The sequence below is a fragment of the Fringilla coelebs genome, assembly GCF_963513975.1.
Source record: "Fringilla coelebs genome assembly, chromosome: 5".
Lineage (NCBI taxonomy): Eukaryota > Metazoa > Chordata > Aves > Passeriformes > Fringillidae > Fringilla > Fringilla coelebs.
The window spans coordinates 47,014,993-47,151,033 of NC_140033.1; the positions used below are offsets into that span (position 1 = coordinate 47,014,993).

Sequence of the window (136,041 nt, forward strand, 5' to 3'; positions counted from 1 at the left end):
GCCTCTCCAGCGCGGGCCTGGCCTCGTCCCGCGCTTCCAGCGGCCGTGGGATCGCGGAATATTCTGAGAAGGGAAGGGACCCATAAGCATCATCCAGCCCGACTCTTGAGTGGTTGGCTCATACAGAGATTGAACGTACACTACTGCCCTTTTTATCACGGGGTTATAACCAGCCGAGTCAATGTCGGGCCGCGCTTCTTTGTCTCTGCCCGTCCCTCGGCTGCTCTCGGGTCCCGCCCCGCTGCCCCCTGCCCTGCCGGCAGTTCCACGGCACCTCTGGGTCTCCGTCAGCAGCAGGAGCGGGGCCTGCCACCCCCGGCCCGCCTTTCGGGCTGCGGCGCCCCTTCCTCCTCCCTCCCCGCGGGTCTGCGGCAAAATCCGACCAATGCGGGGCCTCGCCCGGCGCTCCCGCCTCCCCGCGCCCCGTCCGCCTCCCGCTCGCGGGGAGCCCCACGCAGCCGTCTCTCCCGGGCCGCGCTGCCTTTGTTTGCCTCGGCCATGGCGGCCTCACGGTTGTTTTTGTCTCCCCGGACATTCCCACGGAGTGAGCTGCTCCTTGCGGAGCTGCGGCTGGGCACGCAGCCACTGCCGGTCGGTGCGAGGGGAGCCGGGGCCGAGCCCCTGACCGGCTCGAGGGGCTGCAGAGGGAGCGTCTAGGGCAGAGACCCCCTGGAGGCAGCTCGGAGGGGCTGTTTGGGAGCGGGACCGGCCTTCCAGGGCGGCCCAGCCCCCGCAGCGCTGGCCGCAGGGCTCCGCGCTCGCTCCCGGCAGCCGCCGGCCTCGGGAAGAAGCATCCGCCGCCGTACACCGAGGTCCCGCAAGCGAAAGAAAGCATTGCGGATATCACAAACAACTGTCTGTATGACATCTGGAGGGTGAACACCAGCGAAACAATCTTTATTCCTATGAGGAATCCAGAATTTTTTCCCGTGTGGTTCACGCTTTTGCAGAAAACATGTCATGCATGCTGCTTGCAGTATGTTGGACTGTATTTGTGAAGTGAATGAATAAATATTGAGAGAGTTATGAGACTATATTTCTAAATGAAATCTGTTAAGATTTTAAATATTACTTGCACAGAAAATAGCTGATATGTCTTAGGTGCTTGCCAATTCTTATTATTATGTCTGTTAAACATGACTACTGCTATAAAATCTTTCATATCCTATAAAAATTGTGCAGTTATTTATTTAAGTTTATTCCTTAATATAATGTAGAGAACCTCAGCAACATCTCCAAAATATTTCTGGGAATAAAATAATCCCTGAATTCAGGAGGAAATGTAATTGAGATAGTCATGCTTTCAGTTACAGGTGACAAAAAGCTACAAATCTTTTTATTTATAAGTATCACTGTGAAGTCCTTTTTCTTTCAAATTTAAAGTACTGCCACTCATAAATACAGTATAAGGAGGAAAAGATATTTTTAATTTAGGTTAGGTTTGCTTTTTTGACTGAAGTCAGACCGTTTATAGACTAACTGGAAGATTTGTCAGTAGTGAACCTGCCAGGCTGGTGCCCAACATTCCTGTTTGGCTCCACAGAGTCCTGCTTTGTTCTTCATATCTGAAAATCTGTGTCTAGCTATGTTTCCTGAGGCAGTTAGAAACAGCATTCAGATTACTTAAGAAACCTGAAAGAAATTGCACAAAATATTTTGCTACGTCAAAGGACTAATTTATTCCTAAGGCTTCCTAAATGCAGCACGAGGATCCTGGTCTAACTTTTCCTTCCAGCAGTATAACCACTGCAAGACTTGGAATGTTCCCTTCCATTTCTGCCAAAGATGGGTGATGGGAGAGGCTGAGACCAGTAGCCTAAAGTAAAGAAAACACATTAGATACAACTTAACATCGTGCCTTCTAGAAGGCTGCCTTGCCTAGGTGTTGCTGCAAGTGTGCACGGACACATTTCAGACACGTTTTCCTTCTGTTGGGGATATATTCAGTTCTTTTATGGATCAGAGCATTTTCTTAGGCAAAAATTTTAAAAGAGACAAAAGAAAATTTTACTGCTCAATAAAATCTCTAATAAAGTGATTTCTACTGTTGATTGGAGATAATTTTTTTTTTTAGATCAAAGTTTAGTGTCCAATCTGCATGTTATAGAAACTATATTTTTCTCATGAATTTGGGCACACAGCACTAGGGGTTAAATGAGAAAGGAAACCTTTGTAAAACTCAGGTTAGTTAAGAAAATTAAAAATGTGTAGCTTTTCAAGTGTGCATTAATTAGGACAGTTGCCCTAGTTCCTCATTAAACTATAATGAGGAAATTGCATTTGTTTATTACAATAAGGCAACATCTCACTATGACTGCACAAGAGGGCATGTAATTAGTAAAAAAAGTCATTGCATCAGTGGATTATGGCCAACTTCAAAGCTGCTTGTAATTTTCTTGAGAGCTTAAGTGGCAATTTAAATCCGTATCTGTATCTGCTGCAACTGTCATCATAGGTGTAATAATATGCACACTAAAGTAATGTAAGAGCTGTTCAATAGGTACATTTTTCCTAGCATTGTAAGAAATATAGATGAAAGGAGCTAGAAAAGCTCTTTGAATATTTCACCATGCAGTTTTAAGTCCTTTAAAATATAGACTGACATCACTGAGTTATCCCCAAGCATAACTGTCATCTATAGCATTTCAGGGACCTTGGCTGGAGATTCAATTTTTATTTTTGTCATAAATTCTTTAGAATGTGAAGGTGCATTGCAACCCAGTGACACAGCTAAGGTACCATGTGATATGGATTTCCTCTTTCCTACTGCTTATTGCATATGCAAATGAGATAAATTCATTTATTTAAACTTGCCTAGCTGCATTCCTTCATCCACTGGAATTTGCCTGAAAGCTGTCTTTAACACCAGGAGATTTTCCAGCTCTCCTACCACTTAATCCATCTGATTTACTGGATTTTTAAATTTTGGACCGCATGACTTGATGGCAGCAGCTGATGAAACCACTGCTGGCCAAGACAAATCCGGGGAGTGTTCAGGGGTGGATGTGAGTGTCACAGAGGATGAAACTCCAGGTACTGAGGTGAGAAGACAAACGAGTGTAGTAAGTGCTTGGAATGAAATTCTGAAAAAAATAATGAATTCCAGGAAGGATTTGGAGGGATACACTGGGCTTAGCTCCACACTCAGAGGATGAGGCCCTCTCTTGTTCTGCCAGCTCTGACCTCCACATACTGGAGTCTGTCCACAGAGGAAGCCAACTCCTGCTAAGATACCTCTACCCCACAGCCTTTTTTCTGGAATTCTAGTGCTTTGACCTAGAGATACACACCTGTGGCCCTGAAAGCCCATCCTACAGAGAGCTGCAACAAAAGCAGCCTGGACTGAAGGCCTGGGTAGGTGATTCTCCTGTTCTACTCAGCAGTCCTGAGACCCAGCCTTGAGCGCTGCACACAGCTCTGTGATCCTCTGGCATAAAAATGACGGGAATCTGTCAGAGCAGGTCCAGAGAGGGCCACAGAAATTATCAGAGGCTGGGTCATCTCTCCCATGAAGAAAGGCAGAGAGAGCTGTGGTTGTCTGGCCAGGGGAAAAGCTGAGAAAACCTTACAGCAGCCTTCCAATACAGAAAGGCTTCTTTTCAGCCCTCTAGGGACAGGAGGAAGGACAATGATTTCAAACTGAAAAAGGCCACTTTTAGATTGCACACAAGTAAGGAATTTTTTTTGCAAGGAGGCTTGTGGGACACCAAACAAGGCTGTCCAGAGAAAATGTGGATGCCCCATCCCTAGAGGATGCCATCCCCAGCCAGGCAGGATGGAGCTTTGAATAGCCTGGGCTGGTGAAAGTGACCCTGCCCACAAGCAGGGTTTTTTTTGGATGAGATAATCTTTAATGGTCCCTTCCAACCCAAAGCATTCTGAGACTGAAATTTTGTGACAAACATGTATGCAGAGATCTCTCCTGGAAACTAAGCATAGGAAGCTCATGTGTGTTAAAATGAAAATTTAATTACCATCGCAGTTTTTAAAGAAGATAAATGTAAGGGTCAGGAGATATTTAACTGTAGCAAATGATCAATAAAACAGCATAATAAAACCACTTAAACCCTAAAAGTGTCCACTTAAAAACAAAACCTTTAGACACAGATACCATCTGTAGATACCAGATTAGTCTGGTGCTCCAGCAGCTCTCTTCTTTATGTTTCTCCCCACAAAAGATCCCTGATGCCCTGCTTTGGCCATGGCACAATGCTGCCTAAAAAACCTCTCAGCTGCAGATTGGGGACAGCGAGGAGGCACAGTGGGGAATTGCCTTCCCCCAAGCCCAGAGCACTCCTCCTCCTCTCCAGGGGATGGAAAGGGCAGAGGTGCAGCAAGGATGAGACCAATTACCTCAGTGCAGTGTGCCACAGACCATCAGGTGAGGCTCCTGGGAATGCCCTAGCAAGAGGGATCAGGCACACAGTTCTCCTCATAATTCATAATAACGAATATGAAGAGATTTATGGTTGTGCTCTGGGGTGATATTTGTGCCAACCATGTAGAAAACTTAATATTGCCCACTGTTAATTGATGCAACAAGAGGATTAGCAATGAACAGTGAGAGAATTTATGAGTAGAAAGTTGGGAAATGCCTCTTAAAACAGGACAAAACTATTATTACAAGGTGCTCCTGAATGGAAATGTTACACTGTTACTCTAGAGTGCAGGTCTGATTAAGCAGAGATGTAGATCAAGTGCCATTATTGCTAAGGCATTTCTCATTTTATATTACATATATTTACCATATAGGGAACAACACATATTGCCATATAGGAATTACATATATTTAACATATATGTAATATATTTATATATAGGAACTGCATATATTAAACACATAGGGAGCTAAGCATTTTCAAAGAATAAAGGCCTTTAAAGGAAGTGAAGAAATCCTTTTTTAAATTGTTTTATGTAGCTACATCTGGGGTTTAGGATGGTCTATTTATCTTCACGCTGCACAGCTTTTGCCACTCCCACCCGTGCTTTAGCCACCGTCCTGTATTCTATACCCCAAGTAGGCTGAGGAACCACGAAAGGTAAACCGAATCCCGGAGTACCAGCTCTTTACTGAGTGTTACAATGAACAAATGAAACAATTACAAAAATATTAACATTCATTTAGAAACATGGGTTAGAAAGCAAATGTATCACCCCTCTTCAGTAGAAACAAAGTTTAAAAGACCGAAGCACAAGTTCGTGTCGGAGTTAATTTAGAACTGTTGAAAGAGTCAACACCAGAGCACCTTTGTAAAGAAAGCAACACAACTCTTTTCTGACTACGTGGGTGGCTCTGAAAAGAGCCTTTTGTTTAAAATGTTATGTCGTGCAAAGTCTGAGCGGCTTTGCTCGCCAAAATTTACTTGCTCTTGGCTTTATGGCTCTCCGTCTTCTTGGGCAGCAGCACGGCCTGGATGTTGGGCAGCACGCCGCCCTGCGCGATCGTCACCTTGCCCAGCAGCTTGTTGAGCTCCTCGTCGTTGCGGATGGCGAGCTGCAGGTGGCGGGGGATGATGCGCGTCTTCTTGTTGTCGCGGGCCGCGTTGCCCGCCAGCTCCAGGATCTCGGCCGTCAGGTACTCCAGCACGGCCGCCATGTAGACGGGAGCTCCGGCGCCCACCCGCTCCGCGTAGTTACCTTTTCGGAGAAGCCGATGCACACGGCCGACGGGGAACTGCAGCCCAGCCCTGGAGGAGCGCGACTTGGCCTTAGCTCGGACCTTGCCGCCCTGTTTGCCGCGGCCGGACATGCTGGAAGCGCTGGCGGAGAAAGGCGGGCACGGAGCAGACCGAGACAATCGTCCTGACGCAACCGCCGCTGCCCTTTTATCCCCTCCCTGGGCGGGACGCGCCCGCGGCCATTGGCTGGAACCGGGCTCGGCCGAAAGAACCAATGAGAGGCCGGATCGTGTTGGGACCAATCGGCGGCAGAGGCTCGCCAGGCACGGGAAGGGCCAATCGCATTGCGCGGAGCTGATACCGGAAATTTGCATACGCGTCTGTATAAACAGCGGGCGCTGCGGCCATTTTGTGTGCTGAGCTTCCTCCGGGTGGAACAGCGCTGCCAAAATGCCCGAGCCGGCCAAGTCCGCCCCCGCGCCCAAGAAGGGCTCCAAGAAGGCGGTGACCAAGACGCAGAAGAAGGGCGACAAGAAGCGCAAGAAGAGCCGCAAGGAGAGCTACTCCATCTACGTGTACAAGGTGCTGAAGCAGGTGCACCCCGACACGGGCATCTCGTCCAAGGCCATGGGCATCATGAACTCCTTCGTCAACGACATCTTCGAGCGCATCGCGGGCGAGGCGTCGCGCCTGGCGCACTACAACAAGCGCTCCACCATCACGTCGCGGGAGATCCAGACGGCCGTGCGCCTGCTGCTGCCCGGCGAGCTGGCCAAGCACGCCGTGTCCGAGGGCACCAAGGCTGTCACCAAGTACACCAGCTCCAAGTAGGGCGCCTCGGACCGTCGCTTTTAACCCAAAGGCTCTTTTAAGAGCCACCCATATATTCAGTAAAAGAGCTTTAACACAATAGTGCCTCGGTTTGCTTGGGTATGGACATCTAGCTTAGAAAAGGTAGATAAAATTTTAAGTTTAGTCACCTACATAATCTTTCATGGCAATTGCAAATTTATTTATTTTTTTTTTAAGTTAGAGGTAGTTCGAATATACTCACTCTTCTTAAATGTAAACATCTAAATATTTTTTCAATAAATGAAAACAGTGGGGGTTTTGAGGTATTTGGGTTTTTTTTTTAATATGAGACTATACTTTATAATTTGTTCTATCCAAATTAAAGTTTCACAGTTAAAATAGGAAGCATGCTTCACATAGATAACAACAATTTTTAATAAGTTTCATAAAAAGGACGGAGAATGACTCGATCCTCTTTACATTTTGTATTGATGTTCATTGTCTTAAGCTGAAACATTTTTCCGAGAGTATGGGACGACAAGGACTGCACGATTGGGGGAAGGGACAACGCCCCTGAAATGGGGTGGACGCTTTAGGGGAATGACATCTCCCGGAACGCGGGGCCCGGGAGCGCGGGTGGGCTCGTAGATGGGGCGGGGGGCACGGAGCGCTACCCGCGCTTTCTCCCCTTTACCGCCCCCCCCACCCCTCCCCCTTCCCCTGCAGCGCGGGCTTTTCCAAATTTCCCCGCGGCCCAATCAGCGGCTGCGGCTCCTCCCAGCAGCCAATCGCAGGAGGCCCCGGGGTTGCGCAGAGCCGCGCGCAGCCGCTCCGCTCTGCCTCCGCCTCCCGCCCGCGGCGCTCGGCGCTGCTGCCCGGCCGAGCCGAGCCGAGCCGAGCCGTGCTGCCCCGCAGGGAGCGGGACGGGAACGCTGCTGGCTCCAACCCACCTCCCGCCCCGGCAGCCGCCTCCTCGGAAAAGTAGGTCGGTGAAATCACGCAGAAATTAAGACCTGCCCCACGCCGGCGCTGGCAAGCGGAAAGGTCACTGCCGAGGAAGCGGAGGAGCCGTGCTGACAGTTCCCTGCTACGGTCACTAAGAGGTGTGGCGGTCGCATCCGTGCTGTTAGGAATCGCGCTGATTTAGAGCAACGAAAGGAACCTCCACGCCCCTGAAAGGTACCCGCCCTTAAGCAGTCCCTTTAACACAAACACCTACTTGCGGTGCTCCGAAAAAAAAAAAAAAAAAAAAGCAGCCTTTAGAAAGCGTTTTCGCCGGGAATGTAAACTTTTATTTTTCCAAGTCTTAGTGTAAAACCAGGGCCGGAAGTTTAGCGTCCCACCACTCCACAGACGAACGTCCCACACGGATAGTGGCGAATAGTTGGCTCTGCTGCAGGCACGGAGCTCAGTGACGGAGTGTATCAGCCCTTTTGGGGACAATAGTGGGTGGCTCTTAAAAGAGCCGTTGGGTTTAAAAGTATTTCCACTTCAACACTTCATTTCTTCGGCGCCGCCTTCTTCGCCTTAGCTGCTTTCGGCTTGGCCGCCTTGGGCTTGGCCGCTTTGGGCTTCACAGCTTTTGCCTTAGCCGGGCTCTTGGCTGCTGCCGCCGCTTTTTTGGGCTTGGCAGCCTTTGTCGCCTTCTTGGGGCTCTTCGCTGCCTTCTTGGCTGCGGCGGCCGCCGGCTTCTTGGCTTTTTTGGGGCTCTTCTTCACCGCCGCCGCCTTCTTGGGCTTCTTGGCGGCGCTGGCGGGCTTCTTCGCCGCCGGCTTCTTGGGCTTGGCTGCAGCTGCTCTCTTCTTGGGGGCCTTTTCCTTCACTTCTCCGGGTTTCTTGCTGAGGCGGAAGGAGCCGGAGGCGCCGGTGCCCTTGGTCTGCACCAGGGTGCCCTTGCTGACGAGGCTCTTGAGCCCCAGCTTGATACGGCTGTTGTTCTTCTCCACATCGTAGCCGCCGGCGGCCAGCGCCTTCTTGAGCGCGGCGAGCGAGAGCCCCTTGCGCTCCTTGGAGGCGGACACGGCCTTGGTGATCAGCTCGGTGACGCTGGGCCCCGCGGGCTTGCGGGCTTTGGAGCCGCTCGCCGCCTTCTTCGGCTTCTTGGCGGCGGCCTTGGCAGCGGGGGCCGCGACGGCGGGAGCGGCGGCGGGAGCGGTCTCCGACATCGCTGCAGAGACTTCTTCCTAATCAAAAGAAAGTAATTGGGCTACAGTAACCCCGATGCCTGAATTTATAGCGAAGCGGTGATCTGTGATTGGTGCTTTGCAGAGCCCGCCTAACTGTTAGCCAGGAAGAGCTTTTCCTCCTCCGAGTCTGTGTTTCTTCGGAGTTATAAATTCATATTTTTCGTAAAAGGAGTGCCGCAAAATCACCCCAGTTTCTTCGGGGAGTGAAGAGAAGACGGTGGACTTTCATTCGGGCAAGTTTCTTGCTGTTTGGACGGCAGATGGGAGAGAAAAGCTGTTTTAAACCCCGCGTTGTGAAGCCAGAAAGACCCCGGGAACGGCAAACTTTTGTTTTTCCTTCTAAATTAAAATAAAACACGTAGATAAAAAGTCTCCCCCGTAATACAGGCTTACTCTTTGGGGGGTTTTCTTCAGATTAGGACAGAAACCGAGTGAGCAGCTTGAGTATTTTTGTTGTAAATTGGTTTCAAAGACAAGGAAGTAACACAATTTCATGGCTAAGCTTTGAATATGGATAAAGATTCGGCTCTCTTAACCATATCTTTAACTATTAAGGATACGGTATTTCAACATATTTTCTTGTTTGGGGAAAGGAAGAGACCTTCAGAGGAATATATTTACTGTTGAAAAGTGTTTGGAACTTGCCAGGGCTATGCTTTTTGTTGTTGGGGATTTTTTTGTGTTGTTTTGTTTTGTTTTTTGTGCGGTGCTTTATAAGTGGATAGAAAGATTTTGATATTTTTACAAATAGTCTGTCTGTAAAAGGAAGCTGTTAATGCCTAGAAATCCCAGGAAAACGGCTAGTTTAACACTTTCTCTGTTACAATAGTGGATGCTATTCTTTATGATTTACAAACATCAGAGGCAGACTTGGAGAGGAAAAATGTCTAACAGGTATAGATGCACTAATATGTATTATATGCTACTTAAACAATTATGGAGCCAGCTGAAGCATCAGTTATCACCCAATAAATTAAATACTGTGGAAATCTGGCCCTCATGAACAGAATGCTTCAGTTTCAATATAACTTACAAATATTTGGACACTGACTGTTGTGGTTTTGTGAAGGTTTTTTTGTTTTGTTGGGTTTTTTCCCCCCATAGGTTTCATATTCCTCCAATTCTTTTCTTTAAAGGAAAAGGAAAAATTCACTATTGAGGTTTCCATCCCAAGCCTAAGAATACTGAAATAATTTTCAGACAATCCTCATAAATCAGAATCAGTTTTAATTATCATAATCCTTCTTAATTATCGAGTTTCATAAAGTGACCATAGAAATTAATTAAAACTTTTAAGGAGAGCAATGAATTTTTTGGGCTAATTTTTTATTAAGTAAGAAGACAAAATCCTCGATTGGTTTCTAATTAAAAAGCAGCCAGAATTTTTTCCCCTTGGTTTAAATGAACAAGTTAAGATCAAACTTAATATTTTACCACATTCTACTTTGTAAGAAATTGTCATGCAAAATGTCAGTGGGCTATTTCAATAAAAGAACATCTTTTCTAGCCCGAATAAAATGAGATTTAAGATGACATGAGGTATCTTTCAAAGGGCCCTGACATGCATTTTGATACATTGAATGCTGAAGACACAAAGTTATGCTTGATAGCAAGAAGTTTTAATTTAAGTGAGACAGATTAAAAGGATAATGATACAGGAGTTACATTAAAATTACAAGTCAAAACAATAAACTGTGGCACTTCCATATTCTCTTCTATTTCTATTTTTATTTTGTTGTGCTTGCATGCAGGTGAGATAATAAATACTCTGAAGGAGAGGAACGGTAAGTGGAGATTGGAAAAAATTCGGTTTGTCAGTACTCCAGAGTAAAAACCAGACTGCAGGGGACATTGAAGTGGGCTCTGAGATCTGCCATGCCTCTCCTGAACACGACATTGGTCCCACATCAACAGCTAGACCAAGGCCACAGGAGCCATAGATTTTGAAGGTTCACTGTGGCAAGTCATGTGAACAGTATGAACAGGTTTGAGAGGTGAAGAAGGGTTTGGTTTGGTGGGATGAGGGCATTGTGCATATTTTCCAGTCTAAATGAACACAGGTAAAGCAGAATCTGGCTGTAGGTGATACAAAGGGAGCCGGGAAGTGTTGCCATCTATCCGGGTCTGTTTAATGTGATGTACATTCTTCAGAGAATAAAGGCTGCGCGGCGATTAATGTGCTTTAATCCCTGCAGCTTTGACAGTTTGGTGTTAGAGCTCCCTGACTGCTTTATTACACTTGAAACTGGTCAAGAACCTGGGAGAGACGGGGGGTGGACAATAGCCGCCCCTACAGGAATGCAGCTGTAGCCCCAGGGGTGCATCCTCCCTCACATTCACACCTTTGAGCTTCAGGCTTGCTGTTAGCAAACCTGTTCTCAGCCCACCGGGAGAGGGGAGTTTCCTTCCCTTCCCCCACGAACAGACCGGACGTTGGAGATAAAGACGAGATAAAAAGTCTTGGGAGATCTTAGATCCTCCTGGCTGAGTCGCGCAGGCATTAGCACTTTACCTGCAGCAGGTAAGATTGCTGTCCCTGCTCGGTGATAAATTTTAAAGGCACAGGAACACTTCTGGGTGGTTTGGAGGGCTCTTTGTTTGGTTCCTTCTGTTTTGTTTTTGTAAGGAAAGCATATGAAGAGGATTGTGAAGGTCGTCAGTAAAGTATTTCAAGGATAGAATGTAGGACTTCTCTCACTTTTGGTTCTGGGTGCATCCCTGTAAATCCCTCGTGTTCCCTGCTCCCTGTTTAGAGTTGCACTCCTGAAGTCCTTTGCTTTTTCCTAGTAGCCTGAGACACTGGAAGTCTTGGCAGCTGGCCTCCGGCATTGTGTGTCAGCATCCTTTATTGTATCTTCTCCTTAACCATCACCCTGGCTCTTATCTGCAGGGAATTATCCCTGGCCTACTTCTGAGAAGACAAAATGTTCCTGGTCTCACCATCCATTTCTGGGGAAGGCGATTTTTTTTCTTTCTTTTTTCTTTTTTTCTTCTTTTTTTTTTTTTTTTTTTTTTTTTTTTGTGTGTGTGTGTGCGTGTGTTAATAAAGAGAGGGGATTTAGAAATAAGAGGTGTGAGAAGGGGAAGCTTTTTAGGGGTTATTCCTGGACTCTGGGCCAAGCAACGACATTTTCTACTTAATTGGGTAAAACAAACTTGTCAATTGCTTTCAGCAATTTTCAAGTTTGCACTGCTGGAAATAGTTGTTAAATGCAACGCTGAACCACAATGCAAATTCTTGTATTTTAGAGACTGATCATTACAAATAGCATTGACATTGCCTTGGGTGTTTTACTGATGAGAGGAAAAAAACACAAAGCAAAGCAATCATCTGAGCACATAATTTATCAAATCAGTGGTCGATTAGGGAACAGGTTTTTTTAACCAGACAGAGAATTTTCTTTGTATCAAACAAAATTACTTGAAAATAAAAAGAGTTTTGAGAGTGAGCTGGTAATAAAAGCTGTTTGCATCTTCGATGTGAAGAGATGATATTTAAATGTGACTCATTTAACAATAAGTCACAGCAAACATTTTAACTAATTAAACAGCAAACATATTTTGCTATTCTCCCTGGTTTCCTTTCCAAGCACCCTGTACAATTCTTGTCTGTTTATCTCTTACCGAGGAAATCAAACACATTTTTTTCCCTCCTTAAATGTGCACCCCAAATGCAGCCTCATTCCCTTGCACCATCACAGTCATGCCCAGATTTTCGTGCTCAGCTGTGTAGGTGCCAGTGCAGGTCACAGAGGAACCTACCAAATGACAAAGTATTTTCTAATGCGGGGATCCTCAAAACAAAAATAATTCATATATGATGTAAGAATTCCTAAGACTGTATAGTAGAGAAAATACTTAACTTTTCTTCTTGTCAAGAGAGGAGCTTCTCAAGGAAAAAAAACATTAGACAAATAAAGGCAAATAAGACATTCAGACTGCAGGAGGAGAGCAATCCAGATAAGCTGATTAGACAAATTTAGCTGAAAGCCTACACTCACTTAATTACAATTACTATAGTTAGGACAGTGAAGATACAGAGAAATTGACAACTTTTTACTGAAGCATAGTGTCTTCTTTATAAAAAGTAATTTTGCTGTTGCCCAAGTAATCACTCTCAATATTAGTGATAAAAACACCACAACAAGATCAAAAGACACTTGTCAGGTTTCTGCCGTGCTGAAAATATATTGACAGTACTGATTCAGCAACTGCAAAGTTTATGTGTAGGGAAGATTAAGACTCAAGGTGTCAAAGAGTTTCAGTAGTGAAGAAGCCTACATCCTTTTAGTTATACTTCACCCAAGCTAACTAAAATATATGGATAGTTATTTCAGTGGTAGGACAGTCACATCTCCTAAAAAAAGGAACTCATCTCTTAATCTAACACCTAATTCAGTGGGTCATGGCCATGCTCAAAGAAGGATCAGCTAGACCAGGAGGACACTAAATCCTCTATGGGGAGCATGCTCCAAAAAATTATTGCTTACATTTAAATAGAGTTTCCTGTGTTTCAGTTTGTACCCATTGCCTCTTTTCCTGGGCAGCACTAAGAAGACTGGATCTTTGTCCTCTGTTCCCCCCACGGGCTGTCTGAACACATTGGTGAGACCCTCACATCCTCACATGAGAGATGCTCCAGTCCTTGATCACCTTTGTGGCCCTGCACTGGTCCCACTCCAGTTCTGTTCTTCTTTCTGGTGCACTGGGGAGGCCAGAACTGGTCACAGCACCCTGGTTGCTCTCACCTGTGCTCTCTGGAGGGGAACAATTATTTCCCTCGGTAGCATTTTGCACATTGTCCTCCTCCAGGTTAATTTGTGAGGCCCATGTACAGATTGACCCTGAATGACACTCCCATGACATTTTAAGTTTTGGTAGGTCAATGGAGACAGCTTCAAAAACCACTTCAATCTCTCACACAGTCCTCAGTTTCAAGGCTTGTCAAGATGAGTTTGAGCAGCTCTGATTTGGCTCGGTGCTCATGCTGTATGTGACTGAAGGATTTGTTAAGGCCAGTTAGAGTCTCAGCAAAACTTAAATTCCTTCAGTCTGGAGTGATCAAAATGTGACTGACTGATCAAAGAAGTGACTCTTCTGCCATAACTGCTAAATGTTTGCCAGCCAGCAGAAAAGGGCTGTGCATTTTAATGGATGACCTCCCAAATCTTCTCTTTTTCCCCATATAATGAGAGCATAAAGCATCAAAACATTCCTCCTGAAAGCTTCTGAAAGCCTTTGGGTCAGAAATCTTCTTCTAACCAGATTTTACTTTTCTCCAGCCATCCATGGGACTGAGAATTGTTGCTAGCAGTAGTAGTAGTGTGGGTAAGCTTAGGTTCCTCAGTAATGAGCAGGATTCTGTTACCCTGTTCCACAGACCAACTAACTTTGTTTGGATTTCAGCTGAAGAAAAAGAGGAAGAAAGTAAGTGCAGAAAGATGAAGGAACATAGGGATATGGATCTACGTGCAAAAATATGGGAATGTAACCCGGGTGCCTGGAAAGAACTGGGATGTGGTCTTTGAAACTGTGTGTGACATGCAGTCTATCCTCCCAGGGGTGCACCAGAGGAGATTTTAATTTTTTTTTTTTTTTTTTGTGATGGATATTGTGAATACTGATTCAGTCAGAATTGCAAATTGAAACTACACCATCCATAAAGAATAACTCTCTGTCCTACCCCTGCAGTGAGACCCAGGATGTACACGTGGTCAGATGCCATCTCCTAAGATAGCAAAGGTAATTCCAGCCCTTCGTTCTGAGTGCAGGGAAATAGGATGCTGAAAGTTTTCCAGGGACAATATGCTGCAGGCCCAGCTATGCAGCCTCTCTTAGTCTTTAGGTATTTGAAGAGTATGGCCAAAACCTAAGTACAAAATCAGTAATTTTGGGTTATAGATTAATGCATTTCTCAGGTTCCAGACTCAGCGCACACTGAGGAAGGGATAACTTGTTGATGTTGAGTTGTGGTAATTACAAGGTCAAACAGTTTCTAAATTTTATTCATTTTATATGAATAAAAATTAGAATTTACAGTACTCAAAACAGACAAAAAGAAAGAAATGAAAACCATATTTAATAGGCTTTTCCCAAAATTTACTTTAGGAATAGTCTCAGTACAGGGTGCAATGTTTCTCTAGAACTTGCTGATACACTACAGATTTTCTCTCAGTTTCAATTTGTTTCATGTAAGAAAAGTGTTAGAAATGACAGTAATAATCAGTAAACACCAACACTTCTAGGGCAGAAATTTATATTTAAATGTTTATGTTTGCCAACTGTGAAATTAAACTGCAGTCTCAAACAGCCTAGGACTGCAGGGATCAGTCCTAGGCCTGATATAATTTTATTGATGATTTGAATTAAAGTCTACAGAGCTTGTATAAAAATACCGTGAGTGTTACTAGGAAAAATAATTTAAATGCTTGAGGACATTTTATGTATTGGAAAATTCTGGGTAAGAGACATTGCCTTCAAAGATATGTTAGATTCTTCATCTGGAATAAACTGTATCAGCTTTACAAATACTAGGAAATATTGCAAAACTGCTTCTGTCAGCAGGGGCCGACAAGCACCTCAGCAGATGTGGATCTTCAGACTACAGTTCTGTGTTGATAATGAACCAAGACCAGCATGTTAGCAGGAAAGGATCACAGTGACTGCTTCCCTGAGACAGGTGAAGAAGGTCTTTGTAGTCAAGAATGTTGTACTCCTATTTGGGGTTTTAGGCCTAGTTTTTAGTTCCAAATTTCAGGTAATGAGAAGTGAACAATAAGTCAATACACAAAAGGGAGAAATAGCAAATGTCAGATGTCTAAAAATTCTTCCCTGATGAAAAGGCAAATGCTATTGAAGTAGCCTGACTGAAAAGCTTGAAAAACTAAAGTTTCTTCTTAAACACTTAAAACATGATGAGAAAGGAAGGGATTTTTCCTTAATATACATTGTTGAAAGTAGAGGGACTGATGTTCTTTGCAGCAAGTTAGCAGTAAGGAAATAACTTCTAATATGGAGTAGAAAATGTTCCAGGGAATGACAGCAGTCTCCAAGAAGCAGAGTGACAAAGACTCAGAAACAAAATGGGTTCTGTTGACTTGACAGTGGATGGGGTGCAACAAAAGTTGCTCATGTCTAGGTATGGGTAATTATCACAAAACTGTTGATTAAAGAGCATCTGTGTGGACAGAGGAGGAATGTTGTATGCAATATACTTCACATTTCATGACATTTTTGGAACCATCTCCCAGGTGTTCTTGTTTGGGATCAGAGGGACCACAGGCAGGATCAGCAGGCTCTTGGATATTTGAAAATTGTCTGTAGCACAGAGCCAAAGGGCCATAGTCAACAACTTAGTGTCATTATCAATGCAATGCTCCAGGGCTGGTATTATTTAGTGGATGTGCACTGAGCTAGTGTGGATAGCACCAAGTGAAGAAGGCCAAAAGTAATACTTGCAGACAAAAGAGATGTTAATAAACCTGAGGTATGGGCCGACAGAAATCTTGTGCAGTTTGTTGAAGAGAAGTGCCAAGGTGTGCACAGGAAGGCACTTGGATGCCATTGCCTCAGCATATCCAGGTGTGGTGAAGGAATTGTGGTGAATTCCTTAACTGCTGTATCCTTAAGGACAAGCTGCTTTGTCCAGTGTGGAAACCCAGGGCACTGGGAATATTTCTCTGTCTGCTCTGGGGTGCCCTGACCCCCAGGGGAGCACTGACTTTGACCCTCATTCATGGAGAAAGTTTCCTAGACTTCAAGATGGACTAGAATCCACAAAAGTGGGAAATAGATTACAGAGAGCAGTGTAGGTGTGTCACTTGGTGAGAAATTTAGGTTTTGGGATTTTTAGTATGTTTTGGGTGGAAGCAGATGGAGGGCACAGGGTGTCATCCTGGGTTTCTCCTTCATGCCTCTTCTTCCTTCTTCTCCCTGGGTTTGGGTGGCATTGTGTAATTGGGCAGCAAAGTCCCCATTGTGGCTCTGTGGGATCAGTTATTGGGTTAAAAGGGAAAATAATCCAGGTGTCAGCTCTTAATTGGATAATTTAGTCTTAAAAGGCCTTGTGACAAGAGATTGTTGGCCATTTTGTGCCTCCTAGTGAAAAGCTGCCAAACTCACAGTAGTGAGACAGTTTTTACTGATAAGAAATAATAAAGACTTGAGTCCAAACATGAACTACTGTCTCAAGTGCCTTCAATCCAGACCCAGAGAAACCTACAACTGGTACTGCCACAGTCCAGAGCATGACCATGAATAAATCCCTGTAAGTGCCTGGGGTTTCCAACTGGAATTTTTCTGTTTTCCAAGCAAGAATTGCTGTAACAAGAGCAGAGCACAGCAGCAGCAGCATCTGGAGTCCCTAACAAAAGGCAGATAGCCATTTTTCAGAGCTGGCTTCCTCCAGAAACGCATAGCCCAAGACAATATTCAATAAATTCCTACAAGGATGCTCACATTAGGTTTGCACTTGGAAAACTATGCCCCAGAGAGACCACTTGGACAAGGCAGTACTTCAGCTGATTTTTAAGTACTTACAGCCCTGTAAGAGTTGGCAGAGGTCAGCTGAAACACGTAGTGCCCAGCCCGGCTCTGCATGAGCCCAGGCAACCAGAGGAGCTACTCAGTCTCAGCTGCGCAAAAAATGTGGGGCTTACAATTCTTCCTGCACTCATCTTTCTGGCTTGATCAAGGGACAGTGCATCCTGAGACCTGTCCTGCTTCAATTAAGTGCCAGTTTAGAAAGAAGGGGAAGGATTTGAGAGAAGCAAAGCTCCTGAGCATCCTTGCAGGCTGGGGTTGCTGTTTACTGTGTCTCTACCAGAATGCAGGAGCAGATTTGCACGGAGTGCTGCTGAGCTCAGAGCTCCACAGGCCACCCTGGAGCACTTGTTTGCTAGAGCACTCTTTGGTGTTTTCCTCAGAGAAGCCCAGGAATGCTACCGCCATGGCCAGAATTTGCTCAGCATTGTTGCCCTTGCCCCCCCCTTACAGGTTATTGACCCTGTCCCTTCTCTCCCACATCCTACAAAAACTTCATGTGAAGAACTGGGTATTTCTTTAACTTCCCAACACCCCAAACCTGATCTAGGAGTTCCTCCAGCCTTTTTTTCCCGGACCTATTCAGCTATCCCAGCTGTCCCAGCTGTGCAGTGAGCGTGCAGGTGTTCAGCTCGTGCAGGGAGTGATGGGGATGAGGCCCATGCAAGCCTTCCTCCCAGCAGGGACTCAGACAACAAGACGATTTTGGGAAGATTTTTGACTCTCTGTGGATCACCTGATCTGTAAGCCACTCTGTGTGCATCCTCAAAGGTCAGCCTAAGACACCGGACCACGACAGAGGTCTTTTCTTGATTTATCAGTCTCTGCGTATTTTCTGAATTTGGCAGCAAGAAGGAAGCTGGAAACAGCCCAAGCCAGGGCTGCAGCCCAAGCTCTTATCTCTGAGCAGCTGCAGTGGTTAAATGAAAAGATGAGAATGGGTCTCTCCACGTCTGACTCTCTGATTTAGCAGGGAAAGGCAGGGAAAACACTGAATTAGTTATCAGTGCACCAGTCGTTAAACAAAATTTTTGGTATTTTCTAGTTTAGCTTGGACAGCATAAAGGATTTCTGCACTTAGGCTACTGCCAGAAGATTCCATCCAAATGGTAAATCCACACATGCAAATATTGACTTTTGTGCCTCGGTCTCAAGATCAGAGCTTTCTGTGCTTAAAAGAGTTCTTACCAAAATGATGGGTGCTGGTCTCTTTCAGTAAGCACAGCTTCCTAGCGTGGTTTGGGTGCTGAACTGAAGGTGTGGTGTGTGGGCACGGGGTGCAGAGGACAAAAAGACCACTGGGGTAGGTTTAGTAGCTTAAGGGCTGCCAAAGAAGTCAGATCCTGTGCAGTTTATGGCCCTACCTGCAAGCAGGTCCCAGCTGACCCCATCTCCATGCTGCAGGAGTTGAGTACTCTCCATCCAGGTTCTTTCAGATGTTACATGAGGAGGGTTTAATGTTCCATTTTAATTTTTCCTAATGAGCATATTTGATGTTAGGTTGCATTTTTAATTAGCAGGTGGATACTGTACTGAAATCGCAGCCAGGCATAAAAAAGCATTTGCAGCAGACAGTTGAATCACTGTAGAAACAAAATTCTCACCACTGGTCTCTGTATGCTCAATATCAATGTGCCCCCCTGCCCAGTCCCTGGGAGGGAAAAGGTTGGTTGAAAGCATCTCAAGCCTGTTGCTATCTCCAAACTTTTCTGTTTGTTCTCCAGTTCTCACAAGTTGTATTGGGCTGATTCACATGTACACGGTCCATCCTCCCCACCCCTCATTTTCATCTGCCTTGCTCGGGATGAAGTTAGATTTTGCCGATCATCTGAGGAAATCGGATGATTCACTGGTGCAGCTCTCTTGTCTAAAGCCACGGTGACGCCTCCATCCCCCTGATGTTGAAATGAGCACAGTTTTCTTTTTAGTGCCTTATTCCTCCAGCTCCTGGAGGTTCTGCCCTTCTCCTCTGAGCTCTCCTCTCCTGTGGGAATATGCTGCTCCATCCAAAGTACTCAGGTTTTCAGTGCAAGGGAAGAATTCATTGCTTTCCTCCAGAGGAGGTCTGTGTTTTCAGCGTGGCAGATGACCAGGGCATGAATGCAGAGCAAAGCAGGGATCTGTACAGCTGCCTCATCACAGAGGGCTTGGGGCATTTCCATTCTGCCCTGGAGAGTGACAGAATATTTTGAAGGAGGAAGGAAGAACCAGCTGCCAGTGGGTGGAAAACAAGGAATATGAAAACCTATACAATGCTTACCATAAATTCAAAACTATTAGTTTGAAAGTGAAAACATATTTCCAGAATTTTAATCATATATATTCTTAAAATATAATGTCTGGCAATATTTTTTTAAATAATGTTGACCTCAATTCAAAATAGTATATAATGAATGATTTTTTTAAACTTTAACACTTTAAAAGAGTACATAAAAATTATGTTTGCCTTTCATACATAAAAGAACAAGACAAAACCAATATTATTTAGATATCAATTTTCCAGCTGTACCAGCTCAGGACGTTTTTACATGATGACATTCAGAATGTCCTAAGACCACTCCTGACTTTCACAAAAGGTAATTCAGGATGTCTTTTGCTTCCAGTATTGATGTAGATACACATACACTCACACACAGACACACACACATAAAAAAGAAGGATTGAAAAGCCTCATCTATAGTAAGAAGCAGAGTGATTTTTTTTACTAATCAAGGAGCAGAAATTTCAGTCTATAGTTATAGTAAAGGTCACTTTCCAAAAAATTAAAACCCAAAAAATTACCCTACTGCAGTAACTCAAAGTGAGCAAAATTACCAGAAGTCACAAACTAATATAACTTTATTTATATTAAAAAAATTCTATTTCACCTTCCAGTTAATATGTGATTACAGACAAAAAGTTGTTGATATACAATTGGAATATTTAAGAAATGGGAGGTGAAGATCAAAATAAAGAAACCAATATAATAAAAAATTATGATGAAAATTATTTAAAGCTGTTATCTCAAATCATTACAAAGCGTGAAACAACGTTTATAGCACTTTAAATACTGATTAACCAAAAGTACTTATAAATGACCTAATGAAAATAACGAGAATTTGAAGTAATTCACACCAGGTTTGCCAGTGCTACAAAATATAATACGCGCACACATACAAATGATTTATACAGATCTGGGGGAGAAGCTTTCCAGATGTATGAACACGCACATCGCAGTGCGTTTGTTTCCTAGAGGAGGTTTATTCTTTGCTTCACTCGCCAGACTTCCCAGCGCCCTAAATGAGGAACAGCGAGCGATGCTCCGGCATTAGTGACGCAGCAGAGAAAATGGCGGGAACCCCGCCCCCTCCGCTTTGCAGTCCTCAACCAGGTCGGACCAAACACTATATAAGCCGCGGCGCGGGCGGCGCTGCCCCAGACCGGTGGTGTCGGTAAGCACAGCAGGGGAGCTCTCATCATGTCTGGCCGGGGCAAGGGCGGTAAGGGGCTCGGCAAGGGCGGCGCCAAGCGCCACCGCAAGGTGCTGCGCGACAACATCCAGGGCATCACCAAGCCGGCCATCCGCCGCCTGGCTCGGCGCGGCGGCGTCAAGCGCATCTCGGGGCTCATCTACGAGGAGACGCGCGGCGTGCTCAAGGTTTTCCTGGAGAACGTGATCCGCGACGCCGTCACCTACACGGAACACGCCAAGAGGAAGACGGTCACGGCCATGGACGTGGTCTATGCCCTCAAGCGCCAGGGTCGTACTCTCTACGGCTTCGGCGGCTAAAGCTTCTCTTTCCTGCCGGACCACTACTACAAAATTACAAAGGCTCTTTTAAGAGCCGCACACTTAAACTGAAAAAGAGCTGTGTTGCTTTAAAATTTGTGTGTTAACTCCTTGGAAACTTAAACTTTCTATATTAAATCATTGCTGTACGTTAAGATAGTATTTATTTCAACTGTTCAGTTCAGTGGCAAATTTTACTGCTCGTACACTAAGAAGGCTGTCTTAGGTACTTAAATGGCCTGTATTTCGGATAATGTACTTGGCTATCTAAGAAAGCTTGAAAAAAAAGAGAAAGCAATCTAAACGTAGCCTCCTGTTCCGTGCTGAAGGCTGAAAGGTACCTCAGTACCTCCCTGCAGGCACCTCCTCTGATTTTCCCCCTCAATGCGTAAACAGTAGAAGCGGATACCTGTTTACATTTAAATGAGTAATGCCGGTTGTAATGCAACATAAGAGGTATCAGCTCCTTAAGTCCCTTCTCAATGTTAAAAAAAAGGTCCCCTTTGTTCTCTGAATGTGATGTGCAGGAATTTTACCATTATTTGTGCTTTCGCTGTGTTTAAGGTTAGGAATACACTTCCTTTTAATTCGGGCTGCCAGAGGTGTTCTCCGTGCCTGGTGTTAGTACCTGCCTTTCACCTGAGAGCCCTTCTGCGATCGGGCTCCCACGACAGCGCCCCCGAGTAGGGAAATATTGCCTGTATGTACAGGGAGGAAAAGGGAAAATTCACAATATGCCTTGCTGTGATTCAGCAGCAACCTAAGGATACTTTGCATGCTGAAAGATCCCAATCATTTGAAAGCACTCTCCCTTGAATTAGAAAACTTAGATTTGCAATTTATTTCGATCAAAAACATTTACCATGCCAGGTGAAAGTGACACAAAGTGGAACCCAACCTCTCCCACCAAAACTCCCTCACAATACACAACCCCACGCACCCCATAGTAACGAAAATCCAAACCCCCAAAATACTGTTAGGATTCCTATTTAGGGGAACAAAAAACCAAAAGGTCAGAGAAAAAACACGCATGAATTTTCTATGCATTCAGCTCGGCATAATTTGCGATTTCTCCTTTCCCGTTTGAACATTTCTCGGTACAGGGCTCATTTTTGAGGGGGCTGTAAAAGCTGTGGTAGCAAACAGACCGCCCTCGAGACAGAAGCGGCGGGGGCGAGGCCGGGGTGGGGGTGGGGCTGAGCGCGGGCAGCCGTTGGTGAAGGCGCGCGCGCTGCCGGCGGGCTTTTCGGAATTGGAAGCGCCCAATAGGAGCGGCTCATTTCTATCAGCCAATCAGGGAGCGGTGCTGTCCATAAAAGCGGTCGCGGCAGCGCGGGGTGATCATTTCCATTCCCGGCCCCGGTCCCTGCGGCTCGCCGACTGTCCTGCAGCGATGGCGCGCACGAAGCAGACGGCGCGGAAGTCGACGGGCGGCAAGGCGCCCCGCAAGCAGCTGGCCACCAAGGCTGCCCGCAAGAGCGCGCCGGCCACGGGCGGCGTCAAGAAGCCGCACCGCTACCGGCCCGGCACGGTGGCGCTGCGCGAGATCCGGCGCTACCAGAAGTCCACGGAGCTGCTGATCCGCAAGCTGCCCTTCCAGCGCCTGGTGCGCGAGATCGCGCAGGACTTCAAGACCGACCTGCGCTTCCAGAGCTCGGCCGTCATGGCGCTGCAGGAGGCCAGCGAGGCCTACCTGGTGGGGCTCTTCGAGGACACCAACCTGTGCGCCATCCACGCCAAGCGCGTCACCATCATGCCCAAGGACATCCAGCTGGCCCGCCGCATCCGCGGAGAGCGCGCCTGAGCTCCCTGCCGCAGCCCTTGCCGGCCGGGCAGTGAGGCAACCCACGCAGACCCAAAGGCTCTTTTAAGAGCCACTACATGCGCAATTAGAAGAGCTGTATCGCTACTTAAAATTTCCCTTGAATTTCACGCGGGATTTTTTGCAAAATAGTGAAGTAACAAGTACTTTAGAACATTAGAAAAGAGGAAGTATGAGGAATACTCGTTAAACGAGGATGATTAGAGAGAGCCTGAGGTAGGATGGAGGGGCTTACATTGCTACGAGTGATGTGAGGATATGACGGATTTGAGGAGAAAAGAGGGGGGTGGAGGGGCCTGACAGGGACACTCTTCTTAAGTCGACCCGTGGTCAGGAAATCTGCACCTTAAACCCTGCCTGGGTGGTTCAAGGCAAGGGCAGAAACTTCCTGTCTTAACTGTCCTGTGTTGCTGTCAAACTTAACAGATTGCCTTAAGGCAGATCCCGCCTTGCTCCGGCAATTCTTAACACAGGGAACAAGAATATCCATCACAATAAATCAGTTTTGATTATCTCAGATTTGATATATATTGTTTTACCTGGTGTTAAAACAATGGACCACCATGCTGATGGCACAGGGTGCATGAGGCTTTTTGCGGCACAGAAAAGTAACTGAAAAGGCCAAGAAAGTGATTGAAAAGTACTGTAGACAGGAATAACTTACCAAACTTTTCCAAATGTCAAACATTTCCAGGTTTGTTACCATAATAAAACAAAACGGGGGGGGGGGGGGGGGGAGGGGGAAGGTTGTGGTGTTTTGTTTGTTTTGGTTTTGTTTGTTTATTTTAATGTGGAAGGGGTATTTTCAATAAGTTTTATAAAAATCATGGAGTGAAAATTTATATAGTCTTGCCCTAATGAGATGTATTTTGTCTTTAAACTTGCATTTCTCCAGTAGTGATCACCATATATGATGTATGCTGAGTTGTCATTTCTGCAGCCAGTTCTTCAGCATTCTTCATGAGATTCTGGAAGGACAGATATATCCACCTGCAGTTTTCAGCCTTCTAAGGACCTACCTTTGTTCAAATTCTTACTATAAGGCAAAGTCAGTCTAACAAGAGTCTGAGAATTAAAAGAAAGAGTTTAAAATGAAACCTCAGATTCATAAGTAGCTGATCTTTCTCCAGGTTTTTTTTTAATCATCTCCCTTTCTTCTTTCCATCTGCAAAATATTCACATCTGGCACTTGGGATGCCACAGTCAGTCCTGAGGGCTGGGGAGCGCTTGAAGGCTGCTGTTAGAAGCCAGGGTGGCACCTGCTGTCTTCAGAGTCTTCTGGGCACTGTTTGCCTGCTCAGAGATGCTGAGCTACAGACCCCGTCTGCCAGAGACAGCAGTGGGTGGCTGGGAACAGAAAGCAGAAAGACTTGCTGAGTTTGCCGATTTGATGGGATAAAGATTTATGGGTTCTGCCTTTTATCCCTATTTTAATCTTCCTTCTTTTTTCTTCCTCCCACATCAAGCCCCCTGAAGGAATGTATTGATCGTCATGGCCTGGTTTTGGAACAAGGCTGTAATGGAAGGAGAGTTGTATTGTGAAGTATGATGAAGGTTTCTCTATATCTTGATTAAGCAGCATGATAAGAAAATTTTAGCTAACGACCTGGAGAGAGAAGGAAATGTTTCAGTAGGCTATAAAACTTCCATGTTCTTTTAAAAGTCAGAGAAAAGAATATATGAAAGGAAAAATAACCTCAGTCTTTCTTCCTTCTGCTTCAGTTGTAATAGAGCATGTCAACACAGACTAGGAAACATAAATAAATAAAGAAACTCTGTATTATTTCCAACAAGCAGCACCATGTCAATGCTGCAAGATCCTACCCAGTCCCTTTTAGCAATTTTACTGGAGATCACTGAGAAGAAATTAATAACTTCCCATATATAATGAATAATTTCCCTATCCACTTCTGGGAGCAGTTTCTGTAGGCTGGAATCAGGGAAGGCTTTTTATAGAGCCTGGGTGTGCACTATAGGCAGGCACCAGTGACCCCTGCCTCTTTATTTCCAACTGTAACACTGCTAAGGCTTTAGCCATTCTAACCTCTCCTAACCTGGAATCTGGGCCTAGTCACCAAGTTTGAGTCAGCTATAAATTGCAAGTGTGTAGCAACAAGCAGTATCAGCATGGAGGCTACTGAAGTCTTAGAGAGTAGGCAGATAAATGGTTAATTTTAATATTATAATAATAGAGCTCCTTCTAAATTAAACTTAGGCACAGTCTCTGTACTTTTCCAGCAGGAGCATTGCCATGTGTAAATTCTCACCCCACTCAGTGATGATGCACAAACAAAAGAATAAAAGCTAATAGAACCATTTCAACTAAAGGAGACAGAGTGATCATCTAGTACCAGCTGTGAAACAGTTTCGATTATTTAATACACCATATAATATTGGAACTGCAGGAAAACATTCCAGATGGTGCTGAGGCAGAGGGGAGTGACAAAGAGATGGATGGATCTGAAATTTATGAATGGAAAAAGAGAGCATGAAGGTGTGTATTCAGGTATATAACACTTACATAGATGCGTTTATATTTACTTTCCTACCTACACCACTATGCTCAGATTATTTCTTGTATATTCCGTGGTTACCTCGTGGGTATTGTTTCAGAAAAATACCTTATGAATCCTCTTACAGGGTTCTCCATGTGCCATGCTCAAATGCTTGAATTTTCATTTCAGAACAATTTTGCTGGTAACATTTACAGAAGGGTTTTTGGACAGGATGTAGTCAATTGTCAAGGACAGAGGACAAGATGTGACAGCAAAGAAGCAAAATCAATAGAAATCTCAGTGCTTTATTTGCGAGAATTTGTAGAAAATTTGACTTCTCTAAAATACTAAAACAGTGACAGTCTGTGAGATTTGGCACAACCAGAAATTGGACTAAAGGACGACTGTAATTTCCTGACTACAAAGTTTTATTGAATCAACTGAATTCTGCCAAAGTGTTGGTCTTTGATCTCCCTGTGCATGTTCTTCTACTGACTCAGGTTTCTTGTCATCAAATACCAAACCCTTGTCTTTAACTCTCAGAACTGCATAAGCCCATTTCCTACGTTGCCTGAATCTGCCAAGCCCTGACAGCTGCTTTCTTTTCCTCAGCTGATGTGGTCCCAAACAGAAGCCACAAAACTTCCTCTGCGCCATTGGTCTCCAAGCACTGGGGAAATAGGAGAGGAGGCTTGTCAGAAACAACCAACCCCCAGATTCTCTTTGCCTTTCCAGGTACTCCTTGGCCACCTTCTCCAGCCTGTCCTCTGTTTTAACATACATAAACCAACCCACCCATCCTCCCCCATCCCCCCAAAAAAGCAATTAGACTAAATTATGGAATTTCTCAATTTCTAATCCTATCGAGTTTATAATCATAGCACTCTTGTTTCAGTCGCATGACAGAGGGAGAGATGAGATATCCATTTAAAATTTCAAGAGTACATCACAGTAAAAGTCATGATAGAGTATAATACTTAATAAAAAGCTGTTTAAAACTTGATGTCTTTCTTCCAATGCTAACTCAGATGATACCTTCCCCTAAGCTTTAAAGTAAACCTGGACTATTCCAAATAGACTGTTTTACAGAAATTATCAAGTTGGGGGTAGGGGGAAGGAAAAGGGGCAGGGAAAAATAAGTGCCAGCTGTCTGACCTACTGTATTTTTCATTTGCTGTATCTGTACACTCATATGCTTTGTGCAATTTACTTACTCTGTGCAGTTGAATAGGCATTAGGATGTACCTCACTAAACCAGCATGCAATGCCACCTGAAACAGGAAAGCAGTTTAAGTACTTTAAATTACTAGAATACCTACATTCGAATAACCTTTAAAATCACTGTCTTTTAAGAAAGTATAAAGGAAACTGTGTTCCAACTCTCTTGTGTAATGTAGTGGCTCTTAAAAGAGCCTTTAGGGTGTGGGAGAGATAACTCAGGACCACATCGAGTGCACCCGGGGCAGGGAACTCAGGCGCGCTCTCCGCGGATGCGGCGGGCCAGCTGGATATCCTTGGGCATGATGGTGACGCGCTTGGCGTGGATGGCGCACAGGTTGGTGTCCTCGAAGAGCCCCACCAGGTAGGCCTCGCTGGCCTCCTGCAGCGCCATGACGGCCGAGCTCTGGAAGCGCAGGTCGGTCTTGAAGTCCTGCGCGATCTCGCGCACCAGGCGCTGGAAGGGCAGCTTGCGGATCAGCAGCTCCGTGGACTTCTGGTAGCGCCGGATCTCGCGCAGCGCCACCGTGCCGGGCCGGTAGCGGTGCGGCTTCTTGACGCCGCCCGTGGCCGGCGCGCTCTTGCGGGCAGCCTTGGTGGCCAGCTGCTTGCGGGGCGCCTTGCCGCCCGTCGACTTCCGCGCCGTCTGCTTCGTACGCGCCATGACCACGGATGCACAACCGCTGAGGAGCACAGGCAGAAATGAATGCAGCCGCGCTCTCAACACCGGTTTTATAGAGCAGCCCCGTTTGTGATTGGCCGCAAGCGGCGCGCTCCTATTGGCTGCCGTGCGATCCCAGGGCAGGGGCTGAAGCTCGGCCGGAGCCTCCCTGCCCCGCTCCCTCCGCATCGCGCTCGGTGCGGGCCCGGGGCCCGGCCGGGATTATCAGACACAGGGCTCGTATCCCTGCTGCTTCCCCGGCTCTGCATCTCTGCCAATCCTCCTGGCAGATGGGAAACAGCGGAGAGGCTAAAATTCTGAAGTCACTTGCACTTTATCATGTCTTTCTTTGTGTCTAGGTTTTGGTTTGCTATTTTTAATGATGGGCTTGTTACAAAAAAGGAAAAGGCTCTTTCAGTGCGGCACAGAGCTCCTTACGTGAATAGGCATATTATTCCCAAAGACGCAAAGCACAGGTGGACTCGTACCTTGAAACAGAGGCACTCAAAAAAATCCAGTAGCATAAGTTAGTACCTATGTACCTATATGTAACAAGCTGTAGTGATTAAGATCATTCTTAAGCTACTATCTTCACGTTTTTCATGTTTTAATTGTACTAGGAAATTCTGAAGGAGAAGCTTCACCTATCATAACCAATGTTGCCTGATGATGATAATACCTGGGCCCCTGACTTTATTTTGTGTGAAATTAATTGAAAAGGAATATGGTATTGGTCTCCTATTTAATTTTTCCCTACCTATGAAGATGTCAGAAAACCAGATGAGACCACAAATATATATTGATGTCACTTTTTGCAGGTTCCAAATAAATTTCAAAGCGTTCATAAAGTTTTTTTTTTTTTTCCTATCGGTTGTGAAGTACAACGAAAATATTTACTGGGATTCTTCTTTGTTTTTAAAATTGTGTTGACAAAAGTATAAACACACACAAGGCTTCTTTTGATATATTAAAAAGAAAATATTTCTAGGTTCATAATTTGCTTCTATTGTCCAGTCCCCTCCCATTCCTTCCCTCCCCCCAGTCATGCCCCAAATAACCACTAGAAAGCAATATTAGATTTACTCTTTTATTTTAAAAGTAAATATATCATAGGGAAAGAAATAAGGCGGGGGGGGGGGGGGAGGGGGTGGAGAATAGAAATAGCAGAAAGCAAACATTCACCTCAGGGCAACTTTTTCGATTTTTCCAGACTCAAAATACGCAATTTTTTTAATACCTAAGTTCAACATAAAATTTTAAAAATCAAGACATGGAATAACACTTTACGTAATTGTTTATATCAGTGGACATCGAGAAAACCCAGCTTGAATTTGGAGCATTTGAAGCAAGTTCTATAAGAGAATTTAGAGCACAAAAGAACCACCCCATACAGCCAAGACAGATTCCTTGTTAACATCAAACCGACACATTTGAGAGGCCTCATTAACAATAGTAGCCATATCGTTAACAGTTTCGGAAAGGATTGAAAATAGTATCGTTTTCTTCAGGTTTCTGTAACGTTGTAATTCAGCTCTTTTTAAGGAATAGGTGGGTGGCTCTTAGAAGAGCCTTTGGGGGGTTTCGTGAGGGCGGTCCGGCAGGAAGGAGACGCTTTAGCCGCCGAAGCCGTAGAGGGTGCGACCCTGGCGCTTGAGGGCGTAGACCACGTCCATGGCTGTGACCGTCTTCCTCTTGGCGTGCTCCGTGTAGGTGACGGCGTCGCGGATCACGTTCTCCAGGAAAACCTTGAGGACGCCGCGCGTCTCCTCGTAGATGAGCCCCGAGATGCGCTTGACGCCGCCGCGCCGAGCCAGGCGGCGGATGGCCGGCTTGGTGATGCCCTGGATGTTGTCGCGCAGCACCTTGCGGTGGCGCTTGGCGCCGCCCTTGCCGAGCCCCTTGCCGCCCTTGCCACGGCCAGACATGCTGAGAGCTCCGCCGCTACTACTGCTACCGTCGGACTGGGGCAGCGCCGCCCGCGCCGCGGCTTATATAGGGTTTGTTCCGACCTGGTTGAGAACAGCAGAAAAGGGGGCGGGGCTTGAGTCTGGCTCCCGCCACCTCCCCCCTTTCTCTGCGGCGCGGCGAGCGAGCAGCAAATTTCGGGATTTGTGTCAGTTTCCCTTCCCCGAGACCCAATGGGTTCGGTGTTTCTGTGGCTTTTCGTTGCTTTTCTTGTGTTTTTGATAGCAAAGAGAGCGTGTCTGGTTTTTTATAATGATTCAAGTATTTTTAAAACCTTTGATATGTCGTGATAGCTTAGAAGAGAATTCTCATTCAAAGAAAGTTGCTCGACTTATTGATTCACTTTAATTATGTTCCGATTTGTTATTTTCAAAGATTCATATCTTATGTATTTCGGTTTCACCTGCTTGTATGGATTCTCCTGAGCGGTTTCTCTGTTTATACAGTTTCTTTGCTTTTTTAGAAATGGATAATCTTGCAGCAAATTCTGTCCAATCGCGTTTCTGAGAAATTCTACCCGCCCTCGTTTTTTTCTCAAATTTTCATTTCCCACCATCTCTGAATGTTATCTCAAGGTGAATTTACCAGTATAGGCAAACTAACCAAGATTTTACATGTTTCACTTTAATTTTTTAAGGTAAAAGTATTCTTTTGGACGAATATTTTTACAGTATTTTTCCAGAGCAGTGGTGCTATAAACAGGAGCATGTCTATTTTTAGAACAGTTGAAAAATCAAATACTCAAAAGAAGGGTGGTTTTGCATTTCTCGGATATTTGTTAATTCTGGGTTTGGTCTCTTTAGTGCAGGAAAATGTTCTGAGATTTTGCTAAAGAACTCAAGCTGTATTTAGCAAAAATTATTCAGTAGAGCGTTTTCGACCTGAAAATTATCTGGAAAGAGAAAAGAAGTTTTCTGTATTGAGTGTTGCTGCCCTCTCATGGACGATTTTTGTTTGCTTGATAGTCGGTTTCTTTTCTCGCTGGCTGGGCAGCTTTGTGTAATGTGTGCTTTCATGAGGACACAACATAAGATTGAACAACAATCAATCAATATCTTCCCCCAGACCACAGACAGAGATGTTGCACCTGTTAGCAGAGAAATCACTGTTCAGTGGCCCCTCCTGCACTGAGAAATTAAAATAATGGGATCTGTCGCATGTTCATGCACCGTCTTTGCAGCGCGGAACAAAAGGAAACCCAAATGGGGTAAGGCAAACACCAAAACTCTGAAAGAGACATCCTGAAATTTCAAACCTCTGACAAAGGCTCTGTTCCTCAAGGAGCTTGACAGTATTCTCACCTGGGCTATGCAGATACTTGTGGAATGCAGTGGGGATGCCAGGGCTCAGGGCATGCTGGTGTCTTTCCTGACGCCAGTCTGCTGCTTTCAGGGAGGAAATTTCAGGGGCCATGCCTGGACTGCTGAGGGAGACCAGGCCATCAGGAGAAACTGGGCACTCTGCAGTCAGCTCTTCTGTCACTTCCAGGAGGTTTTGGGAGTAAGGTAGATGTGTCCTGCACTGGTGAGGGTACACTTGGTGTCGTGCTTGCAGCAGGTTTTTCACTCTCTGAGTCCCCAGGCTGCTACCAACAGTGCAGTTTAGCAGTACCTGCTGCAGAATTCCCTGAACTACTCTGCTATGAAAATCCAGACCTTCAGTCTCTTCAAGCTGACTTCAGGGACTCTGACTGCACCACACACAGGCCCTCCCTAGGAACTGTGTCCACTTGCAGATGCCTGCCATGAGGCTGTCATAAAATCCTGGGCAAATCACATACCTAAGCAGCTTGTGATAAGTTGTCCAGTTCTGTAAAGCTGAGCTTTTCTTTCTTCTTCTTTCTCTCTTTTATTTTTTTCCCCAATGGAATAAAATGAAGGTACAGCCTCACAACATAAATCCTGCTCCATAATGAGCTGCTTCTGCCCAAGGATTTGTGACTACCTATAACATTTTCCTCTGTCTCTTGCTGTCTGTTTTCTTTGCAAAAGGTCAGAAACCATTTGGAAAAGGACTTTTTAAAATAAATAATAGATACATGCTTGTTCATAGCATTAGTCAGTAAACTCATGACAGAAATACACAACTAATAGAAGGGAGCAAGTTTTGAGTTGAGTTCCTGCGCTTCTTAACTCACAGCTGATTCTAAATTTTACATCAAATATCATCTGTTCTGTGAGGTATCTTTGATAAAATTAAACAGTAACTTAGGATCCATTGAATCATTCCCTATGGAAGAGAAATTCAAAGATCATACAGACTGTCCTCTGTGTGGCATTAAGGCTACAGAAACTTGGCAGAAAATGAACACCCTTGCATTCCAGCTGGTCCTCGCACATCAGAGGGCCTGGGTGCAGCTGGCCTTAATTTCTGATTCCTGAAAATTCTGCCCTGTAAGCCCAGTAGTGTAAAATAAGAAGCACAAGCACTGATTCACAAATTCACAGTTTCACAATTCAGCTCTATAGACCTGGTTGCATTCAATAAGAACTGCTGTAATCACAGACTGGAGAACAAAGTAGTTTCTTGAAGAAACAGAACTACAAATTTGGAATTGCTAGTGCTAAATGCACTATGACAGAGCTTCAACAAGAACAATAATGTTGTGTTAACCCAGAGGATATTATTAATATTATTATTTAGTAGTAGTAGTAGTAGTAGTAGTAGTATTACTGCTATTTTTATGTGATGAAGCTTACCAAGAAGGCCTGCCCAGCTGGGAGGAGAGAGAGGAGAGTAGCCTCTTGACTGTCTCCAAGGTCTTTTTGTCTTCCCCCCAAACAGGTTAAATTTCTAACCCCTTATAGAAAACATGATCTTATCCCACTCTCCCTCTTATGTGTGGCATGATCAAGGTGGAAAACTGAGTAATGCAGTCACATATGTGGTAGCACATACTTTGAACACTACGTGCAAAATGAAAGTGAGAATGCAACACAACTCCAACTCTAGAAATAATTGTCCAAAATTGAGTGTGGAGAGTTAATGGGGATCCCAGGAGGAGTCACACTGATGCCTTCATTATGCTTTGACAACATGTCATGTAGAGGAGAGATCTCAAATTCCCACAGAAAAAAGGATTTGATAACCCTGTGTCCAGCAGAACACTGTGTGCGTTGTGATCTAGATAGTAAAAAGTAAACTTGTGGAAGGAAAACTCTGTTGTGTAATCTTACTGTGTCAAATGTGTCTGGTGTAAAAACGGTTCTGTATCCAAATTCAAGCTGGTTCCAATCTGTACTGACATGCAAGCAGCAGAGAACAGGTCTGGTATTAATGCTATTCATGTCGCCCTCTTCCAGACCCCACATCTGGCTGTCCCCAGCTTCCTGCCCATACATTGTAGGTGTTTCACAACTGGAAACAGCTCCTTCCTTTTGAGAACCTGCAAACTTAGTCTTGAAATGTACACAACTTACATTTTACAATTTATTTAGACCAGGAAAATGGGAAGGACTTTTCCCTGCTTTATTCAGCTGTCATGGTTAAACCTCAGCCAGACACTCAGCACCGGGCAGCTGCTCCCTCACTCATTCCCAGAGATGGTGGAGAAAATCAGAAAAGTGAAAAAACTTTGTGGCTTACGATAAAGACAGCTTAATTGGCAAAGCAAAAGCCATGCAAACAAAGGAAAACAAGGAATTAATTCATCACTTCCCATGGGCAGGCAAGTGTTCAGCCACCTCCAGGGGAGCAGGGCTCAGCCATGCCTGATGGTCACCTGGGAAGATGAAAGCCATCACTGGAATACTGCCCTCCCTTCTTCTTCCCACAACTTTGTCTGCTGTGCATGAAGCTGCAGGATTTGGAATATCCCTTTAGTCAGTTGGGATCAGCTGTCCTGCCCTCCCACCTCCTTGTGCACTCCTGGACTCCTCCTGGGTGAGGTGAGAAGCAGAAAAGGCCTTGGATCTGTGTAAGCACTGCTCAGCAACAACTAAAACATCCCTGCCTTATCAACACTGTTCCCAGCACAAACTTTAAACAACTTTGTGCCTGAACTAACACAGTTTGCTTTTTATGGAAGTCTAGCTTCTAATTTCCTCTACCAAACAGAGAAGATCTCCTAATAAATTAGTGGAATAATTTCACTAGCAATAAAACTCCACCTTTGATGTTTTAAGAATTGAGCCATTAAGGCAGAATTTTTTATTGTTTATCAAAGACACGATGAGGCCAGGCAGAATAAACTCTTTCACCCGACAACAGCTGCCATAAAACATGTAGACATACACAAGAAGTAGAGGAATAACATAAACCACTAAGAGAGAATGAGCACATGAATAAATATATGCTTGAAAATTACCTGGTTTTGTGGTAATCTGACAGGCTATTGGGCTCTGTGGTGGCTAATGCTGATGAAAAATTCTGTAACCCCATGATAAAAAAGTGTTCTTCAGTAGAAAATGATTTGTTATTCTTGGGGGGGGGGGGGGGGGGGGAACTTAATGAGAATTCTTGATAGGTTTCTATGTCTGTTCTGCTATATGTAGGCCTTTATCTAACTTGGTGGTTCATTTGGCATTATTGGAACATCACAGACTTTAGATACTGAAAATTACTAAGTACATCTGTGAAATAAACAGCTGACCCTATGGAAGAGAAAATGTGGAAACCCAGGGCACTGGGAATATTTCTCTGTCTGCTCTGGGGTGCCCTGACCCCTGGGGGAGCACTGACTTTGACCCTCATTCATGGAGAAAGTTTCCTAGACTTCAAGATGGACTGGAATCAACAAAGGTGGGAAATAGATTACAGAGAGCAGTGTAAGTGTGTCACTTGGTGAGAAATTTAGGGTTTGGGATTTTTAGTATGTTTTTGGTGGAAGCAGATGGAGGGCACAGGGTGTCATCCTGGGTTTCTTCTTCATGCCTCTTCTTCCTTCTTCTCCCTGGGTTTGGGTGGTATTGTGTAATTGGGCAGCAAAGTCCCCATTGTGGCTCTGTGGGATCAGTTATTGGGTTAAAAGGGAAAATAATCCAGGTGTCAGCTCTTAATTGGATAGTTTAGTCTTAAAAGGCCTTGTGACAAGAGATTGTTGACCATTTTGTGCCTCCTGGTGAAAAGCTGCCAAACTCACAGTAGTGAGACAGTTTTACTGATAAGAAATAATAAAGACTTGAGTCCAAACATGAACTACTGTCTCAAGTCCCTTCAATCCAGACCCAGAGAAACCTACAACTGGTACTGCCACAAGAAAAAAAAATGAAACCAGATTTTGCTTGTAATAAATTGCAATACAGAATCCTTGGTTTTGACTTTTTTTTTTTTTTTTTTTTTACCTTAATTCTAATTTTGGGGCAGCTTAATATTTAATCATAAAGTATATCCTTTTGTTTTTGGTGGAAGTTATGACCAGACACTACACACCAGCATGTAGCATACCTTAGAAAATACTGAGCAGAGCTCATATATTTTCTTTCTTTTGCCAGTATCATGAGGCATCTTAACATGTTTAGTGAAAAAAATTAATGACCATATGTTCAAATAATATGTCAGAAAAGTGAGATGCCTTCCCTCTTCACTGCAATCATAAATCAAACAACTGAACCTCAGTCCAGTAGGTTAGCAAGGCATTTGAGCCATGATAGAAAAACAGGAACCTCTGAGTTTTTCTTAGGATATCAGCTTTTCTTATGTCCAGAACAGGAATCTGCTTATTAGCTAGAGAAACCTGCTGAAGGTGGTGTGAGGGCCTGCAGGACAGACAGAGATCAGACACCATGTCAGTGACTTGGTAATTTAAAAGTAGCTGTTTCTGAGGAAGAATCAGTCTGGAGCTGTGCACAGCTCTCCCACAGCTGAACTCAGATGGCACCTGCAGGGCCTGCAGGGCCCAAGCTGAGGGGAAAGGTGGATGAGAAACGATGAATTTGGGTTACTGACTGATATGCCAGTGGTGCAATTGGCAAAAACGTGACATTACACTTATACCTGCAGGATTAGTTTTCCCAGGCCAGTCCTGCTCTTTGCCACTGCACTCCCTTTTCCCAGTAGGTATCTATGCTATGCTGCCCACTTCAGCTTCACAAGTTTAACAGGAATTTTTGGTTTGATGGTAATTTTGCTCCTGTAATGGTCAGTATAACCACTGGAGCTCATATAGACAGTGCATTCAGCGTTCCTGCACACGTACACCCTTTCTTGTTGTGTGGAACAATTTCTCACAATATTTGAGTCATCTCCTCAGTGAAAGACCAGCTTTGCTCGGGCTTTGTGCTTGTTCACAAAGTAAATCCCTGCCCACAGGCCATGATCACCTCATACTCCCTGTAAGCCACTTCCTCACAGAGCAATCGGCGAAAGGAGCGTGCGCTGCACCCTTTAAACAGAGACAGGAGAATTGCCAGTGACCAGAGCTGCTATGTGTGTAGAGAATACCAAGTTTTTATGGTTTCACGTGTGCAGAAATGAACACCCAGAAACGAACTGAGCGCGGCAGCTCCAATGAGCGGATTTTGAGCTCCGAAGCGGAGGTCTGCACCGAGGCAGCTCGAAACCTCGAACTCCTCGGACCGCGGGGGCCCTACGGCTTTCCAAAGCGGGCACGAAACTGGACGGGAAATTAAAAAGGCCGAGGGCATGAGGGAGATGGGAGAGGCGGTACAAACCTACCGGGGAATTCGAAAGCTTCTTCCGCCAAGGGAATGTAAAGAGAAAGGTGGAGCGCCTTTTTAACCCGAAAACTGCTGGGCACTAGAAAACCCCAGAGCGACGGCCAATGTTTGCGGAGCGCGGGCTTTTCGAAAAGCGCCGGGCTCTGGGGGCGGTGCGAGGCGCTTCCCTGCGCGGCTCTCCGCCTCCCGGCTGACGGGAGATCAACCCGGGAGCCGCAGCATCCCCATCCCCACTCCCCCTCCCAGGAGCCGAGGGGCCCTGAGCGCTGCCTGTCGCTATCCCGAGGAGCCTCGGTTATCGCGCATTTCCTGCACCGAGCGGGGAGGCGTTTTCTCGGGGATTATTTATTTAAATGAGATGTACAGCGGTGAGCTCCGCTGCTGTGCCGCTCTGCACCGGCGAAAAGCAAGAGCAAGGAAGTTACCGGGTCCACTTAAAAGCGACAGCAACGGAATAAAAAAAAAAAAAAAAAAAAAAAAAGGCCTTTAATTGCGCACAGTTAACACGAAAAGAAACTTTAAAAGTAATTAAGAGTTCCAGCTCTTTTTGTGAAAATTTGGGTGGCTCTTAAAAGAGCCGTTGGGTTTATCTGCAAGGCAGATAGGGTTTTTTCGCAGCACTTATTTTTTCTTGGGTGCCGCCTTCTTCGCCTTGGCTGCTTTGGGCTTAGCTGCCTTGGGCTTGGCTGCCTTGGGCTTCACCGCTTTTGCCTTAGCCGGGCTCTTGGCTGCTGCCGCCGCTTTTTTGGGCTTGGCAGCCTTTGTCACTTTCTTGGGGCTCTTCGCTGCCTTCTTGGCCGCGGCGGCCGCCGGCTTCTTGGCTTTTTTGGGGCTCTTTTTCGCTGTCACCGGCTTCTTGGGCTTCTTGGCAGCGCTGGCGGGCTTCTTCGCCGCCGGCTTCTTGGGCTTGGCTGCAGCGGTTTTTTTCTTCGGGGCTTTTTCCTTTCCTTCTCCGGGCTTCTTGCTCAGACGGAAAGAGCCGGAGGCACCGGTGCCTTTGGTCTGCACCAGGACGCCCTTGCTGACGAGGCTCTTGATGCCCAGTTTAATGCGGCTATTACTTTTCTCCACATCGTAGCCGCCGGCGGCCAGCGCCTTCTTGAGCGCTGCGAGCGAGAGCCCCTTGCGCTCCTTGGAGGCGGACACGGCCTTGGTGATCAGCTCGGTGACGCTGGGCCCCGCGGGCTTGCGGGCTTTGGCGCCGCTCGCCGCCTTCTTCGGCTTCTTGGCGGCGGGAGCTTTGGCCGGGGCCGGGGCGGCGGCGGCGACATCGGGCGCGGCGACGGGAGCGGTCTCGGCCATGTCGGCTCGGAGCGGTCCGGGCGAACAATGGAGGCGCCGCCGCCGCCGCCCCTTTTATAGCGGCGCCGCGCGCGCTGATTGGTGCGCCGCGCTGAGCCCCGCCGGCCGCCGCCGCGCCCGCTGTGTTTCTTCAAGGTCCAAAAAGCACTTTTTCCACACGAAATTTGCCGCCTGTGCACCCCGTTTCTCGCCGGGAGGGAAGGGGGGAGTCTGTCCTACAGGCTAGTGGAGTTTCTCCCTAGAAGGAGCGGAAATGAGGGATACACGACCGCTGAAACTCAGCGGCGGGCAGCTACAGAGACCTCGGCAGAGAGAAACCTTGGGTTTATATTTTAAATTAAAATTTTACCGTGATCTTAATGGGCACAACCGGCACAAAATCTTGTTCTTGAGAAGGTTCTCTACAGAGCGGGAAAAAAACGGAGTGGTTTGAACGGTTGGTGTCAGAGTAAATGGATATTTAATCCGAGGAAGTAACACAGTTTTGCCTCATGGTCCCAGACGCTGATGCAGAGCTGGCTCCCTCGGCTGCGCCGCTTCCCTCCGAAATCACCGCGCTCTGTCTCTTCAGAGATCACGGTGTCTCAGCTAGGGCCTTTTGGGGACATGTTTGTCCTTTAGCAGCGTGTGTGAAAGTCCATGTTCCTCTCCTTATGCTTCGATGTTTCAGTGGAACAAAGCACCGACGTGCCCCCTTTGTACACAGATGCTCCTGTCACTGCATTTTCCACATAACCTTAACAAAGCAGCTTTCGTTTGTTAAATTCAGAAATCAGGATAGCTGCAATTACAGTTTATCTCATTTTAATCAGTAATTATTCTCCTTTGCCCTTGTAATTAAAATTGATTGAGAAGCAGAATCTGGAGTGTACAGAATTTTGAATTGTACAGGGAGTTAAACCTGAAAATGCATCTTCTGATGGTCTGCTGAGAAGCCAGGAGACTTAAAGCAACAGTGGTTTCTGGGTTTTAATGGAAGAATGTTGATTGTGTAAGTTTGTTTATTTGATAACACCATCTCGTGATTCACCACTTCTGTACTTTCAGAAGAACCTACACCTTAGCAGGAGGATTCCTGCCCTGGGAAGTGGCAGCTCCATATTACAAACAATATATGGATTCCCCTTTTTTTTTTTTTCCCCTTCGTTTTTAATGCAATGTTTCTTTCTTTCACACACCAAGCAGTTAACAGGCTGCCGGCAGCAGTATTGTGTTCTGTACCCTCCATATCCGGGGCTATCATCAGCTCCTAAAACCACGCCAGCAGCTAAATTCAGAGCTGAAAGGAGGTGAGAAAGGATGAATGAAACGTGGGTAAAACCTGGAGTCCCCGCTGTTTGAGAGTGTGAAAATAAAGAAAGACAGTGACTTCAGTAATTTGAGAAACGTCATGTTCTTTTCTTATTATCCATGTTTAATTGAAAAAATCTATACTGCTACAGTCAGAGGAAACACTGGATTTATTCCAGTAATTTGAACACCTTTTTTTCCCTTCTTGAAGGTAAATGTTGAAAAAATACAGTTTAGTGAGGCTTCCCTTAGTAAACCTCTAAAACAAAGGTAAATGCACCTTTTGCATGACAATAACAAGCATAACAAAACTGCGGTGTGAGCCTGCAGAATGTTGCATTGTTTCTTGATTAATCACAGAAATGGGAAAATAAATTTAATGCCCACTTAATCTGGTACTTATTTCCTAGAGTGGGGGAGGATTAAGGCCTTCTGTGACGCTACTGAACACTACCAGAATGCTGAAAATACTTTTTTCTAAATTAGTAATAGTAACCCCATAGCCAAGAACAGTTCAAAACCTCCCAGAGGCACCAGTGCTAACAAGATCTGGAGTTCTCTAGTCCCTTGATATTTGTATAGAAGTGGTTAAGTCGTGTCAAGATATTCACATTTATTGGCAGCTTTCTGTCCACTTTCTGGGTTTGTACAGGAACTGTTGTAATCTTGATCAACCCCTGAAAGACTCGGTAATCCTTTTATTTCTTCATACTTCTTTATGGCAGAAAGGAATTCTGGAAGTCCTGGAAATATAAACAGAACAATTAGTATTTTTCCTTATTTTCATTGTCATGAGTGTATATTGATTTACTTAGAAACTGTAAAGTGTTTAGAGTTGTGATTCTACTGTCTCAAGAACTCATCTTCCCTTCATGTAAGATATCATCACTGAGCCTTGGAGATAATCTCTGCCCACTGTGAGAGACAAAGAAATGTCAGATTGGTCATGTGGGGCAGTGGATGCTCCTGAGAAATGAACCATTATGAACTCCCATTCAGTGGAGACCAAAGCAAAGGTGAGCATAAGAGGAGGGGCAGAGCTGAGTGTTGATGCAAGTCAGACTCACTTGCCTGACTTCTTTCTTCAGCTGTGTTTTGCTTTGGATATTCAAACATAATACCTTAGAATCATCCAAGTATTTACCTTGCAATCCAGTAAGTGGGCTTTTAATTTCTCAGCCACTGTAGACTAAAATTTATTTTTTCAGCCACTATGGAAAACCCCCCAAACAGGGAACATGTGCTCACCTCAGCAAGTTGGTGCATTTGCATGTGTATACCAGGGAGGCTTCCCAAGGCTTTGATGCTCCATCTTTTCTTCACACAGAAGTTGTGTTTGGGTATCATCATTCACCTCCCCCATAATTTTAAAATCAGCAAATGTCAGAAGAAAGACCAAAATATTTTAGTAAAATATTGTTGCTTTTCTTCCAGGAAATAAACATGTTTATGAAGTAGCACAGGCCTGTACAGAGATTCTACCCAGAATTTTTTTAGAAGGTTAATAGAGGGGGAAAAGAAAAAAAGAACCATAGTCAAGTGGGTTCATGTTCTGCATCAAAATCCCACAGATGTTGCAAATTAATTACACTTTATGCAGATTTCTTCCAGGAATTGGGCATCTACCCTTGCTCCTGTTCCAAAGATGAATAGGGTATGTAGAAAGAAATTACTGATTTTCTGTGCTTTAATGCCAAAATTCAAAGCTGATGCATAGCACAAGTGTTCTAATGTAAAATAAACAACGAATCTGCGCTATTTCTGCTTTAATAAGTGAAAGGCTGCCACTATTTTCCTCTGTGCCCACTGACATTTATTTTCCTGAGTGACTAGTAAAGTGAAAAAGTCCTATACAAACGTAGCTTTAGTATTTTCATTACCCCATGTCTAAATGAAGAGCACCCAAATTCTTCACCAAGTGTTGTGGCTTCCACAGTGGTGAGGCTTCTGGCTCGGTTTCACAGTAATCTTACTTTATATATCTGAAAATTTCTGGGTATAGGCCAAGGCCTAAGGTGAGATATGCACTCCAGAATGTTAAAAAACGTCTGTATTCCACATTTGAAAGACATATAATTTTTTTTTTCTCATGTAATAGAACATGCCTCATTTTCAGGAAATGAAACAATTTTTAAATCACAGGAATTAAAATTCACACTATTCAAACACAGATGGAAACTGTATCACTGTCTTTCAATCTTTGGCCACGACTACCATTGAGAGGACAGAAATCCTCTTGCTCCACATGCAGAAACACAAACGAGCTGCAATTCTTTTTCCTTCTTAAGTGGAACACAAGGAGTTTCTGACACAGCCTAAGACCTAAATCTGCTGCTGGAGCTGGCAAAAAGCTGTGAATTATGAGAAGGGTGATTTTATGCTTAGTCTGCAGTAACAGATCTGGCAATAAGCATGGAATACAAAGAGCCACTTTCAAGTCAGATTCCCAAAGCTGAGTGAAGAATGCTGTGACCTACAGTGGTTTTTTAGAGTTCTTCCCAGAATTGTAGTGCAGGAGGTGAGCGAGGCCTTCTTGTCTACAACCAATGAACAGGAATTGCCCTTTCAAAACTCCAGATATGGCACAAGGAGATAAAGGTTTTATACAGTGTAGTGAGGGAAGTCAAAGATGTTTGCAAAATTTCTCACCTATGTGGATTTTTTTTCTCTTTTTGTTTGTATGGCAAAATCAGTTCATGAAGTTCCCCAACTGCATTGATACCAGGTAACTGAATTCCTATTACTGTGTAACAGACCAGACTCCGGGGGTTACTTTAGATCACACTCCAGGGTTTTTTGCATTGAATGGAAACTCTGCCTGCCTGCTTCAAACTTACTAAATCCACATGTAGTTTTAACAAAATACATCTTACATTGTAACATTGAAACATGGGGGGTTTTCCCTTTAGTAGTTTCTCTTAAACTAACTCAAAATATAAAATGTTTCTTCTTAAAAAAAGAGGCAGTCCTCCTTCTTTTTTGATGTTTCTCTTGCCTTAACACATCTGCATTAAAATCTCTTTACTGAGCATTTACAAAAGAGGAAGATTTATTTTTAACCCAATTATGTAAATTGCAGATGAATGAAGCAAAGCTTCCAAGAGAACTTTCATCTAGTCTTTAGCCCTTAGAATTTTGAGTAAACAACCAAAATTCGAGGAAAAGTGTGTCCCTGCTGTTTGCAGGTTTGTGAATATTTTAACTCTTGCATATAAAAGAAGATTATCAGGTGGATTCTTCAGCATGCACTGTAGTAGATAACTACAGCAGAGGGAAAGATAACCAGATGGCTCATAAGTGAGTGAAAATATTACTCCAAAAAGTGCTAAATAAAAATAATGCTCGAGAAACCTTGCTTTCAAGGCTCTGCATATATCTAAACATCTGGGGGCATATAAGGCCCAAGGCAGCCATTTCACAGCGATTTCTGCTGTTTCCTGTGGCTGGAAGTCATTTTGAGATTCAGTTCACAGCTGACACGCTCACATTTCACATATTATGTGCTGGTCCTCCCTGGTGAAATATAGAGGAGGCAACTTAGTGTTTGTGACATACAAATCAAAATATCTTCCACATAATATAATAGTACTGTGCTGATTTTCTAAAAAATAAACAAAAAACCAAACCAACCAAACAAAAAACAAACAAACAAACCAAAAAAACCCCATAACAACAAACCAAGCAGAAAACCAAGCGTCACCAAATCCCTCAGAAAAACATACCAAGCCCCCCAAACCAATCCCATCAAGGAAAACTTTACAGGGAGAAAAAATGAAGAAAAACTATTGGATGTTTTTTCAGAATTTTTGCAATTAATGAACACAATACTTGCCATGGTTAGCCAGTGGCTTCATGCATTATTAAGCTAATCATTATTTTGTAGTACATATATATATGTATATATATATATTCATGTGAAATGGTGTGAAACAGAGTTCCAGAGTACATCTAGGCCCAAAACACATATCTAAAAAAGGAGAAAGACTGATAAAGTGGACATACACTTTTCTGGCAATTATTTTCAGAGTAAGCTGTACTTGGTTGAGTTTCTTTATAAAGTACTGTCAATATAAATTCCTGGTACACAGCAAAGATATTTATAGGATTTAGTGCTACGGACTAAAGGAAATGAAACAAAATCACGTTCTAATACCTGCACCCGTGCATGAAAAAAAAGTAGTACTCCCAAAAGGCAGGTTATTTATACCCAAATTTGATAAGTAAAAAAAATATATATTTGTTGTGCTGTAGGTAAAACAACACAGTAAGGTAGAAATTATGCATCGTAAATCTGAAAGAGATGCAAAAATAGGAAGACAAAGATAGGTTTCTGTTATGTCATCGGGTAGAAAAAGCGATGTGGCAGAGTTCGAAATTGCATGCTGCGTGACAGGTGACAGGAGAGAAGAGGGCGAAGTTTTAGGTAAGTGGCTCCGAACGCTTTTCGCGAACCCGACACCGGGAGAGCGCAGCGGCAGAACACTCGAAAGGTTCGCGGAGGCGGCAGGGCCGGCAAGCCCCGGCCAAGGGCGCAGCGGGCTGGAGCCATCCCGGGAACCTGAGCCGGGACACAGCGAGCCCGGACCGACAGCACCTCGGGGACCTGCCAGAACCTCATGGACAGCTCCGGGGCCGTCACCGCCCGGAGGGGACGAAGCAGGGAAGAGCGGCTCGGAGGTGCCGAGGGGATGGAGGACTGGGGGAGAGGCGGGGGAGGGGGCAGAGCCGGGGGCGGGCACAGGCGCGGGGAGAGCAGCCGGCCCCGGGGCGGAGCCCGCGGGCGGCCCAAGGGGCGGAGGCGCAGCCCGGCCCCGCCCGCCGGACCCGCCCCTGCTCCCAACCAGGTCGGACCAAACCCCATAAAGCCGCGGCGCGGGCGGCGCTGCCCCAGTCCGACGGTGTCGGTAAGCTCAGCAGCGGAGCTTTCAGCATGTCTGGCCGAGGCAAGGGCGGCAAGGGGCTCGGCAAGGGCGGCGCCAAGCGCCACCGCAAGGTGCTGCGCGACAACATCCAGGGCATCACCAAGCCGGCCATCCGCCGCCTGGCTCGGCGCGGCGGCGTCAAGCGCATCTCGGGGCTCATCTACGAGGAGACGCGCGGCGTGCTCAAGGTTTTCCTGGAGAACGTGATCCGCGACGCTGTCACCTACACGGAGCACGCCAAGAGGAAGACGGTCACGGCCATGGACGTGGTCTACGCTCTCAAGCGCCAGGGTCGCACCCTCTACGGCTTCGGCGGCTAAAGCGTCTTCTTCCTGCCGGACCGCCCTCACGAAACCCCCCAAAGGCTCTTTTAAGAGCCACCCACTTACTCCTTAAAAAGAGCTGTGTTGCTGTACCTTGATAATTGTTTATTGTTGTATTTTCCTCTGACACTCTACCTTTAAAGCAATACCTGTCTATCTCTCACTCCCACATCGGATAGATCGGCCTGCAGTTCCTGAGTGGCCTTTTAGAGGAAAAAAAACCCCACAAAATCCACCCAGGGCCAGTGTGTCAAGTGCCCTTCACTAGGTAAATGGGAGCAAACTGCGAGCTGCCTAAGATCATCACGACAAGGCTCCGCAGCATTCTTTGCCTTATTCCCCCGCCCGTCACTCCAAGGCACCTGCAGAACCAGCTCCAGCGCCCGTACGAGGAGCGCTCCGGAGCAGCCTCTTCGCTCTTGCGGACGCCGCTGCCGCCCACGGGAGCGCGGGCCCGCGGCCAGGGACGGTTCGGCGCCTGCGCCATTTCCAAAAGCCCGCGCAGGCCACCATTGGCCCCGGGACATCCGTGCTCCCTCGCCCGTCCCGGCACAGCGGCTCCCTGCGCGGCGGGAACAGAGCGATCCCACCCATCACGAACCAACTCTCAACACACACAGCCCGCCAAAACTAAACACACACAGCCCCGGGCTAAATACAGCCAACACACGCCAAACCACACACACACAGCCTGAGACGAACACAGCAGCCCTTGCCCTCCCCCTTCCCGTCCCCCGGCCGTAGCATTTCAAGCTCCTTCTAGAGACTGTGGGTGGCTCTGAAAAGAGCCTTTGGGGTTCGCTTCTGGGCTCCGGACGCTTCCGCCGCCCACTCTACTTGCTCTTGGCTTTGTGACTCTCAGTCTTCTTGGGCAGCAGCACGGCCTGGATGTTGGGCAGCACGCCGCCCTGCGCGATCGTCACCTTGCCCAGCAGCTTGTTGAGCTCCTCGTCGTTGCGGATGGCGAGCTGCAGGTGGCGGGGGATGATGCGCGTCTTCTTGTTGTCGCGGGCCGCGTTGCCCGCCAGCTCCAGGATCTCGGCCGTCAGGTACTCCAGCACGGCCGCCAGGTACACCGGCGCGCCGGCGCCCACGCGCTCCGCGTAGTTGCCCTTGCGCAGCAGCCGGTGCACGCGGCCCACGGGGAACTGCAGCCCGGCCCGCGACGAGCGCGACTTGGCCTTGGCGCGCGCCTTGCCGCCCTGCTTCCCGCGCCCGGACATCTTCCCTCGCTCCTCGCTCGCTCGGCCCACAAAGCCCCGCCGACACCGACAAGCAGCGCCGCCGACACGGCCGCCCTCAGCCCTCCGCCTTTATATCTCCTCCCTGCGCGCCACCGCCGCCTCCTCATAGGCCGAGGCTCTTTCTCGGGACACGCGCTGCCCAATGGCGCAGCGAATCTCACGCTGACCAATCGCGACGGGCGCAGCTCCCAAAGGCTCCGCCCGCGGCCTCCGTCCGGCCAATGACAACCCGCCCAGGGCGGGCCTCGGCTCGCGGCCCCTCCCACGGGAACCGCCCCTCCCGCCCGGACCGGCGGCGCCGCGCTGCCCCGTCCCGCTCCCCGTGCGCTCGCTGCCCGGGGCTGGAATTCCCCTAAAGCCGCCGGCCTGCACAATACGGACTGGGGGAGCCGAGTCTAGGACGTAAAGAGCAAAAGAGAGACAATGCGGCGGTGTGCGCGGGGTGGAAAAAGGGGGACGCTGGGAACACCCACGGTCTGAGAGGGTAGTGAATTTCCCTTTGTTCCACAATAGTTTTTTTCCCCGCGGTTTTACATGTTTGTAACAGTTTTGATCCTTCTTTCGGGCTTATAAACCGTCATAACTTCCCCGCAGCGGAAAATCATAACCCTCTTCTTTGTATCCCAGAACCTAAATACATAAATTTTAACACTACCTTCGATTGATGCATTAATTGTATGAGTGGGTGTTCTTTCTTTTTAGCGTCCCTAAAAATATAATGAAAAGCCTCACAGTGCAACAGCTCCTTTTATTGTGTTTGTGGTGGCTCTTAAAAGAGCCTTTGTGTTGGTTTATCTACTTTTAAAAACACAGGTGGTTAAGTCCTGGCAAGGCTTATGCGCGCTCTCCGCGGATGCGGCGGGCCAGCTGGATATCCTTGGGCATGATGGTGACGCGCTTGGCGTGGATGGCGCACAGGTTGGTGTCCTCGAAGAGCCCCACCAGGTAGGCCTCGCTGGCCTCCTGCAGCGCCATGACGGCCGAGCTCTGGAAGCGCAGGTCGGTCTTGAAGTCCTGCGCGATCTCGCGCACCAGGCGCTGGAAGGGCAGCTTGCGGATCAGCAGCTCCGTGGACTTCTGGTAGCGCCGGATCTCGCGCAGCGCCACCGTGCCGGGCCGGTAGCGGTGCGGCTTCTTGACGCCGCCCGTGGCCGGCGCGCTCTTGCGGGCAGCCTTGGTGGCCAGCTGCTTGCGGGGCGCCTTGCCGCCCGTCGACTTCCGCGCCGTCTGCTTCGTACGCGCCATCGCTACTGATACGAGCTACCGAGAGCGGACCAAGAGCAGCAATAACCGCCTGCGCGTATTCGGGGAGTATTTATAGCACTGGTCATTCACTGATAGGCAGTCGGGTTCAGGCTGAATTTCATTGGTTGATTCAAATTTTAAAACTCCCGCCCTTAAGCAAACGCCGCTTTCCCGCTTCAGGCTTTATCCTTATTGAGTGCTTTCTGTTCTTATGGAAAGCTCTAATGTATGCTATTTTCATTTGCGAAATTTATAAGACTCAGTGTTGTTAAACCATGCAAGCCTTAGAATTTTTTCTACTTTATACAAGTTTATAATTGCATCTTGCTTATAAATTCAGTTTATCATCCTCCAAGTCTGAAAGTTTCCCTTTTACTTTCATGGGTATATTGGTGCAGTATTAACAAGGACAAAAAAATCATTTAAAACGCTTTGCATTATTATTTAGATACATTAAACTGTCACCGAATTCTTCAAATTAATCTGAGGAAAAAATAGTGGTTGAAAATATCTACTCGAAAGGAGCAAATTAAAGGATATTAAACAAGGTCATTTCAGCCCAAGAATGAAAAACATTTAGAGCTTTCAGTTCCTACTGGTAACACACTGATATGTAAACTTTATTAAGCAGCTACGAGACAAGGAGATAGGGCTAGGAATCAAAGCTTGTAACCAAGTGATTACACTTATAATAAGTTTTAAGTTCAGAGTTCCTGTTTAAGTGAGTTCCCGCTAAAAATGCGGGAGTGCAGCGCTCCCTTATCCGACCGTGGGTGTCCCCTGCGTCCCCCTTTTTCCCCCTCACGGACACTGCCGCATTGTCTCTCTTTTGCTCTTTACGTCCTTGACTCGCCCCCCCCCCCCCAATCCGTATTGTGCAGGCCGGCGGCTTTAGAGGAATTCCAGCCCCGGGCAGCGAGCGCACGGGGAGCGGGACGGGGCAGCGCGGCGCCGCCGGTCCGGGCGGGAGCGGCGGTTCCCGTGGGAGGGGCCGCGAGCCGAGGCTCGCCCTGGGCGGGTTGTCATTGGCCGGACGGAGGCCGCGGGCGGAGCCTCTGGGAGCTGCGCCCGTCGCGATTGGTCAGCGTGAGATTCGCTGCGCCATTGGGCAGCGCGTGTCCCGAGAAAGGGCCTCGGCCTATGAGGAGGCGGCGGTGGCGCGCAGGGAGGAGATATAAAGGCGGAGGGCTGAGGGCGGCCGTGTCGGCGGCGCTGCTTGTCGGTGTCGGCGGGGCTTTGTGGGTCGAGCGAGCGAGGAGCGAGGGAAGATGTCCGGGCGCGGGAAGCAGGGCGGCAAGGCGCGCGCCAAGGCCAAGTCGCGCTCGTCGCGGGCCGGGCTGCAGTTCCCCGTGGGCCGCGTGCACCGGCTGCTGCGCAAGGGCAACTACGCGGAGCGCGTGGGCGCCGGCGCGCCGGTGTACCTGGCGGCCGTGCTGGAGTACCTGACGGCCGAGATCCTGGAGCTGGCGGGCAACGCGGCCCGCGACAACAAGAAGACGCGCATCATCCCCCGCCACCTGCAGCTCGCCATCCGCAACGACGAGGAGCTCAACAAGCTGCTGGGCAAGGTGACGATCGCGCAGGGCGGCGTACTGCCCAACATCCAGGCCGTGCTGCTGCCCAAGAAGACTGAGAGTCACAAAGCCAAGAGCAAGTAGAGCGGGCGGCGGAAGCGTCCGGAGCCCAGAAGCGAACCCAAAGGCTCTTTTCAGAGCCACCCACAGTCTCAAGAAGGAGCTTGAAATGCTGTGGCCGGGGGGACGGAAAGGGCGGAGGGCAAGGGCTGCTGTGTTCGTCTCAGGCTGTGTGTGTGTGGTTTGGCGTGTGTTGGCTGTATTTATCCCTGGGCGGTTCTGGCGGGCTGTCTGTGTTCTGAGTTGGTTCGTTATGGGTGGGATCGCTCTGTTCTCGGCGCGCAGGGAGCCGGTGTGCCGGGACGGGCGCGGGCCGAGGGAGCGCGGAATGTCCCGGGGCCAATGGTGGCCTGCGCGGGCTTTTGGAAATGGCGCGGGCGCCCAACCGTCCCTGGCCGCGGGCCCGCGCTCCCGTGGGCGGCAGCGGCGTCCGTAAGAGCGAAGAGGCTGCTCCGGAGCGCTCCTCGTACGGGCGCTGGAGCTGGTTCTGCAGGTGCCTTGGAGTGACGGGCGGGCAAAGAATGCTGCGGAGCCTTGTCGTGGTGATCTTTGGCAGCTCGCAGTTTGCTCCCATTTTCCTAGGGAGGGGCAAATGACCTTATTGCCCTGTGTGGATTTTGGTTTTTACCTCTAAAAGGCGGCTGAGGAACAGCAGGCCGACCTACCCGATGTGGGAGTGAAAGAGAGAGATAGACGAGCGTTGCGTTAAGGGGAGAGTATCAAGGGGCAAATACAACAATAAACAAATGTCAAAGTACAGCGACACAGCTCTTTTAAGGGAAAAGGTGGGTGGCTCTTAAAAGAGCCTTTGGTGGTTTCGTGAGGGCGGTCCGGCAGGAAAGAGGCTTTAGCCGCCGAAGCCGTAGAGGGTGCGACCCTGGCGCTTGAGGGCGTAGACCACGTCCATGGCCGTGACCGTCTTCCTCTTGGCGTGCTCCGTGTAGGTGACGGCGTCGCGGATCACGTTCTCCAGGAAAACCTTGAGCACGCCGCGCGTCTCCTCGTAGATGAGCCCCGAGATGCGCTTGACGCCGCCGCGCCGAGCCAGGCGGCGGATGGCCGGCTTGGTGATGCCCTGGATGTTGTCGCGCAGCACCTTACGATGGCGCTTGGCGCCGCCCTTGCCGAGCCCCTTGCCGCCCTTGCCCCGGCCAGACATGCTGAGAGCTCCGCTGCTGTGCTTACCGACACCGCCGGTCTGGGGCAGCGCCGCCCGCGCCGCGGCTTTATGGTGTTCGGTCCGACCTGGTTGGGAGCAGGGGCGGGCCCGGCGGGCGGGGCCGGGCTGCGCCTCCGCCCCTTGGGCCGCCCGCGGGCCCCGCCCCGGAGCCGGCTGCTCTCCCCGCGCCTGTGCCCGCCCCCGGCTCTGCCCCCTCCTCCGCCTCTCTCCCAGTGCTCCAGCCCCTCGGCACCCCCGAGCCGCTCTTCCCTGCTTTCCCCCCTGCAGTCGTGGCGAGAACGCAGAAACCTTTTTTTTTTTTTTTTTTTTCTTGCGCAGGGACGTGGCGGTCTTTCGGCCGCCGCGCACGATTTTTATGGCCATGCTGTGACCCTATGTTTTCACTCCTGGGTTCCATTCAGGCTTTAGAAATACTGAGAACCACCTGATAAACGTAAGAACTCTTTGGTCAGTGTCAGGAGCTTAGCTCAGTGTCTGTCTTGTATACCACGAGGCATGAGGTAAATCATGCCTACGTTTTTATCTTAGACCAGAAGTAAACGTTTGATTTTCTCAAAGCTGTCTATGTCTGACTCTCAGAGTATTGTATCAGTGGCAAATCTGCACAGCACTTTTTCAGCACTGAACTGAACACCCTTTATTTTCTATTCTAGTGTCTCCAGTGTTTGCTTCCCATTCACCCTTTATTTTCTCTCTTTATTGTTTTCTTTATATTAAATTGCAGACATCTTGGTGATTTACAAAAAGCATTATATTTCCATTGGCTAATGAGTTTAACTGTATTCACATTATAAACAAATGTCAAATGTACAACAAAAATGGCTGCGCCAGCCATGTTCCTGTGTACCCCCATGTTTTCAAAGGCTTGGCACAATTCTGAGTGGATACTCTTTCCTTCATGTAATATGTTTTCCTTTCACAAGGGAATGTTGCAAATGGTGACATTTCTCTTTGTTATTTTGGAATAACTGCAAGACTGAAATTAAGTCATTATTACTTTTCAATCCATGCCTCATATCTGTTGGCTATGCCTGCAGTCCTCCATTTGCAGTTCAGGACCCACTGGCTCTATGGAATTAACATAATTCCAATATGGAGAATTTGCCTGAGCTCATCATGGCCAAATACACACATTATTACTCACACAGAGACAGAGGAAAGTCCTTGAAAGTGAAGGGCTCAGAAAGATCTCTGTGAACTCTGGCAACCCTTTTTCTCATTGACTCTGGCTTCTTTTTCTGCCTTAGTCACAGTGACTCCAGCAGGGTAAGTCTGAAAAAATGATGGGGTCTAAAAATATAATGGTGAAGTAATTGCTTCACAGCATCTTTCAGCTCAGATATTTTATAAAAGAATGTCTCAGCCTGGCCCTGAAGACCTGTGATTCCTTTTAATCTCCTTTTCAATATTACTTGCCATTCCCTCTGTTTCTGCAGCTACTTGGAAGAGTATTCAGTTCACTCTCTTTGCTAGTGGGCATTTTTTTCCATTTCATGCATGTTTTCCAGCAGCATTTTATAACCCAGGCAGATAGTGAGGGCAGCTAACCATGTGTTAATGGAATTCTCCACAAGGACAGGGATACAGTCCATACAGTATACATGCCTATCACTCATCTGTCCATCCAGCACTCCCACTCACCTGCTCCTCAACCTTTTGATTTGTAATGCTAAAGCAATTCCCAAAACATGAAAAATGTTTTGTCTGGAGAAAGCAACTGCTTTACACAAAGAAGAAAACTCCATTTGCAGCTCCCTAATTCATCCCTGTCCTAAGACATCCCCTCTGACTCAATGAGTCTCCAGCCTACAAAGCACTAAAACCTAAAGGACCACTTCTATGAGATTATCAGCTATTGCTCTTACCCTCTTTATTTACTAGCCTCTGTCACAGTTGGGATATTGGTCCACAAGGAAGTTTCCTGTTAGTCACTCATTTCTTCAAGCATTATAATTATGTCTCCAGCATGCAATTCAAAGAGGGCAGAATCTCAAGGCTGTCGTGCTCACAGCACCCATTAATTTCTCCCCACTCTTGGATCCCTGCTGATATAACTAACTTAAGAAACAAGTTCTACTACTGCACTGTGTATTCTTCTGAGCTCTCCCAGACTTAGAGCTTTTGTGCTCCCAATACTAGCCTAACAGAGCTTGTGTGTCCCTCAAGTTTGAAGGGACCATAACCAGATGATCCTGCTACCCAAGGGGAAGGTAGAAAAAAAAAACCAAACAAAGCCAAAAGACCTAAACAAAACCACAAACTAAAGCTAAGACCATTCTCCATGTAGGGGCAATAAGCACGTGGTAAAATGAAAATAATAAAAGTCTAAACTGAAACATACTTGAAGATTAGGAACCCATCTTTACTTTCATTACTGTCAAATGCAAACAAAAATTCCTGTCTTCCTCCACTGGTGTGGCTGACAGTGATAACCCTTGAAAACTTTTCTATGCAGTCAAGCACACCAAGGCCTAAAGAATTGATAAAACAAGAACAGATTGCAATTTTTCCTCCATTTGCGTTTTGGTTCTATTTATTTTCTTTCTTCCTTTTCTTTTTTATCCTAACAATTTTTTTAATAACAAGACCATGCCTTAGATTTGGCAATTAACATTAGAATTACTCAAAAGTTCACCTGACTGATCACCAGCCCCTTCCTCAATAGCTTTGTGTAATTTCAGCTATTAAGTTTCCTGGCACATGTCTCATTGCAGGCTGAGCAAACCCAAACCCCAGCAGGTTTCTCTTTACTCAGCACCTCCATACATCTGGATGTCTGCTGCTCCCTGCTCCTGCCTGCTCAGCCCTGGCCTTCTCTGCCAGTCTTGCTAACCACACAATTAAATGACAGATGTTACAAACTACTAACCTCAAACAGCATACAAAACTTAAAGTTATTACTCCATTCCCTATTTCAAAACCAAATTGACAAAATCTTGATGGCATCTTCAGGTCCAAAGCAAAAAATAACCTGTACCAGAAAGAACAAGATTTTGTTTTAATACAGTCATTATGGAAGTCAATCTTTTCTGGGACCAAGGCAATTTGCAGGCAAAACAGATGGAATACATTCTTCCTAAATGTGCCCAAACCATACATACATAGTCTCAGGGGCCTCTGAAGCCAGATTCCTGACTTCGTAACTGTATGACAGCAGAGGTGACAGTTGCTGACCTCATTAATAAATCAAGGGGAAATTCAGGCCCCAGCCAGCCCTTCCAGTGCCCGTGGCAATCTGGACAACATACTGACCTGGGATAGTGCTACTCTGGCACCAGCCCATGGGCTGCACAGCTGCAAAGCATGTACAGTGAAAATGTGAACTACAGCACAACACTTGCCCAGTGAACAACTCTGCAAAACCTTTTTGTTCCCTTCTCTGGGAAAACAGCCTGCACAGCGAGCTCCCAAATGCTAACTTGCAGTACTCCTGCTCTAGAGAGATGGCACAAACAGCCTTGTCTGCAGCCAGTACCTGCTTCACCTTCACACCTCTGGTGAGTAACAGGAAGGCAGCACCACTTAAGGGGAGCACCTTTCCATGGTGTGTCACACGGAGCTCTGGCTCTTAGCCTGCATTGTGCCTGGGTGCCACTGTCAGTGCCTGCGAGGCAGAAAATGAGTTGCCTGCCAACCCAAATTTACCTGGAAGCGTGTCACATCAGTGTCTGGGGTGTCAGCAGCCAGGAAGATGGCAGATTGCAGAGCAGCTGTGCATGCACGATGCGTCCAAGGACACTTTGTCCCTCCATAGGTTCCAAACACGTTTCTGGCTGGAGTGGGAAGTGACATTTAGATTCATTGCTCCCTCCAAGAAGTCACAGACAGCATTGTCACACAAGCACGAGAGTGTGGAGGGCAGAAAATCCACAGAAGTGCTGCAGTGTTGCAGGGAGGAAGAGTGTGCTGCTCAGCATCCCTCTGTGTGAGCTGCTGACTAGTCTGAGCAGGCAGGATTCTGAGCTGATGGAGAGGCTGCTGTGGAAGGACAGCGTGGTGTCACCCTTCCTTGGGGGACTTCACCACTAAATGCAGGTCAAAGTGAAGCCCTCCATTCAGGAAAAGACAATTTCTTTGGGGAGCCAAAGCTGATGCAGCTTCTGTTAATGCTGTTCACCTCCCAAGAATAGCTTGTCTAAGGGCCTGAGGTGTCCTCAATCTCCCATTGATGATGACATTCAAACTATGCCAGGGTGGTGCAGAACACAATTTTTCAAGTGGCTCTGATTAGTTTTAGAAGACCAAATTACTCTGAGATAGAAATAATTCTATTATTTGATATCTGACTGAGGACCTTTTCATTGTGTGTGAAAAAAGTAAAAATGCATTAAGCTAATAAACACACTGAGAGTAAAGAACAAAGTCCATTTTTTTTCACCACTATCTATTCTCAGAAAGATTTTGGCCTGCTGCACTTTTTGCTGACTTTTTTTTTTTTTTTTTTTTGCTTTCCCAGGAAGGATTTCCTTCCCAGTGCCTCCTAACTACGGACATATCCAGGTTTCAGATATAGATTTTCAATTGCCAAATTACATGCCGTGGCAACAAAGACAGGAGGACACAACAGGTGCCCCAACCCTTAACCAAGGGTACAGGGAGGAGTGTACAACATTCCAGGAAGATGAGTCTGTGGGGACAGCCATGCCTTGCCCTACCCTATTTGTTCTGCTCCCTACAGATGCTCACTCATACCCTGAGTTTAAAAGGCCTTATGTGACCTCAGTACCCTTTAGGAGCTCTAAGAGCAGACACATTAGTATTATGTAGGCAGAGACTTGTTCTGCTGAGCTGCAACAAGTTTGTAGTTCGGTAGGTCTTGCTTTAAAATTCCTTAGCTAAGTGTTAAAAGTTGCCAAACTGTGCTGGCTGGTTGGATCACAGCAGTGTTATTACATTTGAAACTCAGATGAAAGATGATGTCACTGAGGGCAAGTAAGGCATGGGTGTAACACTGTAATAGGAGTGTAATCACGGTTGCAGGCAGCATTTACACCTCTTTCCTGTGGAACATGTATGTGGGAATGCAGCACATCATGTAAAGGCCCTCACCTAAATCTCTCTGGAAATGGCCAGCAGAGAGGGGCTCTGTAAGTGTGAGAGCAGCTGTGCTTCCTTCAGCTGCTGGGAAGGACGGAGCACAGCCCTCAGCTGCAGCTGGCAGAGCAGCCCAGCAGCCACTTCTGTGTGGCTGGCTCTCATGCTAATGCCTCCCAACAAAATTGCTTGGGAACAACTACTGTGCTCCCTCTGCTTAATGCAGACATACCTAAATATATCCCACAGCTTATTTTCGTAGGAACAAGTATTGGCAGGTCCTAAACTGCAGATGGGAACGTTTGATAGCTCTCAGGTGTACTGCCAGCCCTTGGCTGTGCTTCCTGTGTCTCCTTGCTCATGCCAAGAGGCCTTAATGATAACTGCAAAAGTTGGACAGATTTGGGTATCTGAAGGGAAGCAATTTGCGGGGGGGGCTCAGATTACAGGTTTGTGATGCAGTGTGGCCTGCTGGGGTGCCCATAAGGTGAGAAGCATTGAAGTCATTCATATGAAGTAGACCTTACAGGGGTGTCTTCTCCAGAAGTATCTCTGGAGATCCTGATTTTACTTTCCTTCCCTTACTGAATAATGAATTCTACCTCACTCCAGTCTCACTGGGAAAAGCAAACTGCATTTAACAGTCTGTGTAGTGTCTTCTTAATGATATTTTTTCACGGAATCCTATATCTAAAACAGGATTCTTTCCCTTCTTCATTTGCTCTGCTAGAGGTAAAACTCCCACTCCTGCCTCTTAGGTAATCTTTCACCACATTTTTTCTCTTCCTGAGTACATCTGTTTATCGTTTTTTAACTATCTGTTCTGACTGCAGAGCAGCTCTTTTTAAAATTGCCAAATACACCTTAATTTTCCACAATATTGTTCCCGTAGGTATTTCTTTCACATAAAGAAGCATATGTGCTCCAAGCAGCAATTCTGCATCAGTAAAGTTGGTTTATCTCTTTGCTTCGAAACCATTTAAAAAATAGCTTCTCTTTTTTCTTTTTTTTTGTTTTTTAAATGAAATTTCTGAAGTTACTTCAGTTCCAATTACTAAATTGTACCTGAAGGCCAGAAGCTGACATGTATATACTTAGTAGACTTTTTTGGAAATGAGGAATGGGTAGCAACTGCTGGGAGAAAAGCCAGGCAGAAAACTGGGATAGTGAGCATTTTAGCCACCTCAAATTTGCCACCAACAAATGTGAATGAAGACTCTGTGAAGCCACAAATGAGAGCTGGAATATTTACATTTCCTTCAGTGAAGATTACTGAAACAAATGTGTTCAAAGCAACAAGAATAAGCAAAAATGAATTTTTCATTTTGCTGACATGTCACTCATAGTCTATGCAGTTCCTCTGTCTATATGCAATGAAGTCTCTAGGCAACTGCTAAATTTCATATCTTCCCAGCAATTGCTACCTTATTGTATTATGCAGACAAATAAATGGAAAGCTTAATTCATAGTTTTACATATACAGGATAAAGGCTATAAAACATTTTACCTTCATTTGTCAATTTCTGAAGGTAACTCTGCAATAGCCACATCCACTCTACTTAATCCCTGTATCTTTACTTCATGTTACATAGTATTGCCAAACAGGGCCTTGAAAGTCACAATTTGATTAGCTCTTCTCTCAATTAATTTCCTCTTAAAGCATTATAGAGCTCAGGTGCATTTTTACTGCAACCTTTTTTATGATATTTTATCATTATGGGGTGGAGGTCACAATTTTCCCCTTCGTAATTTCACATTCCCTGAAACACAATTTTACAGCAAGCTAAATCTCCCATCTTATACACATTTTAGTAATTATAAAACAGCCATTGTGAATGAAACCATGACACAGAAACAGAGTTACATTTTCCTAAAACTATCCGCTCATACACTCTGAATTTCTGGTTGCTAATATGTACTTACATACTGTATTCACATTATGTGTTATATCAAGTAATACCAAAGGGCTGGCTGTAGTGCAGTCTTTGTGATTCTTGAACAACCACAAAAGACAATGGATAATACACTTTTTTTCCAATCAGTTACAGATTAATGAAATATTAAGCCAGAGCTCTGTTCTGCTCAGCATATTACACCATCTTCCACCAGATATCAGTATTGGTTGACTTCTTCCTGGTTCTTTAGGAATGACCTATGGCCTACCTCTCCCCTTGTTAAAACTCAGGTTATCACAAATTGCTGTAGTTTCTGTCATAAAAGTATTTCCTTATTTCAGTGATCGCTGTAAAATGCACAAGTAATAATTAGGTGGGTTTTATTTGGAGTGAGAAGGGGATTCAGCACTCAGAGGCTTTAGCTAAACCTTTGTGTAGCCATATTCTGCGAGGCGCAGTGAAAAATCCAAACAGGAATTAGGTCTACAATTCTGCTACTTTTCGAGAAACTAATAAAAAAGATAATATTCTTTGGGAATGAAGAACCTGATTACTAAACTGCGATGCTACTCCTTGCAAATCTTAAATTACCAGAGACAAAGATAATTTCCATAAACAACAGAAGTGCAGGAGATTGCTTTCTTTTACAAAGCTGCAGTTTTGTAATGTAAGATTTTAAATTACTAAATACTTCAAAATAATATGGAACATGACAGGCAAATAGCTTGATTTACTTAATATTTGGTAGAAAAATTCGTATGGAAAACAAACAAAAAAACCCACCCCAAATAGGGCAGCAGAGTAACTTTCCCTCCCTTGTACTGAAATCCCAGGAAGAGAAAATAAACCAACTCTCTGTTCATCGATCTCCAGATAACAAGAAATTGCTTATGTTTCTATAAAAAGTGGAATAGGTGGTTGTACGAGACACTATTTCACTAGACTTTAGCGTTTTAGTAGGTAAAACACATGGTCAAAGGAACCGGTTCTTAATCCATATTCAGAGCTGAAAAAGGAGTTTGTGTTACTTCCTCTTCTTCAAAATCAATTTAAACTGTCAAAATAGCTTCAAATCGTAAGCTTTCAACTTCGACCCCAAGAAAACCCTCTAAAGAACAAGACTGAGTTGTTGCCGTAACATTTATGTCAAAAGGAAATTTTTAATTTGCAAGGAAAAACAAAAGTTTCTCCCTTCTGAGGTCTCTCCAGCAGCAGCACACGGGATTTATCGCCTCTCCTTTACCTCAAATCGCGTGTTTGCCGCAGGAAACTCTCCCGAACGCAAGTACCTGCTCTTCTCCCCCCTCACCGGGGAAACCGGGCGATTTGGTGGCAGAAATTCCGAGGAAAACACACTTTTGTTAGTCCAAAGAAACACAAATCGAGCACACCGAAGGGCTCCCCGGCCGTGCGGCGGGGCGGGCTCTGCAAGCCACCAATCACCGCGCGGCTCCGCTCTAAAAATACGAGCATCTGACCCGGGCCAGCCCAATTGTGTTCGCCCGCTCCGCCGAGGAAGCCGCCGCGATGTCCGAGACCGCTCCCACCGCCGCCCCCGATGCGCCCGCGCCCGGCGCCAAGGCCGCCGCCAAGAAGCCGAAGAAGGCGGCGAGCGGCTCCAAAGCCCGCAAGCCCGCGGGGCCCAGCGTCACCGAGCTGATCACCAAGGCCGTGTCCGCCTCCAAGGAGCGCAAGGGGCTCTCGCTCGCCGCGCTCAAGAAGGCGCTGGCCGCCGGCGGCTACGATGTGGAGAAGAACAACAGCCGCATCAAGCTGGGGCTCAAGAGCCTCGTCAGCAAGGGCACCCTGGTGCAGACCAAGGGCACCGGCGCCTCCGGCTCCTTCCGCCTCAACAAGAAGCCGGGAGAAGTGAAGGAAAAAGCCCCGAAGAAAAGGGCGCCCGCAGCCAAGCCCAAGAAGCCGGCGGCGAAGAAGCCCGCCAGCGCTGCCAAGAAGCCCAAGAAAGCGGCGGCGGTGAAGAAGAGCCCCAAGAAGGCGAAGAAGCCGGCGGCTGCAGCGGCCAAGAAAGCGGCCAAGAGCCCCAAGAAAGCCGCCAAGGCAGGGCGCCCCAAGAAGGCGGCCAAGAGCCCGGCTAAGGCAAAGGCCGTGAAGCCCAAAGCGGCCAAGCCCAAGGCGGCCAAACCCAAAGCGGCCAAGGCGAAGAAGGCGGCGCCCAAAAAGAAGTAAATTGTAGCCGGAGAGTTTTGTTCTACATATTTTGTTATCCAACGGCTCTTTTAAGAGCCACCCACACTTTCCCTAAAGGAGCTGATGCACCGAGGTCGTCCGTAACCTGCAGCAGGGGTCCAGCAATTCGTAAGTCGCCAAGAGGTCACTTGTGTCTTGTGTTTTTTGTTTCCTAGGGATTACCGAAAGAAATAGTTAAGAACATTTTAGAGTGCGGCGACTTTAGGGAAGTGTAGACTTTTGTTTTTCCTCCAAGTGATTACTTTGACTACCAAGAAACAATGTTTTATAATGATTTGATAAAAAATCGGGTGTACGTTTTTTTTAAAGATATATTTTGTAACAAAATAATGCAATTGCCAGGCACGCTACTACTGAGCCATGTCTAATCTATTGAACTATTTCTCTTAAAGTATCTCCGTAAATGCCTTTGTCTGTTTGGGGGTGGGGGGGTGGGGAAAGAGGGGAGGGTTTCTTTACGGACACAAAAATAGCCCTGATCTCTCGCAATCCTTTTGTTCCTGATGAGAAAGAAAGCTTTAAGTATTGAAAAAGCCCGCCCTGCCCAAGGATTGGCCAGCGGAAATCCCGGCCCTCTGCCCTTCCCCCTCCCTTCCCCGAAGACGATTACGCCTCTTATCTCTGGAACTGCATCAGCCACTCGGAGAAGAAAGAGGCGGAAAAGGGAGGTGGGACAGGAACTCATAACGAATAGCGTCCGTATGTTCTCAGACGTAAGAACTAAACGGACAATACCCCGTACCAGGAAGAACTTGCACGGAGAGAAGGACGTTTTGGCAAGACCCTGTTAACAAAAACATGGAAAACGTTGCTACTTTATCCACCCAAAAAATAAAATATAAGCAGAAACAAGAATTGTTTGTTTGGATAACTCAGCTCTCTTAGGACCTTGTGGGTGGCTCTGAAAAGAGCCTTTGGGTTTGTCCAGGAAAAGCGAACGTGCCGCTTAACCTTTCGGGTTCACTTGGCTTTAGCCTTGTGGCTGTCGGTCTTCTTGGGCAGCAGCACGGCCTGGATGTTGGGCAGCACGCCGCCCTGCGCGATCGTCACCTTGCCCAGCAGCTTGTTGAGCTCCTCGTCGTTGCGGATGGCGAGCTGCAGGTGGCGGGGGATGATGCGCGTCTTCTTGTTGTCGCGGGCCGCGTTGCCCGCCAGCTCCAGGATCTCGGCCGTCAGGTACTCCAGCACGGCCGCCAGGTACACCGGCGCGCCGGCGCCCACGCGCTCCGCGTAGTTGCCCTTGCGCAGCAGCCGGTGCACGCGGCCCACGGGGAACTGCAGCCCGGCCCGCGACGAGCGCGACTTGGCCTTGGCGCGCGCCTTGCCGCCCTGCTTCCCGCGACCGGACATCTTCCCTCGCTCCTCGCTCGCTCTGCCGGCACAGGAACAGCCGCACTCGGCGCTCCCCCGCTCCGCGCTCGCTTTAGTGCCTCAGCCCTGCGCTGATAGGCTGAGAAGTAGGTTTAGTGCAGGCAGCCAATGAGAAGGAGGATCCAATTCTGACCAATCAGGAGCGAAAACTGGGGAGTGCTGACATCATTTCGTGGTCTGACCAATGAGAGAGTGCAGGTCAGGATCCACTCATTTGCATAGACGTGCTATAAATAAGTGGCACGCAGCCCGACATCTCACTTCGCTCCCGGGTTGGTTCCGTAGCCTCTTCGTGGGTGCCAGAGAGACGCCGCTGCCGCTATGCCCGAGCCGGCCAAGTCCGCCCCCGCGCCCAAGAAGGGCTCCAAGAAGGCGGTGACCAAGACGCAGAAGAAGGGCGACAAGAAGCGCAAGAAGAGCCGCAAGGAGAGCTACTCCATCTACGTGTACAAGGTGCTGAAGCAGGTGCACCCCGACACGGGCATCTCGTCCAAGGCCATGGGCATCATGAACTCCTTCGTCAACGACATCTTCGAGCGCATCGCGGGCGAGGCGTCGCGCCTGGCGCACTACAACAAGCGCTCCACCATCACGTCGCGGGAGATCCAGACGGCCGTGCGCCTGCTGCTGCCCGGCGAGCTGGCCAAGCACGCCGTGTCCGAGGGCACCAAGGCTGTCACCAAGTACACCAGCTCCAAGTAGGGCGCCTCGGACCGTTGCTTTTCACCCAAAGGCTCTTTTAAGAGCCACCCACTTTTTCAATAAAAGAGCTGAACACTCAAGAAGCACTTTATTGTTTCTTAGAGGTTTGGAATTTTTTTTTGTTTTTTTTTTTTTTTTCTAAGGGTTTTTCAGTTTTATATTTGACTGAAGAGTTGGTGTGATAATTTACTACTCTCGAGTTTACTTTTAATGAAGTTAAACTACAGTAAAGGCAGTTTTAAATGACTGGGGCTGTGGATTCTTTTTCTGGTTTTTTGGTGTTTTTTTTTTTTTTAGGTGCTGTTTTCCTTTATTTATGGTTTACACGATTTTCAATATCACCTTACTGTTGCAAGTGTCCATGTAGTGTCTGTTGTGAACTTAAGGGATAGGAGTCTTACTGCATTGTTCCAGTCAGGAGGGAATCGAAATTATTAATGGGTACTCATCTATGTACAGCATTGCTATTGTAAGATCGGCCACTTGATGGTGCTCAGTCTTTGGAGTTTTGGGGGGGTCGCAGTTATTTTTGTCACAGGAGCGAGAGATGAGTACAGCGCTCTGTACTATAAAGGAATTTATGCAGTGGTAGGTGGCATTTACCTTAAGCTGTTGTAAATAGCCCAGTGATCAGTATAACTCCCAGGCTATTTCTAAAATCTCCTTTATCTTCACCATTTGTCTCTATAATCTTCCTGTTCATGTGATTTTTTTTTTAATTTTGATTTTTTTTTTTTTTTTTTTAGGTAGCTTGCCTACTTTCTCTCCATGACAGCTTTGGGTTCTCCTTTCAAGTAAGGAAACACGGGAAGATTAATTTTTTTGTCTGACATTTTCTGCATTAATCTGTCACTAAATATAATAAACTATGAGACACTAAGAAACAAGACACTGCACTGACACTGTCAGCTACCAGACCTCATCACATAGCTACTAATTAGGCTCAAACTGCAGGCTTTGAGTCACTCCCTCTCACTCTTGAATGATGCAGATCAAAGCTATTATCACTTCCAAACTGGATTTGAATAATCCTAAATTCCAAGTATGTATTTTGAACTTCTGAACATAATTCATACAGAGACCAAAGAATGACAGAAGTGAGTTTCCTAGTGCTGACTTGCACATTCTTTGGTAGTACAAGCAATGAGACAGGCACCAGTATCTCATAAATCTGTCACCTATACCTAATAAATGTTAATTTCAGTTTGAAGGGTTATGGGGACTTCTCAGATTGAATTTCAGATATCCACTGGGAAGAGGCTCCAATCTGTTTTTTATCAGCTTGGAATGGGGTTTTGCTATCTCTCCAAATGCTTTAGTGCAAACTCAGAAACACAGGTTGCTTACTCTGAGAGTCTGTAAATGTCTAATACCTTAAAAGATTAATAAACCACTGTATATTCCACTCTAGGTGTTTTCAAGCTTTCCTGGGTCACCAGAAAAGCACAAAGAAGTGCTCATATTTTCACAGTTGAAGATGGTCACCAGAAGAATTTGTCAGTGGCCATTCTGTTCATAATCAGCCATGTGAAAAAACCCCAGTTCAAACCACAGCTGCCATGGGAAAGCCCTGCTGCCTGATTTAAGCAGGAGCTCAGGGAGGCCTTTTGGCTTCCCTGCTCAGAAGTGTTCATTTTGCTTTTCCTGTGTTTGTGTGCTTCACGTTGCACCCTTCGTTAGGAGCCATCACAGAAACTCTGAGGATTTTTAATAGATTGTTTCTAGGCCTAGGAAACTCTTCACTAAACAGAAAACAAAATGTTGCTGATTGCTTCTTTCAATTTCAGTAAGAATGACAAGGCAATATTAGGGGCTATGATGCGAGCATAGCATTTGTCATCAGGACTGATTGTGACATAACTCTAATTTTTCTAACAGTGCTGAGAACAAAGTCTTTCAACTGACAAAGAGCTACCACCATGGAAACTTTTTTCACTTGGTCGTTTCATCAAAGGTAAAGGTAGTAGGATTTAAACTCAGCAAAAATAACAAATCTTAAAAATTTCATGCACAAGAGGATGATCATTTAAAACCACTAATGCAAAGAATGCGAGTATAAAATCATGTGACAGCTCATTCTTCCATAATTCACATTCTTTACTGTCCTTTCCTATTTCTTTCAGGGCAGTTCCCTTTGTACTCCTTAAGACACCCTGCCCAGATGAGATCACCCAGCAGAGTGAGAGGGCAGTGCTCAAATCCATCATCCTGCTGGGGCAGCTGTTATTGCTGCTGTCACCAAACCATGAAGGAAGGAAGCAGAAGCCCCTCAAACAATTCTCCTGCCCGGGGTTCCTCTTTGAAGATGAGTTTCCAGCTCACTGAGTAAAAAGTGTCATTGTCTGGGTTCAGAGCAGATGGAGCTGCGTGTTTCCAAAGAGGAGCCCCCTACAGCAGACTGCAGCCCAAATCATATCTGTGCCACCCATCACCCAATCCCCAAATACAAGAATTTAAACCTTGCTGGTGGTCCCTTGATGTCTCATTGATTTTTTTGGTCACTGGGCTGGCCTCTTTCTGAAGTTATCTCATTCTTGGGATTTGTTCCTTGGTCCATCTTCATTCTGCCTCCGTCTTGCCAGTTTCAGTTTGGTCAGTGTTTGTGACATCATTTTTATCAAAGAGTTTCCACTCTCATCAGCTCGTGTGCCCTAGGGCTCCAGCTTGCTGACCTCCCAGTGCAAAGCAAAGTTATTTATCCCAACAGTTCTCAATACTGAGAAGTGTTTGAATGTGTCATCTATAAACAGGCCCATTGTATTGTCTTTTAATCTACCCTCCATGTTTACCTTCAAAATACCTCTTGATTTGCGGCATCTGAAATATGAAGAATATTTACACTTTGTAACACAAACATTTTTTTCAAAATATTTTTAATATCACCAATTTTTTATATCTCAGATGATCAGAGTGAAATTACAGCTTAGTATATCAGCAGCAAAAAAAAGAACACTGAAGAACAATACAACCAGTTACAAAAAAATCCCCTATTTTATTTTAATTAGAATAATAAAATTATTGTCACTCCTGGAAGAACATATACCTTCTCTAGATGACCATCCCTGCAGTAAAATTTATATTTATTAATCATCATGTTTAAAAAAGAAAACACCTTCTCTTTTTGTTTCTGCAAAAATGAAATACACCAGCTGGGCAAACAAATATCTGTATTCTCTAGTTAACTGACTGAACAGTGAATCAGAAATAAGAAATCGATGCCATACACCTGGACCAAAACGTGAGCAAGTGACAGACTGTCTGTAGCAATTTTTTGCTGCTTCCCGATGCTTTGGAGGATTTTGGAGGGATTTTGGTGGGGTGGATTTTTGTTTGTTTGGGTTTTTTTGTTTGGGTTTTTTTAGTGTTTATTTCATTTTTAGTAATTAAGTAAACCAGTATCTGTTCTCAAATCTGGACTTTTTATTTTCTTTAATGGCCATAGAATACCTGACACCCAAGAGAAATTATTGCAATGTTAGTTTCACGTGGGCTTTCTTTTCCATTTTAAATAGAAAATGTTTTATTTTAAAATAATTACAGTTGCAGGAGAAGGTATTGACTGCAGCTAGGGAAAAATATTTGGTGTTACACACACCTTGCTGTAATGTTTTCTGCCAGTGATGAAAATCCACCCAGGTCAGATGGCAAATTAAAAAAAATTGAGACTTTAGGCTGGTCTAAGCATTGTGCCATTGAGAAAACAGCACAGCCAAGACATGGCACAAATCTCACTGGAGGAGAGGGCTGAAAGGAGATGGGAATGCAGCTGGGAACTTCTCCCCTCCCAACCCACACGCCTCCAAGGAAGGATGGAGCATTAGAATGAGCAGAGGAAGCTCTTTCCTCAAGGACTGGGCTCACAGAACCGGAGGCCTGTGGAGGTGAAAAGAGTGTTTCCAGGTTAGATTTCTTTCATGCCTACAAAGAGCCACATTATTTGAGTGCAGCCCTATAAAAATGCTTATTTCAAAAGCATTCCTTGTCAAAAATGATGGAAGGTATCAATCAAAAAAGTGAATCCTTTCATTTTTATCACTGAAATTCTCAGGAAGCATTTATGAGCATAATTAATTTTACAACTGGAAAACAAGTAGATTGAAAAGAGTTACAGAACAGATGGGAATTTTAATCCCACATAAAATCCACAACTTTTTGTACTTGCAGTCCTGCTTATATTGCATGTAGATATTTTTACTTGCAAAGGTCGGAGGAAAATGGAAGAAATAATTCCTGAAATAAGAGAGCACAGAGTGTTACAGCTGAAATCTGAACTTCTAATGGATGAAAGGATATTGACCTCCTTTTGTGCAGTATCAGAGCTGTGAGGAAATGCACACATCTCTGGTATGCATCCTCTTTTCCTTTTGCAGCAAATAGCTGCCACCTCAACCATAAACAATCTGCACACTCCACATGATCAAATTTTGGGGCTTTTTCCCCTTGTGATCTTGGGAAACAGCAAGGTTAGTCCCTTCAGTCATTCCACTAAGAAAAGAAGACACAAATTGCTATAGAAATGGCGTAGGCCCAATCTTTCAACATACCAAAAACATCTTTGACCGGAGCTGCCTCCAGCTGTGCTCCAAGCATCAGCAGACTGGACTGACTGCATCACAGGCACACCTGGCTGCCTGGGCTCCCCTGAGCTGCCCCAGGAAGCCAAATTTATCTGGGTCTGTTCTGCTCTCTATATGCCGGGGCTTTTGAAATCTTTGCTCCCATCCCCATGGGAGAAGTGAAATGGTCACATTCCACAGGCATCTGGAGCTCCTGGAGCTTCAGCCTGAACTGATGCTTACATGTCCTGCAGAACCTCCTAGGATGTGCATGTGTTTTACTTCAGAGTTACCATAGCAGCTCACATTTCTCAGCAGGAAATTGTTAGGAAAATTAATCCACAAACATCAGAGGTTCATGTCCAAAAAGGAGACAGAGGAGTCATTTTACTTTATTGGAATGGGACATTCCCCTGGGATCTCTCAAATTTTTGGAGGATGCAGCCTCCCTTTTTATCCTAATTTCCCAGCCACATTTCCCTTCTCTCTTTCCCCATTGGCTGAGGTACTTGAGAGGTACCTCAGAGACTTCCTGATATGCCTGATACCAAAAATTTCCCTCTAATGTATAACCCTCCCTTTTCATTTTTAATTCTTATGGAATTTAGGGGGTTTTCTTCCCCATTGTTTCTTCCATCTTTCCATGCCTAATTTCATTTATCAGCACAACTAAAGTTCACTTGTAAAAGCAAATATCTATTTCCACTCATCAATCAGTGGAATCCTTCCCATTGTTTATCTCCCAGTGCTAGTTTTATCTACCAGCAGATGCACAGCTTGTTTGTAAAGACAAATCCGCTATTCCTCCCAAAATGTCATGGTACAAAGAACAGGGGGAAACACCAGGAAACTGCAAAAGAGCTGGGATTAATTTACAGCATTTATCTGAAACTGAATAATGTCTACTTTTCTTCTTCACCCTACAGGTTCGCTTCTTGACAATGGTTGAGTAAAAAATATTTTAACTGGTGGCTGGGACAAAACTGAAGAGGAAATACCTTGTTTCTGGATCTAAAACTCCAGGGCCCTGCCCTTCCAGGGGATATCCCACCCTTTTCTTTGCCTTCTCCCCGCTGTTCCCAGGGGCCTCTTGCAGCGCGAGGTCTTGGTGGAAGCCACGGAGTAGCAGGAGCTGGCGAACTCCTAATCCCAGAACATCGCATTTCCCGCTGTGAAGTGCTGCTCCACCCTGTGTTACCCTGCATTTCCCTCCTCCCACAGGAGGATTTGTCCTTAAATCACCGTCCCTGGCCCCAGTGCAGGGAGCAGGAAAATACCTGCTTGTCACGGCCTGACCGACAAACCCAAAGGGTTTTGCCGTCGCAGGAGAAATGAGGGCTCCCTGTGGGAACCATCCACTCTGTCACTCACCCCGCAAGGGGATAACGCAGCTTCAGCCGAGCTCTCCTCCTTAACGCCCCCAAATTCAACTCTACCTTTAAATCATAAAACGCACAACAAAGGAAAAAAAAATCCAAACCAACCACAAATTCAAATATGATTCCTTGTTTTATCGCGGAGCCAGCTGGTCAGTCCGGGGCACAGTGAATCCCGCCGTTCCAAACTGGGCACGGAATCCTTCCCTCAAGCGCGGGCGGGGATGGGGGAGAGGGAGGGGATGCGGCATCCCCGGGCACCGAGGGGGTCGGGCGGTGCCCTGCCCAACATCTGTCCCGGCAGAGCTGATAAGCGCTCCCATTGTCACCTTCCTCTCCTATCCTGCTGCTGCAAAAACAAGTTATTGTCAAAGTCCATCTGTGCCGATCAAAGGAGGCTGCCGGTGTTCACTGTTGGGAAATACATTTATTTTCAAAGCAGTTCTGCTCACTTATCCCGGTTTTGGTAAGCCACATCTATAAAGCATTTTCACAAGAGTGTCTGGCTGTACAATATGCATTCGAGGTCCTGCAACCCTTCATAATTTAGACCTCATGTAGCCCTGTCTTTAATTTATGGCTTTATTTCCCATGTAAGTAACTCAACTACACAATAACCGAACACATTCTTTGGCAAAAAAAGTATGAGAGGAAATACTACAATAGTAGTTATTAACTATATAGCCTCCTGACTATTACCACTGTACCTTTAATATCAAAGCATTCTTTTCTAGGGAAAAGAAACACATAAAATTGTTCTGTTGGAAGTTTCTGCAGTCTGCAAACTAGAACTTTATTCCAGTGTTCACACATCATCGAGATGATGCACACACGTTTGTTTTTTTTTAAAGTCTTCCCCACTGTTCACTGCAATTCAATATGCGAAGGACATTCTCATTATGTGGAACAAGGTGACACAGAGGGGAGTGCAGACTTCCTTCCCCTGTGGAAGAGTGAATTAATCACCAACTCACTTTTAGAAAAATGAAATTCATCAGGTCACAGACGTTAAGTCACGTCGCTTTTTTCCTATACTGGAGGAAAGACGTGGCCATGGTAAAACCTGCTCCCGTTGCTGCGGCGCCACCCGCTGCCGGACAGAGAGAGCCTGATGGGGCCAAGGAGCCGAGAGCCTGCCCGGGATGCTAAGGGGAAAACGAGCCAGGAGGAGCCACACCAAAGCCAGAAGGAAATCGGAAGCCAGCAGGGCGGCACCAGGGAATTTAACTATAAGGCAACACTGTGACCTGGTGTAAGAGCAGCAGCTATTCTAAGAATGACTCGCTTTCTCCCAAAACCGAGTGCCGGCTCGAAACTCCCCATACCACAGGGAGAACAGGGAGTGGATGCAGCGATCAGTGCGAGAAAAGCGAAATTAAAAGCGATCGTGCACTTTCCAGTGCCACGCAGCGACCACCACCGTAATGGCACATCATATCAGAGCACGCCTTGGGAACACCGGCAACTCCTCCCCGCCTGAAAACTTTCCCTGGTGTTCTACAATTCTGCCAGGGAAAGCTGCTGGGACTCTCACACGTGAGCGCTAAAAAGCAGCAAAAAATGGACCAGTCAGGGGCCCGAGGCTAGGAACGCCCCTCCTGCTGAGAAACCTTTTGTTCAAGTCGCCGCCACGACTGCGTAACACTATTTTAGGCCTTGTTTTTCTGTTTTTTTTTTTTTTGTCTGCGAGTTGTGCTTCCCTTCCCACTACCCTTTCTCTGAAACATTAAGGTGCAGCAAAGACTAGCTCCGATTTAGTACTCTTAAGGAAACAATCCAGGCTGCTAAACTTTATTGTTGTCCTCTCATGCGTACTGAACAGAGCACTTAGAGCAAACACGGAGCTGGCTGGCCAGGACACGTGATATTTACGCAATTATAAAACCCCCACTTCCTACCGTCAACACATTAAGTCAGTACAATACTAATTAGGAAATTCTAAAAAGGCATTAACGCTGACATTCACATCTGAGATAAAAACATACTTTTAAGAAAAAAGAAACAAGTCCTAAGACAACCCCCGTACAAGAACAGGAAAACTGAAACGGCGAAAAACATAAATAAAGACTTAGAAGACAACTTACGCCTTCCTGACTCTGTTCACTGGATAACAAAAACTGCAGTGAATCAGCCATTTATGAGGAACGTGGGCGGCTCTGAAAAGAGCCTTTGTTTCGCGATTAGCCGCACCAAGCATTTACTTGGTTTTAGCCTTGTGGCTGTCGGTCTTCTTGGGCAGCAGCACGGCCTGGATGTTGGGCAGCACGCCGCCCTGCGCGATCGTCACCTTGCCCAGCAGCTTGTTGAGCTCCTCGTCGTTGCGGATGGCGAGCTGCAGGTGGCGGGGGATGATGCGCGTCTTCTTGTTGTCGCGGGCCGCGTTGCCCGCCAGCTCCAGGATCTCGGCCGTCAGGTACTCCAGCACGGCCGCCAGGTACACCGGCGCGCCGGCGCCCACGCGCTCCGCGTAGTTGCCCTTGCGCAGCAGCCGGTGCACGCGGCCCACGGGGAACTGCAGCCCGGCCCGCGACGAGCGCGACTTGGCCTTGGCGCGCGCCTTGCCGCCCTGCTTCCCGCGCCCGGACATCGCAGCGACTCCGCAACAGCAGCGACAACAGCAAAACTGGAGAAGCCGAATGAGCTCCGAGCCCGCCTCACCGCCTGCCTTATATACAGCCCGGGCGGATCGGCAGCGCCTCCTGCGATTGGCTGCGAGAGAAGACTTGTTCCACAGCCAATGGAAAGGCGGATCCTGATCTGACCAATAGCGAGTCCCGGCGGCGTGCGCGGAGCCGACAGAGAGCCAATAGCCAGGCGGCGCTGTCGGCGGAGCCGCTATAAATGCGGCTGCCGCGGCGGTGCCGCTGTTGAGAGCTGTTGGTCGCTGAGTTTGGCGAGTGACGGAGCTGTGCTTGCTGCCGAAATGCCCGAGCCGGCCAAGTCCGCCCCCGCGCCCAAGAAGGGCTCCAAGAAGGCGGTGACCAAGACGCAGAAGAAGGGTGACAAGAAGCGCAAGAAGAGCCGCAAGGAGAGCTACTCCATCTACGTGTACAAGGTGCTGAAGCAGGTGCACCCCGACACGGGCATCTCGTCCAAGGCTATGGGCATCATGAACTCCTTCGTCAACGACATCTTCGAGCGCATCGCGGGCGAGGCGTCGCGCCTGGCGCACTACAACAAGCGCTCCACCATCACGTCGCGGGAGATCCAGACGGCCGTGCGCCTGCTGCTGCCCGGCGAGCTGGCCAAGCACGCCGTGTCCGAGGGCACCAAGGCTGTCACCAAGTACACCAGCTCCAAGTAGACAGTTTCTGCGTTCTTTGTTTAAAATTTTAAACCCAAAGGCTCTTTTAAGAGCCACCCACTTTTTCAATAAAAGAGCTGATCCTGTCGCGGGTTCCTACCCCACTTTTTTTTTTTTCCTATCGGCGGGAGGGAAATACGCATTTACGGTGTAAAAGTAGGCTAATTTCAAAGAAGAGTTGATAATACATAGTGTGGCAAACTTGGGCTATACCCTGCATCTCTTAAAAGCCTGATTCTCGTACGTATTAAGCGCAAGAGTGGGGGCTAAAAAATAAAACGTTATCGGTCTTAAATTGGCGAAAACAAGACCTGTGACTGCTGGTACGTGGTATTCCGGTTTAACCATGCTAGGGGTGAGAAGACAAAAAAGGCACGCATATTCTAATGCCCGAATTGGACGCATTAAAAGAACTCGTGGTTCCAGACGAACCTGTGCTCTTGTTTCTGAGCAAAAGGATCCGGGATGGGTGCAGCTCTTCTACACTACCCCCAAAATGTGTTTTCGCGGGTCACCGGAGGAAGAAAAGTAGGACAGTGCTCTTCCTTTTCGTACCCAAAGTGCACTACCTCAAAGTCCTGCACAGGCACTACCACCTAGCACAGGCTCCCCGAAGTAGCTTTTTCCCGGCTTTCGGGCGCCCCTCTCTCTCCCCGCCGTTTCCCCGTGCCCCATACACTCCGCCGCCGAGCGCGGACGGGGCTGCGGGCGGCCGGGCAGAGCCGGGGCCGCGCCGCTGCCGCGCTCGGTCCGACCTGAGTGAGGACTGCGCGGAGCCTCCCCGCGGGCGGGCCCGGCCGCCTCCCGCCCCTCCCGCCCCGGCGCTGATTGGTGCCGCTCGCGGCTGGCGGCCCGAGCGCGCGCTGCCCCGGGGCGCGCTCCCCGCACGGGACGCGGCGCTTCCAGCGGGCCGGGCCAGCGGCCGGGAGAGCTCGGCGGGGCCAGGCGAGGCGGCTGCCGCCTGAGCCTTTGTGCCGCGGCCCTGAACCGAAGGCGGCTGCTGAGCGGGAAGGAACCGCGATCCCCCGGGGAAGGAGGCGGCCGCCGGCGGCAGCTTTAGTTAGGGGTCCCGAGGCCGGGAACGAACGGGAGCGGAGCGGCTTTGGTATAATCAGAGTGAGTCTGCACTGCCCCGCTCTCGGGCGCTGCCGCCGCCCCCGCTGTGCTCCGCGAGCCGCTGCTGGAAAAGGGCGGGGGCGGGGGCGGGGCGGGGCCCGGGCGCGTATCCCGCCCCGGAGGCGGGGGCTTTTCCCGGGCTCGCGACAGGCGCCCAATGGCAGCCGGCCGCTGTCGCGCGGGCCGCCAATGGGAGCGGCCAGCGCTGTATAAATAGCGGCGGCGCGGAGCCGGGGGCGCAGTGCAGAGTTTGAGTGCGGAGCGCTGTGAGTGGGTGTTGGGCCATGGCGCGCACGAAGCAGACGGCGCGGAAGTCGACGGGCGGCAAGGCGCCCCGCAAGCAGCTGGCCACCAAGGCTGCCCGCAAGAGCGCGCCGGCCACGGGCGGCGTCAAGAAGCCGCACCGCTACCGGCCCGGCACGGTGGCGCTGCGCGAGATCCGGCGCTACCAGAAGTCCACGGAGCTGCTGATCCGCAAGCTGCCCTTCCAGCGCCTGGTGCGCGAGATCGCGCAGGACTTCAAGACCGACCTGCGCTTCCAGAGCTCGGCCGTCATGGCGCTGCAGGAGGCCAGCGAGGCCTACCTGGTGGGGCTCTTCGAGGACACCAACCTGTGCGCCATCCACGCCAAGCGCGTCACCATCATGCCCAAGGACATCCAGCTGGCCCGCCGCATCCGCGGCGAGCGCGCCTGAGCTCCCTGCCGCAGCCCTTGCCGGCCGGGCAGTGAGGCAACCCACGCAGACCCAAAGGCTCTTTTAAGAGCCACTACATGCGCAATTAAAAGAGCTGTAGCGCTATATTCAAAACAAATAGGGTTTTAGTAGTTATTGGAGGAGGGAATCTGTGGCTTTGGGGGAAGTCTTCACATAGGGGACTTAAAACTCATTTAACAGCTGCTCCGTGATATACACAACAGACTGTTAAAGTTTACTTCAATAATATTTTAGGGATCCATAGGAAAACTTCGAAATAGCCCTGGTAAATTTCTAACTATCCTAGAGCCAGGTGAGCTTCTTAATTGCATATTTTTTAGTCTGGGACAACTGTAGTCATAGTCGTTTATATACTCCCTCCTCCTCAAATTGTGTAGTCAGGCACAGTCACAGGGATGTTAACTCCCTTCGTCTTTAGACCCTGCTTACCCACCTAAAACTAACATATTTTCAGAATCCGTCCTGACTTTGCCCTTCCCTGCTCTTAGTAAAACGTTACACTGCAAAGACGCGGGATCGAATTGTAAATGAACTTTAGAAAAGTATGGGATTTTATTTAATAACTTTTTTAATATGCGGGAGCACTGTAAAATGTGAATCAGAAAAAAACATATGAAAACCAGGCTCCTAAAAATGTAACATTACAGTCAAAACGAAAAAAAGTATTAAGAAACTGCTCGTTTCAAAGCAGTGCTGCAGACCTTCTATCATGCATGTAGTGACTTCACCTAAGCTCCTTTGGGTTTAGGGTGGCTGCCTCTGTTCTATGTCTGACTTTGAGTGCTGCCAATTCTTTAATTTGAAGAATTTTCTCCCCTTCATTTTGTACCCATTCTTTAACTTCTCCATTCAGTAAGATTTGGATTTTTAAAGTTAATCTTTTTGGATTTCCCCTTGAATTTCGTCCCTCGGGACCAGTTTCTCATCAGTATTTGCAGTTTTTCATACATATCTGAAAATTCAGAAACACCCATAAGGGGACAGAAGGGACTTATAAACCACTTTAAATGAATGCTATTTCATTCTGAACCTGTTAACAAGCTATTATTTGGAATCTTACCATAATAAACCTAATTAATAAGCAAGTGCTTAATATTTTAAAGCATTTGCTTAAAACCAATTTATTTTTTCAGATCGGGAGACTAAAGTGTAGAGGTAAAAAAAAAGTATTGCCCTATAATAAATTCTTGAAGACACTTTTGAAATCTGTAGAACTTCAATGTGGTATGGATAGAAGAAAGGAGAGACCACGGCTGAACCTGGGGGGGAAAACCTCTTAAGCCTTTCCATTCTCACGGCTCAGAAAGGATTTTATGTAAAAGCACACAGGACATGGACGGCACAGGCAAGCTGCCCTTAAAACGCCTGGCAATTTAAGCATTTAATGCATAACAAGTAAAATTAGGGCTTTTCAGTAAATATCTGGGCACAGTAGGGAAAAAAGATGCAAGGCTAAAAAACACAATTAGGGCCTAAAAATGGTTTGTATTACGAAACCACAAAGCTGTTGATATTTAAAATCAAATGTATTAAGGTAGGCAGGGAACACAGTACAAGTAAAGGTGCACGCAAAGAAATTAAAGCTCTTTTATTGATAAAGTGGGTGGCTCTTAAAAGAGCCTTTGGGTTAAAAGCGACGGTCCGAGGCGCCCTACTTGGAGCTGGTGTACTTGGTGACAGCCTTGGTGCCCTCGGACACGGCGTGCTTGGCCAGCTCGCCGGGCAGCAGCAGGCGCACGGCCGTCTGGATCTCCCGCGACGTGATGGTGGAGCGCTTGTTGTAGTGCGCCAGGCGCGACGCCTCGCCCGCGATGCGCTCGAAGATGTCGTTGACGAAGGAGTTCATGATGCCCATAGCCTTGGACGAGATGCCCGTGTCGGGGTGCACCTGCTTCAGCACCTTGTACACGTAGATGGAGTAGCTCTCCTTGCGGCTCTTCTTGCGCTTCTTGTCGCCCTTCTTCTGCGTCTTGGTCACCGCCTTCTTGGAGCCCTTCTTGGGCGCGGGGGCGGACTTGGCCGGCTCGGGCATTTCGGCAGCAAGCACAGCTCCGTCACTCGCCAAACTCAGCGACCAACAGCTCTCAACAGCGGCACCGCCGCGGCAGCCGCATTTATAGCGGCTCCGCCGACAGCGCCGCCTGGCTATTGGCTCTCTGTCGGCTCCGCGCACGCCGCCGGGACTCGCTATTGGTCAGATCAGGATCCGCCTTTCCATTGGCTGTGGAACAAGTCTTCTCTCGCAGCCAATCGCAGGAGGCGCTGCCGATCCGCCCGGGCTGTATATAAGGCAGGCGGTGAGGCGGGCTCGGAGCTCATTCGGCTTCTCCAGTTTTGCTGTTGTCGCTGCTGTTGCGGAGTCGCTGCGATGTCCGGGCGCGGGAAGCAGGGCGGCAAGGCGCGCGCCAAGGCCAAGTCGCGCTCGTCGCGGGCCGGGCTGCAGTTCCCCGTGGGCCGCGTGCACCGGCTGCTGCGCAAGGGCAACTACGCGGAGCGCGTGGGCGCCGGCGCGCCGGTGTACCTGGCGGCCGTGCTGGAGTACCTGACGGCCGAGATCCTGGAGCTGGCGGGCAACGCGGCCCGCGACAACAAGAAGACGCGCATCATCCCCCGCCACCTGCAGCTCGCCATCCGCAACGACGAGGAGCTCAACAAGCTGCTGGGCAAGGTGACGATCGCGCAGGGCGGCGTGCTGCCCAACATCCAGGCCGTGCTGCTGCCCAAGAAGACCGACAGCCACAAGGCTAAAACCAAGTGAGCGCCGAAAATCAGACGTTGCGAACCAAGAGAAACCCAAAGGCTCTTTTAAGAGCCACCCACTTTCTCATAAAAGAGCAAAATTGCTTTTAAGCATTATAAAAAGTAACCTAGTTTAACAATATACATATACACATTAGCACCTGTTCCTTGACCATCCTTCTCTTGTACGTGGGTTCCACTAGGCATATTATGAAAAAGTTTCATGAAGTTTCAGCCCTCTTTGTCCTTTGAAAATCATGGATTTGTAACTATCACAATGGCTTTGTCTCTAATTCTGCCAAGTTAATAAAATTCCGAACTTAGAACGTAATTTAATTTCAGCTCTTTTAAAGAAAATGTGGGTGGCTCTTAAAAGAGCCGTTTGTATTAAATGTGGAGCAAGTCTTCAGCGAAGGGCTTACTTTTTCTTGGGTGCTGCCTTCTTTGCCCTAGCCATTTTTGGCTTTGCAGCTTTGGGATTGGCTGCTTTGGGCTTCACCGCTTTCGCCTTAGCCGGGCTCTTGGCTGCCGCTTTTTTGGGCTTGGCAGCCTTTACTACTTTTTTGGGACTCTTGGCTACCTTTTTGGCTGCTGGCTTCTTGGCTTTCTTGGGGCTCTTCGCTGTCACCACCTTCTTGGGCTTTTTGGCAGCGCTGGCGGGCTTCTTGGCCACAGGCTTCTTAGGCTTGGCTGCCGAAGTTTTCTTTTTCGGGGCTTTTTCCTTCACTTCTCCGGGCTTCTTGTTGAGGCGGAAGGAGCCGGAGGCGCCGGTGCCCTTGGTCTGCACCAGGGTGCCCTTGCTGACGAGGCTCTTGAGCCCCAGCTTGATGCGGCTGTTGTTCTTCTCCACATCGTAGCCGCCGGCGGCCAGCGCCTTCTTGAGCGCGGCGAGCGAGAGCCCCTTGCGCTCCTTGGAGGCGGACACGGCCTTGGTGATCAGCTCGGTGACGCTGGGCCCCGCGGGCTTGCGGGCTTTGGAGCCGCTCGCCGCCTTCTTCGGCTTCTTGGCGGCGGCCTTGGCGGCGGGGGCCGGGGCTGCGGGCGCTGTCTCGGCGGCGGCGGGAGCGGTCTCGGCCATGGCGGCGCTGCAAACGCGGCAGCTCAGGCGGCGCCTCCTTTTATAGCGGCGCGGCGGGCGCTGATTGGTGCATTGCCGAGCCGGCCCCGCCCCCGCGGCGCTCCCTGCCGCCCGCCCTGTGTTTCTCGCCTCCCAAAAAAAAGCTTTTTCTTCAGAAAAACCGGGCCGCCGCACCCCCTTTCTTGGCCTTCTTGCTGAGGACAGAGAGTATTTTTGTCCTGCGACGTTTCATTCAACCGAGACTTGAAGTGACTTTTAGGCAGCTCAGTAATCCCCGAGTTTGGGGATTGCACTCCGAGCGGGACTGTAAGATTTTTATTTCTCCTTTTGATTTAAAACTTTGCTTCTGGCACTACTGCCTCAGTGACATCGGACACATGTTTCTGAGAGGGTTTTTCATCGAGGTGCTGCAAAATGGGGGTAATCTCGAGACCCTATCTTAGCGTAAATTATCTTTGAAAGGATGCAAGTAACACAAGGGGGTCACTCGGCTCCGTATCTGGGTTATGAGTTGTTTTCCATAACATGACTTCATCTCTTCAAAATAATGAAACCTTCGGACATAGTGCCCATTTAGCTCTAGTAGGACTTGTTAAAAAGTAAAAGAAAGACAATTTTCACCAGAAGCATTAACCTGAAAAGCTGCTCTCTTAAATAATTACCTGTCTTTAAAATCCTTGAATACTTACATGTACGTAGCTATACATACATATAGTAGCTTGTCTGTCCCCCTGGGTTTTCTGCACCTTTGTATTATTATTTTAATGAACTATATTCCAATTTTTTCTCCAAAGCACTTATTTTCATGATGCACAGTAGATAAACCTATTCATTTGTATGTTCTTATTTTAAGCTAGTGTTTATTTTTCTGCTTACTTTTAGATTATAATTCAGGAATTTTGTCTGCCACAAACACCAGTTTTAAAAAGAGAAAAACAAAATAAAATCGAAATACAACATACATGTCTTCATTATGAAAAACAGACGTAAAGCTGCAGGCATTTCTGTAACAAAATGATGTAATTCAAGTGACTTCAGCAAACAATTTTGCCCTCACAACTGCTGAGAGAAGCAACAGTGTGGCTTTTTCCAATGTATGACTTTTTAAATGTGGGATAAATTGAATATATATAAAAATGATTTTTCTTGAGATGAGTTGGATAGCAACAGGATAATCATGTTTGTACATTTGTAGTGCACTGTGGGAACAAATTGGAAAGCCAGGTGATTGATTCAAATGATTGCAAATGCAGTTATTTGGCTTCTTTCCCTTTATCTTTTGATAATAAAATAACACAAAGTTTCTTCTAGAGTTCTGATGATGGTGGGGTCAGTTTTATGAACTTGTCAGTGGTGCTGAGTTATCGTGGTTGGGGTGCACTTAAGGACTGTGGAGAGATGTGGTGGCATTTCAGAGAGGCTTTTTCTAGGGAAGAGAGCCAGCAGAAAAAACACCACGTGAGAGAGGATAAAAACAAGATGATGTGGGTTTGGTTTTGTCCTGATGTATATTTTGTGGTATTTCACCTGCTGAATCCACTGTAAATTTTGGCTTGCGAACTACATTGGAACAGAAGTCAATCTCCTGGGAAGGATCCACACCACTGGGGGGAAATTTCTGGGTGATAATTCTGTAGCATACAAATTTCCTTCAAAATCTGTATCTTAATCCATTCTAATAACTCAGAGTGACCATCTCCTTTACCTTTAAAGTATTTTGAACCTTTGCAAATGCATTTTCCTGGGTGTAGGCTAGGCCTCTCTCCTACTTCCAAACAGTGATGTAGCAGCACATTCCTGGAATGTGCTTTCCTGAAAGTTGCTTTACCTGGCCCTCCAAAGTTTTGACCCCCTATGTGGACTTTTAAAATTTAGTTTTTCACAGTAATAGACAGTTTTAGGTTAAGCAAAAAAGGAAATGGAAAGAGATCTTGCAAAGGTTTTCAGTTGGATGAGGGAAGGAGAAATAAGTTTAATTCCTTTAATTAATGGGTGAACTTACTTTAAAAAATAATTGCTTCAAATATTATGATGTACTGAGTGAAAACAAAATGACATCTACCCTCTATTTTCCCCTTAAAATAAAGTGTCGAGCTAACAGACCATTTATTAAATACCAATTCGCCTTGGGCTGCTTGGTGGAAAGATCAGGAGCACAGGCAGTGATTTCCTTGATCCTTCTGGTTACAGAACACTTTTTAAGTACAGTGGACAAAGATATTTGGAAGTGGTGGGCCAGGAGGAAGCTTCCTTCTCCTTCTGAACACATAACAGGTAGGACTGGCACCTTCTACAAGAGGTATGAGGCCCTGGAAGTAAAGGCCAGAGAAGCGATGAGGTGAGCCCTTCTGGGACAGAGGGGCCCCTAAAACAGCACCACCTGTACCCCACATCAGGACCTCCTCTGTTTTGAGGAAAGGAAGGGTAATTTTAACCAGGCACTCCCTTCTGCAGGGAGCCAGGGGCGGATGTGTTGTCCAGGCACAAAGGGTTACAGTGCCTGGGGTAACATCAGGCTGTCTCTGCTGGGGTTCTGCAGGGCTCCATCCTCACCCAATTCTCTTCAACATCTTCCTCAGCAACCTGGGTGCAGGGCTCAAGGAATGCTGAGTTTGCCATTGACAGTATTCTGGCACAGCACAGGAGCAGCATTGACACTAAATTGGGAAAAGCTGTCAACTCCCTCCAGTGCAGAGAGGCTCTGCAGAGAAACCTTGACAAATTTGAAAAGGGTAATCATGAACCACGTGAAGTTTAACAAGGGCAAGGGCTGGAACCTGCACCTGAGACAGGGCAATCCTGGTTGTGTGTACAGACTGGGGAATGAGGCACTGGAAAGCAGTGCCATGGAAAGGGACCCGGTGCTCCTGGTTGATGGCAAGTTGAACATGGGCCAGCAGCGCCCTGGGAGCCAGGAGAGCCAACCCTGTCCTGGGGGGCATCAGGCACAGCATGGCCAGCTGGGCAAGGGAGGGGATTGTCCCCTCTGCTGTGCACTGCTGGCCTCACCTCTAGTGCTGCGTGCAGTCTGGGCACCACAATAAAAAAGACATTACATGATTAGAGAGCACCTGCAGAAGGGCCACAGGGATGGTGAAGGGTCTGAAGGGGAACCATAGGAGGAGCAGCTGAGGTCACTTGGCCTGATCAGCCTGTGGGGGAGACTGAGGAGGGACCTCACTGCAGTCTGCAGCTTCCTCATGAGGGGAAGAGGAGAGGCAGGCACTGATTTCTTCTCTCCTGTGACCAGTGACGGGACTCAAGGGAATGGGATGAAGCTGAGTCAGGGGAGGTTTAGGTTGGATGTCAGGAAAAAGTTTTTTACCCAGAGGGTGATTGGGCACCAGAACAGGCTCCCCAGGGAAGTGGTCACAGCACCAGCCCAACAGAGCTCAAGAAGCTTTTGGACATCACTCTCAGGCACATGGTGTGACTCTTGGTGCGTCCTGCATATGGCCAGCAGTTGGGCTTGATGGTGCTGATGGATCCCATCCAACTCAGCTTATTTTATGATGCTACGATTCTATGAATTTTTTCCAACGTTCAGTCAGAAGTTCAAGAACTCCCTTTTCTCCTATTCTGGTATGGATAAGTGCTTTCAGGAAGGTCTTTCCTATGAGCCCATGTGATTTGGTGCATTACAGAATCATAGCATGACTTGTGTTGGAAGGGTCCTTCCAAGATTGTCTAGACCAACATTGTTGTCATGGGCAAGGACATCTTTCACTAGAACAGGTTGCTCAAAGACTTATCCTACATGGCTTGGAAATCTTCCATCAACAACTTCTCTTGTCCCACCACCTTCATAATGAAAAATTTCTTCCTTGGAACCTATTCAAATCTAGCTTTTTTCACTTTTAAAACCTTGCCCTTTGCCCTGTCACCACAGGCCCTGCTGAAAAGTCTTTCTCTGCCTTTCTTATAAATGCTCTTCATATGTCAAAAGGCCACACTGAGGTCTGTGGGATTCACATTCTCTGAGCCTGAGAGAAGCAGTGAGAGAAGCAGAGAAAAGAATAATTGAAACCATTCTTATCTCATTTGCTGTGCCTGTGTTTGTGCCAAAGTAGAATGCAGTATGGAGATGCTTTACCCAGAGTGATGGGGTTTTGTTTCCTTAGCCTGTCAGTGCCAAGCACGTGTGCAGACTGTCGGCCAGCAGACAGTCACAAGATTCTGGGCAGTTCAGTGCAGTTGGGTGCTTGTGCAGATTCACTTTAGATGTAATGTAAAATAGTGTAATATAATATAGAATAATAAATACATTAATTAGCCTTCTGATATCAGGGGAGTCAGATGCATCATTTCTCCCCGTTGCCAGGGTTGCCCTGTTTTCCAATAAAGGTCTGCCCAGAGCCTTGTCTTCTCCAGGCCTAGCAGCCACTGCTCTCCCAGCCTTTCTTCATGGGAGAGGTGTTCTAGCTCCCTGATCATTGCCATGGCCCTCCTGTGATCCTCCTCCAAGTCTTGCTTGTACTGGGGACCCCAGAGGTGGGTGCAGGGCTCCAGGTGAGGTCTCATTAGAGTGGAGTGAATGAAGAGAATCACCTCCCTCGACCTGCCAGCTGTGCTTTCTTTTTTATGCAGCTCAGGGTGCCACTGGCTTTCTGAGCAGCAAATGCACATTGCCACCTCATGTCCAGATTTTCACCCACCCATGTCTCTGAGTCTTTCTATGCAGGGTGCTTGCAATCAGCTCACCCTGCAGTCTGTACTGGTGTTTGGAATGGCCCTGGCCCGGGTGCAGGGCCCTGTGTTTGACATTGTTGAGCTTCAGGAGGTTCACGTGGGTCCGCTCCCCGAGCCTGCCAAGGTCCCTGTGCATGGTATCCCTTCCCTCCAGTGGATCAGTGGCCCCACTGAGCATGGTGGCACCAACAAACTTGCTGAGGGTGCGCTCCATCCCACTCTGTTATTGATGAAAATATTACACAGTATCTGAATTGCAGCTATATCTGCTAATTCCCTGAACATCCTGGGATGAATCCCCTTAGGTGCCATGGGTTTCTTCTTATTCATGATCCTCAGATGGTCTTGAACCTGATCTTTTCTTACAGCAGGTAGGGACTTTGTTCCCCTGGTCTCTGCCTTGAGATTGGCAGTAAAAACCGAGGCAAAAAAAATTTGTGGGGTACCTTGGTGTTCTCTATGCCAGCAGTCACTAAATCTCCTTTCTTTTTTATTGGGGCCCCATTTTATTTGGTTCTCCTTTTCTGGCCAGTGTACCTACAGAAACCCTCATTATTCTTCACATCCCTTGCCACATTTAGTTACAGACGTACTTTAGCTTTTCTGATTCCATCCCTACACATCTGGACAGCAGTCTGCATTCTTCCCAGGATGTGTGTCCCTGCTTCCACTGCCTGTGCACTTACTTCTTGCACTTCACTTTGACCAGAAGGTCTTTACTCAGCTATATTTCTAACTTCCTAGCCTGCTTTCTTACATGTGGGAATCAAGTGCACCTGCTCCATGGGACAAATAACTTTCAGGCTTGATTAACCTTCTCCTTGATCCCTGAGGGCAGTTTCCAAGGGGTTTCCATATCCTATTTTCTTAAGCAACTGAATGTTTACTAAATTAAATGTCTTGTTTCTGTGCTTTGCCTGGCCCATATTCCTCAAATTTGTGCTAGGTCTGGGCTCAGGCAGCAGCCAAGGTTAAAGCTGTTCTTGACCTCTTCAATTAGTTAATGTTTGTTGGCAAGAACAGGTCAAGTAACACTTCTCCTCCGGTCGGGCTTTTTTCACCTGATAAAAATTTATCTTCAATATGCTCTAGGAGTCTCCTGGATAACTCATGGCTTTCTGTGCCACGTTTCCAGCAGATGTCAGGTTGGCTGATGTGCTCCAACAGGAGCCTGTGGATATGATGGCACCTGTAGTTGAAGAAAGAATCCTCATCAGCATCCTCCTTCCTTTGTTTGGGTGGTCTGTGGTAAATACTGACAGTGGGATTTCCCTTTTTGGCTTGGCCTCTAGTTTAGTACCAAAGCTCTCAGCTGTGAGTCACTGTTTTTCTAACCCAGTTCTTTGCAATCAATCCACTTTTTTGTTTTCACATAGAAGACAACTGGCTCCCACCCTTCTTTCCCGACCCTTTTGAACAGTTTACAGACATCCACTTCAGCCCCTCAGTCCTGCAATCAATCTCACTGAGTGAACAGTGACTGTGACTGACTGTCAGTGTTTGCTCAGGAGGAAGTATGGAGACATCCATCTCACAGATGCACTGGAGGCAGGAGTGCAGCCTATTTGTGCATACCTCAAACAGGGCGATCAGGTCATGCACAAAGCCTGTAGCTGCAAAGCCCAGCATTACCTTGTTTTTCACCTGGGGCTGCCTAAATCTGCACAGTAACTGCAGTATTTTCTCAAGCCCTTCCTGATGCTTGTGCTACTGAGCAGGGATACTTCATGTATGTTGTGCAGGGTACAAAAATACCCCATAACAAAAATCACAGAGTTACTCACTGCAACTCAAACCTGCCCTTGATGCAATGCATACTTTGTGTGATTTGAAAGACATCTTTTGTCCATGCATGATGTTTTTTTATTTAAAAACTGTTTTATCATGATATTCTAAATCATAATACATTGTTACATGAGTAAGAAAACTTCATGTCTCAATAGGGAAGAACTTATCATTACATACTGTTCAGTTTACAGCAAAGGACTCCTGCCCATGACAAAAGTTTTTTTGTATCCATAGAGATTTAAAGGCCCCATATAGAACACCAATCTCTTAAAATAAAAAAATCCATGGACAGAGTTTTGGTAGGCATTAGGCAGGAAATTTAGGTATTACACAGATACAGCTTGTTTTGCTTTTTTTAAAAATTACCTTCTTACAAAAATACTCAGATTTTTTCAACAGTTTTATTTTGGTTTAAAGCAAGAGAAAAATAATTCCTTGATCATTCCACACCACAAAGGTTTTGATAACTCCTGAGCTCAGTTAAAGGACAGCTTCAAGAATCAGTTCAGATCAATCAATCAGCTGATTTATTATGATTCTTTTTCCTATTTAATGCACAATGTGAGTGGGGCAGGGATTATGACAGTGACTGGGCACAGCCACAACATCCTGGGTCACGGAGCAAGTCTGCTGGGGTGGGGTTGGTGTGAGGTTGAGCTGGGAAAGTGGAGCCAGGGGAGCCAGAGACCCACAGGCACAACGTGGAAGGTAAAAACTGAGACTGAATGCAGCCCCAAAGTCAAGGTGTTGAAACCAGCAGGTGTAGTGCAGAGTTTCAAGTTTTCTCAAACTTGAATTACAAATTACCTTCAAGTCTGGCAAAGGAAAAGGGAGAAAGAAGGTCCAACCAAAAAGAAGTATGTTTTCCTTATGGGAACAGAGTCCTCTTGGATGCAGAAGTGCAAGCAGAACTGCAATGGAATCTGCCTGTACACTGTTACTGTCATGAATAAAGCACTTTTGCTCTGCACTTCTGGCCCAGGGTCAGATTTTCCATCATGTGGAACTGAAATGGGGACCAACTTCCCTTCCAAATGTCATTCTGTGTTCAGGGAATCAGTAGTTCCATAAATCTGAAAGCACAGAAAAAGTTAGGAGAGGAACAGACTGGTCAAAAATTTCTGTGGGCTGTTTCTGCGGGAAAGAAAGCATTTTACAAGAAAAAAAAAGGGTGTTAAAATCCCTGTCTGAAATGTGCAAATGTTTCACTTTGTCTTTGCCTTCCCGGTTCCTTGATATCATGTGGATACATCCACCCTGAGCAATGAGTTCAGCTTACTCATCCACAGCTCTTCATGGACATTTTTCTAGAAAAACATCAGACTAACTGTGGGGGCTCTTATGGTTTTGTTCCTTACAGATGCAGTTTGATAAGCAACTCCCAAAGAAAAACTGATTTGTACTGCTTGGGTCAATTCTGAATTGTTTTTTTAGGGTGTGGTTTTTTATTGTTGTGGTGGTGAGGCTTTGTTTGTTTCTGGGTTGGTTTTTTTTTGGGGGGGGGAAAAGTTGCTTGTTTGTTGGGGTTTTTTTGGTGGGGGGGTTGTTTGTTTGTAGTTTTTTTTTGTTGTTTGTGGGTATTTGTGTGTTGAGGGGTTTTTTGTTAGTGGTGGCTTTTGGATTTTTGCTTTTGTTTTTAACCACGCTTTCTGGTGGTGATCCCAGCTGTTACTCACTATCTTTTTCGATGGTACCTAGCATTTTTCCCCATGCAAAATATCATATCTATCAGTACCTAATAGGGAGAAGACTGTAAGAGGCAATCAGTGGCAGAGACATGACCCTTCTGCAAAAATCCATCAAGGGTTTAGATTCTCTTCATCTCATAAAAACAACAACAAAAACAAAAACCAACCAAAAACCCTGGGACCGTGAGACTTTTTGAGTGTTAAGCTGTTTGGTAAAATATTTGTTTATGTCAGTGATGGTTGCCATAGTTTTGAGAAGAGAAAGCACTTTGTACCATCACTGAGAAGAGGAATTTTCCCCCATCCCTTGCCAAGATATTTTCACCTTAAGAAACTGTATGAAGCCGTTCCTGGAAAGCTACGGGATAACACAGAAGATCAAATAGTGATAGCTGATGTGTCGATTAGGCGAAGTGTGGCTTCACGGCCAAATCTGTGAGCAGGTGCGGCACTGGCAGAAGGGGATGGGATGGAGCGTGATCCTAGGCGACAGTCTGCCCCTTGTGAGGGCTGGGAGGAGGCTTTGGAATGCTGAAAGAACAGTGCCTGGATGCCGCGGCGCTGCCTGCGCAGACTCCTCCGTGCCTCAGGGAGGGAGGACACGAAGGACTCCGCGCCGTCCCTTCCCTCCGGGCTGTGCCGGAGGTTCCCTCCCTCCCTCCCTCCTTCCCACGGCCGTGTGGGTGCACGGGACCCGGAGCTGCGGCTACAGCCGCCGCGGAGAGGAGACGGAGTGTGCCGGACCAGCATGGAGAAATGTAGATGGTGAAGGCAGGTGATAAGCAAGCAGATTGACAGTCAGGGTCCTGCTGCGATTCGGCCCTGAGCCTGACCATCACAGGTTCCCCTAAACGTATTCCCCTTCTGTATTTGTCGCTATTTCCCGTATCTATTGTATGCCACAGATTTCGGCAGCGACAAATGGAGAGGCGGGCAGGATCTGAGGAGGAGTCCAATACTTCCACGCAAGACAGGACACGACATTTATTTCAGCAGTTCTCACACTCAGAAAAGTTCCACGTACAATCACTTTTCACTCAACATCCAGATAGAGTTAGTACCAAGAAGAAAAGCAAGGTCAGGTTTGCTGTCAGCCCCGCGGCGGTCCCACCCGGACAGGACGGGCTAACCAGGGTGCAGCGGCTGGGGAAAGGAGCTGCTCCGGAACACGAGCACAGCTGTGGGACTGTACAACTCCCCTGTTTCCGCACAGACCTCGGAAGCCCATTAAGTGCTAATTTTGGGTCAATAAGTATGACAATTCAAGGGTTGCCTGCAGAGATTCAAGAAACAGAAAATAATTAGCCGCCTTAAAACCAATGCTTCTAAAAAGCAATAGGCACATGAGGCACATACAAATTCGCCAAGGGAACGTGTGTGTAATTGACAAGTCAGTGGCAAAGCCGGGCGCGGAGAGAAGCCGGGAGCGGGGGCAGAGCAGGGCGGGACGCGGCGCCGCGGCCGAGCGGAGCGAGTGGCGGCTTTCGGCAGAGCGCTGCCAAAGAGCTCCTGATCGCGGTGGGCACCTCCGTGACCAGCTCCTCTTCCCCTGGCTGAGCGGGGCTGGGTCCCACCGCCGAGTGAGCTTCGGGCAAGGAGGGCAGCGCCGTGCTCGGCAAACGGGAACAAGGGAAAGCGGAAGGTTTTCAACTCTCGCTGCGCTGTCGCAGCTTGTGCAAGTTCGACCGAAGAAACACGGAATTAAACTGGTAAATTATGACCTCTTCTCTCCTGAGCCCATTGCTGTGCTTCAGTATTCTGCTTTGTTCAGCTTATACATCCCTCACTTTCTAAACGTTCCATAATATGTTTGCCATCAAACGATGTGCAAACATACACACAGGGTGTGTCTAACATACACCTAGCTCTATGATCCCGAAAAAGACAGCGCACCCCGAAAAACAAATTAGATTGACGTTCCCCAGCGCAGCATCGCCGTGCACCCCGGACACACAGGTCGCTTCCCGCCGCCGGTGCACACATTGCCCAGCGTACGGTAGGTCGCTCTGCGCCTCCCGAAACACGCACCGCTCTCCTCCCTAAGTATGACACGGGCATCGTCCCGCTCCTCCCGCACACACACATCGCTGCCCGCCGATTTACACACATATCGCCTCGTTCCCGGAGGAAAGCCCGTCGCTCTGCACTGTTTTACAAACAAATCTCTGCGCCCGACGATGCACGCAGGGCACGACAGTCCTGTATCTCTGAGTCGCCCTGCGCCGCACACTCCTCACCCGCTGCCAAAACCACATCGCTCAGCGCCCTCAATCCACGTTAGCCTTACGTCCCGACACTCAAAGCCCTCCGCATCCCCGACACATACATCGCCCTGCTCCCTACGACCTACGGCACCTCCTGAGCCCAGCAAACACACAGATACTTCTGCACCAGCTGTCAAATATTGTTCAGAGCTGCTAGCGCATCGTTTCGGTCCTCCCCGACGGAGGGCTCATTCTGATCCCCGACGAGCGGACTCGGCACTCTGCTGCTTCCCTATGAGCCCATTGCTCCGCGCCAGCCGACACACGCATCACTCTGCAGCGGCTGACACACACCTCAGTCAGCGCCCGGCGGGGCGCGGATGTCTCCTCTCCCGGTGACACACGCGTAGCTCTGCGCTCCAAACAGCAAACACTCCGCTTTGCTCTTCCCCGACACACACGCGTTCCTCGGCGCCCGCAGTGTCCCCGCGAATAACGCTGCATTTTGATAGCCAGGAAACAGGAATATCCCTGGACATGGATCTGGGGCGGCCGCATCTCTCTGCAGCCCACGAGAAGTCACAGTGCTCGGCAACCCCGTCTCATAAACCGCCCCGCACCCGAACGGAGCATGCAGCTGGCAGGGGAAAACAGCAGCCGCCTCCGAGGACACCCAGGCTCTTGCCAAATACACCAGATCCAAGTAAGCTGCCTCTGTACCAGACCTCCTGGACCATCATTTCAATAAAAGAGCTGATGCTATCTGTACTTTCCTGTCCCGTTTGGGTTTTTTTCGGGAAAACGGAGATGACGGTGTGAAAGCATTGTAAATTGTAAATTGTAAGGAAAGTGCATTGTTTGAGGTAAAAGGATGTGCTTTACATCTGCTTCAACAGAGAAGGGAACGTTCATAATTCCCTGTGAGCCTGCTTTAGGTACATGCACAGTTTGGGGGTGGCGGGTTAGACAAACGAGTGCAGTCGGTGGTCCCAAAACTGCCGAAACAAATCTATTCCTGACTGCTAGTCCGAGGTGCTTCTCTCTTGAGCTACGCGAATAGATGACAGTGCGAATAGGGAGCGTTTAAAGCACAGGCTGTTGCAGACGACCCTCTGCCCTTGTTTTTCAGCTAGTTCGGTTTTGAGCAAAAGGCTCCGAGGTGAATGCCCTCCCTCCTTCCCTCCCATCAGTAAGGGTTTTCGTACCCAAAGTGCACTACCCCAAAGTCCTGCACAGGCACTACCACCTAGCAGAGGCTCCCCAGTGTGGCTTTTTCCCGGCTTTCGGGCGCCCCTCTCTCTCCCCGCCGTTTCCCCGTGCCCCATACACTCCGCTGCCGAGCGCGGACGGGGCTGCGGGCGGCCGGGCAGAGCCGGGGCCGCGCCGCTGCCGCGCTCGGTCCGACCTGAGTGAGGACTGCGCGGAGCCTCCCCGCGGGCGGGCCCGGCCGCCTCCCGCCCCTCCCGCCCCGGCGCTGATTGGTGCCGCTCGCGGCTGGCGGCCCGAGCGCGCGCTGCCCCGGGGCGCGCTCCCCGCACGGGACGCGGCGCTTCCAGCGGGCCGGGCCAGCGGCCGGGAGAGCTCGGCGGGGCCAGGCGAGGCGGCTGCCGCCTGAGCCTTTGTGCCGCGGCCCTGAACCGAAGGCGGCTGCTGAGCGGGAAGGAACCGCGAGCCTTCGGGGAAGGAGGCGGGCGCCGGCGGCAGCTTTAGCCAGGGGTCCCGAGGCCGGGAACGGAGCGGCTTTGGTAAAATCAGAGCGAGTCCGCACTGCCCCGCTCTCGGGCGCTGCCGCCGCCCCCGCTGTGCCCCGCGAGCCCCCACTGGAAGGGGGCGGAGGCGGGGCGGGGGCGGGGCCCGGGCGCGTATCCCGCCCCGGAGGCGGGGCTTTTCCCGGGCTCGCGACAAGCGCCCAATGGCAGCCGGCCGCTGTCGCGCGGGCCGCCAATGGGAGCGGCCAGCGCTGTATAAATAGCGGCGGCGCGGAGCCGAGGGCGCTGTGCAGAGCTTGAGTGCGGAGCGGTGTGAGTGGGTGTTGGGCCATGGCGCGCACGAAGCAGACGGCGCGGAAATCGACGGGCGGCAAGGCGCCCCGCAAGCAGCTGGCCACCAAGGCTGCCCGCAAGAGCGCGCCGGCCACGGGCGGCGTCAAGAAGCCGCACCGCTACCGGCCCGGCACGGTGGCGCTGCGCGAGATCCGGCGCTACCAGAAGTCCACGGAGCTGCTGATCCGCAAGCTGCCCTTCCAGCGCCTGGTGCGCGAGATCGCGCAGGATTTCAAGACCGACCTGCGCTTCCAGAGCTCGGCCGTCATGGCGCTGCAGGAGGCCAGCGAGGCCTACCTGGTGGGGCTCTTCGAGGACACCAACCTGTGCGCCATCCACGCCAAGCGCGTCACCATCATGCCCAAGGACATCCAGCTGGCCCGCCGCATCCGCGGCGAGCGCGCCTGAGCTCCCTGCCGCAGCCCTTGCCGGCCGGGCAGTGAGGCAACCCACGCAGACCCAAAGGCTCTTTTAAGAGCCACTACATGCGCAATTAAAAGAGCTGTGGCGCTGTTGCGAAACACGTACGGTTTGCTGAGTTGGGGGGAGAAAATGCTGCAGCTGGTAAAATAAACACGTACGGTTTACTGAGTTGGGGGGAGAAAATGCTGCAGCTGGTAAAATAGAGTAATGGCGGAAGTGAACTATTTTACCCACCATTTAACGTAGTTTTTTTCCCCGTGCCCCACGCCCAATGAAACGGGTGATAACCAGCATTACAGCTCTTTTAATTGCGCATGTGGCGGCTCTTAAAAGAGCCTTTGGGTCTGCGTGGGTTGCCTCACTGCGCGGCCGGCAAGGGCTGCGGCAGGGAGCTCAGGCGCGCTCGCCGCGGATGCGGCGGGCCAGCTGGATGTCCTTGGGCATGATGGTGACGCGCTTGGCGTGGATGGCGCACAGGTTGGTGTCCTCGAAGAGCCCCACCAGGTAGGCCTCGCTGGCCTCCTGCAGCGCCATGACGGCCGAGCTCTGGAAGCGCAGGTCGGTCTTGAAATCCTGCGCGATCTCGCGCACCAGGCGCTGGAAGGGCAGCTTGCGGATCAGCAGCTCCGTGGACTTCTGGTAGCGCCGGATCTCGCGCAGCGCCACCGTGCCGGGCCGGTAGCGGTGCGGCTTCTTGACGCCGCCCGTGGCCGGCGCGCTCTTGCGGGCAGCCTTGGTGGCCAGCTGCTTGCGGGGCGCCTTGCCGCCCGTCGATTTCCGCGCCGTCTGCTTCGTGCGCGCCATGGCCCAACACCCACTCACACCGCTCCGCACTCAAGCTCTGCACAGCGCCCTCGGCTCCGCGCCGCCGCTATTTATACAGCGCTGGCCGCTCCCATTGGCGGCCCGCGCGACAGCGGCCGGCTGCCATTGGGCGCTTGTCGCGAGCCCGGGAAAAGCCCCGCCTCCGGGGCGGGATACGCGCCCGGGCCCCGCCCCCGCCCCGCCTCCGCCCCCTTCCAGTGGGGGCTCGCGGGGCACAGCGGGGGCGGCGGCAGCGCCCGAGAGCGGGGCAGTGCGGACTCGCTCTGATTTTACCAAAGCCGCTCCGTTCCCGGCCTCGGGACCCCTGGCTAAAGCTGCCGCCGGCGCCCGCCTCCTTCCCCGAAGGCTCGCGGTTCCTTCCCGCTCAGCAGCCGCCTTCGGTTCAGGGCCGCGGCACAAAGGCTCAGGCGGCAGCCGCCTCGCCTGGCCCCGCCGAGCTCTCCCGGCCGCTGGCCCGGCCCGCTGGAAGCGCCGCGTCCCGTGCGGGGAGCGCGCCCCGGGGCAGCGCGCGCTCGGGCCGCCAGCCGCGAGCGGCACCAATCAGCGCCGGGGCGGGAGGGGCGGGAGGCGGCCGGGCCCGCCCGCGGGGAGGCTCCGCGCAGTCCTCACTCAGGTCGGACCGAGCGCGGCAGCGGCGCGGCCCCGGCTCTGCCCGGCCGCCCGCAGCCCCGTCCGCGCTCGGCGGCGGAGTGTATGGGGCACGGGGAAACGGCGGGGAGAGAGAGGGGCGCCCGAAAGCCGGGAAAAAGCTACTCCGAGGAGCCTGTGCTCGGGTCTACCTGCGCGGGGACCAGCCTGTGCTGGTCGGGGCGAGAACACGTTCTGCTTTCCTTCCCCTGGTCACCCGCGACAATGCACAATGTGGGGCGGGGGAGTGGGTATCCACCTCGGTGTCTGTTTTCTAAATCAAAAGAACAAGGCGCAAGAGCACCGGGTGGTCTGTAAGCACGTCTGCTGTCAATGCTCCCGATTCAGTGTTTCGTTAATGTACGTCAGCCATTACCATGCGCCAGCCGTCAGGTACGTGCTTCTGCTGTTTTGAGAGACCACCGCATTTTTCTAATCCGCCTCCCCTACCTCGTACATAAACCAAAACGGGCTGAGTGAGCTTGTAAAGGGAATTATGAACGTCCTTGGGCTCGTTGAATTTAGATGCAGAACGTTGTTTAAGTTTACAGCAAACGCTGTAAATTCTGCCTTCCTTTTAAGATATTTTTTCACCGTAAATGCACATTTCCCCCACAGGCCGCCACCGCGAAAAAAACCAAAAAACCAAAACCAGATAGAAACTGGCAACAGGATCAGCTCTTTTACTGAGAAGGTGGGTGGCTCTTAAAAGAGCCTTTGGGTTTAAATTATCGAACAAAGAACGCAGAAACCGTCTACTTGGAGCTGGTGTACTTGGTGACAGCCTTGGTGCCCTCGGACACGGCGTGCTTGGCCAGCTCGCCGGGCAGCAGCAGGCGCACGGCCGTCTGGATCTCCCGCGACGTGATGGTGGAGCGCTTGTTGTAGTGCGCCAGGCGCGACGCCTCGCCCGCGATGCGCTCGAAGATGTCGTTGACGAAGGAGTTCATGATGCCCATGGCCTTGGACGAGATGCCCGTGTCGGGGTGTACCTGCTTCAGCACCTTGTACACGTAGATGGAGTAGCTCTCCTTGCGACTCTTGCGCCGTTTTTTGTCACCCTTTTTCTGCGTCTTGGTGACAGCTTTCTTAGAGCCCTTCTTGGGCGCAGGGGCGGACTTGGCCGGCTCTGGCATGGCAGCGAATCCTCTCAGCACAGCCGCACCAACAAACGGTCGAGCAGAGAACAGAGTGCGCAGCTGAGCGCCCAGTTTTATAGAGCGGTTATGCAAATTAGGGATTCCCGTAGGCGAAGCTGTTATTGGCTGGGGCAAGCTTTTGCAGCGATAGCGCTCCGCCCTTCATCGCCATTGGTCAAATCTGGATCCGCGTTCCTATTGGCTGTTTTAGGCACAACCCTGACTTAGCCAATCGGAAGTCGAGCCTTCCGCTGAAGAGGTATATAAGGCCGAGCTCGACCGTTGGAATAATTGCATTCGGTGTTTGACTTCGGCTGTTTAGCTGTAACCATGTCCGGGCGCGGGAAGCAGGGCGGCAAGGCGCGCGCCAAGGCCAAGTCGCGCTCGTCGCGGGCCGGGCTGCAGTTCCCCGTGGGCCGCGTGCACCGGCTGCTGCGCAAGGGCAACTACGCGGAGCGCGTGGGCGCCGGCGCGCCGGTGTACCTGGCGGCCGTGCTGGAGTACCTGACGGCCGAGATCCTGGAGCTGGCGGGCAACGCGGCCCGCGACAACAAGAAGACGCGCATCATCCCCCGCCACCTGCAGCTCGCCATCCGCAACGACGAGGAGCTCAACAAGCTGCTGGGCAAGGTGACGATCGCGCAGGGCGGCGTGCTGCCCAACATCCAGGCCGTGCTGCTGCCCAAGAAGACCGACAGCCACAAGGCTAAAGCCAAGTGAGCGCCGAAAACCACACGCTGCGAAATTCAACCTAGAGAAACCCAAAGGCTCTTTTAAGAGCCACCTACAAATTCAGAGAAAGAGCTTGAATGTCATTACGGCGGTGAAAGCCCGCGGAAGGTTTTGAAATGCTTTTCTCAGACGTTGTAACTGTCAGTGCCGGACGCTGTTCCGTGCACACAGCACTAGCCCCGCTCTGAGGCGGGGCTGCCACCAGTCCCAGGAAGCAGCTCAGCCCTTCCGCAACCAATCCCTGCGCTTTATGGGTATTTTAAAAGCTACCAAGGCGCTACTACCCTCCCCCTACCAATTCAAGTCCCCCTCGAGCTGTTCCGGAGTAAACATCGCATTCACTCGCAGACTGCTGTTTCCCCACACTCCTCCCCAAAAACGGCGGCAGCCACAGCATTTCAGCCCGAATGTTCGTGGCTCTGAAAAGAGGCTTTGGGTTTAAATGCAAAGCAAGACTATTTCCTTGTGGGGCTTGCTTCTTCTTGTGTGCTGCCTTTTTGCCTTCGTCGCTTCCGGCTCGGCTGCTTTGGGCTTCACCGCCTTCGCCTTAGCCGGGCTCTTCCCTGCTGCCACCGCTTTCTTAGGCCTAACAGCCTCCGTCACCTTGGGACTCTTGGCTGCCTTCTTGGCTGCAGGCTTATCTTTCTTGGGGCTGTTCTTTGCTGTCACTGCCTTCTCGGCGGCGCTGGCGGGCTTCTTGGCCGCCGGCTTCTTGGGCTTGATTACTGTAGTTTTTTTTCTCCTTAGGAGCCTTTTTTTTTTGCTTCTCCGGGCTTCTTGTTGAGGCGGAAGGAGCCGGAGGCGCCGGTGCCCTTGGTCTGCACCAGGGTGCCCTTGCTGACGAGGCTCTTGAGCCCCAGCTTGATGCGGCTGTTGTTCTTCTCCACATCGTAGCCGCCGGCGGCCAGCGCCTTCTTGAGCGCGGCGAGTGAGAGCCCCTTGCGCTCCTTGGAGGCGGACACGGCCTTGGTGATCAGCTCGGTGACGCTGGGCCCCGCGGGCTTGCGGGCTTTGGAGCCGCTCGCCGCCTTCTTCGGCTTCTTGGCGGCGGGGCCGGGGCGGTCCCGGCCGTTGCGGTAACCGCGAGCACCGGGCAGGGGCGGCCCCGGGCGCCCTCCGGTTATCGCGGCGCGGCGGGCGCGGTTGGGCCCCCGCACCGCCGCCACCCGGTGCCCCGCCCTCCGTCTAGTGCTTCCTCCGGTGAAATAGAATGGGTTTTTTTCTGTTTTATCTGTCACGAAATCGTCCTTTTTCTACATCTGTGAGGCCGTGGGAGCGGCTGTTTTTCGCCTCTTGATGCCTTGTCGCGAAAAGAGTTGGATTTGAGTAGCGAGGGGATAAGGAACCCCGAGTCCGGCTAGCAAATGGACCTCGAGATCGCGAAAGTTTTGTTTTTCTTCGTAAATTAGAACTTCTTCCTTAAAGTTAACGTGAGTGAGAAACTCAGTATTAATCTTCTGAGGGTCCTTTTCACCTTAGATAAGAAAGCACACAGTTAGAGTCTCACTCTTTAAAATAAAAGGTTTTCAAAGAGAGTGAGGTGGCACAAAGCTGTGCTGCTGCTTCTCCTAATGAGGTTTATACCTCTGGCTACTGTGAAACACTCAGGTATATTTTTTTTCTTTTACTTCCAAAGTTTCCAGACGTTTCACACTTCTTTCCATGAAGTATGAGACAGCATATACTTTATCCCCCTCTTTAAAACACTTTCCTATTGTTAAGGTAGCAAAAGGCTCTGCAATATCAGTGGAATAATTTGGGAGCTGAACACCAAAGATTAAAAACTTTGTGTTAGACCTCAGAGCTTCATGTAAGTCTCTGGTGCACAGAAACACATCACACTCTAAATGAAGCACACAGTGCTAAATCTGTAAAATTGGTTCATGTGATTCATTAACATGGAAAAAGAAATGGACAGATCTTGAGTCCACAAGAGATGTCAGAGCACCATTCTATTCATATTATGATCTGAAGCTGGAAAGAAAAACCCCAATTTTTGTTCACTGCCCTTTTTCTGTGTTACAGATCATGTCACAGTAGTTTCTGTACAGAAAAGCTTTGGCTGCAGCACAAAGTGAGGCAAAGCTCTTTATGCACATTGTGGTGACTACCCCATTAGCATGTATACATTCTTACCAGCTACAGCTTTGGGTACAGTTTTGTGTCTCTGTCAGGAGTTCCTAATTCATTTACCTTGAAATTTAATGGCCACTGATAGTTTAGCAGGGTCAGATTGCTGCATTTATTTATACCTCACGTAAACAAAATGCACTTGAATAGTTTAGGTATGATGCTGACCAGTTATTGTCGACGTCCCTTTTTCTTTTTCAACAAGATGAAAAATCTGTGAGTGGAAAAATACCACCCCACTTCTCTATTTAATTCCACCAAAGAACAGTAAAATGAACCTGTTCAAGATTTTGGAAGGCTCTTCATCTTCAGTTAATTCACAAAGTCTGATTCAAAAAAACCATCATATTGGCACTTTGATGTTTTCTTGCATAATTATGGTAAAAAAGACTTTAGGAAAACAAACACATTTTTCTTGCATTTATGTTTTCTTTCTAACTTCTCCTTGCCATCGAGGTCCCCTAGCTGAGGAATTATGATGTTATGATCAGGCAGAGAGTGCCAATAAGACAGAAAATTCAGCAAATCTGGATGTGGGCTTTCAAACCATGTTGGAAGTGGGATGGCTTATAGAGTAAGGTTCACTGGAAATTTTACAAAGCCAAGAGAACTTGACTGTATTTACTCCACGTAGTAGTAGGGGAGCATAAAGAATTGAACAGTGAAATTGTTGATGTCCCCTAAAGTTTCCTGCAATCAGGTAGGTGGATGACTATGTGTGTCTGTTCTGTCCCATCTAGGTCTGGCAGAATCCTGGATGTCCTTTAAAAACTAAATGTGTCACAGGGTCTAAGCAGGTTTTTGTGCTCACCAACTCTGCAATCACCAATGCCAATACTTGTGTTGGGACAGAAGCCTTTCAACCTCCCCCATTGTCCGCAAATCTTATTTTATAAGAGTAATAATGCATCACAATAGCACACTTCCCTCCAGCCTGTAATGTAATATTCCCAAGACTGTTTTCCTTGACATGCACAGCTGGCACACAGCTGTATGCCTAAATCCTGTATGGTGGTGCCAAGGACAACACCAACCATCTCCAGAGGAAAAGCTTCTCAGTGTGTGCCACTGCAACACTGCCACGCATTGTGATAATCCTCATCTCACTCCACTTTTTTCTTCACCATTCTCTATCAAACGTTAACTTGAGCAACTTGAGACTAAATTTTGTAATTGTTTTAGGGGCTCCTACTTATTTGATTTTCCTCTTCTGTTTTTATTCCAATGTTCCCATTCCTTATTTGTACAAAGATTATATAATCTCGTGGCCATTTTATATAGAAGCAGGCAAGTCATTTTTGCTAGGGGAAGGATGCAGAAGTATAAGAGAATAATCAAGCCCTACAAGGAGATAGGAATACAGCATCACCTCATAGAGTAGAAAATACACAAAGACTGTGGTTCATGGCTCACCCTCCTCCCCCAAAAACTGCTGTTTCTTGTGTGATTAGCATGACAAAAACCTGAAGTTGTGCACCAGAGATCATTACTCCAGTCATGGTCGAACTTAATTAAGATACAGTAGCAGTACATATTGCCCTGCAATGCAGACATGAAAAACAGCAGCTAGGAAGGATCCTTGCTGTGAGAGATTGTCCCTCCCTCTTGTGCATTTACCATCACAGTTACAGCCAGCCTTGCTACCTCACCCTAGAAGAGGTGAAATCAAGAACAGAAGGATCTCAGTGGCATTCCAGGCTGTTGGTGTCTGCATGCACTGTCAGGATGGACAGAGATCTCTGCTAGAGCAGCAAGAACCTGCCAGCAAATCCTACAGAACTATTTTTTTTTGCAGGTGCTACCACTGTGAGCCAGCTTGCACTGCATGAGATCAGATCTGAAAGCCCCTTAGACCCCTTCACAGACAGCATGGAAGGTATAGATTATTGTAACCAGTAACAAATGCCTATAAACTTGCAAAAATATGTAGTAATCCAAACCACAGTGCCTGCTAGCCAAGTAAAAGAATTGCAAAATCAGGGTAGCTTTCCAATGATTGCATGTTCTTTTCAATCATTGCATGTCCCTTTTGTGATATTTGGCTCGAGGGTACAAAGCCAAGCGGCCACCATAGATGACACTAAGAGTCTTAGGAAAAGGACCTTACAAAGGCCCAGGGTGCAGCTGTTTGTACTCATACTGGGGATAATTCTCCTCCAACTCCTTCTCCTATTCCTCCCCTCCCTTATGACTTTTCCATATGAACAACTACCTGCACTGCATTCCCAATCATGTAAAGCCCACCTCTGTTTTGGAGACAGGAGAACTGAGCATCATTCACAATTCTCAAAACTACGGTTGCTCAGATCCTCCCATTTTAGTTTGATTCACATTTTCTAATCTTCTCCTACTGAGGCCTGGCTGTAGGTGTTAATCCTCAACATTTACTGTCAGCAGAAAAAAGGTTCAGAGATGATAAATCTAATTTCATAAAGAAAAAAACAAAACAAACAAAAAAAAACCACACCAAAAAAAACCCCAAAACAAACAAAACCAACAAAACCTGTTCAAAATGTAATGAATTTGTCTGCTTATTTTAACTTTTAATTTGCCACAAACCTCAGCTCCCTGCCATACACACACAGAAGCAAGGCCAAGAAGTCAGCTGCAGGTGGGATCAGGATCAAGCCTGGAGAGGGGCTCTGGGCTCAGCCCCAGCTCCAGGCATTGGATGCTCCCTGGGACAGTGGGACCATGGCCAGGCAGGGCTGTGGGGAACTTGAGAGTGGCCCTGTTTCTGTGTTGCTGGAATAGGGGCTGATGGCTCCAGGGGGGCTGGAATGGCCCCCTGGGACCAGAACAGGGTTGGGGGAGCCCCAGGAAATGCTGGGCAGGGATGGCAGGGCTGGTGGTGCCTGACAGTCCCCTCCTTGGTGAAGCAGGGACTGTGAAAGGCTCTCAAAGCTGCTCTAGATCCAGACAACAGGGAGCACTTTTGGCCAAGTTGCATGCAGATGTTTGATTTCAGTCCTAGTGGAGACAGAAGCAGATTTCAGTTATAACAAAACCCTACTGCCACTTGCACTTATCATTGACACTGGAAGTACTCACCAGGTTTGGGTTCAGGACGGCCAGGAACAACAGTTCCTGCACCTCAGTTTGGTAATTCCCAACTCTTTTGCCATCAAACACATAAAAATGTGGGAATGGCTTAGCTCACCTTTTGTAGGGCCCAGAGCAGTCAGTTGCATCTGAAACAACCTCGCAAGGAAACATCTCAAGAGCAGCCAGCTTCAGTGTCCAAAACGTCCTTCTAAAATAATAGCATTTCCATCCCATGCAGCAGTCACAAAACCCAAAAGGGACAGCAGGAAGAGCAGTTTGTTCCACCTTTCAGCTGCTGTCTGGAGAAAATCCTGACCCACAGTTTTGGTTTGGGTGGCCATGTGCACGTCTCCCTGCCAGCTCCTGGTGGGGACTCACATCTTTTCCCACCCTGCTCTGAACCACGACCTTCACATCACTTGGGCACTTTTTGTTTCTTCTGAGGCAACTGGTCTTAAACTTCTGGCTGACTGCAGCTCTTGTGGTTCACTGGCTCCCCTTTGGTGCCCACCCTGGTCAGGCAGAGAGCGACCACCTGCAACTCCTCCACTTCCTGCAGAGAAGCCAGGAAGATGAGCTACCACCTCATAAAAACAAGCTCATAATGGCTCAGAAGAGGTGGACAAGTACCCTAGAGGGAGAAGAGGTTGCCCCCTCTCCCATCCCTGTGTTGCTGGAGGTCAGGGATCGAAGATGATGTTCCCAGCACTTTTCTAGAGGACCCTGGGATGCAGAGCTGGCAAAGGAAAGGAGCAATTTGGCAGAGATGTCCAGCAGCTGAAATGCTACCCTAAGCTAAGAGCAAAAATAGCTGCTGGTATCACTGCACCTGTGAAGAGAGGAGAAATGCATGAATTTGGGCAAGCAGGCAAATTCAGAGAGGAGCTAGAGGAGGAGGAATGCTTCTGGTGGGCTGATCCGCCACCTTATTTTTCAGCATATGTAAGGTCTGTTATGTAAAGTGCTTAGTTGTGGGATCCTGAATACATCCATGTCTCTTGTTCCTTTTCCACTAACTCTTCTGGCAGTTTTGAACTGATGAACAGATTCTGAGGTTTTTTTTAAAACTACCTTCATGAAGCAATATTCTTTCCTTATTGCTGACATCTACTCAAATGAGGATTGCTATGACAGCTGTCCAATCACTTCCATATTAATAATCTAGAAAAAAAAGACATTTTGTTCCAGAAGCCTTACAAGGGAAATATTCTTGTTGGCTTACAGAAACCTTTTCTTTTCCAAGAAATATAAAGAGAAGAATGCAATATGATATATCTTAAACATGGGAAAGTCTCAACCATCAAAGGCCCAGAACAAGGGAATTTAAAATCATGACCTGATCAGTATTATAAAGGCTGTGCCAGGTCAGAGGGTAAGGAGCAAACATTCATCTAAGGGCACCTCCATTCACCGTTTGTTCTGCCCAGGAGGCAATGAGCAAACCATTGGCTTCATCCCTGCCTCTGTTTCCCTGCATATCAGGTGAGAACAGGAACCACCAGAATTCATTGAAAATGCTGCAGAACAGCAAGGAAATGAATTGTCTGTAGCTCCATGTAGATAATCAGAGCTCCTGGATCCAGACTGATGTGATTTTTGAGTTTACATCGGGAAATGCGTCAGCCACCATATGTTTCCTGAAATATAAAAAGTGGTGAGAAGTAGGCAGCCTGATTATCAATGCCTACTTGCAATCCACCATGCTATGGAGGAGAAGATTCCTACTGAGGAGCAGATTTTAGGGAAAGAGGCTGCTGTCCTCTAGGCTCCCTCATGACCACTGGCTGTGGGAAGACCTGCCTGCAGAATGGCTGAAGAAAGAAGAGTTCCAGGTGCAATGATTGCTGTGTGCTGAAGCTAAAGGGAGAAGGATGCTCATCTTCAGACATCACTGTAAAGAGGCACAAAGTACAGCAACATTTTTGCTTTCTGAGATCCAATACAGCTCCCTGACTGCACCAGGTTCAAGGAAGGGCTGACAGGAAGAGAAGATATTCACTCTTTCTGCCCAGTTCCAGTTCTCCAAGTCTGCAGAGCTGCTTCAAGTGTGAAAACATTTTTTTCTAGAGCTATACCAGCTCACTACAAAGTGTTGTCATCTGATCTGAACAATCACTAGATGTCTGATGTGCTGCAAATATAAAGTTATACCCAGCCTAGAGGGGAGCCCTAGGATACTACAAGAGATATAAGTCAAAATCTGATTTTGGTATCAAGAATGGAATTTGTCCTTAAAGGCAGAGTCCACAAACACTTTTCAAAGCAGGTTTGTCAGATACAGAGATTTGGTTCATGATGGACATAAAGGCCATCCCAACAGCCATATATCTCCTGCTGAATACTGAGTTAAGTTTGGATGCAAGCAATGGTACCTGCATGACAAATATTTGGGAGGTACAGAAGGCCACACTGCATGCTCATAGCCAGATGCCCATTTCTCTTTGGATCTAGAGGAGATCCATCCCTCTCATGCAAGTGTTCTGTCATTCAGAAGTGTCCCCAAGTCTTGCTGGTGTCAGCAGGGTCAAAAGGTACCTGAAAAACCCATGAGGGGGACAGGCAGAGATGCACCACTGCCACACGCAGTTTTCCACAACAGCATCTCCTGCTCACTGCAGGACAGCAAGGGCTGGTTTAAGGGACCCTCTCTGGCCCAGAGCCGTGTCTGAAATTGGAACATAAACCTAGCAAACCTGTGGGACATCGAATGAGGCAGGAGGGGGATAAAGAATTACTGTCTGTAATTTGTCACATATTATAGAGCAGGTGCTTGGAAGAGATGGACTGAAGGAGCTTTTGGGGATGACTTTTCTTCTCCTGGCTCTAGAGGGAGCTTCAGAGTGTGAATAAACTGACTGCGTGAGAACCTCTAAAGAGGGCTGAAATGAGGCGACCTGCATCTCTAGCTGAAGTTCAAGGTAACAGTTTTTAACTTTTCCTGGACTTCTTTAGGGCTCTGTGTCTCCGTCAGGTTTCTGTTGTGCCAGATGGGGGGGTTAGTCAATGTAACACAGTAGCTTTTGAGGCTCCTAGGCAATCTCAACCAGAATTTGACAAAGCAGTCGAGATTTCAAAGACACTGACTTCTTGCAAGTTTCACAAAAATAAGTAGATTTTGTAGGTGAGAAGAATCCAGACTCCCTTCTTTCAAGAGAAATGTTGCCTTGTGAACTCAGCCATCAAGAAGTCCATTGGAAAAGAGACACGAGAAACCAGGTTACCTAATTTCTACCTGTTACCAGCATAAAAGGTTTCTTTGCAGCTCTGGAAATACATCAACAATTCTCTATTTTCTGTAGTCCTGCAGGGGATGGGCAGCCACACTTGCTGCGGTGTGGTGCTGCTGCTGCCCCTGCTAGGAGGGCGAGCAGAGGAGAGGCCCCAGCAGCGCCGGTGTCAGCAGAGCCCGCGGGCGGCTGCGCTGAACCCCGGTGTCAGCTGTGCCTCAGCGTGGGGAGCTGCTGCTCTGTGCACCAGAGCCTTGCACTGAACGTGGAACCAAAGCTGGCAAATGGCAGATGAGCTGCTCTCTCTAAATGCATTGCAGGAATTCATTCTCCACATCCAAATAAATGCTTGATCTCTGCCAGCGGTGCTAACGGTGTTTTGACGAGGTGGTTTAGGATGGTGTTTTTGTTACATGAATGCTTGCTCACAAAGCAGGCACAGTCAGTGTGCTTGGCTAATTTTCTGCTTAAATGGAACTAACATGGGGTGTTCTCATCCCACAGGCTTTCCTGTTTCCCCCACCCTGCTCTGCTCTTTGCAGCTTTCTTCAAACCCAGCTGAGGACCCACGTACACCAGTGACCAGAGCCAGAGCAGCCTGTCACATTCTGGAATGCTTTCAAAAAATTCATTTGGATCTGCTGGTAAGGTTACAAAAAGCTGACACAGCCCTTTTTTCCAGTTTGCTTTCTTTGTTTTAGTTTTGGTCTATTCTAGTTTCTGCTGATTCTGAATTAATATCTTGCTGTGAAAAGTTAAGATTTGCCTTTGATACAATTGAAAAAGAAAATAAAAGAAAAAAAGAGAGCTTTTAGCTCCAGGGTACAGTAGTTAAGGTTGAAAGTACCGAGCATGGCAGAAATCTGTTAGAAAGATGGCATATAAGTGTAAAGTTACTCAAATTTTCTCAGTTATTTGATCAAAATAATGTTAGTAAAGGAAGTGTTTATTTGAAACTCCAGCTTCAAATGTTACACATTTGCATTCAAATGTTACATCACAGTAGCGGCAAACAGCTTCAGACCAGACATTTCTGCCCTATATCCCGTCTGCTGGAGAGACCAGGAGCAAAAAGCCAGTCCTTTCTGCCAAAATCCCCTGAAAGGAAGAGAGCTGAGGCAATAAAACATCCTTCCTTCCCTTTTCTGGTCACCTGCTCCCACAGAGTGCCCTCAGGCATTTCAAGAGGATGCGGCCAGATGGGAAAGGGTGGAGCAGAGGCGCAGTTTTTGGCCAGGGTCATTGTGAAACACCTGCTGTGCCCCTTCCCCCATCAAGCCCAAGCACTTTGCAGGTCACCAGCAGAGAGGCAGCAGTGCTCAGCAGGCAGCGTGGTCAGGCCCCACCAGCTTGCAGAACCACCCAGAGAAGGTCTGACCTACTCCACACATCTGGAGATCCCTGAGAAGCCAAGATTCACTCCAAGCAGGTTCCTGGAACCTACCTAGTGACCCAGCAGTTGTACTTACATCTGGGCAAGTGCAGCAATGGCACTAGAAGCCTTTCAGTCCTTGGCAGGTGCTGAGAGAAGACACTTTTCTCCCAACCAGCTCTGATTCCCACCTGCTCACCTTTGCTGGAGGTGCTCTTTCTAATTACCAGTGGTAAAGACCAGCGGTCTCACCAGAGGGATGTTTGTGAGTGTCAGCAGGGACAGGAGCAGAGAGCAGAATGTTGTGGTAGGGCCACTTCCTAGGAAATAGTGCTTCTTTTTAAAACACACATCTCTTCTCTAAAATCACATTGACATCTGTAGCTCCTCGTGTGAAGTCCATCCTTTCTGGGTATGCACCTTATTATAGGGGTGGATTATGGGGAAACACTCTCTTTAAAGGGTGGAAGGGCCCAGGGATGATTCCTGTGAGAAACCATCCTCAGCCAAGACCAACATCAGACCTTGAGTGAAGTGCAGATCTTTCAGTGGGCATGAAAGTCCGTGAGTCTAATAGTGAGTCTGAATAGTCTAAGGAAAATGAGTTGTTTCTTCTGCACCCTCATCAGGTCCTTGCCCACAGACTGAGCATTGCAGGAATTTCTGACAATGTTTTGCAGCTGAGTATATTGAAAGAAGAGAACTGGGAAAGGAAGGAAAGCATCCAAAACTATGCTGTCATCCAGACCCTTTTTTTCCTTTTCTTTGTTATTTCACTTTTACCAAAACTCGCTGGCCTAACAAGGACATATCTGCAGGCGCAAATCCTAACACAGATGCAGTCACACGAAAAAAAAGTGCCCTAGTCTATTTGGGAATGTGAGAAAAGAACTCTCCATCAACTGCAAACCCTTGCCAAGGCAGATGGGCTCCAGTTCAAGCATACGTTTGCTAAAACAAAGGGAAGGGCTAAAGCACAGTTTCCTTCAGTGTCAAAGCTCACCTTCCTGTTAACATGCAGTATGTACAGATTGTAACAGACCAGAACTGCATATTCAGACATCTTTAAAATAGTGTTTTCTCTTTTCATGTCTGTGACAGGTTGAAATAACTCTTCCATGCTATTCATTATTTCATTCACGTTTCATCCCCTGTAGGTCCACCCCTGAAAAAACATTTGACATACTATTTTGCACCTATTTTAACATAATTGAAAACTAAGTTGCTGTTGAAATGAATAATCCTGGACTTCTCACTCCCTGCCTGCTGCTTCTCAGCCTCAGCCCTTTTTAAGGTCAGCTCCAGCAATCATGTGGCTACACATCCCACAAAATCAACAGGAAAGCCTCACCATGCAGTTACAGCTAGATAGCTTTCAGATTAGGTAGGTCAGGGGCAAAATCAGAGCTTCCCTGTCAACAAATAATCCTGAAGAGCAAGAATCCACCGAACAAGAAACTAGATGGCCCATCTTCGAGCACAGCTGCTCAAAAGAAGGGTCCCCAGGACCACAGGCCCCGTGTCAATAAAGACACACATCACTTTGGACTACCACTGAGTGCCATCAAAAAAGTTATTTTTCCTGACCCCATCAAAAGCATCTTTGACTAAAACTGGCCCTGGTTCAGCATGGAAGGCAGCATCAGGAGTGGCACTTAGGCTGTTCCTCCCCAACACCTTCATCACTTCTTCCCTCTGGCCACATCTGTCTGGCACAGCCGCCAGGTAACAGCAGGCAGGATCCCCCTGTTCTAGGGGATCCAAATGATCCTTTCTTTCTGATTACCAATTGCTGGACAGGCACTTCAGGAAAACAAGAGGGCTGTTTCTCAACCATTGTGGTGCCCATGGTTAAGAAACAGAGTAGAACCACAGGTAGAGCACTCCTTTTGCAGCATGTTTTTATGTACTGGGAAGGAGAAGGGATGGGAATTCAGAGCAGAGATCTTGCTGTGGGGCTGCTTCCCTTTTATGGATTTTCCCAAAGAGCTGGGATTTTAAAAGTACACTGGCCTTGAATGGAGTAGTTGGCTGGCTGATAGCTCCCCTGGCTCTAGATGTGTAGTGGAGGGAAACTTAAGTCATCAAACAATTGGCAGCTCCAGCACAGAGTAAAGTCAGTTTCTATTTCAGGGAAAGGAAAGGCAACTGTTCCCTGCAGGGAATGTCTGCACTAGCTCAGAGCCAGGAATAGGCTGCGATTTTTAAACTTTTTTTCCACCCTACACTTCAGGAAAAGTGAACACACAATGTTCATTCGCAGGGATCGTTTCCTGAGCATGATGTGTGCTCACTGTCCCACAGGTCACTTTCCAGTGTGTCACATCCTTCTGCACAAGGGAGAACAGGAAATGGCAAACTCCCAGTATGAGGCAAAGCATTCCCATCGCAGCCATTGGTCCACAGGAGCTATAAATTGGTCTCCTCCAGAAACAGATCAAAATTTGTCTTCTGGGAGGGTGGCTGGAAACTGAAGGTAAGTTTGAACCAGTAATTTTTTTTAGTGTCTCTGAGTTCTCCATTGGGAAAGTGTTTGCAGGCTATGGACTAATGTATACCTTTAGTGCTGGGGAGATTTTTCTCTGAGAGCAGGAGTTGGCTTTTTTTTTTCCTTTCTGCTGGCATTAATCAATATCAAAAGATTTGCATCACTACATGGCCAATGCTGTATATTGAATGATTGCTATAATGATTCAGTGAGATAGTCACTGTTATTATCAGAGGCAGTTCTCAGCAACTAAATCTTCAGAACAAATTGTTAAGAGGCTACAGGAATTGACATATTTAATGATCATCATATTGATCTGTTGTTAAGTTATTGGTGACATGCTCATTGTTCATTTCAATGCTGGTATCCATTTAAATTAGTGTTAGTCGTTGCGTTTCCAGTTTTATTTCTAATTATAGTGTAAAAATGATAGGACACAGCCTCCAGCTGAGAGAAGCACAATGTACTAAGTGATTCAAATGACCCAATGGCACCAAGAGAGACTGGGGGCATTTTCTGAAGAGCATGGGGGTGTCTTAAAAGATCTGAGTGAGATGAATTAGGACAAGCCAGCAGAAGGGGGAAAGATTGCAGTGAGAATTATTTATGAATATTCTTCCAGATGGAAAGACTATGGTACAAAGTTTTCTCCAGAAACATGAGGATTCTGCAGAATGAAGCCCCAAGGATCCTAGCAACATAATGTGACTTTCTGAGGGACCAGGCACCTTCAGGTCCCACAGTACAGAAGATTTAGAAGTAAAAAGGTGCCTGCAGCAATGAATAGTTTTGCTCACTTGGCTTAGTGACAGGGTCTTCCTGCTACAGAGACTCCTTTTGGCTGTGAGGGCATTATGGGCTCCAAACAGCTTCTCAGCTCTGTGCCTGGACCTTGCTAGGTGCAGAGGCAGCACAGCTGTGTGCTCAATGCAGTGTGGTGAAGCACAGAAACTCTGCTTCCACCAGACAATCAGCTACACCACTCCTGTTGGCTCTGTTTTCTCAGGTTTCCCTGTAAGCAGGATTGACATTGCTGGCTTCCTTTGTAGAGCATTTTGCAGCCCCAGAGCAAACTGAAAATATTTATTGGAACATTTCTTCCTGCACTTGTGGCAATGAACAGAGGCAGCAGACAGAGACTGTCTAGCACAGAAACACTGAAGATTCATCTCCTAGAAGCAAAGCCTCTCCCACTATCTTGCCAGGGGAGGTTTTCCAGACCCAGCAGTTTTCAAGCCTTTTCTATTTATTCACAGGCCTCTGTATTTCCCCTGTTTTCCCATCTGCAAGGGAGTGCACACTAAAAATTGGCCTGCTTTTCTGATGTGCTCTTCATGACTCTAATTAGCAAGGTTCAGAGGCCTCCCCGCCACCGTAACTGGGTATTTATGACCATAGGTTGGACTAAGCACCACAGAACAATAGTTCCCATCTTTGTTCATACACTGACACCAGGTCACAATAGGAAAAAAAAAAAAAAAACATGCTGCAGGGCCTTGAGTTGCTGAAGCTTAAAGAAAGGAAGGATGTTCACGATACCCCTCCAAGGCATTAATAAGCTCCTCACCTCCTATATGGAAAATCCAGAAATAGATTCCCCTCAGCAGCTTCCCTCTGTCCTCCTTTAATAGGAAATCACCCCTAAACAAAAACCTGGATGGTTGCTTTCACCTCCTTGGAGTCTGACCTTTCTTGTGAAAGACATCCTTCTATATTGCAGATACTCTGAATCCCGTCAGGGGGACAACAGATTAGTTCTGGCAGCATTGCTCTTCTGGACACTGAGTCACCTCAGGAATCTCAGGGGAATTTCTGTCCCCGGGGTTTCCAAAGACCTTTTGTGTCTTCACAGACATAATGGTAACAGCACCTCTGACCCCAGTCCTTAGGATATTTCAGTCTTTGCAGGGATTAAGAAAAACATTTTCAAGTTTATCTGTCTGAAAGTTACAGTGGAACACATAATTAAATGTACACATTCATGTGGGTATGCGTGTGTACGTGAGTGCGCACGCGTGTGCGGATGGAAAACCTTTCTTGTAGCTGGGCTGAAGCAACAAAAATTTGGCTGGGTGCCATCCCCGAAATGGTGGTCCAGGATGAGCATGTCTCACGGGGGTTTTTTGCCACCCTGACTTTTCATAAATCCCACCCTGGGCTTTTCTTTTTCAGAACAGGAGCCATGGAGAGGGACGGCGCTGCCTTCCTGCCGACACCAGACCCCACGCAGCACTTCCACGCAGCCCTGCTGGACCAGCGGCGGAGGCTGCGCGGCCAAATCGCTCACCTGCACCGGGCAGCTCGGAAACTCAGCCAGCTCCGCAGGGGCTCCGTCATCGCCACCGTCAGCGGGAGCACCCTGACCGCCGCCGGGGCGCTCACGGCCATCCTGGGGCTGTCCCTGAGCCCCGCCACGCTCGGAGCCTCTCTGCTGGCCTCGGCCGTGGGGCTGGGCCTGGCCACGGCCGGGGGGGCCGTCAGCATCACTTCCGACCTCTCCTTGGTGCTCTGCAACTCCCGGGAGCTGAGGAAGGTGCAGGAAATCGCAATGACTTGTCGGAAACAGATGAGGGAAATACTCGGCTGCCTGGAGTTCCTCCGCCGGGGGCAGGGCCCGGGCGACCCTGCGCTGCGGCAGTCGGAGAAGAGGGCGTCCATCTCGCTCTACAACTCCGTCTGCTTCGTGGTCTTCTGCGGCTCCCACAGCTTCCTGGTGCCAGAACACACCAAGGAGGTCACCAAAGTAAGCCAGGCTGTGCTGAAGGCCAAAATCCAGAAGCTGGCTGACAACCTCGAGACCTGCAGCAGGGCAATGGATGAAGTCTGTGATCTCCTTGAGTCCAGAACAGAGCTTCCCCCGCGCACCAGGAGACTCGGCTCGGGTGCTAAAGCCACTGCTGACATCCTCAGACCCTCCAGCTGAAACAGTGCTTGGCCCGTATTACAACTGGGTTTGGAGACATTTTATTATTTACTGTGACCATTAGCGCTGCTGCCTGCTGTTTTACAGTTCACGGTGCTGGTGCTGTGAGGCAGGCATTCTGCAGACCCCTTTTTCCCCTGCCGTCTCCACTGCTCTGCTTCCCCAAGGCAGCAAAAAGAAGTAGGTCAGGAGGCAGATGAAATACCTGGTGCTGACTGAACCTGGTTTGCAAACAGCTTATGAATCCGTGTGTGGTACAAGGGCTGGGGTACCCTAAAAAAGCCAGCGGCTGCCAATTTCCAGTAGAGTACAATCCCATTACCAAGGTACATCTGGAAAGGCTGTAGGAAGAAGCAGCTCCAGATATGACAGACTGTATGGATAGTTCACCATCCCAGGGTGAAACAGCAGGGCCAGAATTTATCCGTTTTGGAGAAAACTCTCCAGACTAAGAACTGTGATGTTTGTATTCTATTTATTTGCATAGAATGATTTTAAGCTTATGATATTGTATTTAAGAGTCTGTATATATATTTTTTTTACATTTTTTTTAAAGGAGGCCTCTGTTCCAAAGGAAAGCTGTTGTTTTTTAGAGTAAAAGCAAGTCTGTAGCATGTGAGAGCAAGTTACCTGTTATTTTGCTGTGAGGGAGGGCAGATCCCTGTAGGAAAAAGAAAGCATGACCTGAATGCTGATAGTAATAAAACAGGTGAAACACAGTTCAAACAGTGACAATAGATTTTAGGAGCCAAAACAGAGAGAAGAAGAGTGGCCCTGAGACCAGTCTGCCTCAGGGCGTGCATTGGTGGAAGGAAGCAGTTGTATCTCCTGCAGCAGGAAGGGAAGGGTAGGTTGGCGCTATGTGATGGAGCACACCTGAGAGGTGGAGGTGCCACTCTCCATGCAGTTGAGCAGCCTGTGAGACCCACAGTGGATCATCTGTGAGGGGGGAGGCAGCACTCATGGAAAGCCACACGTGCTCTCAGCAATGCTTCCCACGGAAGGCTTCATCTCAGTGAAATACATGCGGGTACTAATATTCAGGAGGGGTAGAAAGGAGTAGGATGACTCAGTGGCAGAGCCCCTACAAAGCAGGAGCAAGGACTGGGACCCTGTTTCAAGTGACTGTTCTGCTAAATATGCCCTTTGTGATTTTGAGCCATCAGTACCTCAGTTCCCTGTCTAAAAACAGGGACAGTAGCACTTCCCTACCTCACCAGGATGTGTCTGGGATCACCCCACTGAGAAGTGCCCAAGTATGGTGATGATGGGGATCATGTCAGTACCTGAAAGAGGTGCAAGGAAGAGACCCTGAAACTAGCTTGAGGTGACTCAAAGGGCGAATGCCGAGGTAACTCCCTCCACAAGCATGCCCCGGTGGATAAGGGAAACTTCCCTGAGCAGACACAAATCCAAATGATCAGAAAAACCTACTGTGTAATTTTGTAACTCTGACCAAATTCTTAGGGAGGGCAACACTCTGTGTCACAAAGCTTGACTCCCTCTCCTTTCTGTCTCTTCTTTTCATGATATCAACATTTGTTTGAATATGTTGTAGGAAGAATAAAAGCTCTGGTTCTCCAGAGTGGCACTCAAATGCTGTTGATACCCATGCCTGTTTGCCAGAAATGAACAAGTACACTGCTGATTCGAATAAATGGATATGAAGCACTTTTGTGTCAGTGTCTCTCTGCACTCCTGGAGGCAATGTGCTCGTACACATTGTCCATCTCATCTCATCTCATTGTGTACCCCTTATGAAATAACTGACATTATATCTGCACTAAAATTCATCTGCTGGGGATGCTCTCACCCTGCCCCTGCTAAGGACTTGCAGCAGAGCTAGGAGCATATTTGTTTAAAGCCAAGTTTAAAAACCCTGGAGTGACAATTTCTAAATCCAGTATAATCTGCTGTGTCCTGTGCTGAAAAGCACAAAAAAGGAATTACTACTTTGAAGCTGTATATTTATTTTATCATGCATGAATACTCCCAACAGCAGTTTAGGACCGAAAAAAACTTTCATTCAAATACATCTGTTGACAATAGGGAATTGCACAAACTGGAATTTCACCAGAACAGAATTGCTCCACCCTGCTCCCCACTAAAACCAGCACCACATTATGTGGGCAAGGAGTTCAGTAAAGAATCACAAGCAGTGACTTCCTGTCACATCCCTGACTCCATTTCCTGAGGCATCCCAGTGACCCCTATAGGGGTTCATGCCTACGTGCTAGCCAGGCTTAACCTTTAGCATTAATTTAACATGAATTAATTTAACATTTAATCTAGCATTAATTGCACTAATTACAGCAAGCTGATGGTCAGGCTGCTGTAATTTTTGAAACATATGGTAACAACAAGCATCTACACAGGGTGGTTTGGGTTTTTTTGGGGTTTTTTGTTTTAATTTATCACTGCTCCTGAGCACAGTGGGATGCAGCAGTTTCATTTTGACTGCTGCCCATGAATTGTTTCAGGTTTCCTCTTCTTTCCGTGTCACACAGGGAGTTCGTTCGTATTTCCCCTCACTTTCCTCATTGTTCTGGGTGTAGAGGAAATGCCACGCTCGGAATCCAGGGGCAGATGCTGAAGTGTATCAGCATTTCCACTGGGAGCACGCCCAGACAGACTTCCCAGAGACAGAGGGGAAAAAAATTCATAATTCATACTTCACAAAATTCACACTAGCAATTATCATAAACAGGAAAACAATGTGGGACAATGACAGCTCTTTTCTCTCTTCCCATCACTAGTGCTTCAAAATGCTTCGCACCAACACGTCCAAAGCACTCAATTTGTTCTCTGTGAAAATTGCCAATCACTTGTTTTTAAAATTCTAAAATTTTAATAGTAATAAAATGGCTATAAAAATAGTAATATAATCAAAGTAATAAAAATTTGAAAAATTGGGATTAGGATACTATGAGACAACAGAAACAAAGAATTATGTACAGTCCAGGTACTTCTTTCTAGGCAAAATAAGCCAAAAAGGACACATGTTAACAGAGGATTAACCCTTAAAAGCAATATCCCATTGCATATTCATACATCTCATACATGCTGCATAAATTCCATTCAAACAAAGGATTCTGTCTGGTCAGTGTCAACTTCTTCCTCTTAATCCTGACAGCAGCTTCAGGGCTGAGCGAGGCGGGAAGAACTCGATAAGAGAGCAATAAATTCTCTTTCTCTGAAAGATTAAGGCGTCCTGTGGCTGCTATCTTGGTGGGAGTCCTCTCTTAAAAAAGTATCTTACGTAGCATAGTTTCTATTTTAACATTATGTTATTACCTAAAACTAGTTTTAACACACTACTTAAGAAAATAACACAGCATAACTTTCTAACATAACACATATAATATTCATTTTAATATTTGCGAAAAGCCAATCATAAAATACGCATCTTTCACATCCTCTATATGCATTATGGATGTAAGTTTATACATAGTCTTGCCTTTTTGTGCCTGGCCAGCTCATTTTGCCTGCTCTTTCCCAGCTGTAGAAGGCATGGGAAGCTGGGAACAACATCAAGCACTGCCTAAGCCGTGCGGGGCTGAGTGCAGCCTGAGGCTGGGCCGCTCGGGTGGGCGGGCAGGCTTTCCCACAGGGCGCCCTTGTCCCGGGAGAGGCGGCGGGAGGTCGGCAGCCCGCCCTTCCCCGGGCATCCCTGGAGCGGAGGGACAGCCCGCCCGGCCCGCTCCGCTCTGCCTCCGGAACTACACATCCCGCCGCGCCCCGGGGAGGACTACAGCTCCCAGAGTGCTCTGCGCTGCAGCCGCGGGGGACGGGCCAAGATGGCGGCAGGCGAGGAGGAAGGCTCGGTGGCGGAGCCGGGGCAGGAGCAGCAGCCGGCGGCGGAGGAGCCACGGACCTTCAAGGACTTGGTGAGGCTGGGCCGGAGCCGCTTCTGCCGCCGGTGCTCGCTGCCCTGTCCCGAGGAGCAGCGTCCTGGTCTCCCCGCTCGGAGGAGGCCGGGGGAGCTGCCGGCCTGCCCGCGGCGCAGACACGTGCGGCGGGCGGCGGGGCCGGGCCCGGCGGGAGCTGCGGGCACTCGGCCGCTGCCCCGCTGCCCTTGGCACTGCTGCTCCCATCGCCGCTATCTTCAAGTAGTCTTAACTTGGCATGGTGTTTTTTGTTTGCTTTGATCATGGTGAAGAGATAGGCGTGTGTGGAGAGGGAAGTTCCTTGTGTAAACTAGGGTAAAACCGACCATATTCTTCCTGTGACAGTCATCTCTAACAGACTTTGAACAAATCTGATGGAGTTACTGATGGAGGGTACTACTGTGAGCAGCTTGCTCTTTCAGAAAGTTGCACTGGGGACCTGGTGGGGTTTGTCTCCACTAGAGACGAGTTGGCTCTGTTGCAGCATGTATTTAATTTAACTGTGTGATTTAATCTAGGTCTTTTTTGTGATGTCTATTTCCCTTTTCTCTTGCTACTAACGTCCAGGGAGTGACAGATGTCCTGTGTGAAGCTTGTGACCAGTTGGGATGGAAGGTGCCAACGAAGATCCAAATTGAGGCTATACCAGTGGCTCTCCAAGGTGAGCAGTGTACTTCTTTGATCCTGAACTGGGGACTGCTCCAGGAGCTCTGTGTGAATGAATTTTGCTGAGTGAGAAGGATCAGGGATGAGTGTGTCCCAACTTCTTCATTGTTGAGGATCTCTGTCTGGAAGTAGTTTTCACATTTATTCTGTGTCCTTCCCAGAATGGAGCTTGGAATACTAGTTTATTCTATAACCCTGCCTGCAGCCACAAACTTTCAAATGGGTGCAAACATTGTTCCTTGAGTGTTCACTCCTGTTGTGTAGTTCTGACACTCCATGTTAAATAGAAATCTTTATTAATCATTTGAACTGCTAGTCCACATTGTTTATCTTGTTCCTGAAACACTCAGGGATACACAGGAAGCTTCCAATAGGTTTTGGGCTGTACTGCTTTTGATAGAGACCTACAGAGTGTTTGTGTGTGACTGAAAGTGAAGATGCCTTGACTGATCCCTTAGTGTGCATAATTTGCTTTGCTATGAGCAGGCAACTCTTTGAATTTAGATTTCTGAAGTGAGTAATAAATCAAACCACAGTGACTTTCTGCAAGCATTCTAGAATTACACAAAAATAAACTAGTGAATTCAGTAGACATTTCTGCGTCTAGAAATATTATGTTTTTAAACACTTTCCCCCCAAAACACTCTCAAGGAGGAAAGGAACAACATAATGACAGAATGGGAGCAAACTTTCAGTGTCTACTCTGTTCCAGCATTTAACTTTTGTCAGACTCTTTTACACATATAAGATTCTCTTGGGAAAAAAAAAAAAAACAAACACAAAGGTAAGACTGCATGCCTGAGGAATTGTTTCCAGTGTAAGGTGTGTTGACTGTGTTCTTCTCAGCTGTATGAGCTTAGGAGGTCAAAATGGATTCTGTTGATGAATTCCACCCTGTTGCCTGCATTGTTTGGGGGTAAAAGGCTTTCTGTCCTACCCTTCCTACTGAAGGAACTGGTTTAGATTACCCTGTTATCAATGGCACAATTGTGCCTTGTGAAGTGTGAGCCTGGTAGTGCTGTCGTTTGTGTGACTGAAGTCTCAAACACCACAGTCTGTTTCCTTGTAAGCTGGTAAGCAGACAACATTTGGACTAGAATAGTGAGGTGGAGTCATTAAGCTGTAAACTGATGTCAGATTTGAGACATTATAAAGTGCAACTTATTTTGAACCTAAGGTTTGTATGAAACCCTTTATATGAACAGAGATTTAACTAGAAAATTGACTATTGAGACTGTAATCATTGTACAAATAAAGTCACAGTCTTAAAAATGCTTCAGAGAGATTCTGAGATTCTTTGGTTTGGCCTTTGTAGTTTTTGGTTTTTTTTACCTTCTGTGTGTCTGCCTTTTTTCCTGTCCTTAGGGAATTCTTGTGCTTTAAAGTCTTCTTTCCCTTTTGTGGATATGTAACAGTTTTTTGCCCCCTTGCTCCTTCTCTCAGGCAGAGATGTCATTGGACTGGCAGAAACTGGCTCTGGGAAAACAGGAGCCTTTGCTTTGCCCATTCTCCAAGCACTGCTGGAAACACCTCAGCGATTATTTGCTCTTGTGCTCACACCAACAAGGGAGCTGGCCTTCCAAATCTCAGAGCAGTTTGAAGCTCTTGGGTCCTCCATTGGTGTTCAAAGCAGTAAGTAGCTTTTATGGTATTGGACCAGTTTTTCTGAAGACCAGTTTGTCAGCTTGAGAGTGCAAAGATATAAATAGAGGATTTGTATCAGGGGTTGAACAGAATGTGGGAAGAGCTTATGCTGCTGAAGACAGAGATCTGGTATCAGCTTTGAGAAGAAAAGACTGTGTGATCTTTCCTCATGGAGTGGTCTACAGCTCTTCTGCATTCTATGTCTAAATAGTTAAAAGTGGAAGTAGAAGAGAGTGTTCTCAATAGTGGGTTTGTGTCCAGTGAAATTGCATAGAGCTCCCTCCTATGGTGTGATGTAGTTTAATCTTCCTTTCAGGCTGTCTATATTGATTCTTCAGATAATCTCTCAAAAAAAGCTTTGTGGGTATTTTTAGAATTCCTAGATTTTTGCAGTTGAGTTAAACTACAAGGAATAGATTCTGCCTGTAGCTCTGCAGCTGTGAAAATAAAATACTTGTGGCCGGTGAGGAATTAAATGCATGGGTTAAGAAGCCTAGGAAGGTCAGATATGCAAAAATAAGTAGCTTTTCATTTGTACAGAATTGCTGTGGGTGGTGGGTAGTCAGAGTAAACACTACAGTGCCAGGGGAGGGCTGGTGCTTCGCTGTGGGATTCACTCCCCTCTCTTTGTCCTGCAGCGGTTATTGTGGGTGGAATTGACACGATGTCTCAGTCTCTGGCCTTAGCCAAGAAACCACATGTTATAATTGGTAAGTTGATGTGCTGGGAATGTGGGGTATGAATATTATCAAACTGCAGCTAACCAAGGAAAGCAGAGTACATCCTTCATTTGTGTTTTGTCCCAAGATCTGAGTACTGGCTGGTTGATGTTTCTAAAGTATCCACCAGTAACTTTGTTGCTACAGGCTCATTCCAAAGCATTCCTGCTAGACCTAAAGTGCTTTTGGCTTGTTTTTTCATTCTCCTCAAGTATTTGAAATGCTGCTCTCATCTTTCACAGTACAGCCTGTCTACAGTTTTTTTGTGTCACTTCTTTTTAGGACATTCTTCAGAGAGTCTGACTCCATTAGTCTTATTTCAAAACACTCTCTGAAGATACTCTATGAAAGAGTTATTCCCTCAAAGCAATCTTTACTTTTCCAGGGCAAAGAATCCCATTTCTGTAGTGGACAGCTGTCTTGCCTGTTTGAATCTTTTCCTCTGCTTTCATCCTGAATTTGCTCTTGTGTGTTGGTAGCAACCCCTGGCCGTCTAGTTGATCATCTGGAGAACACAAAGGGCTTCAACTTACGAGCTCTGAAGTTCCTAGTGATGGATGAGGCTGACCGGATTCTTAACATGGATTTCGAGACCGAGGTAGGGATCTGCTGAAAGACGAGTTTGGAACGTTGGATGAGTTTTGGAACCTTTGGAATTGCTTCATAGAGGCACATAGCAAACACTGAGCTGTTCTGTAAAAATAATAGTGAATTGTAACTAAAATCTAATAATTACACACAAGTCTGTGGTGGGATTAGAACATAGCAGAGTTCTGCAGAGTGCTGCCAAGACAGTAGGAGGCACTTTGTCTCTGAAATCCACTGGTGTGTCTTGAGTGCCTGATGTAGAATGTAGTTAGTGTAGAAAACAATCACAGACACATTCCTGCAGAAACATTGCCTGATATTTGCACTGTTGATGGACTTTTGTTGGGGTTCACACTGCCTAATTGTCAACAAGGTATCAGCCTACACCTTCCCTCTAGAAGAAAAAAAAATTGCTCCTGCTGTATAAATGTTTACACATGCATTAGTCTTCATGTGGATGATCTTTATATTTGTGGAAGGTTTGTGTCTTGCTTGCTTGTAGTATTTAGTATTTCCATTTCCTTATTTTTTTACAGGTGGATAAGATATTAAAAGTGATTCCTCGAGACAGGAAGACATTCCTATTTTCTGCCACCATGACCAAGAAGGTGGGAGCAGACTAATCTGTTTTAGTTCTCCTTCCATCAGGCTATTCTCTTAACTAGACTGTATTAATAATTTTCTGACAAGATTTCTGTCCAACTAAATTTCATTGATCTTACCAGGTTCAAAAACTCCAGCGTGCTGCTCTGAAGAATCCTGTTAAATGTGCTGTTTCTTCCAAGTATCAGACAGTTGAAAAACTACAGCAGTACTACATTTTCATCCCCTCCAAATTCAAGGTAATGGCACTTCTGTTTCTTCTCTCTTACTGTCTTTTCTTGCTCCCACATCTGTCCAATATCTTTTAATTTTCTGAGTCCTAGACTTAATGTTGCACATGTGATTATCTCTGGTTTTTTGTTTTTTTTTTTTTAACTCTCCCTCTGTTTCTTTACAGGACAGCTACCTGGTTTATATCTTGAATGAACTGGCTGGTAACTCTTTCATGATCTTCTGTAGCACATGTAACAATACTCAGAGGACTGCTCTACTGCTCCGCAACCTGGGGTTCACTGCCATTCCCCTCCACGGGCAGATGAGTCAGGTATGGGCAGGAACCCTCACAACAGAGTAGTTAGGGGGCTTGGGAAGTGGGCTGCACCATTCTGAGTCACACTGCCTTGCAGGAGGAGTATTTCACAGCTAGTGGAATGGACTGATCCGTAGAAATTTAACTAACGTGAATGCTGACACTGATTCCGTAATACTTAAAAAAGAAATTAGGGAAGTGAAATTTTTGAGCAGTTTCTTCCCCAGTTCTTTCGTGCCAATATTGTAACAAGAGCTAACTAGAAACTAGAATGAATGTTATTCTCCCATTCCCTTTCTGTCCTTTTTCCAGAATAAACGTTTGGGCTCTCTAAACAAGTTCAAGGCAAAGGCACGTTCTATTCTGCTGGCCACTGATGTTGCAAGCAGAGGTCTGGACATCCCACACGTGGATGTGGTGATAAACTTTGATATTCCTACCCACTCTAAGGTAAGCCTGTGTGCCAGCTGAGAGCTTCTGGTCTCTGGGAGCAGATAGACAAAGAAGGTGGACAAAGGAACAGAGACATCTTGTCTCTCTTCTGTTGACTGGAAGCCTAATTCGTGATTCTGTACATTGAAAGGGGTAGTTCAGCCTCTGCTGTTGAGTTGGTGTCATTGTTTGCATGGTCTCATGGCCTGGGTTGTAGAAGTGATCCTGTAAGTGAAGAGGGGGAGTAAGGAATGTTCTATGTCTTTGCATTTCTGCTCAGACTGTATGTTTTGCCTTTTTACATTGAAGGGCTTTGGAAACTATTTTAACATATTACTAGTTTCATGTAGTCATCTCTGTGTCCGTGATCCAGGTCTGCCTTCATATTTTAAACTGTGTTTAAAAAAAAAAAAAAAATCTCTGATTATGACATTCAACAAGCATTTGGTTAAGAAAGGTGTCCTTAATATGTCTCACATTCATATCACAAAAGTACAGCAAAAGGAAAAGAAAGTAAGTGACCAACTCTCTGTATGGAAAGTATGGGGTTATCTCAGGGATGTGACTGTTCCCCAGCTTGGTTCCAGAAAGCATACCATTAACCTGCATTTCAGGAATTGCTATTGTTGCTTACAATGATTAAAGATACTGTGCCTTGCAAACACAAGAAAGCATGGTAGGTCTTTTGAAGGCACTCCTTTTGTAAAGGCACAAAAGTAAAAAAAAAAAAAAAAAAAACAAAAAACAGTGTGGGCAGCAGCTTGAATGGTGTTATTATGGTCTTTGTGCTCTTCTTTCTCATCTAACCCATAGAACAGATCCTTTCTTGCAATCCTCTCTGCAAATCCTCTGTGGAGAAGGAGTATTTTGATTTCCATAATGTAGTATAAAACCTGGAAAACAGCCTTGAACCATATTGATCAAAAATGCTTGATAGATCAGACTCTTCTAAATTATTCTCAGTCATCCTCTCTTTTACCATGCTTACCAAGTTTAAGTCTAGTTGTCAGACAGTTTCTCTGGAAGATGCACTATGCAGAGCACTAGATTCCAAGACTGAAAATGCAAGCATGGGGTCACTGTGAATATTAGCTTTCCAAGGAAGTGAGAGTGAAGTCTTGGCAAAGGTCATGTATTGCAACTTTTATCCTGCAGTCTGGAATAATTGGATTTGGTCTTCTCATTTAGAAAGAGAAGAATTCAAATGTTAAAACTGAAGTTGTGCCTCCAGTTAGGCCTCTTCTCAAAATCTGATGCTGCAGTGCCTCCTGAGCATTTAATGCTGGCAGAACGTTCTTGACATTCTCTTGTTCTTTCCTAAAGAGAAAATATATAGGCTGATCTGCCATAAGATCTGTTCTGGGTTTGGTGAACATATATTATTGCTTATCAAGAAAATTCTTTGCAGGATTACATTCATCGTGTTGGGAGAACAGCTCGAGCTGGGAGATCTGGCAAATCTATCACCTTCGTCACACAGTAAGTGATAAAATTTAACAGACTTATTCTTTCCAGCTGTGTTTCAGAGCAGAAAATATCTGACCTTATCCTGGGTGAGGATAAAATATTAATTTTCATTTTCAAGTGCCAGTTGGTTTTATTTAGTTAAAGGGGAGAGAATTCAAAGCCCAGGCTGGGGAGGGAGGAAAGTCTAGAAAAATTCTAGAAGTAGGCATTCATTGAGCAGAACGGTTTATAGCTGGACTATACACTATATTTATATATTTTTTAAATCTATAATGCAGGTTAAATGACTTTGGGAGTGTTTTATAAACACTCAAGTATTTGTCTAAAAAGAAAATCTTTACCAAATACTTCTGAACAAAGATGAGATGAGCTGGATAAATCAGAGAAGCCGTGCCAAACAGCATCATTTGGATGCAGCTGAGCTGCTTGTGAGACCATCAGCACAAACTAACAGTATCTGTGGGCTGGAGACAAGGGCTGAAGTCTGTGAGTGGTGATGGCTGAGGCCTTCTCAGGAGGGCTGATTCAAGCTGGTGCCTTTTCTTTCCTCAGGTACGATGTAGAGCTGTTCCAGCGCATTGAACACCTGATTGGCAAGAAGCTGCCAGCATTCCCCATGCAAGAGGAAGAAGTTATGATGCTGACAGAGCGTGTGGCTGAGGCCCAGAGGTTTGCTCGAATGGTGGGTGCTGGCTTTTTGACCCTGTCCCCACTGTTGAAGCCTGAATTTCTTCAGCCCAAACTCTGGATCAATCTGTTGATTGCATTGCAGGAGCTGCGGGAGCAGGGAGAGAAGAAGCGATCTCGGAACGATGATGATGACACAGAAGAGGCTATTGGTGTCAGGAATAAGGTGGCAGGAGGGAAAAAGAAGAAAAGGAAAGCCTTCTAGTTTGGTATTTGAACAGACTTTTTTATTTTTCTCTTTATGGCTATCTGAGCTATCAGAAACAGTCTACCAAGCCATCTCCAGTGGATTTTTTTTCAGAACTACATATGAAATTTGGCAGTCCCTGAGGAAAAAAAAAACACTTTTCTTCCTCACCAGCCACAGACTGAGCTTGGCCCATGTTGGTACCATGGCACTACCTTTCCTTTCAGGGACACCATCAGAGACCATCACCTCTGGCCTGGAAGCAGCTGTGGTCTGGCCCTGCTCATTCACTACGGAGTGCAATGTGAGTGCAGCTTTTGCACTGCTGCAGCCTGTCCCACTGTCCAATCTCACTGACCGCATCTGGAGTCAGATCTGTCAGAAGAAAGAGGAAAAGTTAAAAAGAAGTGACTGAGTTTTCACAGCACAGCTGTGGTGCTCTTGCCTTGGTGAAGGGATGTGTTACATTGAGAAGTCAAAATATATTTTGCTTAATTTTAAAGCTACCGGGTTTTCCTTGTCTTGTCACTAACCTGTTCTGTTCACTTTGTGTATCAGCTCTGCCAGAAGGTTTTTTTCCTTGGGTCAGTCCTAGCAATTCAGATGTGACATCAGTACCTTCGATCTGTCAGCTGAAGAGCAGTCCAGCGCAGAGAGAGCAAGCTTCAGCAGGATGAAACATTCACTGCCTGGAATCCCATCCAATACCTGCTAATGACTGACACCATCCAGCATAGGTCTGGGTTTTGGGTGGGGTTTTTGTGGCCGACTCTCGTAGTACTTGCCAGTGAACACAAGAGGGGGGTGTTTACGTGGGAAAGCCGCTCACAAGCTGGGAGGTGCGGAAAAACAGGTGTCCTGGAAAGCTTTGTTTCCCTGGGCAGGGAATTTTGTTACTCTTAGGCAGAGTTCCATGACAGATAAGCAGACTTTTGCAGAATGAGATAAATGTACTTCATATAAAACCAGAAGGTTACTGCTAGTTCTCATTGACAATAAAAATTTTCATACAGGATGTTCCTGCTGGTAGGCAGAGTGAGAAGCTGCTGCATATGTAAATTTACTGAAAACATGAAAATTTAATGTCCAGTGTTCATAAACTGGATTTTGTGCTACATGAAAAACTGTTCAAAATAGTCCTTTTTAGATCTTAATGGAAAGTAGAAACTATTGCAGTAGCCAAGATGAATGAGCACAGTGGTTATTTCATGCTGTTGGCATAAATCTAGTATCCACATGTATGCTAGTCAGAATGCTTTTACACTTTTGTTAGGGGCAGCACATTCTGCAAAGAAATGCCAGAAAACCTAGGTCTGTTTTTTTCATGAGAAACTCAGATACTCTTTGGAGCAAAAAGAGTGCCAGTGTTCTCACTCTTTGTGTTGTAGTAGTTTATTTAAATCTCCCAAATATCTTCAAGTCTGATAGTTCTAAAATGGTCTTGAGTCAGTGGCAGATCATAAGTGTACAAATCTTGGGTATGTTCACTGCTAAGAGCCTTTGTGTTTATCTTATGAGTGTTTATCTTCTCTGGGTCCTAGCACAGAGAGGCAGGGGTGAAACCCATAAATGAGAACATTTTACAGGGCCCTTTGGTAGCAAACCACACAGATAAGAGGAAACAGCCCTAGACTGCACCAGAGAGAGAACAAAATGAGTGATAATATGGGTGGAGATGCAAGTGCTTGTTCCCCGTGGAGCAAGGGAGCACTCCCAACTGTCCTGCTGGGTGCTTGAACAAAATTCCTCATTCTTTGCAGGCCGGATAGGGTTGGTTCCAGTATCAGCAAAGGAAGCTTAAATCTCTCTGAGGGTCCTGGATCCCTGGAAAACCTCTGGAGTGTTATTCCCAGCTATGTAATGGATGAGATGCAGAGTCAGTCCTGAACCAATCTTGTAAAGTGATGTGAAGGGCACTTTGCTGGAGGAGGTAGGGCAGGGCACTCTGACTGCTGGAAGAGGTAGGGCAGAGTCATTTCTGAATTCCTTTTGGGTTGTTGGAGTCTGTAGCACCTCACTGTGTTCTTCCTATTCAGCAGCCTACAGCAGCAGAGGGGATGTCTTGTCCCTTGATGGAGTCAAAGATTATCCCTCTTTTGCTGTAGCAAGAATATTGGTGGAGAGAAATAGAGCTGCTCCTTGTGAAAGAATACAGAGCCTCATTGAGAGGAGTGACTAGACAGCTGGCCACCTCCCTTGATTTGGAATGACAAGCTGTAGAAGCACTCAACATTAGGAAAGCAAAGGTCTCACCACACCCACATTCTCACTGGTGCCTCACCTGCCACAGGTATGTGCATTCAGTTTCAACTAAAAATATCTCAGCAGGCTGGAGGGGCAGGAAATGTTTTCTTTATTGTGGCTACTCCAGGGAGGCTGGGTCAGAGGGTGTTTTTATAAGTGAAGTGGAATAGGGAGTGTCTGGAGATGTATTTGGAATTTGCAGCCAGCCTAAAACAAAATCTCTAGCTGATCTAATGAAACATGAGGGGAAAAGAATGAAGTGAGACCTGTCTCTCTCTGAATAAATGTTCAGAAATGACCAGCACTGGTATGTGCACGGCTGCATACTTTGGTACAAAAACTGCTGCCAGTGTGTTTGTTCAGTCAGGAGGGCTTCTGAGGGGCAGTTCTGGAGCACACCCCTGCACCCTCTGGAGTTTCACACAGCAGGGAGCTGAGTGGAGGTTTAACCTTAGCATGACGTAAGGTAGGTCTGGGCTAACACAATCTGTCATATTTTTATGGTTGAAACTCAGGTGAAGTTTCAATGAAAGCTGCGTTCTCAAAAAATGTTCAGTGGGGATGTTTGCAGTTTGAAACAGTTCTGCACTTCCAAAGTCCATAATGAGAAGGTGATTATTTATGTATTTGTAAGACATATTTTAAATTATGTTTTATGGTTTTGATTTTTAGTACTGTGTAGGTGAGTACTTGGGGCAGTAACAAATAGGGATAGAGTGTCTTTCATTTAAATGTTCTAGAGCTAACAGAAGTGAGTCAACCCTTGTGAGGGGAGAAGTAAAATTAAAAGTGGATGTTAGTGTGGATAACTAACTTCAAGATAAGTGACAATAGCTGCAAAATAGTAGCAGCCCCTGCAACCACCCAGGGGTCCAGTACAGGAGCTGCGTTGAACTGACCCATCTGAAAAGGATTTGGCCATGTCAGTTCCCCAGTGCCATGCACCTCCTGCCCAGGGGCTGCGAGGGAAGGCAAGGGCCAGAAAGCACAGCTGGCAACCAAAGTGGGCAATCCAAGCTCTGTGGCAGCAGCCTGAGCCTAATCTTCTAAAAGTAATGAGGCACACATGAACTCATTCAAGGACCTGACAGCCCACCTGTCCCCCTGCCCCCAGAAAGGTAGAGAAAAGTAAAGAGGCAGAGCTGAATGCCATGACTTTCTAGCAACACCACTAACTTGTGCTGAGGAGAGTCTCAGTTTAGGAGAAATTCTCAGAAGTCATTGGCAATCTGGAAGGCTTTAGTTTAGAAATTGGGACTGAAGTTAGTAAAAATTCACAGTTTAACCAAGCACAGAAGAGGGCAAATAACAAAGATACTTAAAAGCTCTTGAACATACCTAAGAAAGAATGGAATTCATTGCATGACCTGTGAAAGACACAGGCATGTACCAACCACTCTGGTGGTGTATAAATGTGAAATTGTGGTTTGCCTGCAATGACATGTAAGGAGCTTCTGTAAACATTCAAGTGAGCAATTAATTATTGTAAATGTTGCAGAGTAAATGCTGTAAAAATCCAGCTTTGGTGCCAGATGTAGTTCATGTAGTCATTCTGAATTCTTACTCCTCCTCCTTATGTAGTTAATAGATTTTTTTTGGTGGGGGGGAGCCCCCAACAATTGTAAACACGGAGAATTAGAAAATGAGTTTTTGACAGAATCCCAAGATTTGGAGTTGACTCCAGAACTTTAAAAAAATAGGGTTAAAGATACTTTCTTAGTTTTCAGATGGCTTTTTCTCATGGTCTGACTAGGAAAGCTTCTTTTGAATAACAACATTTAAAAGGGAGAACTAAGGAAGTTTTGTTCCTCTGGCACCTAAGAAATGGAAATGGTTACTTGATCCCTGGCCCAAGGATGAATACAGCCATGCCTGCAGTGCTGTATCTCTTCCTGAGGACCTTTCAAATACAGAAACTTAGGGTGATGACAATAACACTTTCTCTCTGCTTCCAAAGCCCCCCTGGGGCACCAGTGTCTGCCTTCCTGAGCATGGTAATCGAGTATCTGTCATGCCATGCCTCATGGTAGGATGTGTTGGACGGTGCCCAGGCCCTGCCTAGTTGTGCAATAGAAGACAGTGGCACTGTGCAGTTTTTAGATGTTGGTATTGTAGGTCCTCAGGGAGGGGTGGATGCTTTTGGAGCTTATTCAACACTTTCTCAGGGAAGCACCTACAAGCCTGAAGCTGTGTTTCCTAGAGGTTAACACAGGCTAATTTTGCATGCCCAAAGGAAAGAGAACTCTTTACCTTTGCCTGGTCTTCAGGAGGATACTCATCACTGCCAAAATGCACATGCTGGTCTGTTGTGATAAAGTTGGGATAAAACTCATGTAAAAGGCTTCTGCCTTCCTTTGGGCTTGGTGCTTGTAAAGGCTCCTGAGGAAAGGGAAATGTAACGTGGGCTTCCTATGCAAAAAGTGGGAAAAGTTTTTTCTTGTGTCTCACAGACACTTTTGCTTCTGTCCATCACTTCCTCCTCCCTTTTTGATATTTTCAAGGAGGGTAGGTTTTTTGGCATTTATTCCCATTTCGACTTAAGTCCACCCCCCCCCCCCTTAATCCTGCTCAAATTTTTCACTCACAAACGTGCCTCTGTGTAAAGGAAAGCAAATAGCAAAACTTGCTCTGCAGGTTATCTGTGTGATATAGATGGAGAACTGCATGATAAGGGTGAACTGTTTTGGTTATGCAGGCTTCCAGAAAAAAAAGACTCCTTTGTGTGCTTTTCAACATTTGCTCCATCCCATGAATAAGGTGAAAGCATGAAATTTATTGACTTTGATAGGAGAAAGTCTTTTGCACAATAAGAGCTGGAGTCACAAAAGTACCTCCTTTCCTACATGGATCCAATTTAAGGATCCATGGAGCAAGCCTGGGAGAGAACATGTGGAGGATCATTCAGTTTTACTTAAAGCAACAGAAATTAGGGTACCCCAGAGTCATCCATGTAATTGCATATACTTGGTCTTCTGTCTTAACTGTAGCTCAGTTGAAGGGAATTTTTAACAGGAAATACCCAACCTGATCCATCCTCAACAGCTTCTGTGCTTGGTGTATCATCGGCAGGGAAGTGATACTTCTTATCCCTCAGTATGTATTCAGAATGATAGATTTTCCACAAGTGGGTGATTTCCTATGACTGCTGCTCAGATGCATGCTTACAGGCTTCTTAAGCCTCTACCCTGGTGCCTGCCAGGGGCTGACTTTGGTCATTAAGGATTAGTCTTCTCCAAACAAAATCAGCAACATGAAGCAGACAGCCTAAGAGACTCCTGACAAAGCAGCTTTCCATGCCTGTAGTTGCAGGTTTCAGGATGCTTCTTGGAGATCCTGAGAGCTTTGAGCTATTTTCCATTGGATACACTCAAGGGATGTGTATGTATCTTAGTCTAGTCTACCTCCACCCATTGGTGAGAATTCCTTCAGTATTATCTAGGAATCTTGAAGTTGCCTTCCCAATTTCAAAAGTAATTTAGATAAAAATGCAAACTTAAAAAAAAAAAAAAAGGCTGTTCTCTCCAAAATGGATAACATAATGAGGAATGATTATAAATGATCTATGGAAGAAATGTCAGAAACAGATTTTTTACTATGTTCCCTCTACGATGGAACTTAGACATTAGCACAGGCAGGTGTGAGGTTATCTGGCTGGGTGTAGCCAGGCCTTCTTATGTTGGGTGAGTCTGTTAGAGAGCTCTTCCTTGCAAACAACCTGCTAGTGTTTAGTGACCCTTTGGTTCTTCCAAAGCTGCCACTCAGATGTGTCTTCTGTACTCCAATTGTACTGCTTCTGTCTAGTTCACAGGATGACTTTGTGAAGATCTATTCTCTGTATTCTCAGGCTCTTCCCTCCTCTTTCAAATGCTGCCACCTGGTCCATCTGATGAACAATTTATTATTAGTGTGGAAATTCCCCCTCCATCAGGGTTGCTTTAAGCTGATGAGGGGGAATCACTGTCACTAGTCCTGCTCATGTACTTGCACGGGCTGTTTGTGAATATGTGACTGCTGTGTCCTCTGAAAATCCTATAGCAGAAGATTGTGGCTCTCTTGGATTTAGTAGAAGCAGGAAATGTAGGGAAAGACTTGACTAGTGCAAGGGCCCTGTTGTTGATGAACCTGTTGTGCAATGGCAAGGGAGCTTGCTGGAGGGCATGGTATCAATTAAATCTTTGGTGAGTGTCTTTATCTCTGCATCTTACACATACAGCCAATGAGGCTTCCTTTTTTTCTTTTTTCCTTTTAACACAAGCAGCCCTTTGGAAAGCTAATTGTTCTGTTCTTTCTTGAAAAGGAAGGTGGAGCCCCTGAACTGGCTGTCCTCTGCCAGTCAGAATAAACAGATTAAAACCTTTGAGAGCTCTCTTCCTTCGTCCTGTTCTTTGGCTTCCACTACTTGGGCCGGGGCAGCCTCAGCTGGAAGTGTCCAGCTTTGGCTAGCCCTTTGTTTCTCTGATCACCTGAGATCTACAGGGCTGTGTATTACCCATTTATAGGGACAGGACAGAAAATGTGCAGGTGGGGATGCTTTTGTGCCTCAAATGGCTTGTGGGTTAATGTCCAGAAATATGCTGAAGTCTGTGGAAAAGACAGTGTTATAAGTTATTGATACATGAAAATACTGGGATAGAGGAGGACTGATGGGTGGAGAGGCCCTCTTTTCAAGCAGGATAGTGAATTTGCGTGAAGCTGTTATCTCTCTTGGTGGGAAAAGGCTTTTGACAAATAGAGAACTGAAGCCAGCCATGGTTGGGCGACCTTGCTTTGAAGTGGCTTCTGTGATCTGGATACTCATTTCCTCTGCCTTCATGATGGCAGGAAAAATGAGTAAATTTCTGCTTGCTTTGTCAAAGTAGAGCAGTGAGCCTTTTAACCAGAAGCTGTGAGCCTTGAAATGAATTCTGTAGAGGGAAACAGCTTGTGAGCTTCTGTGCTGCCCCGGGTTCTGCTTTGGCTGGAAGGCTTTTCTCGGTGACTGACGTGGGCGATGGGCTGAGCCTCATGGCAGGAACCAGGCTTGCCTGACATACCAGGTGCTGCTACACCAGGGCAGGTGAGCCTGCCTGCTCTGCATGTCGGCAGGATCCCAGAGGCACACTTTGCATCGTTTTGCTCTCCTGAATTGTCTTGTCCGGATTGCATCATTACCCAGTCCCATCATTTGATCAGATAAGGCTTACCGAGGGATTCCACTAAGCTTTGGAAGCATTCAGTGCCTGGTATCTTGGGACAGTGATGCTTGCAGGTGCGTGAAGTTGGGAACCACCTCTCCTGTGACTGAGGCACAGGGAATCTCCCTGCACAGGCTGGGGTAGGGAAGGCCCTCCGCCCACGAGTGCCTGAGTGCATTACCCTCCCTGCCTTCAGGCTTTTCCACATGGACTGACTTGTTTCTTTGGAAGCATTGGCCAAGGGTTCCCGTCACATAATTAACTGACAATGATGAGCTTTGTTTCTTCAGCTGGCACAGACCTGCTGAGTTCTGCTGAGATCCTACCCAGGCAAAATTTCCTCTTGCTCAACATGTCGCAGAATGTGTTGCATTAGTAAATTTCCAGTATTTGGTGGATTTTTGGGACCTCCTCTTCTCACACCACCTTTAGCCTCTCCTACATGTTTGAATCCTTTCCTTCAGCATGAAAGTCTCATGTGTGCATCCCCTTTTCCAAGCACCTTCTGCACACTCTTGTGGCTTGTCCCCAGCCTTGCCCCCTCCCAAATAGCCTGCAGCCAGACCCTCTCAACAGGGCTAGTTCTGTGCTTTGCTGTTCATACTGCATTGCAATATGGTCCTGCAGGTTCTTCTCCTGTCTGTCTAACAGGTGTCTGCCCAAGCTGTTTGCATTCAGGTCTGTTCAGTTCAGAGGACAGGGAAGACGTGAGCTGCCTCAGTAGTTCCCACGTGGCTCTCCCCATCTTAATGGTAGTTTAGGAAACACTTGTGTGCCTTGAAGCCTCTCACCAGAGGAAGCTACTACAATCCCTGTGCAGGTAGAGGTTCCTCCACTGCACACCTGCAGGCATATCCCACCTCAGTTGTTAAAGGTCTGGCTGGAATCTGTGTTTCCAGGTGTTCTAGAAGATACCAAACCAGTAGGTGTATGATAGAAAGTAACAGAGATTCCTGTTGGGCTCTCTGGGCAAGTCTCTTGTTAATTAATGATAATCTTGTTAATTAATTAACATTGCTTGTTAGGAAAATATGGTTTATATATACTCAATTACTTGTTTCAACTCATTACTGGTAGTAGTCAACTCTTTTTGATAAGTTAAGAAAAGGATGGTTAGATTTAGGGCAAAACAGTCAAAATTTTGTATTTTCCTGCAAGGTTAGGATACATCCTAACCAGTAATAGTTTCAACAGTGTCATTGTTCAGCTCAATTCAGTCAGATTTCAATTGGCCAGCAGAGGTTTTAACCATGCACACATCTAGATTAACCACTCTGGAGATTGGGGATTATCAACTGTTACATAATAGCAGACCTTTTTTAAAAATTGGAACAGGACTGTTAACAGATGCTGCATTTGCTAAAGAAACCAGATTGTCATGTAACACATCCAGAATGTGTGCTTTGTTTGGCAGAATCATGCATGTGGATTGCTACTTCACTTTGCTTTTAGTGACAGCACACTGCTGATCAGACAGGTGAATCATTAGAGGCTGGATTTAGTTCTTACTTGGGTTGTTAAGTAAGAATTGAAGTTGGTTTGGTTCAGTTCTGGTTCAATGCAGCTTCAGATCTACTGTATGTGTTCAGTTCTGACTGAGGGAAAGCTAACCCCATGTACTGTAAAATCTTATGATAACTTGAATCCCATGTGTATCACAGCTCTGTGATTTGATAAAGCCCTTGGAGCAATAATATTGCTCAAATCCATAGCATATGTGGGAGAGATCCCTTCATTCACATACAGCACAGGCTTTTTTTTTTCAAATTAGTTCATGCCACGTCATGGGATGCGTTGTGTGCCAAGTAGAAACTCTGTGCTAAAATTTGTAGTGATTCTTTGTGCTTTTTAAAATGTAGGCACAAAGGCACTGAATTTTCTGTGTGATCAAATAAACCTCCCCACAGGTCTCAGAGAGGGAATAATGCTTGCTTCTTGAAATGCAGCAGCACTACCTGGTACCCAAAAGCTGATGGGTCTTATCCTGGGTGAGATCCTGTCTGCAGCCAGGGATTCCTGGAAAAAGCAATATATAGCCTTTTAAAGAGAGCTGCTCGTGTTCCAGTTGGTATTTCATGACAGCAAACAAGTGCCTGTTATAGCAGCTTGTTCATAATGAACAAGGAAGGGATTATCAGGCAATGCAACACCTTTGGAAGAGGAGAAGAACCTGCTGCAGAGAGGCAAAGCTTCTCCTTGGCTTATCACGCACACACCAAGAGGCATCCCTCATCTCTGATGCTTTTCTGGATTGCTCATACCATTAGCTGAAGCTGTGTTTGCATTTCTGAAGAGGTTAATTGGCAATTAAACCTGCACTCAACCCTTCCCTGGGATATGGCTGTCACAGTGTTGCTTTTGTTTACCAAGCAAAATAGCCAGGGCTGCTGGGTCTGGAGAGCAATGGGGAGTCCAGGGGCTCCCATGGGAGGCTTGTCCATCACACCCAGTAGCCAGCGAAGTGGCCCAGGAAAGAAGCATAGCACAGCCTGAAAGGGGCTTCTTAGGTTGGAATTACTGCTCCAAATTGTTGCACAGGACCTCTTTCTCTTCATACTGCAAGCCAGAAGCTTTGTAAACCTTCTCTATTTCCAGCCAAGTCTTCTCCATCTGGCTATTAATAATGACTGCACAATGTTTCCCCCCCTAGTTTAGGGGAGCTCCTGGGTTGTCAAGAAGTTTGGAAGAAAAATAACCAATGCCAGGGACATGGCAACCAGTTATATTTTTTGTCTAGTTCAGACCTCGCCTTCTCCTAGCCCTGGGCACAACATCCAGTCTGGAAGTTCACATTTAACAGTTTAATGCTCTTTTCTAATCCAATATTGCTGCTTGTCATTGTAAACATGTCAGGTTTACAATATCTTTAGTGACCACAGCAAATGTGAGATAGCAAATATTTCCACAGGCTTATCTGAAATCAGGAGAGGAGTTAAATGAAGCTGTGAGGTGAGACAAGGAAACTGTCCTAGCAGCAGATCAAGAGACGCTTTTGAGTTCTGACAGCTGGTCTGAATTGTCAGTGGAAATTTCCACCTGAACTTTCAATGGAATAATGGACTTTTGGTCAAATGAGTGAGGAGGAGTATCTGTGTATGTGTGAGTGTTTAAGGCTATATATTTGAAGGATTCCTTTGCATGAATCAGAAAACTTAATAATAGGAGGAATTTTATGCACAAACTGCATTTTTCACTTAACTTTCCTTTTGAGATTTCCGCTCTTTATCGGGAAAGATTTAAAGGGAGAATTAAATGGATTACATTAGGCCTCCACTTCAGTTCTCAAGTACTTAATCTCTCTGGCTAGGATTCAAATCTATGGCCTCAAGTGCTCCATCTTTAAAAAGTGGAGCTACTGAACTAGAAGATAGCATTTAAAGAGTGCACATCTTTCAGATCTGGCATCCCAAAGCAAAGGAGACCCATTGCAGGGGAACAATAGGTAGATATGCTACATATCCTCCAGTGAATTTTCTATGGAAAACCATTTTCAGTGATGCTTCTGGCTTGCAATTGCCTGTTCTCTTTCTCAACCTGCCTGACTGCCACTTCCATTCCTGGCTTGTCATTGCCTTCTCTTGCTCTTCTCTCCCCAGCTACTGCTTCCACCAACAGCACCCTCCCACCTTGCAGGTCCTGCATCTTTACCTAGTTGTAGTAGACACTGCAGCCACAGAGGTGAGAGCTGGCCGGCAGTGCCAGGCTGGGTGTGACTGAGGGCGGGCTGTGTGTGCTTGCACACAGGTATGTGTGTGTTTGGGTGGGTGTGTGCCTGCCAAAATTAGATAGAAACTGCAGAAAGAGGCCTCATTTTACAGAAGCCAGCAGGAATGCTATCAGGCCTCTGAAACACACCCATGTGGTTGGTATGTCCCTTCGGGAACTCAGCGTCTCTGGTGATACTTGGGAGTTGGAGATTTCAGAAAGCATCAGTTGTGATTAGCAAGTAGGATGGAAAGAAACTTGAGAGACCTTAATACTGATGCAACAAACTGATCACTCCTGGCAAATGCTGCATTAAGAGAATCATTTAAGAAAAGGGTTTTGGTGGGAGGAGTAAAGAACTGAGATGCAGTCCTGGGCCTCCAGTGAGGCAGTATCCATGGATACTGTGCCTGTGTAGTCCTGGAAGCTGCAAGAGCCATCCACTCACTTCAGTGCACACCATGATGGAGGAAGCAGTGGAAGGAGACCTGCGTGCATAAGTTTGTGCCAAGTGAAAACAGGGTGCCCAGCAATATGCTGTCCTTTTAAATGGAGGATACTGAGCTCTGTTGCCCAGCCAGCTCCATCCTCCACCCAGGATGAGCATCCTAAGCAATCATCTGGGCTTCCCCAGCAGTGGTGGGACCCACTGCCATCTGTGCATGAGATGTCCAGGCTTCCAGGACATACCATCTACCTGTGCCAGGAACCAAGTGTTTCCCCAGGCTCCTGGATTGCCACAGGAGGATCAAATCAGGATTTGAGTGAAAATGCATTTTGTGCGTGCTGAAAACATGGCTCTAGCCCTAGCCTGACAAAGCACACATCCTTGCTTTTCTCCTGTCTCATCTCTGAGCATTTGCAAGACTACAGTGGTCTTCTTGGCACATGCACACTGAGCTGGGGAAGGGCTGGAGTGTGGACCAAGCTAGTACTCTTCTGATGGATGCTGACATTTGAGTGAGTCCTTGAGCAGCCCTCCAAGATGTCTGACAAGTTTTATGGTCATTTATAATCGGGGCCAAGCAACAAACTTTATCTTGAGTGAACCATCAAGCAGAAGTGAGGCGTTGGCTTTATAAGTCATGTATGTATAATCTTGTAACTATTACTCACTGGCATTTCTGCCAGGTAAGCACTGGCCTGGCACTTCTAACAGTCTCCAGCTCTAACCCACAGGAACACAAACCATCTCCCCTCAAATCATGAGCGCCCACAGATTGTAATGCCCATGGCTCCTGGGACATGGCTGTGTCTGTGGAACAGAGCAGAGCAGGCAGGTGGAGTCCCCAGCTCCATCTGACTGAGCTTTGCTGCCAAGCCCCTAACAGCCCAGAAGAAACTGCACAGAAGAGAAGCTCTTTCTCCCAGGACTGCAGCAAGACATCCTTCAGTAGGGCTGGCACCAGAGCACTGTGTGTTACCATGTTCTTTGCTTTCATTTTCCTGAAGCCTGATGAGATTCCCACTGTGGTTCTCTGCATGGCTCCTCAGCAACTCTCCAGCTCCAGGAGGTGACACTGGGATTTGTGACACTCAGAGAACAAGAACTGCCTGCCCTGGGGACCTGCTCTAAACTGTAAGAAAATATTTGGGATCAATAGGCTGGGAATTCAATTACTTGACCTTATCTTACAATTGTTCCTTATGCTCATTTCTGTTAAGAAAAATCATAGCATGGCTTAAAGGGTAGCCTGCACACACTGACCAAAACTACTGCCTTCTTCCCAGGCCGTGATTCTGCAGTCAATAGCAGACTTGTATGTAGCCATTTCACAGAATCAGTAAGGCTGGAAAAAATCTTCAAGATCATCAAGTCCAACCAGATGTCTCTAATTAAACATGTAAACACAACTGTATTTTTGATCATTTATCCAGGAGAGACAGTTTTGAGTTTATTGTTCCCACAGCTTTTATGCTGGCTGCGTGGGGACACAGATCTGTGCTTGCATGAAGAAGCTTGTTGATAAAAAATAATCCAAAACCTATCAATGTTTTTGTTTTTTCTTTTCTGATGAAGTCTAAAAGGGAGGAGTGATTTATGTTGGATCTCAGCTTTTCTTTGTGCTATTCTGGTGGTGTTTGATCCAGAAGCAGTAAAGAATTTTCCGTATCATTGAGCAGGGTTGTTTTTGTGTGCAGCCCGATTTCCAGGAATGCTCCTTACATGAAAGCACTCTCCTGCAGAACCTCTAACCCAAGACACTGCTGGCTGGAGAAATCAGGTTCCAGGGCAGGCTGGCTATCTCAGAATCTCTATTGCCAACAGCCACCCATGAAAGAGGGAGCCTCATCCTCTCCCAGCAAGAACCTCAGCCAGTCTTTGCAACCCCACATTCCACAATGTGGAGAGGACAAGGAGGGAAAAGGGGAAACTACCCCAGACACAGTGGGCAAGGAATGCCAAAAGAAATATCAGGCCAGACAAGAGTACCAAAACCAGAACTGGGAAAGCAAAAGCTGGCACCTCCTGGAGTGCTTTGCTGAGAGTCTCTCCATCATGTTCCAGCAGCTAAACATGCAGCCAGACATCCCCTCTCTCCTACATCATTATCCCAGCTTTTCTGGGAGAGAGCAAATACAGGTCCTCCTGTATCTTCCCTGGCCTCTCTTCCTTTCAAGGGGTGTGTTTTCAGATCCCTTGTTTACTGAGAGGTATTATCCTAAAATGTCTGTTTATATACAATATCCAGCAATATCTATCAGGGCAACTTGCTGCTTTGGGAATGCATCAGCAAAAAAGCAGATGAGGTTAATGTCATAAAGGAGGGCTGGAGCATTTTTTGGTATGTGGGTGGGCACAGGAAACTACATCTAGAGGAATGGCTCAGTTGTCATTAGTGAAATATTTATCAGCATACTGTTGAAAGTCCTGAAGGAGGTGATAAATATAATTAATTTTTTAAACTTGTTTAGGCCTTAAAAAGCACCAGGTTTGTTATATGATAAGCCTCTTCCTGGCCAAAGTGATTACAGTCACAGTTTCAGGTGTTCTTCACTTATTTCTGCCCATTCTTACTCCAGCTTCCACACTTGTGGAGTATGAAAGACTGTGATACCTGTCCCTGTGGGACAGGAGCATGTCCAAGGCATGAACTCATCCCAGGTTCAGCAGGTACTCCAGGAGCTACCCCCTGCCCCTGGGTTTCCAGGTACCAGGCTGTTCACACCTGGGATTGTGTGCAGAAGTGATCCTGTTTGCAGCATTGCAAGAGCATCATGTTCCTAGTGAAGGACCAGGCAGTCCATTTCTGTAAGCAAGGTCTTCTCACCAATTAGGAATGCAGTAACATTGCATTCACAGGTTTGAAAGTTTCTGTTTACAGGATATACTCAATAACATTGATTTCAATATTTTAATAAGTCTCCTTGTCCTTTTCTTGACCAAATCTATCTCTTTCCCAGTAAATGAAATTTTAAAACCAGGAATTAGGGCATTGAGGAGCCAGGAAGAGAAAGGGGCTGGCCAAAACCTGCTCATTTAAAGAAGGGAACCTCTTTGAGAGGAGGCAGCAATCAGCACAGAAAACAAAGCATTGTTACATACCAGAAATGTCTATATTTTTCCTGAGACTGAAAATGGCAGGGAGCACAGCATGCAGTTGGGAAGAACTGATAGCTGCAAAGACAAGTAAAGGCTCTGAAGGACACCAGAATGTGTTTCTTCTGCAATTATTTTAGATAATATTTACTTTTTGGTGCAACACTCTTCATTTCCAAAGGAAAACTATTCAGCTCTTAGAGTTTTTAATAATCCTTGGATACATGCTTTCAAAGCCAGAACATGAGGGATTCAAGGACAGGACACCCAGGAGAAAGTCCAGTATTATGCAAAGATCCCACATGTCCCTTTCCAGAAATGACACCCCCTCCCTTGTCTTCCCTCCTGTCTAAGGCAGTGGTGCCCTGAGCTGGCTGGTTGAAGACCCATCATCGCTGTGCCAGGCTCTTTCCAAGGGTGCCATAATGTTTGTACCTGAACTGAGTTAAAGATTAAGAAAATGGATGGAGCTTGTTGTAAAGACAGCTCAGGATGACTGTGATAAGTACTGTCAGGGGGATGTTTTTCAAGGAGCAAGGCTGTTCTTATGTTATTGAGCTACCTGTTGTGCACAGGTAGCTAAGCAGAAGGAATGAGACAAACCTATTCACAGTGCAGCCAATATCACTGGTCAAACATAAATATGTTATTTAGACACATTCCAGAGCGCCATGCACCATCTCTCCCCAGGCATCTGCTTGCCTTATTACTTGTCTTAATGAAAGATGTTATCTCAGTCCCTGCACCTCCAGACACGCTTCCTTCCCCACGCCTGGCTGAGCTGAGGGGGCTGCAGCATTCTGCCTTTTGCTGTGACACTGAAGCCAGTGGAGGAGGGCTGCCCCAGGGCACTGGGCAGCACTGGGCACTCCCACCCCGCAGAAGGAGCAGAGCCAAGCAATGCCAGCAGCAAGAAGGGGCAGGGAGCAGAGCTGACTCAGAGGGAGAGCCCAGCCCTCATCCTGCTGCCTGAGAACTGGGAGTTGTGGGTGCCTGTTGCCCAAAGGGGTCAGACCCTGCTGCTGTCCCTGACTCTCCTTGTCAACTATCCTTCCCACTACCAGCAGCCAGCTTGCTCGTCCAGGGCTGCAATATGGCCAAAGCAAGCAGTTTGGCTACCAGCATTGGTAGGACCTTCCAACATTGCCAGCATTTTGCTACTGGATTGTGTTTGAATTATTTTGGAGATTTGCTAGGCAATTCAGCTGTCAAGTGTAAGGATCTGTATCATTCTCTCGTCTCCATCTCTACTGGAAAGAAATGGGTAGTTCTCAGGTGTGATTTGGTTTGTCTTGAAGCAGATCAACTGCAACTAACCTGAAGTGGCCCCCTTCTCTCCACCAGCTGTAGTGGGAATCCTCATACTGCCTCCAATGAAGAAGTCTGCTCTGTAGACACCTAGGAGTCAGTTGGATGGTCCATACTCTGCTGCCTAGGGTCATTTGGGATTTTCTGTGTTATTAGAGTGAACTAATGCTCCAGAAGGATTGATTCCCACAGCTCTTGTATCTTATATGCCACCCCTATGCTGTTCACTGAGTAACACGTAACAGAGCTACAGCACCCTCAATTAACTATTTATCTCTGCTGGTGTACCAGAATTAAGTCCTTTCAGTGGGCTGGGTACCTACATATCAGCTGTCCATCTCAACTCTGAAATAGCCAGGGAGATGGAGCACTCAATCCATTTGCTCTTACAAAGGTGATTTGAGATGCCTAAGGGTATTCAAAACATCTGCACAGGACTGCCAGATCTGATAGAGGAGGTATGGGAAATTCATGTGCCCCTGCAGTGGCCACTGGAAGTTGAGCAGGAGACACTGGGGCATCTCAAATGATGCTATGCTGGTGTGCAGCTACTAAGGTGAGGCCCCAGGCAATCCAGGCAACCACACCTGGGAGCATTTCAGTGTACACAGAAATAGGCACCTGCATCCAGTCAGCTGGGACAGTCCTCCTGACCTTATGGCTGTTTGGGAGCTGAGACACTCAGTTCACATTTAGGTAACAACCATCAGACATCTAAATTTAGGTGCCTCTACCTGCAGGTTACATCCTGTCCCTAAAGCGAGGTGACAGCCATCTCACCTGCCTGGTGTGATCGCTGTGCCATTTGCACTCACACCTGCAGACCAGTGGTGCCTCTCCACCCTCCTTGGCGCAGCATGAGGTCACACTACAGTGAGTCAGCAGCCCTCAGGCTCCTAAATCGCTTGGGATTGTTTTTAAATGTAGCCCCATTAGCCTTCTGAAAGCACAGGTTATGTTTGATGACTGACTCTCATGGATTTCTCAGGCATTCTGAAAAACGTCTGTGTTACTTTCATCTTTTCTCCTTTTTTCCCCCGATATAATTTGACATGGTCTATTCCATGAGGATTTTTGTGTCTGTGCAAATGTGGGGAAGTAGCTGGCAGTCCGTAATGTGCTCTGACAAGATGCAAATAGGCTGGCAGTGACCAGTGACCTTTGAAAGCTTCTTGGGATGCTTTCCTAAGACAAGTTGGGTCCCACTGAGATGCTGCTAAGCTCCTCTCCATCTCTACTTATTTTCTCTTCTCATTTCTCATAACTGCTCCTTCTTGGCTGGCTCACTAAGCCCAAGACCTGCTTTAAACTTTAGATTAATTTCATGGAGAGAAACCTAGTATGTCCTTTCCTAAGAAGCCTCGGGATTTTGCAGTGAAGTAAAAATTGGAAGGACATGAAGAACTGTCTTAGGGCTCAGCATGGCCCACCCCACGGTGACTACACTGAGTGTTGCCTTTCACTGGCTGAGCCACTCATCCCTGCAGGTCCTCATGCATTTCCGTGGGGTGTGGAAGGGAGGACTCTCTCGTACCAGTTTTTTGGCAGTCTCCACATGTGAGATTCATAAAGGATCAGCACCCAAAAATAAGCCAGAAGCCCTAAAACAAACAAGATTAACAAGCAGATGAGACACCTGTGGGCACTTAGACCTCAGCACAGGCACGTGCAGCTGCTCTACCTCCTCCTGGTTTTGGGAAGGAGCACAAACTTTGTGAGGTGAGGGGGATTTTCAGGTTTGGGGCTGTGTGTAGCGACTGAGCGCTTCATGTGGATAGGCCTTGATGTCAATTCCTTAATCAGGATAATGAAATACTCCCAGTGAGTAATATTTAAAATAACAAATGAAGTCACCAACACATTGGATATACTCGAGGATTTCGATGGGGTTGTGCTGATAGGTGTGTCGGGCCAGAGGCATAAAATGTAGAGCAAGGGGGAATTTGTCATTGCCTTTGCTCATTAACTGTTTGGGCCAGCAGCAATTTGGACAAAGTGACTCAGCGCTGGCGAGCCGGCAGAAGCGAGCCTTGAGAGAGCAAGGCTGCTGTGAGCGAGGCACAAGGAGAGCCAAGCTGCCCCTTCCAGGAAAGGAGCCGGGGGCTCTCGCTGGCGCGGGTGGAAGGGACAAGCAGAGCAGACGTGTCCCCACACGCATTCGCAGCACCTGTTGAGAGCCCGGAGGAAACAAACCATCTCCGGATCCACGCTTGCCACTCTGGCTCTGGGCACCACAGCCTCCTCACGGCCCGCTTTACGAGCAGCTTCTCAGGCGGGAAAGCAGGCAAAGACACAAAAGGCTCGGAGCAGGGAGGGGACGCACAGCCATTCATAGCGGCGGTCCCCACCCACGGGTGCCAGGAGCCAGACAGGGGAGCACCTTATCAGGTGTCTGAGCGA

The 136,041-nt window shown here is 47.2% G+C and overlaps 28 protein-coding genes across 30 annotated transcripts; 14 read left to right on the forward strand and 14 right to left on the reverse strand.

The window, feature by feature from the left end:
* Positions 1–3,949: 3,949 nt before the first annotated feature.
* Positions 3,950–5,783, reverse strand: LOC311153605 (histone H2A.J). Its single transcript, XM_084205553.1, has one exon. It carries the CDS (start codon positions 5,746–5,748, stop codon positions 5,359–5,361), a length of 390 nt encoding a protein of 129 aa, XP_084061679.1. The 5' UTR covers positions 5,749–5,783; the 3' UTR covers positions 3,950–5,358.
* A 275-nt stretch (positions 5,784–6,058) lies between these two features.
* On the forward strand, positions 6,059–7,129 carry LOC311153612 (histone H2B 1/2/3/4/6). Its single transcript, XM_084205560.1, has one exon. The coding sequence runs from the start codon at positions 6,068–6,070 to the stop codon at positions 6,446–6,448; it is 381 nt and encodes a 126-aa protein (XP_084061686.1). The 5' UTR covers positions 6,059–6,067; the 3' UTR covers positions 6,449–7,129.
* A 2-nt stretch (positions 7,130–7,131) lies between these two features.
* LOC311153592 (histone H1.01-like) lies at positions 7,132–8,615 on the reverse strand. Its single transcript, XM_084205538.1, has one exon. The coding sequence runs from the start codon at positions 8,572–8,574 to the stop codon at positions 7,909–7,911; it is 666 nt and encodes a 221-aa protein (XP_084061664.1). The 5' UTR covers positions 8,575–8,615; the 3' UTR covers positions 7,132–7,908.
* An 11,957-nt stretch (positions 8,616–20,572) lies between these two features.
* On the forward strand, positions 20,573–21,013 carry LOC311153617 (histone H4). Its single transcript, XM_084205565.1, has one exon. The coding sequence runs from the start codon at positions 20,594–20,596 to the stop codon at positions 20,903–20,905; it is 312 nt and encodes a 103-aa protein (XP_084061691.1). The 5' UTR covers positions 20,573–20,593; the 3' UTR covers positions 20,906–21,013.
* Positions 21,014–22,298: 1,285 nt separating this feature from the next.
* Positions 22,299–22,709, forward strand: LOC311153597 (histone H3.2; the record flags this gene model as incomplete). The annotated part of the gene is made up of 1 exon (XM_084205543.1): positions 22,299–22,709. The coding sequence occupies one exon, from the start codon at positions 22,299–22,301 to the stop codon at positions 22,707–22,709; it is 411 nt and encodes a 136-aa protein (XP_084061669.1).
* A 3,984-nt stretch (positions 22,710–26,693) lies between these two features.
* LOC311153602 (histone H3.2) lies at positions 26,694–27,104 on the reverse strand (the record flags this gene model as incomplete). Its single annotated transcript, XM_084205550.1, has 1 exon — positions 26,694–27,104. One exon carries the CDS (start codon positions 27,102–27,104, stop codon positions 26,694–26,696), a length of 411 nt encoding a protein of 136 aa, XP_084061676.1.
* Positions 27,105–28,186: 1,082 nt separating this feature from the next.
* Positions 28,187–29,052, reverse strand: LOC311153616 (histone H4). The gene has a single exon (XM_084205564.1). It carries the CDS (start codon positions 29,024–29,026, stop codon positions 28,715–28,717), a length of 312 nt encoding a protein of 103 aa, XP_084061690.1. The 5' UTR covers positions 29,027–29,052; the 3' UTR covers positions 28,187–28,714.
* Positions 29,053–36,004: 6,952 nt separating this feature from the next.
* Positions 36,005–74,918, reverse strand: LOC311153591 (histone H1.01-like; the record flags this gene model as incomplete). Of its 2 annotated transcripts, XM_084205537.1 has the most annotated exons (2): positions 36,305–36,358; positions 74,298–74,918. In XM_084205537.1, 2 exons carry the CDS (start codon positions 74,916–74,918, stop codon positions 36,305–36,307), a joined length of 675 nt encoding a protein of 224 aa, XP_084061663.1. The 2 variants fall into 2 exon arrangements, with proteins under 2 accessions (XP_084061662.1, XP_084061663.1); XM_084205536.1 differs by lacking the exon at positions 74,298–74,918 and having other exon boundaries at positions 36,005–36,985.
* LOC311153618 (histone H4) lies at positions 43,184–43,549 on the forward strand. Its single transcript, XM_084205566.1, has one exon. It carries the CDS (start codon positions 43,206–43,208, stop codon positions 43,515–43,517), a length of 312 nt encoding a protein of 103 aa, XP_084061692.1. The 5' UTR covers positions 43,184–43,205; the 3' UTR covers positions 43,518–43,549.
* Positions 44,354–44,743, reverse strand: LOC311153609 (histone H2A type 2-C; the record flags this gene model as incomplete). Its single annotated transcript, XM_084205557.1, has 1 exon — positions 44,354–44,743. One exon carries the CDS (start codon positions 44,741–44,743, stop codon positions 44,354–44,356), a length of 390 nt encoding a protein of 129 aa, XP_084061683.1.
* Positions 45,562–46,009, reverse strand: LOC311153598 (histone H3.2; the record flags this gene model as incomplete). The annotated part of the gene is made up of 1 exon (XM_084205544.1): positions 45,562–46,009. One exon carries the CDS (start codon positions 46,007–46,009, stop codon positions 45,599–45,601), a length of 411 nt encoding a protein of 136 aa, XP_084061670.1. The 3' UTR covers positions 45,562–45,598.
* On the forward strand, positions 47,278–47,667 carry LOC311153610 (histone H2A type 2-C; the record flags this gene model as incomplete). The annotated part of the gene is made up of 1 exon (XM_084205558.1): positions 47,278–47,667. One exon carries the CDS (start codon positions 47,278–47,280, stop codon positions 47,665–47,667), a length of 390 nt encoding a protein of 129 aa, XP_084061684.1.
* On the reverse strand, positions 48,491–49,354 carry LOC311153590 (uncharacterized protein; the record flags this gene model as incomplete). Its single annotated transcript, XM_084205535.1, has 1 exon — positions 48,491–49,354. The coding sequence occupies exon 1, from the start codon at positions 49,184–49,186 to the stop codon at positions 48,491–48,493; it is 696 nt and encodes a 231-aa protein (XP_084061661.1). The 5' UTR covers positions 49,187–49,354.
* LOC311153593 (histone H1.01) lies at positions 57,259–58,210 on the forward strand. The gene has a single exon (XM_084205539.1). It carries the CDS (start codon positions 57,280–57,282, stop codon positions 57,937–57,939), a length of 660 nt encoding a protein of 219 aa, XP_084061665.1. The 5' UTR covers positions 57,259–57,279; the 3' UTR covers positions 57,940–58,210.
* LOC311153604 (histone H2A-IV) lies at positions 58,360–59,462 on the reverse strand. Its single transcript, XM_084205552.1, has one exon. It carries the CDS (start codon positions 59,308–59,310, stop codon positions 58,921–58,923), a length of 390 nt encoding a protein of 129 aa, XP_084061678.1. The 5' UTR covers positions 59,311–59,462; the 3' UTR covers positions 58,360–58,920.
* Positions 59,497–61,055, forward strand: LOC311153613 (histone H2B 1/2/3/4/6). The gene has a single exon (XM_084205561.1). The coding sequence runs from the start codon at positions 59,653–59,655 to the stop codon at positions 60,031–60,033; it is 381 nt and encodes a 126-aa protein (XP_084061687.1). The 5' UTR covers positions 59,497–59,652; the 3' UTR covers positions 60,034–61,055.
* On the reverse strand, positions 67,625–68,585 carry LOC311153606 (histone H2A-like). Its single transcript, XM_084205554.1, has one exon. It carries the CDS (start codon positions 68,550–68,552, stop codon positions 68,163–68,165), a length of 390 nt encoding a protein of 129 aa, XP_084061680.1. The 5' UTR covers positions 68,553–68,585; the 3' UTR covers positions 67,625–68,162.
* On the forward strand, positions 68,854–69,338 carry LOC311153615 (histone H2B 1/2/3/4/6). The gene has a single exon (XM_084205563.1). The coding sequence runs from the start codon at positions 68,889–68,891 to the stop codon at positions 69,267–69,269; it is 381 nt and encodes a 126-aa protein (XP_084061689.1). The 5' UTR covers positions 68,854–68,888; the 3' UTR covers positions 69,270–69,338.
* On the forward strand, positions 70,668–71,151 carry LOC311153596 (histone H3.2). The gene has a single exon (XM_084205542.1). The coding sequence runs from the start codon at positions 70,670–70,672 to the stop codon at positions 71,078–71,080; it is 411 nt and encodes a 136-aa protein (XP_084061668.1). The 5' UTR covers positions 70,668–70,669; the 3' UTR covers positions 71,081–71,151.
* LOC311153614 (histone H2B 1/2/3/4/6) lies at positions 72,681–73,420 on the reverse strand. Its single transcript, XM_084205562.1, has one exon. It carries the CDS (start codon positions 73,131–73,133, stop codon positions 72,753–72,755), a length of 381 nt encoding a protein of 126 aa, XP_084061688.1. The 5' UTR covers positions 73,134–73,420; the 3' UTR covers positions 72,681–72,752.
* LOC311153607 (histone H2A-like) lies at positions 73,429–73,859 on the forward strand (the record flags this gene model as incomplete). The annotated part of the gene is made up of 1 exon (XM_084205555.1): positions 73,429–73,859. Exon 1 carries the CDS (start codon positions 73,470–73,472, stop codon positions 73,857–73,859), a length of 390 nt encoding a protein of 129 aa, XP_084061681.1. The 5' UTR covers positions 73,429–73,469.
* A 12,408-nt stretch (positions 74,919–87,326) lies between the features above and the next one.
* On the forward strand, positions 87,327–87,737 carry LOC311153601 (histone H3.2; the record flags this gene model as incomplete). Its single annotated transcript, XM_084205549.1, has 1 exon — positions 87,327–87,737. The coding sequence occupies one exon, from the start codon at positions 87,327–87,329 to the stop codon at positions 87,735–87,737; it is 411 nt and encodes a 136-aa protein (XP_084061675.1).
* Positions 87,738–88,145: 408 nt separating this feature from the next.
* LOC311153603 (histone H3.2) lies at positions 88,146–88,556 on the reverse strand (the record flags this gene model as incomplete). The annotated part of the gene is made up of 1 exon (XM_084205551.1): positions 88,146–88,556. The coding sequence occupies one exon, from the start codon at positions 88,554–88,556 to the stop codon at positions 88,146–88,148; it is 411 nt and encodes a 136-aa protein (XP_084061677.1).
* Positions 88,557–89,942: 1,386 nt separating this feature from the next.
* LOC311153611 (histone H2B 5) lies at positions 89,943–90,365 on the reverse strand. Its single transcript, XM_084205559.1, has one exon. The coding sequence runs from the start codon at positions 90,338–90,340 to the stop codon at positions 89,960–89,962; it is 381 nt and encodes a 126-aa protein (XP_084061685.1). The 5' UTR covers positions 90,341–90,365; the 3' UTR covers positions 89,943–89,959.
* Positions 90,366–90,673: 308 nt separating this feature from the next.
* Positions 90,674–91,063, forward strand: LOC311153608 (histone H2A-IV; the record flags this gene model as incomplete). Its single annotated transcript, XM_084205556.1, has 1 exon — positions 90,674–91,063. One exon carries the CDS (start codon positions 90,674–90,676, stop codon positions 91,061–91,063), a length of 390 nt encoding a protein of 129 aa, XP_084061682.1.
* Positions 91,064–91,094: 31 nt separating this feature from the next.
* LOC311153517 (uncharacterized protein) lies at positions 91,095–97,357 on the reverse strand (the record flags this gene model as incomplete). The annotated part of the gene is given in 7 exon segments (XM_084205448.1): positions 91,095–91,127; positions 91,577–91,834; positions 91,837–92,328; positions 92,446–92,549; positions 94,696–94,744; positions 96,741–96,803; positions 97,322–97,357. Coding segments are annotated over 7 exon segments (1,035 nt in total).
* A 5,943-nt stretch (positions 97,358–103,300) lies between these two features.
* On the forward strand, positions 103,301–107,916 carry APOLD1 (apolipoprotein L domain containing 1). Its single transcript, XM_084205534.1, has 2 exons — positions 103,301–103,325; positions 105,510–107,916. Exon 2 carries the CDS (start codon positions 105,520–105,522, stop codon positions 106,258–106,260), a length of 741 nt encoding a protein of 246 aa, XP_084061660.1. The 5' UTR covers positions 103,301–103,325; positions 105,510–105,519; the 3' UTR covers positions 106,261–107,916.
* A 2,125-nt stretch (positions 107,917–110,041) lies between these two features.
* On the forward strand, positions 110,042–118,175 carry DDX47 (DEAD-box helicase 47). Of its 2 annotated transcripts, XM_084205531.1 has the most exons (13): positions 110,042–110,147; positions 110,715–110,808; positions 112,257–112,445; positions 113,096–113,167; positions 113,656–113,774; positions 114,301–114,372; positions 114,490–114,606; positions 114,765–114,911; positions 115,209–115,346; positions 116,737–116,807; positions 117,348–117,477; positions 117,568–117,691; positions 117,897–118,175. In XM_084205531.1, the coding sequence occupies exons 1-12, from the start codon at positions 110,058–110,060 to the stop codon at positions 117,685–117,687; spliced, it is 1,359 nt and encodes a 452-aa protein (XP_084061657.1). In that variant the 5' UTR covers positions 110,042–110,057; the 3' UTR covers positions 117,688–117,691; positions 117,897–118,175. The 2 variants fall into 2 exon arrangements, with proteins under 2 accessions (XP_084061657.1, XP_084061656.1); XM_084205530.1 differs by having other exon boundaries at positions 117,568–118,175.
* The last annotated feature ends 17,866 nt before the right edge of the window (positions 118,176–136,041 follow it).

Coding starts and splice junctions, on each gene's coding strand:
- LOC311153605 (XM_084205553.1), bottom strand. CDS start 5,748: ATGTCCGGCCGCGGCAAACAGGGCGGCAAGGTCCGAGCTAAGGCCAAG.
- LOC311153612 (XM_084205560.1), top strand. CDS start 6,068: ATGCCCGAGCCGGCCAAGTCCGCCCCCGCGCCCAAGAAGGGCTCCAAG.
- LOC311153592 (XM_084205538.1), bottom strand. CDS start 8,574: ATGTCGGAGACCGCTCCCGCCGCCGCTCCCGCCGTCGCGGCCCCCGCT.
- LOC311153617 (XM_084205565.1), top strand. CDS start 20,594: ATGTCTGGCCGGGGCAAGGGCGGTAAGGGGCTCGGCAAGGGCGGCGCC.
- LOC311153616 (XM_084205564.1), bottom strand. CDS start 29,026: ATGTCTGGCCGTGGCAAGGGCGGCAAGGGGCTCGGCAAGGGCGGCGCC.
- LOC311153618 (XM_084205566.1), top strand. CDS start 43,206: ATGTCTGGCCGAGGCAAGGGCGGCAAGGGGCTCGGCAAGGGCGGCGCC.
- LOC311153593 (XM_084205539.1), top strand. CDS start 57,280: ATGTCCGAGACCGCTCCCACCGCCGCCCCCGATGCGCCCGCGCCCGGC.
- LOC311153604 (XM_084205552.1), bottom strand. CDS start 59,310: ATGTCCGGTCGCGGGAAGCAGGGCGGCAAGGCGCGCGCCAAGGCCAAG.
- LOC311153613 (XM_084205561.1), top strand. CDS start 59,653: ATGCCCGAGCCGGCCAAGTCCGCCCCCGCGCCCAAGAAGGGCTCCAAG.
- LOC311153606 (XM_084205554.1), bottom strand. CDS start 68,552: ATGTCCGGGCGCGGGAAGCAGGGCGGCAAGGCGCGCGCCAAGGCCAAG.
- LOC311153615 (XM_084205563.1), top strand. CDS start 68,889: ATGCCCGAGCCGGCCAAGTCCGCCCCCGCGCCCAAGAAGGGCTCCAAG.
- LOC311153596 (XM_084205542.1), top strand. CDS start 70,670: ATGGCGCGCACGAAGCAGACGGCGCGGAAGTCGACGGGCGGCAAGGCG.
- LOC311153614 (XM_084205562.1), bottom strand. CDS start 73,133: ATGCCCGAGCCGGCCAAGTCCGCCCCCGCGCCCAAGAAGGGCTCCAAG.
- LOC311153611 (XM_084205559.1), bottom strand. CDS start 90,340: ATGCCAGAGCCGGCCAAGTCCGCCCCTGCGCCCAAGAAGGGCTCTAAG.
- APOLD1 (XM_084205534.1), top strand. CDS start 105,520: ATGGAGAGGGACGGCGCTGCCTTCCTGCCGACACCAGACCCCACGCAG.
- DDX47 (XM_084205530.1), top strand. CDS start 110,058: ATGGCGGCAGGCGAGGAGGAAGGCTCGGTGGCGGAGCCGGGGCAGGAG. Junction 113,775..114,300: donor ACATGGATTTCGAGACCGAG/GTAGGGATCTGC, acceptor ATTTTTTTACAG/GTGGATAAGATATTAAAAGT. Junction 114,607..114,764: donor TCATCCCCTCCAAATTCAAG/GTAATGGCACTT, acceptor GTTTCTTTACAG/GACAGCTACCTGGTTTATAT.